This window comes from Caloenas nicobarica, chromosome 3, assembly GCF_036013445.1.
Source record: "Caloenas nicobarica isolate bCalNic1 chromosome 3, bCalNic1.hap1, whole genome shotgun sequence".
Taxonomy (NCBI): domain Eukaryota; kingdom Metazoa; phylum Chordata; class Aves; order Columbiformes; family Columbidae; genus Caloenas; species Caloenas nicobarica.
Window position 1 is genome coordinate 96599022 of NC_088247.1, and position 131095 is coordinate 96730116.

At 42.0% G+C, this 131095-nt stretch overlaps 3 protein-coding genes across 4 annotated transcripts; 2 read left to right on the top strand and 1 right to left on the bottom strand.

Moving 5' to 3' along the window:
* Positions 1-49614: 49614 nt before the first annotated feature.
* BICRAL (BICRA like chromatin remodeling complex associated protein) lies at positions 49615-96944 on the bottom strand. Of its 2 annotated transcripts, none has more exons than XM_065631454.1 (12): positions 96893-96944; positions 72207-72255; positions 69417-69465; positions 69266-69334; positions 63381-65081; positions 61504-61603; positions 60160-60257; positions 55745-55806; positions 55480-55625; positions 55219-55313; positions 54192-54294; positions 49615-53398 (listed from the first exon to the last, which is right to left on the bottom strand). In XM_065631454.1, the coding sequence occupies exons 2-12, from the start codon at positions 72248-72250 to the stop codon at positions 52596-52598; spliced, it is 3270 nt and encodes a 1089-aa protein (XP_065487526.1). In that variant the 5' UTR covers positions 72251-72255; positions 96893-96944; the 3' UTR covers positions 49615-52595. The 2 variants fall into 2 exon arrangements, with proteins under 2 accessions (XP_065487526.1, XP_065487525.1); XM_065631453.1 differs by lacking the exon at positions 96893-96944 and adding an exon at positions 87184-87401.
* An 8-nt stretch (positions 96945-96952) lies between these two features.
* On the top strand, positions 96953-99296 carry TBCC (tubulin folding cofactor C). Its single transcript, XM_065631455.1, has one exon. It carries the CDS (start codon positions 97070-97072, stop codon positions 98123-98125), a length of 1056 nt encoding a protein of 351 aa, XP_065487527.1. The 5' UTR covers positions 96953-97069; the 3' UTR covers positions 98126-99296.
* A 12067-nt stretch (positions 99297-111363) lies between these two features.
* PRPH2 (peripherin 2) lies at positions 111364-121423 on the top strand. Its single transcript, XM_065632619.1, has 3 exons — positions 111364-111944; positions 114717-114963; positions 121187-121423. The coding sequence occupies exons 1-3, from the start codon at positions 111364-111366 to the stop codon at positions 121421-121423; spliced, it is 1065 nt and encodes a 354-aa protein (XP_065488691.1).
* The last annotated feature ends 9672 nt before the right edge of the window (positions 121424-131095 follow it).

Genomic DNA, 131095 nt, shown 5'->3' on the forward strand with positions numbered 1-131095 from the left:
TTTCTTTCATTGACATCTTCTTGGAAAATAACATGGAAAATCTAGTGCAAGGGTCATTTGGCTTGCTATGTTAATGATAATACTGCCAACATTCAGTACCAAAACAATGAGTAATTTGTAAAGATCTGGCATATTACTTCCTGCTTAATAAATTCAAAGGTTTGAACATGACAGCATATTGTAATGTAGTAACATAATATTGTAAATTTGCAGAGCCAGATTCAACCCATAAGCAGACCCAACATTGATTTCAATATAGATGCTTACCGCAAGCTGATTGAATAATCTGAATACATACTTGGCTGAATAACATCCTAACTCCACTATATACGCAGTGGGGAAAAAAAAAAAAAAAGTGCTGCTTCTTTCTAGTTATTTTATGTAGCCATGTAATAAATGTATTTTCTCATACATCTTTGCATCCATATTTTGGCAATGAGAAAAGTATACATTTAAATGCAAGGCAATATAATTGGCCTTTGAAGACCTGGCAGGCTTGTATTAGCTAGCATAAGCTTACAGAAGCTCAGTCACGCATTAATTCAAAAAAGGCACAGTAACTTTGGCATGAAGAGGAAGTAGTCAAATGAAAGATAAGACCTGCCTGAGTAACCCACCATAGCCAAATAATAATGGAGAGTCCAAACTGGTCAAGGGGACAATGGAGAGAGGGACAGGATAACTAAGCATCAATTGTGGCACTGGAGAGATGCAAGTTAGTGCTGATTTCTTGATTCCAGCAAATCTCTAGACTGATCTGCACCAGAGTGCCTAAAAAAAGATCTCTCTGTCCATCTTATGCTTTACTCAGGGAGTTAAAATGAACACCCAGAAAAAAAATCCTGATTCTGGGAGTCCCACTGGCAAGATTTTATCATATATCTCCCCAGAAAGAGGGAAATTTCCCATTATCAGAGAACAGTCATGGCATTTTGCCTGGGACAGGCTAATCACCACTGTTGCCTTCTCCCTCTGACAGAACACCTGATGAGACTGTGGTCAGAGCAGGAACTCATCTAGAAGGACCATGGACTGGAAATAACGCCAGAAAATCCCTGCCCTTCTAAAAGGTATAAATGGGGAGCCACAAAAGAAAAGGACAGAGACTAACAATTCCTGTTCTTGCTCCAAAAATGGGTTAATTTGCTGTGTGAAGAGTGAAAGTTTCCTCTAATAACAGAGTTCCTCTGTCAGAGGCGAACATGAGAGAAGAGACCCAATGCTATTTTGTTCTCCAAGCCCCAAGCTGGTGGAGGCAGCAAGGGAAACTGGGCAGTGTGGAGAGATGGCTCGCTAATCCTGTCAGGAGAAAAAGTGGTTCATGTCACTCAACAGCATCTCCACAGGGCAGTTACAGGAGAAGCGCTGACAGCCTCTGAAAGGAATCGCATCCAGTCGTCCTCCAGCAGGAAGAAGTTGGCTTTGACACGAAGTTTATAGGGTGAGTGAGATGAAAAAGGGGGGAAGGGGCCTCTGGGCTCCATGTAGGATTTTGTCTTCCCCTGCCCCACGAGGAGACAGAAGAGGAATGCATTAGCAGTCCCGACTGCTTTCAGCTAGCCTGTCCTTTCTGACCCCTTCGCCAAGCAGTTCTGTATCTCTCTCATTCCCCTCCTTTCAAAATTTAAACTTGCTAACCCTGCTGCCAAAAATAAAGACAGAAAAAAACATCAGGGTTGAAAGCAGTTTCAACATAAGGAAGAGCTGCTAGGGCAGACAGGGGATTCTTGCCACGTGACACTGAGTACATACCATACCACAGCACACATTGATAAGTACATTTTGCAACCAATTGTACAGACTTGTCTTGCTTTTCTTCAGAAAACTTTTAGTCAGGCTTTTTCAATAACTGGTGCACTTGAATGATTTTCCACAGTACAAGTAGTAAGTAAGTGTAGACAAAGAAGTGAAACATCTACAGAAGGAATGAAGTCACCCAAGACATCAACAGAGTTAAATAACAAGGCAGTTAAATTATAGAATAAATGTCTATATTGGCGCAGAGTTACCATATCCAATGTACAAACCAGAAAGAATACAAAATGAATGCAATTTACGTTCCACCTAAGAGCAACGACTCCTTACTGAGGGATTCACCATTCCCACACCACGCCAGAGCACTCCAAGGAACAGGGCATTCAGCTGTGACCAAGGACCTAAATCCTTCTCCCAGAAGACACTTCTAGAGTCATGTTTATAAAACACAGAGGTGTCTAGGGTTACAGATGGGCATCTGGATTTTTGCACAAGGTATTCCTAACTGTCTAGGAGGTTTATACAGCATTTTTACTGCAGCACACCGCCTACTGTCTGCCATTCCCTCTGTGGCAGCAGCCACACAACCCTCTCAGAGACCCTTGTCTTTCTCTTCCAGGCCCTCTGCACTCCTTTAAAGAGGCAACAATTCTTGCCTCAAAAAGCAAATGGAAGTTGTTTTTCTTCTGATACCGAATGAGAGAGTTGCCTTGCCCATCGCTCACCTTGCCCATCGGTGGAGAATAAAATTCAGAGGTCAGGCTGCTCCTTTGCTTCAATTGTACTACAACATCACATTTTCCCCCTTTGGTGGATTAAAGCTGAAAGGCTTTACAGGAGACATGTCTGTTACAGTAATGTAAACAATAAATAATAATAGGAAAAAGAAAGAAAGACTAATTTATTGAAGGCTATTCACTTCTATAAAGTAAATAACTGAACTTTCCATTTAAGTGGACATTTTTACTGCCAAATAAATCTCCTTGCACAGATATGAGAGGAGCAGAGATTTCATGTAGTACACAGAAATGGAAAAGTTAGAGAAATTCAGATAATTCAAGCGCAGGGCCAGACTCTTGTTGAATGCTGCTGTTTTACACCAATCTAGGTTTGTTTATATATTCATCTGCCATTGAATGATAATATTATACACTGTGATATAGCAGAAACAAATTGCTTTTGAGCAAACAAAAAAATAGCCACATGCCGATTCAGCAGTGCTCACATCATGAAAAATCCAAAGAAGTTGATATTTGCTTTGCCCAAGTAAGGACTATCAAGATTTTTGAAGTGAGCCCCTAAAGTTAGGCACTGCTTCTATTTTTATGCTTCTAAATGTCCTGCTCTGAAAAACATGTGAGTACCCAGCAGTTCCCTTGGACCACAAAGAGAAGTGGCACTTTTCAGCATTGGACCACTGATCCACCATTGCAGATTCTGATGGAGATGGGTCCGTGGACTGACATACACATCCAGAGCCAGAGTTCAGGTGTGTTCGGTACTGGCCACTACTTGCCTCATTGTAGAAGTTGTCCCAAAGCACCAGAGGCAAAATTACTGTTCCTGTACCCGAGAACAGGCTGATACGCTTGATGGACCACCACAAGGACAATATTTGCAACTGGCTTATTACCTGAATCAGGTGCTATGTTTGGACCCATCCAGTTTCTAATGAAGAAGACAGTGACCTGAGTTTCTTATCACTTCTGATAAAAGTTCAGGCAAAAACCTGCGGTCTTCTCCTTAATATTCTTTGCTGATTTCTGCTCTGCAGTTTCTGTGTGGTGCAATGGTAGTAATCATACCATCTCCTCAATCTACATGGATTCTTTCAACAGCTCAGAGGGCGGGAATTTAAAGTCTATGCTCCTGAATTTGCACTGGCTCCACTCTCTCTAACTGTCCTTTTCCAGTGAACCAAATCTTATCTCTTTTTGATCTGGTTTCCCACAAAGTCAAAGTAGGATTGACACTCCCTGAAGTAACATAACAGACATGGGCACACCTAAAACATAGGAACACAGGAGTGATTTGGAAAGTTTTATGTATGTGAAATAATTTAATTCACGCACCAGTGACTTTCATCTCAAAGGATGGCCACATGAAATGCTGAGTGTGATTCCTAAGTGGTGAGATATTACTGCACTTATTAGATTTCCATCCGATCTGATGGACACTCTTAACAATTTTATGGAATGTGATATATCCCTCAGCTTAGAGTAAACTTTTATGAGTCGGAGTTTTAAAGGTCCAAAACTGGAATTTGCAGAACAGATTTGAAAATCTAAAAACATTTTTGGATGGGGGGAAAAAAATAAAAATAAATAATAAGACAGCCGTGGGAGAAGAGAGGAGAGAAATATGCCCTGTAGCTTTTATATTTGTTTCATTGATTTACTTAATTTTCTTTTCAGTTAGTTTAAAAACCTACCTGTGAGGCTTCTTGTATTTGTTTCCTTAAAAATTAGTAGTCCTTACTTTAACAGTGAAGAGCTAGTTAATATTATACATTATACATTGCTGTAGCCAAATCAAGCAGATTGTGAACTTTTCTCTAGACTTGAAGCTGGCTTTGAAGTCAGAGAGTCAGAATGATGAAATTAAAATGCAATAGGACATTAGTTCACCGAGTTCATGTACCAGTGAAAATCTGTTTTAAGATTTGAAAACGAAGTTAAAAGCACAATAAAGATACAAATTCCTGCTAATCTGAAACTTTCTCTTTCTCACCTTGTCATAAAAGCCCTTTGTGCCTGTAACCACAGTCCCTTATCTATCCTGCAGACTCTGCCAAAAGGAAGCCGACACCTCATCAGAAGATATCTGGGGAGAATGGTACTGCTTGAATCCTGCCTCTATCTTCAGAATGATATTTTAGTCTTCAAGGGATGGCAAAGGATTTCCACAGGCAGATGGATCAGCAGAAAATGTAACCAGACAGCTCATAAACAACATGTCCTCCTCATAACCAGCTAGTTGGTTTTTTGTTTCATGTTCTTACTTCTAAGAAATCAGCTGTGACTGTATCTTTGCCTAATACCTGTGAATTTCACTTCCCTAGCTGTTACCCTGGAATTGGAACTGATTCAATAATTATTGTAAATGAAAATAGGTTCGCCCTTCACTGCCAATACTAGTTGGGTTTTGCTGTGGTAGTTGCGTAACTTTACAGTATTAAGTGTTAGCTATCCCGCTTAGCAGAAACTAAGCACTACAGCTTTTCTAAGCGATCAGAGTAGGCGAAGTCAGTCACTGCTGAATGCAAGAGAGTTAAGCCTACTTAGCTACCATGCGGCAGAAATCTTTAATGCGTGTAGGACCTTGTAGGGTAAGACCTGGCAGGCACCAGTTATGCTGCAGTTAAAAAAAGTACCCTTTTGCAGTAAAAACATACACATAGCCGCTTCTTTCCTGCTTTCTTATTCAATTTTATTTTTCCATGTGTGTACATAGCATTTCTGTAAAATAAATGGTAGACTTTAAAGATTTTTGCTTAGTTGTTGGCTTTGACTATTTGTTATAACAAAGTGCAACTTTTCATTGATGCCCCTTTACTACAGTTTTTGATCTGAGATAGACAGTTTGGCAGGCACACAGGTAACGACAAATATAGAATAATGGAAAATGAATGACAGATAATAATGCTCTCAATTCAAGAACATTTTCTATTGTGCATGGCACAGTCATTAAAAAGAATGTTGTCCTAAATACTCAGGAAAAATGAAACTAGGAGTTAGCACACCATTTTAGCATGTGCTCAGCTTTAAGCCTGTAGAAAGTTGTACAAATGTTAACTGGAGTAGCCATGTGCCTGGAGTTAAACATGCTTAGAAATACTTCACCGGACTCAGAGCCAAAACCTGTTTGCATTACAATCTGGGAATAGCAAAGGACCGAGAACAAAAAGAACAGTTATTCAGAATTTGGACAAATAGCTGTAAATACATTCTGTGGTGTTATTAAGCCACTATTGGCTCTGCTCAGAATGCACTGACTGAACACACAGTCCTAATAATCACAGCTGAAAAACACAGACCATGGACATTTATTGATTTAGACAAGATCACTCCTCACAGGAGAGCAAGCCTCTAGTTTTACAGACCTTTTAATTCCCTGTGCACCATTCCTTTCCCTTTTACAAATCTCCTGCTGTGAAACTCTAATGCACTCTTGAGACACTAGAAATCATGGAACTAACTCTGTAAATTGTCCATCAGCCAAAAGCGGAAGCAACTCGTAAGACTAAGGAGTTTGGTTGTTGTTATCCATACTATATTTTTGTCCAAGGCATAAAGCAACAGTCACCACATACCCCCAGAATCTGAAATGCTGTTGCAATAGAGATAAAAACTGCATATCGTAATTTCTATTGGTGTTACTCTTTAGTCACCTCCCACCCCTGAAAAAAGGTACTTAATATCTGGTATTTTCCACTGGTCAAAACATCATTTCTTATTTTAAGCAAATACAATATTCTGTGCAGAAGGAAGTAATTTCTGCATCACAAAAAAAGCCCTTTCAGAAAACACCGAACTGATTAGTATTATGGAAAAGTGAAACTAATTACTCTAGTAATATAACAAAACAAACAAACAAACAAAACAAAAACAAAAGCTAAAAATTGAAGTCATCCAACTCTTGCAAAAATGATGGTGTGTTTCCCACATACACAGTCTTTATGTACACTCATGAAAAGGTATAAGCAAGATAATCATACACCCTCCATCTAAGCCATAAATGCATGCCCGTTTGTAAATCCTTAAGGACCAGGAATGTATCAAAAGCCTGTACAAAATGCTCACGCCTAGGCTCGATTGCTCTTCAGGAGCTCACCAAAAGGTCTAGTTTACTCCTTAAAAGTGAGGTTTGCTGGCACAAGCCCTATCTATCAGTCAAGCCCCATGCGAGCCTGAGGCAGAGACCTTGTGCTGGCCCTTCACTCCATGGTACATTTCACCTTTGGAAAATAGAGGCCATAGGCTCCTCTGAACAACACGTGGCCCTTTATTTGAAGGAAGACTGTCAAGGCCGCAGGGCCAACTCATTAACCTACCCCCCAGCAGTCCCATCTGGATGGTCTTATCTGTAGGAATTCAGTCGTTCATTTATTTTTTCAACCACCATTTGTGACAGAGTTTTTTAAAAAGCAGACTCATGACTTATTATTAGCACATGGGCAGGTCAGCACACAGGTTTATTTGCTGTTAACTAACATCCTAACGTGCTGTGTTTAAAATTTCCAAAGGGACTACAAATAGGTTGTAAAACTAGGAGGTTGAATTCCTGAAGGTAAGAGCTTATGATGGGACCACTGTCAAATCAAGTCATATTTTGCTCTGATAACGCAGAAAATTTGCTACGCAAAGACATGCAGTTCAAACACACGTGAATTCCTGACAATTCCCTTTTTAAAGGTGCTTTGATGACCGTCCTGTAATACATCAGCCATGCCACTTAGGGAACAATGGGAAAATAAGCTAGCATTAAACTTCAAAAATGTACAATCAATCCAGAAAAGGTAAAAGAAGGGGAGAAGCCAGGTCAGGAGGGAGAAAGGCAGGGAAAGAGGTAAGAGAAAAAAATAATATTCCCACCAAAACACATGCAGCACAATTCCTGCAGCCTATCAGGGAGAATAAATACTCCCCTCGCTCTTGTCAGGGGCAAGCCCCAAGCACAGGGATGTGACCTGTAGGACATTGGCAGGAATGCTTTGAAGGCAAGGTCTCATTTTCTACCTGGGATGTCTATCAGATCCTAGATTAGTCAGAGACTCACCACTTGAAACACTCCCCAAAGTACTTGTGTCTCTTATTGTTGACATACACTGTGTGCACACAGCTGGATGCCACACCCCAGGAAATTATTCCTACTGAAAGATAAAAAATACAGAATCACCTCCAGAAAAGATTATCCACTTGCTTGCTTTCATCTTGTGCAGAGCACTGAAAAGCCTGGAAAGAGATAAATGTCCGTTATACAGGGATTTACACATTTCATCCAGACAATCGACTTAAATTTCAAGCATGAGGCCAAAATTGATCATTTATCAAGTTAATCTTCATGATGTATTCAGTGTCTAACCATAATACCTTCAATTGCTTTCACAGTCTGCAGAGCACTAGGAGAGCACCTGTTAAGAATCAAGAACTGAAAAATAGCTTTGCAGTATACTGAAGTTATAAATATTGGCGCCGATCCTGCAAACCCTTGGCATCCACTGAGCACCAGCGTGAATGAAACTACAACTGGCCGCCTTAGTGGTCTGATGATTGTCTATCTGTTTCAAGCAAGGACCACCTTCTGAGTTCATTGAGAGGCATGCAAAAGGATTAAATGCTCAGCGCTGTCCACTGTTTCTACTCTAATGAAACAAAGGAGCAAATGAAGGTAACTTGATTACAGCACTAACTTAAATTGTTAGGATATCCAGCGGCTTCCTTTCACCACTAGTGCCTTGATGTTTAATCATCACTAAGAAACTTTTTTGTTTGATTGTCATTTTTTGTAATGTTCCTGCCAAAAAAAAGGAGAAAAAAAAATTCACAGATCAGGCAACCCTCCACCCTCACATACAAGACAGCTTTTTAAATCATGGGCTCTTCCAGCCAGTTAAGAGTCAGAATCTTATTTTCTTTTTTGAATGAATGAAAGAAAACATAATTTCTCAAGTAATACTCCGACTTCAGCAGCACTAGGTAAAACTGTGAAAGCGCTGATCAAAACCAAATATTTAGTAAGTAAACATCTTTAAAGCTAAATTAGTCATTTCCCAGTCAATGTTCTGCATCTTAAACTTCGAAACAATTTAAAAACACTTTATTTTTGTTAAACTGAAGTACAAATAACACAGAAAACATTCAAAACTCTATGTGGGGTTTAGAATACAAATCCTACTGACTTTTGATAAAATCTGTGCTTCTAAATCTATTGAGCGTATTTTCAAAGTTTTGCCTGCTTTGTAAATGACCACTGTCCATTTTTGACATTTGCTTTGCCTTTCCAGGTATCCTTTCTACATATTTCATCTAATTTAATTTTCAACAAATCTTTCATCTAGATCAGTTTAACTAATGAAGTGGGCAAATGGCTAATTCTTATAAGCAAAGGGTTCTGTCTCTGCCATTTTAAGTCTAGAAGAGTGGACCTACAGGCCAGTTTCTTGGATGCCTGTAATCATCACACATCAATAGCTGTCACTGGAAAGGTGCTGAATTACAATACTACATGCTGGGGGGGAAATATGACCCCTTAGATCTCTAATTAAATCACCATCTTCCCTCCCTCTAGCTCTGCCCTTTCGTTTGATGACCACTTCAAAAATCAGTAGGAGGAGGGGTACGGAGAAGGGTTGTTGGGTTATTTTCCAACCCCCCTGTCAAGAGAGGCGATTTTTCATTCTGATTTTGTACAACACTTTGACGCAACAGAATCCTGGTTAAAGACAGAGGGTTTTCAGCATTCCTGTAATCCAGTAATTCAATTAATGGACTTCGAGGTCATTGAAGTTATTCTTTGGTATCACTGTGTGAAGAGTTGGGGTGCTGTATCTCTACAGTCACAGATCCAAAGTAACACAATTCTTTCCATTCCAGACTTCAAAGATTGGCATTTATATACTGAACAATTGTAAGGGAGTCTTTTAATTACCCAAATGAATGAGATGCTCACATTCAACACCATTGCTGCATGGATTGTGTAAACTGTACTTAGACATGACATTTTGCTTTCAGCTCAGTAAGCCCAAGTACAGATCACTAACACGTGTGAAAGTCAGAAGCGGCAGAGAGAGACCAAACCTGAAAATTTGCATTTGTACATTTTTTAACTCTCTGGGGCTGGTTCTGGGTTACCTCTGATTGAAAAAAAAAAAAAAAAAAAAAAAAAAGAGAGAGAGAGAGAGAGAAAATGATGATGTCAGGGTAAAAATTCACACATCTGGGTACCAGCGAAACAACGCTGTTTTGTCCATTTATACTCAAGAAGGGGTTTTAAGTCAAAATGAGAAAAATATACAGAATCTGTAGTAATTATTAGTAATTTGAAAACCAGAAATAAGTACAAGCTAGGCTATGCAAGGTAAATGAAAGCTACTTTGGCCTGACTTTTGCTTTCTTTTCTGAACTGCCGCTTCACTAAGTGGCAAGCAGCAGAGGTCAGAGGCCAAACGAAAAGGATAAGAGTCAATGGGAGGCCCTGTGGCGTGACACAAGTGCATAGTGGTATATTGTCCACAGCCCATGAAGAACTTGTCAACAGCTCAGTGAGGATCCCTCAAAGGACCGTCTACAGTTTCATTGCATCCTCCTCCCTGGAGGCGGTGGCAGATACCCAGAGAAGGAACAGCTATATAAGCAAGATGGCTCTCTAGGAGCTCTGCTGTCTTCTAGTACTTGTTTTTATTTATCAGCATAAAGATTATCAGTAGAAAAAGCTTCCAAATAACTGGAAAGTTCTCTACAAGCAAGAACTGCTAGAAACAGGCTGGACTAAAAATTAATTCTGCCTCAGAAAACTAGCTGTGAAAAATAAGTATAAATAAAATCCACTAATTTGGCTCACACTACATTAAGCCCCCGAAAAAATCTTCTTGTGACATCCCTGTGTCCGGTCTTTTGTTCTGCTGTGAAACCTGAACTTACCCAAGCAGCAGACCAGGCTTTGAGGAACCAGAATTTATGGTAAAGGAAAGAACTAAGATATAGTGTCTTTTTTGAGAAAAATGAATTATTAAGGTATCCTCTTGCAACAGGTAAGCTCTCCTTTAATTCGTTCCCAGTACTGAAGTTATCAAGGACAGCACAAAGAGCAACTACTCTTAAATGAAATTGGTCAGACTTTTTAATCCTGGTATAGAGCTGATGGAGTCGAACAGAAGAGAATTTGTCTCACTGTTAAGAAGAATTCTTGCATTTCTAGAATAGCCAGTTAATAAGTACAAAATATGCACACACATCACCTTTGTTCTGGTTTTATACAAATCCTAGAACAACCGAGTAAGAACCCAGGAAAGGGCTTTTAGGCCTAACATCATACAAGTTGTAAATCATCACCCCTATTCTGTTTTGAAGAGAAACCAGGACATAAACTGAAGAATCTTGAATTGTGTCTGTAACAACAGAGACATTGAAGAGGTTCATCAGGGAAAGAGATCAGAAGAAATTAAACAGCATCTCTTTGCTGGACAAGACACATCACAAAAGTGTTTGTGGATAGACACGCAGCCAGGTTTATTCATACAGAAATCACAAGACTAATCAGAGAGTTAAAGTAGGCAAAAATTAAGAAGAAAAAAAAAAAGTGAAAGCAAGAAACCTTTTGTTCTCTTGGCAGGGAATTTTAAAGAAGACGCAGCTTGTGTTTCTGCAGAGTGGGTAAGGAACCTGTCTGAGGTTGCAAAGCACATTTTAATGAATCTCTTCTGGCTTCTGATGAATTGAAGCATTCTGTATTTTCTACCTTACTTTTGGACTCTCTCTTAAACATCATCTTTAAAAACATTAAAATATGCAGGTAATGAAGATGGATCCCAGTATACTGACCACCTAACTTTAATGCAGAGAAGGAATTTTTGCCATTGGAGAGGCTAAGTCAGCTGGCTGTATTATTTTTAACTGGTTTTAGTGGTCTAAGGTTGTTTTGTCAACTTCTTTATCACCTATAATATTCCAGATCAGCTGTGTTGAAATAACAGAGGTTATAGCAGCATGAACAGAAACACAGAGATGAACCAGACCCTTGCACTGTAAATACTGTGTCATTTGTGGGTTGTAATGTTACATGTTTACGTCCATTGCTCCCAAGGCCAGAAAAGCTCAAACTGTCTTACTGAACCAAGCAAAAACTACAGCACCAATTTTTTGGAGAAATAACTGGCAGGGAAATAAACCATAACTTATAGGTATTAGAAGACGGGTTCAGCTGCTCTGAATAAAATAGTGCCCAGGTTACAATAAAATAAATACATTATGATTGCTAATAACAATAGTAAAGGAACAGTTGTGCAATCCCCTGAGGAGTCTGAAAAACACTGGCAAGTATCAGTCTGCCCACCAAGCCTGACAGCATCCCATATCCTCAGCAGAAGTGCATGGACACTAGAAGCAGCATTTTCAAGTGCCAACCTGAAACCAAGAGCGCCCAACTGGAATCAAGGCTTGCTATTCACCAATATCAGCACCTGAACTGTGACTCTGTCAGATCTATGAAAATTAGAGTTTCAGACCCAGCCCAAAAGCTGTCTTTGGAGCACGGCTCCTCTGCTCCCAGTAAGATATTTGCACGCTCATGTCAGAGCTGAGCAGATGTTGAACAGGAGTCCCAGCTCCTGGGCTGGCAGGCCACAACTTCTTAGTCTTTGGAGCCTGCTACAAGTAAGTTTAGAAATTATTGTTACAAGCACTAAAAAACCAAACCAAAACAAAACCCACCTTGGCACTTTCTTCCCCAGAGTTATAACAAAATCCCGGTCTTTATATTAAGCTCAGCTAAAAACAATATGACTAGAGAGCAACTGGACAGCACAGGCTGGCATTCAGCCATGCTGTTGCTGCTGCAAAGCAGCTTCACCCGGGTGCATGTGAAGCGTGTTGTGCTCTCTGCACAAAGCCACGCTTCGGTCAGCTGCCTTTGGAAACCTGGAGGAAGCCCCTTCTAAACACAGTATTTGAACCTTTGGCAATAGGAAGCTTTTTGCCTTTTTGTCTGAACGTTTCCCAGCAGGATCCAAAGACTTGGGAAATCAGAACTAGACTCATCCTCAGAGGTCATATTTGCTGGTTTTTGCGTTGTGAGCCCATTCCCCACTAACATCAACAGGAGATGGGCACAGAAGCTGAAGACCTTAAGAGATCACTCTACTTCTGATCCCGTAACCCTTGAACTCCTAATAAGAAGGGCATCCAAAGTAAGTAGACACAGCTTTCAAATCCACTTTCAAAACTGACTTCAATCCAGTTTCTCCCCTCTTCAAAACCAAAAGCGGCTTCAGCTTGTGCAAGCAGAATCAGGCTGTTTCTCTGTCCCCACAAAGACAGTAGAGGTGTCATCCTTCCTGTAATAAGACATTTTAAAGGTGTTACCTTCTCCTCACACAGGACACAATACAGTTGGATTTTGGCCTTTTTCAGTTTCAAGTAAGAAGTCAAGTTTATTTTTCTATTTTTCTGTCCGGCATTAATCTTTCAGAGGAGAGCACATATTTTTAAAACGCCAGACTTCTCTCCCTCCATTGTGGTGTCACTCCATCATCAATCTGCACCTCCATATTGCTCCAACGCTTGAGGAGCTCCTCATCCTATAGCACAACAGCATTGGCCCTGACCTTAAGCAGTCTGCTTCATATATGGCACACGTGGGGCAATTCCCCATGGTCACACTGTGCCTGGCTGTGTGACACACCAGCATGCTATCATTTGTTATGGGTTGTGGTTCTGAATGCAACTGAAATCACTCTCTGAGATATTCAGAGTGTTAACAGAAGGAAAAGGAAAACAGAATCTTTTTTCTGCAAACCCCACAAAGTATTCCAGAGCACTTTCATAAATGATAGAAATAGTCATTTGCAAACCTCAGCAACTATTAAGAGATCACAACACAGAAACAAACTCTTCAGATTTCTTTGTGGAAAATGGATGAGAACAGTTTTCTGAACAAAAGGATAATTATTTGGCCTCTGAACATAGAAAGGTGGCTGACTTGAGAGAAAACCCCAAATGACTCACTTCTGCTCCTCTGTCCGACCAAGGCTATCCAGCAAAGAGCCAGTATTGCATCACTAAAAGCTGCTTGATTTCATTCATGATGGGCAATGTAAGGAGATGCAGAAGGGAGAGTGACCAAGCAGAAACAGAACAAACTTAGACTTTTATTCACAGACCTGCTAATCCCTGGACAATCATAGTGTGGGAAACTAGAATAACGCACTGAGCTCTGAAGATGAAAACCATGTTGAAAGGACTAAATGTCACTGTAAAATTAAAAGATAAACAACATCTTTCCCTTCAATGGCAGCAGTACCATGTGACTCTTAATAAATTATGTGAAAACAGATTTACAGGCTCATGCCCTAAACTTACTCCTCCTTTGATAAGAAAACATACAAACATAATGATGTGGAGATGAAAATTAAATCCCTAGGACTGGATCATATTCAGAATAAAAACAAAGAGGTTCTTCAAAAGCTAATCTCTCAGAAGTCTCAGTACAACATGATATTCTCTCAAGGTGCAGATTTCTCTACCTTCCTGCTTAAGTATTCTTGACTATGCAGGGCATAACAGTAAAAAGCATTTTTTTTAAATTTAGTTAAAAGGTAACAAATTATCTTAAAAAGAAAAAAAAAAAAGACCCTAGAGCATAAAATCAGAAGTGGTAGGAATCAGATTCTCAGACAAATACAGAGATGTCACTCTGATTATTGGCTATTTGATATATTTATTTTCTTAAAATCTAGCATAGTGTTTTCTTTATCAGCTACTATGTCAGGCATTTCTGAACAAACATATTCAGATATCCAAAGCAACCCCTCCAATGAAAGGAAGTGAACTTTATCATTACACTGACCTGTAAATGAAGCCAACTGCCAAGGGTGTTTCAGAGAGCATCACCCTCATGAAACCAGAGCTGGCAGCCGCCTTCCTGCTGATTTCTCAAAATCCAGAATAATATGAACTGTCCCCCAGGATTTACAGACCCCTCTACCCAAAGCCTCCCCACTCACAGCCTTCCACTCTGTTTTCAGCTGGACAAAACATTTCTCCTCCCCATAAAATTTGCCTGCCAAAAGGACTCCTTAGCTTATATCACCACCATAAAATGGGAAACACATCCCATTGCAAGAGGCCACCTGTGGATTCTGAGATCTGGTCCAGTTAAAGTTGCCACTGTGGAAATACAGAAACTCTGGCTCCTGTGGATTAATGGATACACAGGAGCCCCAGCGGCAACAAACTCACCAATTTGTGTTTTAGCCAGATTGCAACTTTAGGGCTGGTAGTGAAGACGGACATTGGGAGAGAGCTGTAGATGTCATATGTTCACATAAACCAAAGGAGTTTCAGGTCCATAGCACTTCCAGTGAGGAAGACTTATGTAGGCATATCTTGCATTGTAGAGGTGTCAGGTCAAGCACATCATTGATCTTACTCCAGCTGGTCACTTTAGGCCAATTACAAAAGTACAAACAAAAGCTACTTTAGCTAGTAAGAAATTATAGTGTTCATAGATTAGAAAGATCCATCTTTAACGCACTCACACTTACATTGCACCTGTGGAAAACTCAAGGATACGTAAAATATCTCCAGGCTGATATGCCAAAAGCCCAGGCAGCTGCTCTTTTACCACATACAGATTGTTCTTCAGGAGGTAGCCACTAAAAAAATGGGTAATAGGGTAAATATATGAATCCAGAAACTGATAAACTCTTTATTATGTTCTGTTATTTGCATATGTATAGGGCTACAAGGAGGAAACTTAGATTTTTTTTGTTTTTTAATGAAAGATCATTTTCTCACATGAATTCTCTTATACGTACATATACCAAAAACTTCGCTGTTCTGGGACACACTGATGACTGCTCTTCAACTCAACTTCAGAAGTTAAAATTGGTTTTGACATTTTCTTATTTAAGTTGTATGCTTATTGGTAAAAATCCCACATTGTTCTAAGGAATTTCACAAATAATCAAACATGACTGCAAAAAGACTAATACTGCTTTTATTGTTTCAAAAATTAAAGTGCATACACATGATGCAAAAAAATTATTAAGTAATCCAGTGTAATCTGGATAATTATTTTAAATGCATACTCCAAAACCCTGAATGTGTCAGCCTACCAGTCCACTTCCTATGTTTTTCTATCTGCAAGATCTGCAAGTAATTTAGTCTTGTTTTCACAGAACGCAAAGACATTCCATTTGTTTACACTAGAGACAAATTTTACTCAATTGACGCAATTCCGATGATTAAATAATGGCTTTCTTCCTCATTTTAGGCAATTTTGGCCTTGTATCATGACATAAAAGAGGTAAGTGATTGTCATCTGTGTTCATAGTATGTGGCGGGCAGATTATCAAGTATGAGCCTTACTGGCTAATGACAGGGCCTTTTCAAGGACTGATTTAAGTCTGAATGCTCATAACCTGTTCTGAAAACTAGGCAGATGATTAAATAAGTCAACAAAGGGTCAACTGTAGGCCAACTACAGGTGATTTAACTGGAGGAACCTCTAGTAGGTCAAGTGAAATAAAGCAGACACAATTCGTCCAACTTATACGTTAAAAACACTGGTGAAGGCCAGCTTCTGTTTTTCTGCCATCTTTGTGATAACTCTTCTTTAACAAGGTTATCAGATATTCAGCTCCTCTTTACAAATTTTGTAAAAGGGAAAAAGCATAGAAAAGTCAGCATATTCCTTAACGGTTTGGAGTTTTGTTTTATAATAAAATGCAGAATTATCTGTTGCATTTGGAAGATAAGAAAATACAATTCTTAGCAATCCTAGTAAACAGGGCACAGCTGAAATACTTTCACAACAAGAGAGGCATTTGCCCTAGCATGCTTGCACGCTGCTAATCCCAAAAAGTGTTACTGTACCTACCCACAGGCTCCTCAAAACCTTTACGTACAACCTAGTCTCTTTTTCTGGTCTTAAACTTGTGCGATGTATTGGGCACCGCACGCAAGCCCAGGGACGGGTCCCTTCCTCGGGTCACCAAGGGATGTCCCTGGCGAGGCCCCTGGGAGAAGGGCGCAAGCACCGCGATGCTGCTCACCTGCACGTCACCTCTTTAACGACCGACCAGAAAAGGCTTTTTCAAATCCTATTTCAGTGAGGTACCGGTGACATCTAGTGGGCAGCTCTTCTGCAGTCACGTCTCTAACGGGGCAAACCCGGGGAACTTCTCGATTTCTTTACAGGAGGCTGCAGAGCAAGGCTCAGAGAATGGTAGATTTTAAAGGAAGCGGTAAAGCTTTTCTAGTCCACCTCCCTGCTTTAATGCAGGACCAACTATACCTACATCGCTCCTAACGAACACTCGCACAATTGGATCTTAAAAACCTTCATGATGGAGCCACAGCTGCAGCCACACTTCCTCCTGGGTGTTCCAGCAACAAGTCAGGCAGTGAATTACTTGCTACACTACAACACCCTTTCTTTTCCCCTCTTGTCCTACTCACAACAGGCATGGAGAACAGTGAGTGCTTATAACTTATCTAGTTACCTGGATAAGCAACTGTGGTGTCATATATAAATTGTCTGGACAGGTTAGTTACCTGCCTGGCAAGTCACTCAGCAGCACATGCAACCTCAGCTTCTCACAAAAGCACGGTTTGTCCAAAACTGGGTGAAATTTCACAGATGCACCAAAAAGCACATCCCTGGCAACAGGACTATGCCCCGGGCGATCTGTAATATCTTATTCCAAAGTAAAAGCACAAACTCCCATTTCTCATTTTCAACGACAGTTTCACAAACACCCTACTCGAAGCACTCTGCTCACACTGAAGATTTTAGCTGCAAAACCTAAGGTTTAGCAGACATGTGCAAGAGTAGCAGGGATTTTATAAGGTACAATACTAGGCAGCTGTAGCTCTAAGTACAACTTACCTGCATTTGCCTGTATATAATGTAACAGCACCTAATGCTTTCCTAAATAACACTGCTCAAATGATATTTCATTTCTCAAACCATGGTACAGAGTTGTTAGGTTTCAGCAGTAATTCCAAACACTAAAACCATCTAAAAGCTATAAAAACAACAGTAATTTATTTTCTGAATAAGATTCTACATAAGCACTTTATAGACACTCCTGAAACTTGCTTAAATAACACAAAGATTTTTTTTTTTTCTAAGCCAGGATCCAGACCTTGGCGGTTTAGGCTGCTGTGTGTGCTTCACACCACACAGCAACATCTGCTAGCAGTTAATTTGGAAAATGGGAGACTGTCACCACAAAATGTAGACCTTTTAAAATAAACACAAGAAAAATATTACCAAGCAAAATAAAACTGCATAATAAATATAAGTGGGTGGTAGCTACACAGTGGTAGAGAGGATTTTATAACAGATCAAACAAATCTCCCTACTGAAGCCGCCCACCACAGTGCCGCTTTCAAGAGACTGCTGTTGTCAGGCTGAGATCTGGACCTCTCATCCCACCTTGACATTTCTTTTCCTGTAAGAAAAAGTCCTAATTATCTATTTACGTTCATGGGATGGTAATATTAAAAACACAAACCTCAAAACCTACATTTCCAAAGTACTCTGTCAGCAAGAAAAGCTCAGACTTTCTTCTTTATGAGCTCTAGCTACAGAGAAGCAGAGAAGTACGCCCCCTCCCAAAATTAGATGAAATATGGCTTAAAAGCAAAGTCAGAACTCAGTTACTGGGCCTTGGTGAAACTAGTGTTCTTGGGTGGACAAAACTTCGCATTAAATGATGGGGTCTGCAGAAAAAGCAAAGTTTTTCCTTATGTCTTTTTATTCCTCAGTATGAACAACAACAACAAAAAAAATCTGCAATTTTCAGAAAGAAAACAAAATGTGTGGTGAATAGATAACTTAAAAATCTAGGGCAACATCTCCAGTGGTCCAGGTGGTATCAACTGTCAGAGGTTATTTTGTAAGCCTTGCCAAATGAGGCTTAGTAGATGTTATTGTCAGGATCGTATTGAAAGACACATTCCGCTTTCGTGTGCCATTAAACCTTGGTCAGGAATCACAAGCCCCCCTCTTTTTGCATTGAACTGGGAAGTCCATTGGCAAAATGAACTTTTCATCTGCTGTTATCATTGCAGGGAATGGACCTCTTGTACCAATTTTTTTCACGATTTGGTGCTTTTAGGGCATGCCTCCCAAGGTTTCAGAAAGACCGTGGCATCTTTAGCCTAAGAGCATATTGCCTCCTGTAAATCAGGCTTGTGCTCAGCTCTAACAGTTCAGACCTGTTGACTGATCACATGGGAGTCTATATCATGTTTAGGGAGAAAGGTTTTGTGCAAAGCTTCCCAGGAATCACACTAAAAAGAGTATACTTAAAAAAAAAAAAAAAAAAGGAAAAAAAGAGCATTAGGGTTCTCAAATTGAGCACTTAGAGTGTTTCGGTGCACAAAATGACCTGGATTTGGTCCAGTAGGTTTGTGTGTGCTAGTGAGGAAAAAAAAAAAAGTTTGTATTATCATCAGTGAGGCAGAATAAAATCCCTGTTTGTACTGATGCTGCTGGCGGAGATTTTAAAAAAACCCACAGATGAGCTGCCTATTTACCATTCACAGGTTTTTACATCTCTGTTCCTTTCTTCCTTATTCTGCCTTTTTGCTGAGAAGACTGGAAGGTGCAAAGAGAATAGAGAAACAGCCAATTTCATGGCTTCAGTGCACAAATGCTGCTCTCAGTAGTTCAAGCTTACTCTTGCCAATGGGCAATACTTTCGGGTGGCTCAAGGCAGCTCGGGTGCTCACAGCTCCCCAGAGACGGTCACCAATTCTGGAATCTCACCTTGGGATGAGAGTCTGAACAAGATTTGCCTAGTGTGCTAATCTCTTGCAAAACCAGCTGAAATTATTTGAGACTCTCAACATGCCTGTTGCAGTCTTAATCCCCTCTACTACTGGTTTGGGCCATTTCCTAACCTCACAGAGGCAGAGTGAAAATGGCTGCACTGATATGAAAGTCTCAGATAATTTCATGATCAGCACCGTAGAAAAGTCCACAAGAAGAGCTTTGTATAAAAAGGATACTTTGGAAACAGATATGACCCAGAAGAGCTGGCAAAACCCATGGAATAATAAAGTGAGACACTAAAAAACTGTTCATTCATTCAGTGAGGGCTATCCATCCTGTCCCATGGGCAAGGCTGTGCTGTCCTCAAAGATGCAAGCTGCACATGAGCAAAGAGCACCTCTTCTACACTGGAAACAGGCATTTCAGACAGTCTCAAGGGGAGAACCCTGTCCAGTGAGTTCTCTAGCCCCTTGGGTCTGCCAGGAGCTGCAGGAAATAGTATTCCCTACAGCAAAAAGCCGGCTTTTGTAGGCAATTGAATGTACTGCAACTGATAGAACTCAGGTCAGATGTCAAAGGAGGACTGGTGCCAGAATGGTGATCTATGGCTGGCATGAAATGGCTTGGGGCGTCACTATCACCTTCCATCTGAAGATATCAAAGACACAGTCGGACATGAACAGATAACATCCACTCACACTTGGAGAAACAGGAATTCCAGGGCTTCCAAATATTTCTATCCCCAAGGTAGTCCAAGTGAATTAACCCCTGTAGGACTTGTAAGTATGCAAGTATGCTTGGTTATCAAGCTAGAAAGAGGAAACATGAAAATAAGATTCCGACAAGCATTTTCAGGTGTGCTAAGTGATCAATTTTGCTGTTTGATCTGATGAGGTATATTAGTCTAAGGTTCCTCTTTCTTCAGTATGGGTAGATCTGGCAAACATAGCTCCCTTTGCTATGGGGAGTGAAAGGCACTGCTGCCACCCCGCCTTGCCTCAAGTCTGTCTCTCTATACCCCAGACAGCCCTTGATTAACCAAGCCTGGGTTAACCACGTCAGACCTAGGCTGTTTCTGTGCTCCCACTCTTCTGTTGCCACAAAGGTACCTCCTCATCCATTTCCATCTGTGTGCTCTTGGGTGAGGCCAGGTCAGAGCACAACATTCCCCTCGGGCCTCGTGGCACGGGGAAGGTTTACATGCAGGAATCACTCTCCACTGTCAAACCAAACTGGACCAGAGCTCACTTGCCCAAGACCCTCGTGTTTAGTGCATAGTGGTGATATTGAAACCAGACCTGCTCACATGGGAACTGTGCTGTGCGTTGGCTGCGACTATGCCCATAATCTGCAGGAGTCACAGGCTGAGAATAGCACATCATCTGACTCTTCTACTGGAGGTTCTCACTAACCTTTTACTATTACAATATGAAGTTAATGATACATCCAGGCATTTAACAACCTATTTGTAATTGTGTAAGGCATTCAGCTCGCTCTGACTGGGCATAGACATCCCATATCCGTACTGAGGACTGGGAGCCTTCTCACTGTGGTACAAGTACATCCCTGGTGGTTTTTCTGACTTACAGGATTTTACAGCTCCAGATCTCCACGTCCCTGCATTGCATTATTTCTCCAGAAACAGCACTATTATACATTTCATAGTTACAAGTTATCTGCTACATTCCTCATCAGTTATTCAAAGCAGCCAGTTCTCCCAAGAAGCATTTAAAGGGAGCATTTAAAGAAGCATTTAAATCTATACTTACATAGTCTGGTTTGAAAGTGGTAGGTGACAATGAAGACACACACAAGCCAATGTAGCTTTTGCTCAGATGCTTGATTTGCTGTTCAGATTCCAGAGCTGGTTTTTACGTCTGTCTCAGGGTGTCTGTGATCACTTCTCTTCAGAAGCCCAGCAGGGTATCCCAAGCAACACCAGCCTTGCCATCGGGAAGAAGGTTCCTTTCTTCCCAAGGTTTTAGTGGCAAATCTCAAACAACAGAGTGAAACATTGTGTGTCACAGCCCAAACTGGCAAAACAAATCAATCAATAAATAATTTTTTTAAAACAGCTTTTCCACCTACCCATCTTTGCTGTGAGCCCAAACTCTCCCTGACTTATGGCAAGCACCCTGGAAAACAAGATTTTTCCAAATTAAAAGTCCAATCACAGCTCCTTTCCATAGAAAACCATAGAAATTCCTCCTGTGTTCACAGTCTACTCCAGTGGGAACAAGAAATTCTTGCTTACCTCTCCTCCTAGGATCCCATGGGAAGAATGAACAGGGAGTGGCTTCAAGGAGGACTACATGGTACAATGCCCCAGACACCACCAGCACCACTAATTTATCAGCCTTGGGATCAGTTGCATTCTGCTGGTACCTGTCTTTTGTCTGCAAAGAGAAAACAAACAACCGAGGTTTTCTTGGTTTCAGCGATTCTCCTCTCATATCAGGGCATGTGCCACCACACTGCCAGTTGCTTACTCATCAGACTGCTGTTGTGCCAGCTGCTGGCCTCTCTGTCACAGTCATCCCAGGATCCCAAGAACCAGAGGGCCACAGGCGCCCATCTCCTCCACATGCAGATGTGTGCACAGGACCTGGTGAGTACCAGCTTGAGCCTTCACATCCACCACTTCACCCATTTCCTTTTTATCTGTCAGTTCCTTCTGGTGGTGCCTGTCCCACACAACAATTAAAAAAAGAATTAAAAACAAACAAAAAACCCCACCCTGCAGTCATGAAGAGGTCTCTGCTGCAGAGCTGACACCACACAGGCCAGAGGACACAGGAGCCACAGGGTGGTGGCTTCTCAGGCCAGGGTGCAAATGCTGCAGCTCAGCACCACTGTGTGGCGGTGACCCCCGCTCAGAGAGCCCCCTCTCGCACCTTCACCACCTGTGCTGCAGCCCTGGGAAGAACACACAGGTCCAAAAAGCTGCTCTGCTTTCCCCACAAACCTAGCCCAGACGCATGTCCCTTCCAGAAGCTTTTTCAAGCAGCTGCCCATGTGGGGTCCATTTAAAGGCCCCTTGCATCGTTTCTTAATCATAACCAATATCTGATGCATTGTGTCTGGGAACTGATAAAACAGACCACGGTTTCCTGAATTACAACAACTTCTTTGCAAGTGATTTGAGGCTGTCTCAGCAAAGCTTTTTTTTCAGGAAGAATGAGGAACATCATTTTCATCTGTGGGCTCCTGATCCCTTCAGACTGAAGACTACTTTCAAGACTTTTTTCCAATTACTTTCAACTTCTTTGATTAGATCTTGCAGGAAAGAATCTACAGATCTTATCTCAAGCTTGGTATGCAATGACCTTGTTGCTCCATTTCATCACTGGTTCTAGGGTCACTTTATTAGGGATAATATTGGGAATTATGGGATTATTTTAGGCTTCCAGATACATTTTACATTGACTAATATATTCTGTCTTCCCTTTCATGAATGCTTGATGTAATATATGAGACAGAAGGTTTATAAGACTCTAAAGGTATTTCGCTTTCACCTAATCACTATTGTTTGAGGTCTTACGGAAACTCAGTCTGATCTACAGCTGGGTGTTACTAGTATCTGACCCCAGACATGTGATGGTACATTAAAAGTGCTAGTAAAGTATCTGCTTAGCAGATTCGTGAAGGGAAAGTCAGTGAACTAGTACTATATGTATGTTGCTGTGCGTGTAAGCTATATCTGGCTGCCATGTGTGCCCAGAAGCAGTTCTTTCTCCGAGTATGCTGAAAAGATCTGTCACTACAAGTCAGGCACACCCTTGATACTTTTCATAAGGCTCCAGAGGAAATTAATGTTGGTTCTTCCAGGTTATAGCTTTTATATGATAAAAAACCCTACACTAGCTGTATCATATGGAAACCAGAAACAGATCAGAACAGAGACAGGTAACATAATCCACACACAACTGATAATTCAAGTGCAGGTCTGAGGTTCAGCACTTGACAGAATGATAGATGAATCCAGGGTTTACCTCCTTAAAACATCCAATATCAGTGGGAGAAATGTATGCAAGACAAAAATGTGGAGCCTGATCATGACTGAAGGTGAGCTTCCTTTTTAACAAGGAGTAATTGTTATTGAAGGTGACCTTTCAGAGTTTGTGGTAAAGTCCCTAGTTATTTCAGTGTGCTTTATGCTAGGACATATGTGACCAATCTGCAGGTTTCAAGAGATTTTCCGTATACCACCAAGCTCTGAACAGTTTGGATATATGGTAGCAACGCGCACTCTACCCTTATCAGAGTTGCCAGACTTATGCACAGGACTGACAGGCACCCAATTAGTAAGATGACTGGATGCTTAATAAATGCCTCGATGAGACACAGAGATAAAACGCTTGGAGGTCATTTCAATAGTTACACATCAGTATAAAACTGGAATAATGCAGCAACGCAAACTGAGGACATACGGATCACCAAACTTGAGGGCTCATTTCTCGACACGCTGCACATGAGACTGGTGAGAGCATCAAAGTGAAGCCTGCAGACAGCATTTTTGGTGAATCATCCCTTCTATCATACCGTTACTCATCTGCAGACACTTTTTGTGGAATAAAGAGAGACAGACTGTACATACAGAGACAGGCTGTGTTTTATGGAAACGGAGGAGGTGTGCTTGTAGTGAAATCCATCTCGTGCCCAAAATTCAGCACAAAATTTTTCAGTAATTTCAGTAATTATCTGTACCAGTAGCTTGTAAATGCACCCTTTATTTCTTAATTCAAATGTCACAAACATTCAAGTATAGCTGTACAGACAAAATTTCTTCTTCAGGATCCATCATTTCCACTGCATCTTAGTTTGCTGCTTTCACTGTTTCCGGATTTGTCTCATCAGAAGAATTCTTCTTTTAACGTGGTTTCATATCAAAGCAAGTTTTGTCTTCATTAACACACAATTTATCACAGAGAGAATGAAGATTTACGATATCTCATCTGCCCAAACCAGGAAATATTCTACCAACACAGCTCAGTGTGTCTGCAACTGCCAAGCCACTGAAGCTCGTTATCGTATGATATGAAAAAGATCTCGGTTACAGAGAAGGTCCCACACTTTGCCCAATTTATAAATCTCAGGAGTCTAAGTTTTGCATGGTTGAACTACCTCACCAATAGAAAACAAAAGCCTTGAGCCGGAGCTCCACTATTTTAAGCAAGAAATGAGTTGTAGTTATCAGATGCTACAGCAACAAGCATGGCAGATACACCTAGCTTGGTACGTAGAAGTTAGATAACAAAAATTTAAATCCCCATTCTTCTGATTTTTGGCTGTTTGCTGTCACCCAGCGCATTACATCTTGAACCTTCTCCCACACGTATGAGGCGAGCAACCGAGCTTGGCAATAGACGGCATTTGCCTTTCACAAGCTATCAAACTGCTGCGCAGGCAGGTCCTGGTGACAAAGCAGAAACCAGTTCCTTTTTCTTTCCAATTCTCTTCTCTGCAGAAGGGTAGAAACACTCACAAGGAAGATTAACATGTCATCGGCTCCATCTTCCCTTTCTTTTCCTGACGGGCTGTGTGCTCCCATCACAGCCCATCGGGTGGATGGGTTGACTGTCTGTGGCAGGAGCTCCAGCGCCACATGGTGGGAAGTCCAGGGAACCTGCTTGTCACCTGTTCCACCAAAACTGGCACGGTCTGTGGCAATGAGTTCACTGAGTTAAAAGTGAAATAAAGTGATCTGAAGTGATCAAGGCTCTCTATATCTGCATTTTTAATGGGATATTTAGACTTCTCATTCCTAAGTGAAAAGATAAAAAATACCTTCCCCCCCAAATCCTAAAGAACCACCTGCTGACAGCCTCAGAAACAAACTCTCAATTCAGAGTAGTGACAAAGCAATTCAGAGTTCAGAATTCAAACTAAAAACAATTAATCAGATTTATGCCTGGCCTGATGCGTGATTTCCTATCTCATAAATGCATGACATGTGGCATCTAGGAATAAAGCGTTCAGCCTCGAAGAGCAAGAGGGAACACACACAAATGAAACCTTGCGTGGGAATAGTCAGCATTGTTCTTCCCCGCTTTGCAGTCTGGAAACGCTGGTTCATCTTTGGCTGTTTCCTCAACTTTAGCTGCCCTATGACCTCAGATGACCCAGGCTGCGATGAATCTGGCCACTGTGCATTTGATCCAGAATACGAAACAGCCGGTGTCACTTGCAGTCAGTGTTAAATCCAATCTGACCTAGATAGAAAAGCCCTTACATCCCATTGCTAATCCCTCCGGTTCCATCCAAGCAATGAAGCCTGTCAGCAAATGGACTTTAAGAAAAGCGGGTGAACAAATCAAGTTTCACAGAAACCTAAAAACTCAAACTTCAGGAGATTGGCCCAGTCTCCATATTCTCTAGAAGCATATTTCTGTGTATCGCCCAAACGCTTCCAGACCACTTTATGAAAGCAAATAGGTTTTATCTTTCTTCAGTGTCCATCTCTCTAGGAGCAAACTGGAGAAAGAATTTATTCATTTTCTCTTTCTGGTCGTCTAAAATGGTACATCTTGCAGGAATCTTACAAGAAATTAAAAAAAAAAAAAAAAATTGCTTCAACATGCCAGACATTCCCCTTCACATTTTTTCCCTTAAAATCGGGATTCTCAGCCACAGCCACTTCATCAGTATAGAAACAGGCGATTTTCCCACAGTCTCTCCAACAGTCAGACAACAAAACTGCACCAAGATGGTTTAATTTCATTGGAGTCAGCACCTACTGAGCAATGTGGTTTAGGTTTCTTTTAAGCATTCAAGAACGTTTTTCTTAATAATTCCAGATGGCCTTGCAATCAAAACCTTTGGATTCAGCCCTTTACCTCCAAATTCACTGTTGATAGTGCATGGATTTGAATTTGAATACACAATACAGAAGCTGTTTCAGATTTTCTCAAAAAATAAACCAAATTACCTCGGTAGCAACAATTTTTCCAACTGCATTAACTATTCTCTGGCTTCTATGTCCCTTCCCAAATATTATGAGAAAAAGAGAGAAAAATTTCTTGACTACCATCACAAATAAATTGTTCCCTAATTACAAACAGGACACCCTTAAGCCAAGAACTGAAGAGAAGGGCAATCTATGTGACCTTTCCCCATCATTTTGCTTTGAAATATGAGGTAGGCAGAACCAATTGATGTGAACAGATTTAGTAAGATAAACACCAGTGGCAACTTTTTATGTTTAACAACACTAGGCCTTCTCCAGGACAAAGAATAGGAATGAGAATACTTGTTCTGTACTCTTGTAAAATGTACTGTATATTTAAAGAGAAAATATTTGCTTATAAGTTGTGGCTGTACGATGTCAAACACACAGTAGCTACATGATATTTTAACCTTACCCCCAAGCGACAAGGAAATTGAGTAGATAGTTGGTTTTCTAGTGTCTTTAAAATAACTAAACAGGAAAGGTCAGACTTAGGCAGAACAGTAGATAAGCTGCCCAACAAGGCCAGCAGAGCTGAGGAAACATGCTCATGTACAATGGATATCCCAATGTTTGCTCAGAAATGTGTCATAAATGTAGCATTTAGTGCTGGTTTAAAGTACCCCATGTGAATAGGTAGTGACATTTACAGAGGAAAGAAAAGGATACTAGAGACTGATCCAGAGAGTAGAGAAACGGCTGCATTAACACTCAGACCAATTTTAATTAACTGTATTATGTACTACCAGAGTTACTGGTCTTATGATCATGCATCACAGTTAATGTAATTGTATTTCCCATAGACAGTCTGCACTGAGACACCCAGCCTCAGAACGGTATCCTGTGTGTCTTTCAGCCACAGTGTATTAACCCTTTGTGATGACAAAGTGATGAAATGGGGAAAATGTGCCTGGACCTGCCTGGGCTGGACCCAGTGACCTCTGGAATCAACTGAAATAAGCTTTGCACAAACTTTGACAAAAAACTCAAGAAGAAACATAAGCATAATTTGAGGTACTCACCATTAGAATTTGTTAAAATTGTAATAACTGTTGAGAGGGGAACCATAAGTGTCACGAGTTTGTTTCATGCCAGTACAGAATAGTCCAATGTTTTGGAAAAAGAGACATAGGGCCCATTCCTATACACAGGATTTAAAACTCCAGTATTCAGTGACGATGCCCGACACATCTGGAAGGCAGGATGTCTCAGACTAATGAGTCCCACCAGTCACCCACCACCAATGTATAGGTAGGATGTTGCTGGGAAAGGGCACCATTCTTCAAGCAGGTGGGTATCTCACAACAGTAGAGATCTCAACAAAGATGGTGCTGTCTAGTCATGAACTCTAGAAATTATTTTTTTGTTCCAGTGGAGGTTTGGTACAGTAGAATTCAAAGAGAAAGTCTTCCCCTCATTAGATTGCTTTTAGAACTCACACTGCAGAGAAGCTGAAATATTTCCACTGAAAAAGGTAAATATTTTTTTTAAATGTTTTCCTCGCAAATATGTAGATATGGGGATATAGGCCTGTCACAAAGTTTCCTTTCAGCTAATTACATAACTTTTTTAAAAATCCCATAATATCACTGATAGCTATAACTTTGTCTGCTCCGTTCTGAGACCAGTTGAAGCAGCAGTCACCAACCGTTGCAGTTTAGAAATTCGCAGTGCACAATTTGCAATTTGCACAAGACAACTAATATTGCAATTCAAAAATTACAGCTTTCGTTCAAAACAAATCGCTCACAGATATTGTTGTTCTCTTTCTGTGGTTCATGGAATTAAAAAAAAAAAAGAACCCTCACATCCCTCACCCGCCTACAAAAAACACTCCCCAAACAACGCCGTGTGTCAAATAAGCTCACAGGCCTCTGCATCCACAACTCGCAGGTCTTCAGCAGAAGGAATCAAAGCCACACGGGAGCTCAGCGGGACTGCAGAGGCAGCACCCAGCAGTGCAGTGGCCCCTGTCCCCAGCCACACTCCAAAGCTGCCCTGAGATCTCTCCCATGTGCCGCCTCGGTGGAACAACGTTCACGGGGACACAGGAATGGGATTTGTGGGACAGAAACACCATGTGCCTCCTTCTGCCATGGTCCTGAGCCAAAGCCTGTGGCTACGCTTCTGATAAACCATGGAGAACGCATGCTGGAAAAATCGCTAATTTAATAGAGGTGCAAGTGCCAATTTGAATAAACTCTGTTTAATCTGATATTCCCCCATTGTAGACTTGTAATACTGTACTTCACCTTAATTTTTATGAAATTTTATTTTACTGAAGTTTTGAGTGTTCCCTCTGACTTCCATAAGCTTGGGGTTTATTGTACACCAGTCAGTTCTCTCACATCCAGCATACCGTGCCCATAAATTTCAAGTTAATTAACTCACATCTAATTTTCCATAAGCAGAAATATGAAGTTCTGCAGCCAACTACTATTACTAGCTAAAGTGCTTTGCGGTCTCACTTGCCTGGGGATGAAACTAGTGCATCTTTGATTTTTAAAGCTATATTCTTAAAGTCTGATGTCTTGTTAGAAGGCCAAGGGTTATTAATTTCAAAACCAGAAGGTAGAGTTTAATGAATAATGAATAGCAGCTGTTGGAAACAAATCTTTGTAGCCCTGGGACTGTCTATCCCTGTGTTACAATTACACTTTGATTGACCCCAACAATAACTAACAAGCATGCCCAGCTGGATCATAAACCAAGTATATACTGTGTCCAGATATGGTGTAAAATTTCACATCAATGAAACACTCACTGTCAGTCTAACTTTGTCCCATCATATGTCAATCAGACTTACAAATCAACTTATTAGACCTGAGACATGAGTTTTCCTAGGGAAAAAAGTTCTTTACTGGCAATGAACACGCAGTTTAGAAAAATCATGAGTACATAGGGATGGTCCTACCTCTGAAGAAAAGCCCTTTGTCATGGCAGACGTGTGGGGTTTGTTCACTGTGTGAATACCTAAGGGTTTTAAGAGGGAGAGGCAGTTTTGCAGGTTGCCTAAAACAGCTCTATCCCCATAGTTGGGAGGCTGGAAGCAGAAAAATATTAAGTTCGGGCTGATCGAGCATCTGACGTATTTTCTCTATGAAGAAATGTGCTGCACTGGGACCTGGTGCTTTCAGGGGTATGTGGGTAGGAGGCCCGTGGAGTTCACTGGAGGTTCAGTGCCTCTCTCCAGTGGACAACCACATAGTGCAACACCTAAATTTGGGATCTGTCTAAACAAACGGGAATAAAAATGCAGAGACAAACTATTTATACACACAAAACCAGAAAAATCTGGCTTGTGCTGTTTGGTGGATGGATTATTCACAGTTTTACATCCTGTCTTATCAGATAGAAACTTTGGTCTACAGCCAAACAATATTAGGGATGAGCCACTGGCGAATAAAATACTCCAGATTTGAGATTTATACATACTCTCAGCTTTCTAACACCTTGTCCTCCCTCTCCTGACAGTTCCAAGTGAAACAAACAGAGAAGCAACAGATCTTCCTCTCATCAAGTCCCATCATATGACTTCTCCTAGGTTTCCCATTTAAAACAGCTATATATTATTATTTGTATTATTATTTCTACTACTAAACACAACAAATTCATTTGTCATCATTTCTTCATGTTCACAGACTACACTATTACAAACCCAAAAATATCTTTATAGGCACTTTCTTAAAGGGCACAGCACAGCCACGCAAAATTACTTAGATGCCCAAATATCCCAGGTTTAGTTTTCCAGCTTTACTTTCCTTGATGCACCCTGTGAGACCACATCGTGGAACTTCATAGGATCTGCACTGAACAAGAGTCGGCTCAGCTTGCAAGTCAAGAGTTCTGCACTGCAGAACCATAACTGCACGTCCTGCCTCTCTCCACCAGCAATCAAGGGCAAGCACATCCCATCCTTTTGCAGCTTCTCCTCTTCTGCACCTTGTTTAATAAGCTGAGGAAAAAAAAAGACTGTACAACAAACATCAACACAGATTTTGCCTCCCCTTATACTGTTGTTTGTCTTTGCTTTGTTTTCTCCAACTGACATTCCTGCTCTATAATGGCACATCACTGATGTCAGTCTTAAAGAGAAGTCTCAGTATCAGGGTTTCCTGATCTCATCCATCTTTGTGTAGAACTTACAGGTTCTTATCTGATCTCAAAAGTTTTGCTCAGGGGAATAAATCCTAGTACCAGGGAATGACTTGTATACTCCCACTGATTTCAGTGGAATCAGAAATGTAATTAATTAAAATGCAGTAGGCAATGCCTCGGTTCCAGCCATATGATTGCAGGTACAAACTAGAGCTATGGCATGTTTTCAAAAACAATATACTGTTCTTTCTAGCATAAAGGAAGGGGAGAAAAAAAAAAATAATCAGTAGGTAAAATTACACACCACCACCAGCATAAAGCAACCCCCCAGTAGCTCACATCGTCCCCTACCAGGTCATCTCAAGGCAGACAAGCCGAGCTTAGCACACACACTAACTTTTGACAGGCGCAGCCCAGGCGGATGGATTTGGGAAGTGAATTCCAAAGCCGAGGTCAAGCATCTCTGGCCGATCCCCGTTACGAGTGCTGCGCTGCAGGAAGGGAAGCAGCCTCCTGGGTAACCATTTGGGGCTTTATAGGTTCAAACTAACACCTTGAATTCTACCCAGGAACTTATTAACAACCAGCAGAGCTGATCTAAAGTGTTCTTGGCATGGAGCTCCACACTGTGCACCAGCTCCAGTTTCCAAGGGTCTCAGAACACAGCCGCATACTCAGTGCATGGCGATAACATAATACAGCGTCAAGGTGTCAAGGGCATGGATAACTGTGACAAGGTTTCTCTGCCTGACAGAAAAGGCCCATTTTTCTTAATAGCAACATGGGGGGCGGGGGGAGAAATGCATGGATATTTTGTCAAAGACTTTTCTCCAAGTGTTTTTATGCCCTGCACACCACTAATCTTGGAGCCCTTACAGAAGTTTGGTTATAGACTTGCTCTGTGTTTTGAGAATTTCCTGATCTCATCGTGATGAAATTGGTAAACTAGGTGTGAAAGCAGTGTGTGGGGGTTACATCAGCCCCAAAACTCCTCAGGTGTGAAGATTAGCTAGGATATACTGGAGAAATTTTAGTTAATAAAATGTCTGTCTTTGTTCTCCACCGAGCTTATTCCTGCCATGACCCATTGAAGGTTTGTGGAGGCCAGTTAATTTCTCCCCATTCTCAGTTCAGCACTGAGCCGCACCAAGTAATATTTTTTGGAAAACCTATTTAAAATCATATATAGTTGAGCTGATTTTCTCCACATTCCTTCTTTTCATACTTCCTAACTGCAACTATGTAAACAATTCAAATTACTTTAGTACTTCTGAAGAATCTAAAGTAATACTTCACTTCGCTCTAACAGATTTGCAGGACCAAAGGCAGAAACAAACAAACAATATAGAGTAGATTCCTACATATGTAAAGGTAACTTGAGTCTCAGATAGTTCAGATAAAAATGTCCAGCACAAAGTTGAGGACATAGGCTCTGGCACACACAATCCGTGTTACCAGTTTATGAGCAATATTATGTAGAAGAGATGCAAATTATTCTATACCAAACTAGTCAATGAACTAAAGTTACTAGATAAGCAAAGTAGTCTTTTAGTTTCTTGTCCAGTCTGGAAAATTATTAAATTTCCTCTAGGATTGAACCGATGTATGTAAATACGAGGCTATGTGTTGAATTACCAAGAATCCATCAGGGTGTTCGCATTTAAGCATCTTCTTCAGAAGCTTTGAGTCAACAACATAAGGCTCCTGGCCAAAGTAACAAAGCGGGCTAAAACACTAGACATCAAAAGACCACTCCAGTTAAAAAGCTTTCTAAGAGAAAGGGGTCAGCAAAGCTATCTAGGGAGACAGACTAACAGAAGGAGGGAGTGAAAGATTAAGGAGTGGGAAAGCTTCCTCCTCCGTGACATTACAAACAGCAAGCATTAAGGAAAATGCAAGTGGTCTGGAACCTTAGGAAAAAAAAAAAAAAAAACCCCACACGCACAGGGGGAAAAAAAAGGTAAAAACCAAACAAACGAAAAACCAAACCAAACAAACAAAAAACCAAAAACAACCTGGTTTCTGAAGCAAAAGAATTTTAAAGTAAACGTATCTTCAAAAATGTATCTTTAATTTAAAATCCATTTACTCTATACTACTTAGCGAAAACTTTGGGTCATTCTTCTCCTCTTAGAAGGAAGCAAAATGAAAGACCAGAGTTTGGAATCACTCCCACAGAAATAGTTGCACTGAAGAGTTGGATACACAAGAAAATGATCTGAAAGTCAGAAAACTGTGTGATTAAGGGGTTCTCCCATGTCTTTTCTCTTACCTGGGAAGGTATAGGAGCCGGAGCCCATCTTCACACTCCAGTTTTCTTTGAATTTTCAATTCAACAAGAAATTCTAGGCTACAGAGAACTGTGAAATAAGCAATGAAATCCTCAAGGACACCAGTTATTGCTATGCAAGGGCTCAAGAGAAAGTCCATGTGTTCATTCATCTGCTAGTGTTTGAATATCAAGAATACGTTGTTAATGCTGTCAGAACTTTTGATAATGTTACTTTTTTTCTCAGTATAGGGTAGGATTTGTAATGCTTATAAAATGCCCCAAGAGTGCAACTGGATGAACATGATCTTATAACTGAAAGTTCTATAGAAACATTGAACTTCCCAAGGAAATTTAAGAATAATCTTCTAAATCAGCCTGGTGATCTGGCTGGTAGTATTGTAGAATGCCCAATTAAAAGAATATTTTCCTAACTGCGCTGGGAAACCAGAGGCTGAGGAGCTACCAATCCTTGTCTTGAGGATAAGGTGAAATACTTGCTCTTAAATGTGAAAAAAACCTCAAAAGTTACTCATGATTCTAAGTCCAAATCATGTGGGTTCTATTATTTATCAGTGTAGCTAAATGGGTGGTGGAGTTGTTCACCTGAGGCATGTAGAACCTTCTACCTTTTGGCTTTATCCGCTTTTATCTAGCCTATATTCCTGCTGAAATAAAGTTCCCATCTGGTGATCAGGTGTTTATTGATGCTGAACGAACTTTCTTGTAATGCTGAGAGGGTGCTGGTTACTTTTCTGGCAGACAATATCAGCCTTCTGGGTGATCTGCCTCTTCCAACCCCTGTACCTGAAGAGGGGAAAGTAGGGTGCTTGATGCTGATATTAGACCTGGGGCCCTAGAGTCTGGGCTGTCCCTAGAGTTCAGGTCCATCACAGAGGTTGGGTTTGGGGGCTGTTTGTAGAGGCAGGGTGGTGGTTTTGCAGTTGCGTCTAGAGCGGGTGTGAATTCTGGGGGGGACATCCTAGAATCTAGTTCAGCGGTTACTCCTGTTCTGCCATCTCACAAGGATTTGGGGTACTCGCTGATGATAGCAGTCTCCCTGTTTGTTTGGGGTTTTTTTCCTGTTTCAATTTGGTTTTGGGGGGTTTTTTGTTTGTTTGTGGGGGTTTTTTTCTTGTTTCTTCTTTTTTTTTTTTTCTCGTGTCTGTGTGTGCTTTTTTCTAATTTGTGGCTTTTTTCAGTTGAAGGCCCATAGGATGGGGATGAGAGGAAATGGCATCAAGTTGCACTGGGAGAGGTTCAGATTGGATGATAGGAAAAATTTCTTCAGGGAAAGGGTTGTCAGGCACTGGAATAGGCTGTGCAGGACAGTGGTGTAGTCACCATTCCTGGAGGGGTTTAAAAGATGAGGTTCTTAGAGTAGTCTAGTCACAGTGTTAGGTTATGGCTGGACTCAATCTTGAGGGTCTCTTCCAACCAAAATGAATCTGTGATTCAGAACTGGTGATTTCAAACAGTATCCATCCCATTCACAAGTACTCAGAGTCTTTGGCAGAACAAGAATGGGAACAGAGACCATCCCACAGAACAGCATGATTCCAAGACATTTTAGCAGTGGCATCATGCTTCATATGGTATAAACATTGCTCCAGGCAGTCAACCTGCAGACAGAAGTTCCTTAAAATGTGAATGCTCAGGCTTCACTGAAGTGAGCTCCAACTACTATGAAGATTATGGGTAAACCACTAAAGAACTTAACAGAGCCCACCACCATCCACTTTCAAAATCTCTGCACAGAGGTGATGTTTCCTTTATGGCTTCACCCTCATAGAGACAAATAATTTTAGATATTATCTGAATGCCCTAAGAATATAAAAAGGCAAAGTCTTTCTCATGTTGCTGTTCATCATCCGAGCAGAATAGTCACAGATATTAGGAAAGAAGAGGTGCCCACATCACAAGCAAACCTTACAGAACACCCACTGAATTTACATGCAATACATCTACAAATATGAACATCCACCACCTTAAGATTTATCCCACTCCCATTGTGAAAATTAAGCACTTGTTCCCAAGTCTATTATTACTTTTGTCTTTGTTAAAGAAGATGCCCCATGTTCATCAGCAAATGCTGAGACAATCCAAACATAAAACATCTATTTTATACATCCTAATGTGTATTGTATGCAGTACCAATTCTACCAGTGTATACGCCCATCGTAGGAAGAAAACGTACAACTATTTGGATAGGATTTCATAGGACTGAAAATAAACTATAAAAATATTATGGAGATTAAGCAGTCACATAGTACTGGAATCCAGAAACACTGATCCAAACAAACAGAAAAGTTTCCATTTGGCAAAGAAGAATTCCCTGTTTCAAACCCTGCTGAGATGTGCCTTATATTAATAGATACAGCCACAGTAAAAGTGCACGATATTCATTTTGTAATTACGGCTCCACTTCAGGAGGACTCTTATTTTAATTGTGACTGACAGAAGCCCAAAACAGTGAGGTGTAAGAAATATTTGCCATAAAGCTGAAATCTTCCCTCACTGACAGCAGCGCTGACTTACATTAGCTCACCAGTTCAGACTTGGCTGACTGTTTGGGCACCTAATCAAAACAGGTTCACCTTTTGCTGAGACATTAAATAACCTATCTTGAAAGTATCAAAAGACAACATACGGAATTTGAGGAAGGGTTTTCCAGTGTTCGTGGACTTATCTAAAATAAGGTCCATTTACTCCAGTCACTAGGAAAAATAAATAAATGTAGGAAATGCTACATCATACTACAGAAATATCTTTAAAGTGTTCTTTAAAGAACAATCTCCATGCTAAAAGAAAACAGAGGTCAGATGTGAATCTAAAGAACAGCAAGTTAATAAAGCATCCTCCTCCAAGCTTCCAGGAGAAGAAAAACAGAAGGGGGTGTTAAATCTTTGAATAAATCTCCAGTAAAGACAGCCAGAAATGATGCTGCCTTTAGCCACATGAAAGAGAATAGAAGGATTTCTCTTTTTAAATTAGTCTTTATTGTCTGCTTCATAAATCGTGATCACATGTGGTATTTATTACAATGAAATTTTATTGTTGCTGTAGCTCTCTTGCTTGCATTTGGTGCTTTCTGTTTATTTTAAAAAGAAAAATGTCCAGAATTCCTTCAGTTCTGTGACTGAAATTTTATGGCTGCGCACATGGCAGAGGGTCACGGTGACAACTAGGGAGCCTGCATAAAATATAAGACATGCATTTTTAGGTTTAGATTCAGTGCAGTACAAGAGAATCTAGATGGTATCTCATCTCTCCATTTCATCCTCACACAGATAGCTTTTTGTAGGTAGGATGTGAACTGAAGTCTAACGAGATTTTCCTGTGGCTGTGTAGCTTCAGGACTTGCACTCCTTATTCTAAAGCCGATCAGAACCACCCCATTATGCACAATTATTTAAGCCTTCCTACAACTGACCAAACCCTTTACAAACTTGCCAAACAGGCAAAGCCAATTCACAAACTGACACAAATTCACCTCCCCACTGAGGCCACGAATCACCACATATATAAAACTAAAGAGAGACACTGATATGACTGAGGATAAACACATTCTTGGCATTTTTTTTCCAGTTGGAAATGGACTCACGTTTGGTTTGAATTAAAGATTCATCACACTGAAACAAATAACTAAATGGAAAGATATGAGTCCCTTTGAAGCGCGTGCAAATCAAATTTGGGTGATAATTAGCAGCAGACAATTGAAACCTACTGTTTATTTGCACAGAACCTGATGTTACTGAAACGTGGCTTGAATTCAGGCACACTGAGAACCAAGTGACTGAGTTTTCAGGAATTAATTTAACAGTTTAATATCTGAGGTACAAACAACATTGCTTTTAACAAAATGAGACAGATGTACATGTGCTCAGACCCTTCGTTCCAGCTACTGTCCCCTACCGTACAAATTACTGCGCTTTCAAGACTTTATATGCCATAATTTTTTTCCCCAGAGTATTCCTCTCTTGGGAAAGTGATGCATAGGGATGCCATAATTGGAAAGGAGAACAGGCTCCTCATAGTCAAGTTATAATGAAGTATTACCTCCTATAACGTCTGCCCAACTTAGTCCCTATTTGTTTAACTTGGTTTGCCAGGGAGCATAAATACATGTGTCATCAGCCGCATGTTTGGCAAACCAAGCAGTTTTTTCTCCGGATGTGTTTGGCCTCAGCATAAGAGGAAGCACAATTTTGCAGCACAAGTGAAGACGAGAAAAATGACTCTCCAGCACAGAGCAGCCTGGAGTAGCAACTCCCATAAGACAGATTTGGCCAAAGCATTGAAGGGAAATTTTGGTGTATTTTTCACTTCACCACATGTTTTATAATTAATTTTTTCAGTCAGCCTGAGCCACCAGCAAATAAAAGAAGGCCTGATAAATATTTTTAAAATATTCGAAATCATAGCAACTTTATGATGAAGGGAACTAGCAATCAGGATAATGAATTACACAGAAAAACAATGCTGTTGCAAGCTTTAAGAGACTGATCTTCCTACATCAGGAGGCTGGTCCCAGTTTGAGCTACTAAAGCCATCACTCCAAAAGAAAGAGAGAGTGTTCATTTCATGCTCGCTTTTATTTGCTGGAGTTCTGAACTATGTCAGCCCAATTTGATTCCTCTAGCTTGTTAGTGCCTCATTTTACACCAGTCGTCCATGATGGGATGGAGGGACGGTCATTAGCGCTGCAGAAAAGGTAAAACCTCTCCTAGGCAGGTCACTGCCAGTGGAGCAAGAGCTGCGGCCCAGGTCATGTAGGCCGGAGGCTGCTGGGTGGTTTTAAGAAGCACTGAGAGGTATTGCTGGTGATCCCAGCCCTGGGCATGGACCAGCAAGGAGCCATCCCCTGCCAAGGAGAGCAAGGACCAGACCAACAGGCTGGTCCTCCTGCCAGCCTGACCCTGGAGGGAAGCCATCAGAGCTTTCTCTGCAGCTCCTCACCAGTTTTTGCTCTGAACCTGCTGTTGCTGGAGGATTTGAGGCATCCCCTCCCCTTCTCACCCAGACAGAAAAGTGAAGCTTTAAGGCAACTGCTGTCCCATCTTGCTAAATGCATCCTACCTCCCATGTGGGTATTGCCAAACTTAAGTCCTGTATCGATGATAAAATAGCAAAGCCAACATAATTTCAGGTCTCTGGAGATAAGTTTTGCTGGTTCTGGGACAGGTAATGCACATAATTTAGCACAGCTCCAGAGATCAGGTATCTCTGGCCAAGGTTATGTTCTTCAGGATAAATGTGTTTTTCTTCAAGCAGTTTCCAGGGTGTTCCCGTGTATTGACCCCGCCACCCAAAGAAAGCATATTATTATTAGATTTCCATATTACTGAAGCAGAATTATTTCTGTCAAAGCTAAGATTATATTAATCATAACTACAGCCACCTGAATTGTAAGCCTCTAGGGAGGAACTGTGGCTTGGTCATCTGACTGATTTACCACACTAACAGATTGTCACTAATCAACTGAGCCTTCCATAACAAAACATATTCTTTTAGCTAGCAAATCTTGACTCCTTATACTAGCATTATTTAGTCTGTCACAAGCTAACATACATAAAGGAACAGAGACCAAACCTCACCTGAAGTACAGATCACATATCCAAGCTGTTAGAAATTTCGAAGTCCTGCCTATGAGCTAGATGAGTTACTATCACAGGCATAGCAATCAAAAGCAAGAAGAAATAATGGCCCTAACTGGTGAAGCTATGCTGGAAGAAGCCCTGGTGTATTTTGGCAAAAATAAACATTGTTGTTTATTTCCTTTAAGGAACTGGCACAAGTAATACCAATAAAGGAAAAAAAAATACAAAAATAAAAAAGAAAGCATCAACTAAACCAACCGTCTGCCCTTGCCCCCAGAAAATAATAGCTTTGGAACATTGTAGAATGCACTTTTTGTATGTTTAAGAACAGGTTCATGGACATTTTCTCTGACGGTAACACCGTTTATCAAGTCTGCACCTTCCTCACCTCCCACTTCTTTCCAACCTCCCACTGCTGCTCACAGATGCTTCATTTACAGCAATATGATGCTTGTGGGAACACAGAAACAAGCAGCTCACAGAAAATGTTTGGGCTAAAGGAAAGCAGCACAACTTTTTGTGTAAGCTCGTAACTGCAACCTTAGACAAACTTCTGCCAAGAATGGTACAGGCATAAAGGATCACGTATCAAGGATGAAATGGCTCCCGAAGACCCCTTTCCAGCCTTCTTTCCAAACAATTTACTATTTCAGTCTTCAGATCCACTCCTGTGTTCACTTACTGTAAATAAACTTAATAACATCCCATTCCAATGGCTTTTTATCTTGATACAATCGAGTTAGCCCTGTGCAACTCAGAAACAACCTTACCACCACTGCAAACACACTTTAACACCTTGAAAAATAACTTACATGATCTGCCATAAGATGATCCCCTAAAGCAGAAGCAGTGTTGTGTCATGCGTATATGAGTATTAACAGAGATCTCATTTTAAACAGAAAATAACTGAACTGAATTTTAAAACTAACAAATAATTTATATTTTGGGCTGACCTGTTCATCACAGGCAAAAATAAAAGTCAATCAGCTGATAGAGCTTAAGGCAAGGGAAAGCAAATTGCAAATTACGTGGGTTTTGATTTTTGAGAGCTGCAAAGACTGAAAACACAGCACCTCACTAATGTTTATAAACATGTAAAGGGTGAGTGTCAGGAGGATGGAGCCAGGATCTTCTCGGTGACAACCAATGATAGGACAAGGGGCAATGGGTGCAAACTGGAACACAGGAGGGTCTACTTAAATATGAGAAGAACTTCTCCACAGTGAAGGTGACAGAGCCTGGAACAGGCTGCCCAGGGAGGTTGTGGAGTCTCCTTCTCTGGAGACATTCAAAACCCGCCTGGACGCCTTCCTGTGTAACCTCATCTGGGTGTTCCTGCTCTGGCAGGGGGATTGGACTGGATGGTCTTTTGAGGCCCCTTCCAATCCCTGACATTCTGTGATTCTGTGTGATTCTGTGACTCGGAGATACTCGAGCTTGGGGCTAATTGCGCAAGCTAAGTGCTTCCAAAGCCCAGCACGGTCAACAGAAAATCTAAACACCATTCACAAAACCAGAGCCCTCAGCAGAAACCTAGTAGAAGTTGCAACATTTCAATGACAGACACCACCTGGGTTTTTTTCCTATTTGTATTTTATCCGCACAGAGCACCAAATTTATAGTGAAAGTAACCTCTAGGAGTGAAGACAGCGCAGCACAGCAAATCTCAGAGAACCAGGTGTATCTGCCAGCCCGGCCACGGCTTTGCTGTACGAGCACAGGACAGGCACCGCACAGCTGCGGGACTAAGCTTCTCCGGTGGAAAAGCAGATGTGATCACACCGGCATCCTTCACGGAGCCCTTGAAGACCTCTTGGATGAATCATAGAAAGGGTAACAGGGATTGCAGTGTTTAAAGGAGCAAACCAGCGGTGCGGGGGCTGCTGGGGGGTGAGGAGGGGAGCGGGACCCCACAGCCCGGCACACACCGAAGCATAAGCTGCTTCCTCCACCTCGTGGAGACTCGTGAAACTGATTTGAGAAAATACAGACATTTTAAATCCAGAGAAATATCCCTTCCCCAGCCCAGAAAGGTCCAGAATTTTTTGAAATAGTTTCCTGTTCCACTTGATCTATCATAAGTGGTTAAAAACTCTGCTTTTCTTTTCTTAGTATACAACATCATTAAACTTACAAGAGATTCAGAGAAGCAACTTAGAGACTGCTGCAGAGAAGCGGTCAGATCTTAAAATACCTTGAAATGGTAACTCTTGCAAATTGTTTTCTCACTAAAAAGTGCAGTCTCCTCAATCAGGGTGGGTTTTTACATCTCACTGTGCTTTAATTTTCAAAACCTTGTATCACTAAATTGCATTGCTGCTACACAAGGCAGTAATTACTATTCTGTTAGTACTCTAGAACAGTTCTATTCTTAATATAAGGTTTTTTACCTTATAGAAGTTTTTTTTTTTACCTCACTTGATGCTTACCTTTGTTTCATTAGCTGTCTGTTCTCCTGTATTTCAAGCTTACAGAGAGGTATAAAATTCAACTTCTCTGCATCAGCCATTATTTTGTCAGGCTCCTTTTTACTTGGTTTCTTACATTTTTTAATTTCCTGTCTCTCAACTCCCTGTCTTTTTACCCTGGCTTTTTTTGGGCATAACAGAAATTAACATTTTACTCAATTTTTATTGAATTACAATATTACCAGCTTTTCCTGGTTTATTCCTGCTTCCACAGCCTCCGTTTTTGTTTGCTGTTTGACTACTCGTCTTAAACAGATATTTTCATTAACATGTCCACATTGACACCCACCCCAACACAAAGTGTGGTACCACGAAGCTGAACTAACCAAATGTATTAACTGGGTGTTAATTGCATAGCAAGCAGCAGTGAAATTCAGTTTTAAAATCAACACTCCATTAAGACAGCTGGGAGAAATTCACGCTTTACAGTACTATTGTGTCTGTCTGCTTGCAGAATCTGTACATGCTATCTCCTCCCGAAAAGCAGGCAAAAATACAAACAAAAATGGGTCTGCAAAACTTAGCTCTTCCCCAGATTCTAGCACTTACTTGCCCCCAATTCCTTCCTCCTTCTCTTGGGAAAATAAAAATTAATAAAAAACACTCCCAAATACTCATTATAGAATCATAGAATCATTTTGCTTGGAAGAGACTTTTAAGATCATCGAGTCCAACCATTAACCTAACGTTGACGCTAAACCCCGTCCCTAAGAACCTCATCTATACACCATTTAAACCCCTCCAGGGGTGGTGATTCAACCACCTCCCTGGGCAGCCTGTTCCAGCGCTTGAAAACCCTTTCCGTGAAGAAATTTTTCCTAATACCCAACCTAACCATCCAGAGGTACAAGTGATTTAAGCCTAAAGCCCCTCACTCGGCTGAGGGTGGAGGAGGCCGGACCGCTGCAGCGGGCTCAGGGCAGTTGGGCCTGCACAAGGGGAAATAGGAGTGTGCGGTCTTCATAACATTTTTTGCAAGAATCTGTACACCAAAACTACATGCAACTCTAAATAGCTGTTAACACTTAGCAGGGCTCGCTAACGAGTTCTCAACCAGCTTTACAGGCAGCATTTCCCTGATTGGATTTACCCTTCTCCCTGCTGTGGCTGTGAAGTGCTCAGTCAGCTGGACGGCAGATTGCTCTTTGGCCGGAGTCATTACAGCACAAAGGCATTAAATAAACAATCTTTTAATCAGAAAGGCTGATTCCAAGGTGCGGAAGAAAAGCAGAGGCTCAAATGTCTGAACAAGGATCTTCTAAGTTTGCCCTCTGTGCTCAGAAAGAAGGCGCCAGCGCCGCTTTCACCGTCAGCCGAAGGAAGAGGTCAGGACCGTTCTCAAGGGGGAAGCCGGCAGCTACCGCAGGAGCAGATGATAGACCAGATAACTGACAGAGACTGTGCCTGAGGATGGACATCGAGTACTTTTAACGGGAAAACAGGCAAGACCTGTTAAAATGAAGAGCATCCACTCCATCTAGCGAGCACTTTATGAGTGCCTGGAGTGACGAGCCATAGCACACGGCAGGCTCCCCAGGAGAGGAGCAGCAGCTGTGGTGGTCGGGAAATCCTCAGGAGCCAGCTCTGCTAAAGATGACACCTACTTACTACCAGTTGCTATATTGGCTTCACAAAGATGGGTACTGGGAGTACTCAGGGAGGTCGGTGGTGTCTTCCCAGTGGAGTCAATGGGAGGACAAAGTTTGACTCCTGGAGGAGGCCAAGGAAGCGGGAATGGATGCTCAGCATTCTGGGGACAGACTCTCACCTGGGAACTGGAGATGCTGCTCGCATGGGGCTTTGTCCTCATTATGCATGGTGTAACTTTTACATAGCACACAGACAAGCCTTTAGATAGACCCGACTACAGCAGAAGGTACCTGAGCTGTCCTGTGCAATGAGAAAGGCATCCTCGGAAGAAGAGCATGCGTCATGTAATTAAAAAGCTGTCTGACAGCCAAGGATAATTGCAGGTCCAAAAGGTCGGAATGTGGTGAGTGCGTGCAAGCACGTGAATGCACTGTACAACGTGTACAGTGCTAATCTGTTCTCAGCACTTATCTACGAGAACAGAAAAATTAAAAATATGCTCCCTTTAAGCAGGATAAATAGTCTTACAGGCACCTATAATTCTGGTGTTTTTTTCTAAAATACTAAGCATTTGATCAGTAACAATTTTTAACATGTTTCTGATGATTCTCTGTCTAGGTCATGAAGAACTGAAAGCAATGTATTTTTCAATATCATCACCTGCGTGACCACAAAAAGTTAAATTCAAAACTGCAGTCAGTGAAACCAAAGTTACATTTAGTACTGTACACTTACTATACTTTCTTCACAATTTTTGCTAAATATTATTGGTGCAGAATCACAGAATGGTTGAGGTTGCAAGAGACTATTGTAGGTCATCTTGTCAAACACCCCTGTCCAAGCAGGGTCACCTAGAGACAGTTGCCATTTGGACAGAATAATGTCCAAATGACAAAACATTGCAAGATTTCTAAGGCCATGCATCTACTCAACATCTACTCAATCACTGCATTAGACATTTCTTAAATTCCCTTGTTTTCTCGTTACAGGCCTATATTTTGTAGTTGATGTTTTTGGTGGAGGAAAGGCATGCAACCATTATTTCAATGCCCTCAGAGACATTAGGCTGTGTCACTACAGAGAAAGGAAAAAATAGCCTGCCTATAAAGATCAAAAAGAAAATTACGGGAATAGAAAAAATGTGCATGCAAAGGACCAACTGACCTGATCTTGCATAAGGGAAAATAATATCTGGACAAAAAATGTACTCAGAATGAGATGTTGTTACATCTGTGTAACTTTAAAACTTACTCAAAGCCCACCAGAACCATTCCATTATGCACAATTATTTAAGCCTTCCTACAACTGACCAAACCCTTTACAAACTTGCCAAACAGGCAAAGCCAATTCACAAACTGACACAAATTCACCTCCCCACTGAGGCCACAAATCACCACATATATAAAACTAAAGAGAGACACTGATATGACTGAGGATAAACACATTCTTGGCATTTTTTTTCCAGTTGGAAATGGACTCACGTTTGGTTTGAATTAAAGATTCATCACACTGAAACAAATAACTAAATGGAAAGATATGAGTCCCTTCGAAGCGCATGCAAATCTAATTTGGGTGATAATTAGCAGCGGACAATTGAAACCTACTGTTTGTTTGCACAGAACCTGATGTTACTGAACTACCCCTGGAATGGACACACACACAGCTGAGTATTGTCCTTTCCACCCTCTCTTTTCTTTTTTTAAACCTTTCACAGAAGACTAAGGCAACTCATCAATGTCAAAGTTCCTGCAGCCTTGTTAAGTAAAGGAGGGGAAGCAAAATGTTAGCAAAAATCCTCATTTTTCTGCTGTTCTGAAAAGCAACTGACCTTTAACAATTTATGTCTGTTCCTTCTCCTCTCCCTCTCCATCCACAAAACTGGATTTCAAGTCAATTCTTGCCTTTGGATTGCAGTACAGACAAACAGAACTATATTTGCCTATAAAGTTTTGAGGTTCCTTTAACTTGGTCTCACCATTGGTAGCATGGTTAACTCCAACCTTCAGTCTCACATTCTTTTCATGCCTGGACCCTGGTACCAGAGTTGTAGCCATAAAACTGCTATTAGCACCTTCTGGTCTGAAAGAGCATGGCAGAATTAAAAAAAAAAAAATTAAAAAAATATTAAAAAGTCAAATTTCCAGTTTTCACTGTCGCCAATGACCTTGTCCTGGTATCTGGATTAGTACCTAGCTCGTGAGCTCAGAAAGAAAATCCCTTCACCCTGCTTGGAGCAGATGCTAAACACACCTGCACGCAAATAGCAAAGGGAGTCTTTCAGCTGGAGAGTTTACAACTTAAAGACATAAAATTAAATTCCCCAGAAGTTATTACATCTCACTTAAGGAAAACGGGAGTATAGATAAAACAGCTACAATTTTTTTGTAGGATCCTGGTTGATCAAAAGGACTCTGAAATAAACCGGGCGGTCTCTGACAACACTGCTGCAGAAACAGGTCAAAGTGACCTAAGGCTGGAAGTATCTGAGAATGCTTATTTGCTTAGGGGCTTCAAATTTGATTGACAAAGGATAAAACAACAAAAAACAGAGCTGGGTGGCACCTCTCTTCTGGCTTTGACAAAATCAATTGTGGTGTAATTCAACTTAAAAAACCAGGCCTGCAAATCCTTGGGAAGCCTTAATTGTCAGACTGGTTGTCACAGAATTAAAATTGCCCTCCTTAATAGGCAAGACTAACATCATGTGTTCTCATAAGTTGAATACAAATTATTACAGATGTCCTAAGGTCGTGTAAGGTTTCACTAAAAACTCAAGCTCTACTCTAAGTGGGGAAAATTTAACCCCAGAAAAAAAGCAGCATAGTAGCAAATAGATTCCACATCTTCCTTAGCTCTTGGTAAGGACTATATTGCCAATGATGCTCATTCAGTATCATGAAAACACTTCCCCAATTCCACAATATTTTGGAGTTCACTCACCATTTTTAGTCATGTTCTTGCTCAATTTAAAACCAGACCTTGTGCGTTATCTATATTCTTTCACAATCGGCATTCAAACTGTGTTAAGCCCATCCTTGCAATAGTAAGATATACAAATCTACATCCAAGTAGAATATTCACTACATTGTTAAATTCATTCTTCACCCACTGTCATCCAGATATTTTCAGAGATGCAAGGGAGGAAAAAAAAGATGACACGTTTAATAATTTTTTTAAAATGTTAATTACGTGATCTGATACAGAAATGGATGTAATCCAACCTCCTATGTGTAGAATACATCCTGTGTTTCTAAAATCCAGGGTAGCCATTCAAATCTCAAAGGTCCCCACAAAATCCAGCCCCCCCACACACACTTACCTGCCTTCCTGCTCATCTTTTCCAGACTGTGAAGCCTCGTCTTCTTCAGCTTCACCTGCATTTCCCTCCTTGCACACACAAGTTTCCGAGTGCTGTTCCCGGGCACTGGGTACCCAGCCCTTGGCAGGCACCGCAGACTGGTCTGGTACTGGTCCCTGTTAATACCGGCCTCCCAAATCCCCTATTTCCCAATTAACTTAACCTTGGAAGCAAGGTGCAATAGAATTGTTCAACCCCTGTAATATAAACCACATGTATTTTTATTCCGTTTGCCTTTTTCCAGGCTCAGGCACACCTACCAGCATCGGGCTGTGCAACGAAGGACAGCAGGTTTCCAACAGCGCCGCTCTCCGCTGCTGCTCGCGCCAAGGACACGCACCGCATGTGCGCCAACCACAGCACGGCTGGAAAAAACAAGAGCCTAAAACATCTATTACGTAATTGAAATACAGTTTCAGCGCACGATTGCACTTTGGAGTGACATTTTGGAAGGCGAAGTCCTAATCTGAGATGAAACCAGCTTCAAACTGAATTTTAAAAGTTACTCAAGTTCAATATTAGTGCAGAAATATTCTTGTTCGCATCACTTAAAAGTACTCTAAAGAGAACAAGACAGACATTTACAGATGTATTTTTTCATTGCTGGCCCAGCGGCTGAATGTGCAGTGTAAGAAAAGCATCTAAATTCTCATATTTATACCCTTGACTTCCAATCATAATCACTGAAGCCAAACTGGGCCAAATTTCCTTTCACTGGCTTTTTCTGTACGCACACAAGCACATGCTGCATGCAGCTCTCCTGAAGCTGATCAGCTGCCCGTTTGCAAATGGAATTCACCCACAAAAATAATAGCATAATTTGTGATTGCACAGCTTTAGAAATTACACGAAAAGTTTAAAAAACAAGGACCTTTTCCCAGAGTCTTTTATGTGCCATCTGTAAAAAGTTGTCTATTTTTAATATCTCTGAAGTAATTCCCAGAGCTTTGAAGTCGATGAGGATCCAGTTGTTGAGACACCGCTCAGGAGCTATATTCATTAATGATTTAAACCTTGTACTTCTCCAATTAAACTTCACAATTTGTAATTTCTGAATTTAATGTCAGCTGCTGAACTTCCGTTTTGACCACAATAATACAGACAGGATTTTGCCTTACTTTTGTAATTCCAGTCACTGTACCACTTACATGCCATTTACTACTTGCAATAATTTCTCCCCATGGCTTGCGCGTCGTTTCACATCTCAGTAGGAACATCTGGAGTCAAAAGTTCACAGGAGAGAGCAAAGCCTTTTATTTTCAGAACTGTGCAGCAATTGTTTAAAGTGTTTAACGTTTAGAGGAAAAAATTAGCAGCCTGCTTATTTGAAAACATTAATTCACCACTCTAAATGACACCATCAAATATATAATGCTACCTACCCAAGTGCTGAGATGGTCATCGCTGTAGAATCTGAGAGTCCTTGCCATTGCCTTCCACCCAAGGGTATTGCATCAACTAAATATGATGCTTAATTTTTACTTTTTAAAAGAGAAGTACTACCAACACAATCCTCGATTGAAAATCATCTTTCCACTGAATCAACACACTGTGGATCAGGCCCTACGTGCCAGGCATCTAGAAAGGAACGTCAGAGTTAGGTCCACGTTACCGCCACCTCAGTGGTGTGCACAGAGAGTAGAGCTCTATCAGGACAAGCCTGTCTTGGTAAAATAACTAGAATGAAACATTATCTTCACAAGGTGTAATAAAAATTTGAGAGTAAGGAGCTTGTATAGCCAAAAGGTCAGGAACATTTCAAAAACGTGGCCTCCGGTATGACTACACCATGTAGTAAAAAGCTACATAGACATAAAAGCTAGCTGAAACATCAAAAGCTGTTGAGATGTATCAGCGTGGACTAACTAAGCTTGCTTCCCCTTCAAAGCACTGAATTCTAAAGCTGCTGTCCTTTCATTAATATAGTTGAAACAATTTACTTCAAATGAGAACACTTCATTTGACTTGGCAGTGTTAACAGTTGGACTCAATGATTTTGAGGGTTTCTTCAAACCTAAATGATTCTGGTTTTTTAAGAAATTCCTCCAAAACATCCCACAGTGCAAAAGCAGCAATGAAGACCGAGCACTACATTTCAGGCCAGTCATTTGCAGAAACAAGGGCATCCACCTAAACAGAAGCCAGAGTTAGAGGCCAAGCAAAGCGTGTAGTACAGCAGAGCATTAGGTTCAGATTTAGCTTCTTCCTCCATTTGTAAAATGTTTGTCCCCACAAAACTGCATGATATCAAGCTCAGGAAAAAATAAAGCAGAACACAACACGGCAGCTTCAGAGGTTTTTGCTTTCACACCAAAATATTGGTTTGGCTGGACACTGTGTCGTTTTAATTCCCTAACAGAGCCAGCTCGCTCAAGTTTGCTTCTTTACCTACTTCAACTAGTTATTATGAATACATTCTTTTCAATTTCCTCTACAACAATTAGTTGCAAGACTAGTAGCAAAGACTAATGCCAATCCATACATTATAAACAAGTACTTCCAGTATACCCACCACCACCGCGGTGTGAACCCTGTGTTTCGTGCGTTGTATCTGCGCACCAGAGCCGCTGCTGTTCAGATCTTCACCGATTTTCTGCAATGACCTTCTTTAAGCAAAGTGACAGGTGACCCCCAAGTCATGAAGACAATTTCTTAAAGATGTCTGACAAACACATTCTTGTGAAAACCCCAAGAAGAAGTGTGTACAATTCCAAAGGGAAAATTCAAAGGCTTATAAAGAGAACACTTCCTGAAGAAGAAAGGAATTTCTTACATACTTGTGCCAAGCTTACTCTGGCATTCTTTTTTCTTTGTGCGGATCCTCAAAATGAAAGGTGTTCTGACTTTCTTAAATAAGCTACACATTAACATGCACACCCAAATCTTCAGAAATTCTGCCTTGAACGTTGGAATAAATGTAACGAACCCCACCATAAAAAATGTTATCGAAAGGCAATTAAAAAACACACACCGTGTTCTTGTAACAAAGATATTCTAAAGTGAAGACAGCTGCATGGTAAACTGGTACATCAAATGTTCCTCAACCCAGAAAGTTTGCCTGGTAATTCTACCTGGATATGATAAAGAGAAAAAAAAAATTCCAAGATGCCCAGCTACCCTAATCCAGAGATAAAAATAATATATAACTGATTTTATTCATGTCCTTACTGCCTGAATCCATGCGAAAAGCATTCAAAATGCATGTTTATTTTGTCTCATTGACAAAATGATGAATACTAACCATAAAGATTTCTACCTTTATCAGCAATGCAGGCCCTACTCCAAGTTGAGAGGCAGAGCACCTCAACAATCCCTCGTTTTCACAGCCTCCAAAAATACAGTGTTGAAGTTCCAGGTATAAGAGCTTTTACTAGATCAGAATCTCAGCACACCTCCTGAAAAATTCAACCACAGCAAAAAAAGGTTCGTCACTCCTCTAGAAGTGGGAAGGAGCATTAACATCACCAGCAATTGTAGTATCTTCTCACAGCCAAAAGGCAGGAATGGGAAATCCTGCAAACACAGGTACCTATAACCAAACACAACTGGCACAACGTGGAAACCCGGGGCATGGGTGAGGCACCAGCTGAGCAACAAAATCCCTCTCTTTTCTTCCACCTCCCTGACGTATCGGGAAGATGATGCCTCTAGCTTGTGGAAACACGCTGGAGAAGGAGAACACATCTCAGCAACCTCAATGTGGCAAGATTCCCAATGGCAACAGACAAGAACCACTGGCAACCTTGTTATCTGGAGATCAACATTATATATGTAGTTATAACGCCACATAAACCAAGTCCTAATAGCGTATGTTCAGACAGATTTGTAAAGAGTATGGAAAGCTGGCGTACTAAGTACTTTATAGCAGGGCTGCATTACAAAAAGGAGTAAGAATATTTTGCAACCATACTACCTAAAACTGAAAACAGTCCTCTTTTGGAAATGTAAATATTCAACTTGGTTAAATCAAGACAATCACAGATAGACTTTTTTTTCCCAAATCTTTGGCTGTATTGCAATGGTTGTTTCAATTTGTAATCTCCAACTAAACATTTCCTATCCATGGATTAACAATATATTTACTGACTTGTGTCTTTTAACAGTATTTATCCAACATAACAAAATAAACTGCAATTTGTTATACTTTTTTTTTACAAAACATTTTATAAATATTTTTACAAAATGTATACAAAGCAATTTCAAGTGAGACATACTTTACAAATGAAGGTATTTAAGCAAATAAAGTCCATACCACACTGACAATAAGTGACACATCCTCTTTAAGTGAAGTCAGTCTGTAAGGCCTCCCTAATCTAACAGATAAATTATACCAAAATCTTCAAAATGAACATAGTTTTCTTAATTGCCAGTTTAAAATTTGTTTTAATATTAGGCAGTATTAAATAACATTGAAATCACAACGCCGATCCAGCAAAATAATGAAGACATGTTTCAAGTCATGCACATTCACAATACTTTGCTGGACTTGAGCCCATTCATGATTAATAAATTTAGACTTTAAGCACAACAAAAATACAATTCTTTCATTTACTGCTCCACCACGTACCAGAATTCCTTTAGAATTGAATTCAAAGGAGTGAACAACAGAACATTAATAACCTAAGATTAATCTTGCTAAGATTGTTCCATGGGTTCCTCTCGTAAATATTTCAGAGAAATGTGTCTGACCAAATAGACTGTGATTACTTTTTGTAATTTGCCATTTTTTTACGCCATTGTCCCCCATCCCCAAATGAGATCCAATAGAAGACACATAGCCTGATACTTCAATTATGTATTTGTTGTAGAGAGGCTGGAAACCCCATACCCATTTTGAGGTGGTACAAAAAGCAAGTGGATCAATGAATGTGCAACTTTGCTTTTTTCCCCCCATAAGAGAAAAATTTAACTAGTTAACATACAGCTGTGTAACTTGCTGTTTTCCTTCCAAGATAGTTTAGAATGGTTAAATTTCCAAAATGATAAAATAAAATACGCATCACAATACACAGCCATGAGTATATTATTAAACCTAAGAAGGCAATAGGTGAAGACTATATTGTCAGTTTTGCCAATAAGAAAACAACTAACCACCTGAGAGTCTATTCTATAGACATCTAACTAAAAATTTAAAACTGGCAATACTTATTATTACCTTGAATATTTTATACAATACTTGGGAATGTTGGGTTTTTACAAACAAGTACTTCAAAATTGGCACAATTTCGTTAAATGGCAATAAGTAACACACAAAACCAGTATTTCCATTCATGTTGAAGGGGAAATTAATTTTAAGTAAGTTCATCTTTCTCACATTGCTTCTAGATTTGGTTTCCTTTAGTGGTCAGACAGTGGCCTGTAGCTCAACACAGAGGTGCACTGTCAGCTTCTACTGTCATAAAGATCTAATTCTGCTTTCTTTTGCACTGCTCAGATGGACTGAGTTACGTGACAGCAAAACCACCTGCTTTCTTTCCTGGCAATCTGACTGACAACCACAGCTTGTCACGAAGAGCCTCTCTATTATGGAAATTGCGATCAGCAAGTCTGGAAAACAGCTGCTGATTTGTCTAAGAAATTGTGGAGAAGGTCTGGGGAGAACATGAGCATACCTCAGAAATCACCAAAGCGATACCCTCCTGAGCAGACATATGTACTACATGGACGTGACAAATGTCAGCGTACTTATGTGCACAAAAGCACTCATGACCAAAGTAAACTAGGAAAAAGCAGCATGGGCAGCAAAAAAAAAAAAAAAAAAAAAAAGAATTCATAGATTAAAATAAATAAATAAAATAATAAGATTCTATCTTAACATGAGAGCAAGCCAAATACAAACCATGCAATGGTTTCACTTGGCTCTACAATATGAATTAATAACTATATACTTTTTGATATGTTTAAACAATGGGATTGCTGATCGACTTTGGTCTGTACATATCTTGATAATTATGACTGCTACAGTGGATGGTTTAACATTCTCTGACAGCAAAAAAACAAACAAAAAAATAAACACTGGCCTTTAATCAGAGTAAGGCTAATGTCTTCTTAAAATATAAGCTACAAATATCATAACAGTTTTCAAATAAAAGTGCTTTTGACACTTGGTCTAAAAAAAAAAAAACAAAAACAAAAACAAACCAACAAAAAAACACCACCATTTATACCACTTCAGAAAGACTCAAGGCTGACTACATCCAATTATAAAATGCAAAATCTTTTCCTCAAGAGTTAACATATATATGCATTATATATATAAATTCATGGCTCTATCATGGCCTCAACCTGTACACTTTGCCATTTACCGGCTTCCGTTCTACCTTCCTTAGTCAAGCATTTATTACTTCATATCATGCCACTGTGACTAAGATCATATAATATCATCCCACAGACTAAAGTTACCCACTACAAATATATCATCAAGTACTAGTTTCTGCTCAAAAAGCAATAGAAAAGCACTTTAAGTTTAAATTATGAAGCCTTGTAAACACACTGATTATATCCTTCCAACTTAAGAATCCTAGAACACGTAATCATTAACAAAGCAAATAATCACTTCTGAATAGAGGTACAGTGGGTTTTCCAGAGAAACTAAAAATTTGATGATTTGTGTAAGAGAAGGGTAGGGGAGAATTGTTGCTTCCATCACTTTTTAAAAACATTTTCTTAATAAATATATCGTTTCAAATGACTGTGATTGTCAGTATATTACCGTATTACGTAGGGCCTAACAACCTGCAACCTTGTTAGGTTGCAGTACTGCGCAATTATCAAAAAGCACTATTGTAGTAATACTTGAAGTAGTAAGGCCCTAACAGACTGCATTCTAACAAGGATTAACTTTACTTGGATATCTCACTGTAACCACAATGAGTATTGCTCTCAAACACAGAACAGAATCTAGTTCAGAAAGGTTAACCTTAAATGCATGTCAGGCTGTACTTGTGGTGTCATTCACATTTGCTTCTGCTAAGAGAAACATAGCTTGTCCATGGTACTGTAACTATTAACACTCTAAGATACTATTTACAGCTGCTTCTAAAATAGAGTCAGTTTCTACACCACCTTCACTGTGGTCTGGAATAAATTTTTCCAGGCAGTTTTCCTGTGAAGCGATAGGTGAAAAATTAGGAAATTCTAATTCGACTGAGCCGCTACTTGTCGCCTCGTTTTGCGGCTGCCTCCCAGCTTTTTTAAGTTCCAAGATGTTTTTAAATGTAGTTTCTAAACTCTTACTGAGCAGTAAGTCTTGCTGGGGTTCGCCAGAGCCTTTCCTGTTATCAGGATGTAAAACCTCATTCTTTGGAGAGCTCCTCAGAGTTTTGTCTTGGAGGGAATTATTACACGTTACCTTTGAGAAAGACTGAACTGTGTTCCTTGATATTTTATTCTGTGTTCCATGACCACCTCTTGACACAGTTTTTGACAAGTCTTCAGGACTCGAAGAATTCTCAGTGGACTTGGCAAGATCTTTCCCAGCCATCTTTTCTTCAGAAAGGGCCGCATACTGGCTCTCAGAAGAACAATTAGCTTTGTCAAACTTTAAAGCTTTAGTGAGGCTCTCCGATTTTTTAGTGGAAGCTACTCCTTCTTGTGGTGTCAGAATGTTGTTAGGCACTAGAGGAAGTTTACTGTGATTTGTGGACTCTGCTGAGCTGGATTTTGGTCGGTCTCTGGCTTGGGTTTTGGTAGTCTGACTTCGAGAAGGTAATGTTTTGCTAGATTGATGGTCACTTTTGCTGGACTGTGCTTCTTCCGCTGTTTTATCAAATTGTTTGGCAGAACAACAAAAATCGGCCTGATAACCATCTGAAAATCAAGTAACAACATTTTACTTAAATTACCTATGCGTCAAAATAAGACACTCCAACGTAGTTTCTACGTATTAAAATTCTAATGACATCCACAGCCTACGGATTCACATCTTTAAGAAATGTGCAAATGCTTAAGTGCAGGAGGGTATCATCAAATTAATCACCACACTACACACATATGTGCACTGTAAAACCAGACTAAGGGCACTTACTAGCATTCGAAATATGCAAATACGGTATCTGGAAGACTAATACCTTCTTCAATACATCCTCTGAATATCCTTTAAAATATGGACAACACTTAAACAAATAGTAAGTGTTATCTTACACAAATGATGTGTTTCTAATTGCTAACGGTCAACAACAGTCTGGTTAAAAATGCTGCTGTTCAAGTGGCCATGACATTCTAAAAGCTACAGTCTGTTAAGATGAACAAGAATATTCATCCTTCATACAGCAGTGTCCTTTCTGACTGCCAGCAAACTCACACATTCTTCCCTACTAGAACTGAGATCATGCAGGAGTCATGACTATTATCAAGAGAAACTTAGAAATATTTCTCTGCCAAACAGGCCAAATACATTTTTCCCCCAAATAACTGCCTTCAACCTTGCAGTGTCTCTACATCGTTTACTCTGGGAGCTATTAAAATTTAACTTGCAACTGCTTATGCAGTATTTTGATTACTAGAATCTCTAGCAATCAGTGCCTCACTGCAGCCACAGCTATTTTTAAACACTCCATACTAACGCTGCTTTTGTAAGATTCAGAAGTTAATCATCACTTACCAGGATCTACTAGTGCAAGACGCTTATCCCGGGTCAGAGATGCCCTTTCTTCCTGGTTAAACATTCTATCAATCATAACCATTTCTGCAGAGGGATTTATCCGCTGCAGGAAAAGGAAAAAAAAACCAACCATCTGTGTAGTCACTCATATGTTGGTACTAAATCAAAACAGAAAGCTCACAACTACACAGCATCTTAACAGTCTTGACTGTTACCCCGGCCACTACTAAAACTCAGCCATAAATTAGTATTCACATTTTATGGTACATTTGTTAAAGAATTTAAAACAAGGAATTACTATTCCAATTGTTAAAACTGTACCTTTCAAATTTTTTCCAGGCTTGAAAGCCAGCATGTCTCAAGCCACAATGACATTTCCTGATCCTTGAAAATACATTCTTAAAGTAACTTTAATAGTTTTCTTTTTACCTCACACCTGGGATTGTGAAAGCACTTAATTGAGAAGTATTTCTGATGGAAATGTGAGTCTCCAACTAGCTTCTAAGGTGAAGTAATGATGTCCTGAATTGTAATATGAGTTTACTCCAATTATAATATAGCTGGAAGCCTCTGAATGGAGCTTTTCAACATTCTTTCAAGCTCTATCACCCACGGAAATGTAGAGAAATCACCTGCCTACCACGGCCTGTGCAACGCGCGAGTGCAAAGTATAAGCAGAGAGCTGTCATTCATGTGTCTTGAACATCTATGGAACTTGTATATAATAGCACCCTTACTTAGGTGGCATGTGAAATACAAAACCAACCCATTTCACTGATTTTAAGGTGTGTGCAAATGCTTAAAAATGCAGGCTGGCCACCAAGATTGCTGATGCAATAACAAGTACACTGGCTACATATACGTATCTCTAAAACCTTAATATATATATTTATCACCTTTATAAGGTGGTAAATACTATCAACAAAATGAACTGTAATGCTAGCTCTCACCTTCCTGTAGATGTATTTTTTTAACAAACTGAATCACATCCTACAAACATAAAATGTACTTGGGTCATACACCTTACCATTGCATCTTCTATAAGCAAACATCTGTACTTGTTCAGCATAGCTTGCGTCCTCTTCAGAAGCTGGGTAGCTACAGATTCAAATTCACTGTCCACTAGAAAGACCAGAGTATACTGTCAAATACTGTTGTTCAGTAACCAGAAAGTTCAGTAACCTGCATGAATTTAAAAATGTTCTCTTTCTTATTGCTCCAACTTAATAAAGAATTCTCTCAATACATTGATTAAAAATACAGTGCCAATTTTTAAAAAGAAAATTACCTTTTCTTAAGTCTTCCTCTGTTGGCAGTGATCCCTGGCACACATGGTATGAAAGGAGTCTCTGAACTGCATCATTTAATGATCTGAACCGACTTTTATCTGGTGTCACAGCGTGCACTTGATCCTTCTGTAATTGCTGCAGAATACTACAAGGAAAATTAATTATATATAATTAACACATACTCTAACCGAAGCCTATACACTCACAAAAAAAAAAGTTAGAGAAAAGATCTGCAACAAAAATTACAAAAGAAGAATGACTTACAAAGCTCCTTTAGTTAACTGTTTAGCAGCAGGCCTTTTCTGTCCAACTAAATGACCATCCACCTAAATTCAAAGTAAAAGACAAATTACAATATACGCTTTCCTTTGCAAAGCCTAAGTTTCAACATTTATTTCTGCCAATTAAGTATATTACCAATACTAAGCATAACCACTACATAAACACTTTCAACTATCTCCTATTTTCACCCAGCACTGTATCAATGAAACAGGGAACTTGCTTGTCTCACATAAACCAAGGGTCTGAAATGTTATTTGTAGGCAAATGCCACTGTAGTGTATACACATGCTTCACTAGGAGCAGGGTTGCTTATCAAATTTAGCAGGTGAAAAGAAGAAAAGGTACAACTAAAAACTTTTCTAAAGAAATCTGCTCTCAAGAACTGCCTCTGCACTTCTCGGCTGATGTTATCTTGCCTGCAGTGCACTGACAACAACTTTTTGATGCAAATGGTGGATGAGCCAACTAGATGAGGTGCACTGCTGGATCTCATCCTGACAAGGCGGGTCTGGTTGAAGCAGTAAAGGTTGAGGGCTGCCTTGGCTGCAGCGGCTGTGAGATGGCAGAGTTCAGGATCTCGCGTGGCAGGAGCAGAATAGCAAGCAGAATCACAACCCTGGACTTCAGTAGGGCAAACTTTGGCCTTTTCAAACAATTGCTGGGGAAATCCCATGGGCAAGACTGCTTGAAGGTAAAGGGGCCCAAGATAGCTGGTTAACATTCAGGGACTGCTTCTACCAAGCTCAAGATCAGAGCATCCCGACACGTAGGAAGTCAAGGAAGGGAGCCAGGAGACCTGCGTGGTTAAACAGGGAACTGCTGCGTAAGCTCAAGTGGAAGAGGAGAGTTTACAGGTCATGGAAGGAGGGGCTAGCCACTTGGGAAGAATATAAGGCTGTTGTCAGAGGATGCAGGGAGGCAGCTAGGAAACCTAAGGCCTCCTTAGAGTTAAACTTGGCGAGAGGGGTCAAGGACAACAGAAAGATCTTCAAACACATGGCAGATAAAACTAACACCAGAGGCAATGTAGGCTCACTGATGAATGGGGTGGGTGCCCTGGTGACAGACGATGCAGAGAAGGCAGAATTACTGAATGCCTTCTTTGTCTCTGTCTACTCTGCCGGAGGCTGTCCTGAGGAGCCCCGTACCCCTGAGGCCCCAGAGGAAGGCAGGGCAATGGAGGAGTTTGCCTTGGTTGGTGAGGACTGGGCTAGGGACCAGTTAAGCAATCTGGACATCCATAAATCCATGGGTCCAGATGGGATGCACCCACGGGTGCTGAGGGAGCTGGCTGAAGTCATTGCTGGACCACTCTCCATCATCTTTGCCAAGTCTTAGGAAATGAGAGAGGTGCCTGAGGGGTGGAGGAAAGCAAATGTCACTCCGGTCTTCAAAAAGGCCAAGAAGGAGGACCCGGGTAACTACAGACAGGTCAGCCTCAGCTCCATCCCTGGAGAAGTGATGGAACAATCGATCCTTGGTGCCATCTCAAGGCATATCAAGGATAAGAGGGTCCTCAGGGGCAGCCAACATGGCTTCACCAAGGGGAAGTCGTGCTTGACCAACCTCATAGCCTTTTATGAGGAGATAACGAGGTGGATAGATGATGGCAGAGCAGTGGATGTGGTCTACCTTGACTTCAGTAAAGCATTTGACACAGTCTCCCACAGCATCCTCACAGCTAAACTGAGTAAGTGTGGTCTGGACGATCGGGTAGTGAGGTGGACTGCAAACTGGCTGAAGGAAAGAAGCCAGAGAGTCGTGGTCAATGGGGCAGAGTCTAGTTGGAGGCCTGTATCTAGTGGAGTCCCTCAAGGGTCGGTACTGGGGCCAGTATTGTTCCATATATTCATCAATGACTTGGATGAGGGACTAGAGTGCACTGTCAGCAAGTTTGCTGATGACACCAAACTGGGAGGAGTGGCTGACACGCCAGAAGGCTGTGCTGCCATTCAGAGACCTGGACAGGCTGGAGAGTTGGGTGGGGAAAAATTGAATGAAATATAACAAGGGCAAGGCTAGAGTCTTGCATCTGGGCAGGAACAACCCCAGGTTCCAGTATAGGTTGGGGAATGACGTGTTAGAGAGCAGTGTAGGGGAAAGGGACCTGGGGGTCCTGGTGGACAGCAGGATGACCATGAGCCAGCACTGGGCCCTTGTGGCCAGTAAGGCCAATGGCATCCTGGGGTGGATTAGAAGGGGGGTGATTAGTAGGTCGAGAGAGGTTCTCCTTCCCCTCTACTCTGCCCTGGTGAGACCTCATCTGGAATATTGTGTCCAGTTCTGGGCCCCTCAGTTCCAGAAGGACAGGGAACTGCTGGAGAGAGTCCAGCGCAGGGCAACAAAGATGATGAAGGGAGTGGAGCATCTCCCTTATGAGGAAAGGCTGAGGGAGCTGGGCCTCTTCAGCTTGGAGAAGAGGAGACTGAGGGGTGACCTCATTAATGTTTATAAATATATAAAGAGTGGGTGTCATGAGGATGGAGCCAGGCTCTTCTTGGTGGCAACGAATGATAAGACATGGGACAATGGGTATAAACTGGAACACAAGAGGTTCCACTTAAATATGAGAAGAAACTTCTTCTCAGTCAGGGTGATGGAACACTGGAACAGGCCGCCGAGGGAGGTTGTGGAGTCTCCTTCTCTGGAGACATTCAAAACCCGCCTGGACGCCTTCCTGTGTAACTTCATCTGGGTGTTCCTGCTTCGGCGGGGGGATTGGACTAGATGATCTTTCGAGGTCCCTTCCAATCCCTAACATTCTGCGATTCTGTGATTTTGAGGGATTAGAGTATTTGTCAGGAAAGCAGGCTAAGACTGCATACGTAAATTCTCAAAAGCCACAGTGGCTGGATGGGGGCTGAAAGCAGTCTAGGAATTCTGTTTCAGTGTCAATGCTATAGATATACCCATCAGGTAGGTCTACATCATCATCTCCTTTCCTCAGACATTTATGAAGCCAAGGTTTTTCAAGGGAACAGTGCAGTAAGATGGGAAGCTCTCTGAGGTGGTAAAGGCTCATATTCCTACTCTGTGAGAGGCATTACTGCAATCCAAGAATTTTCCCAAAGAAGCCACTGTGGATCACAGAAGCACAGAATCATAGATTAGTTTGGGTTGGAAGGGACCTTCAAAGCCCATCTAGTCCAACCCCCCTGCAATGAGCAGGTTCATCTTCAACTAGATCAGGTTGCTCAGCACCCCATCCAGCCTGGCCTGGAATGTTTCCACAGACAGGGCATCCACCACCTCTCTGGATCAAAGACTCTTTGTTTAATACCAAGTTGTTGGGTTTTTTTAGTCAACTAGGCCTACTAATTAGTCACAGAGCAAAAGTTACGGATGATTTAAAAAAACCTTGCATGAAAGCTCTTTGGAACTGCAACATGGTTAGAAGGAACAAAAAAGCACGTGGTTCAGAGCATCCTTCTTAGCAAAGTATGAACAGCATGAAGTGGGCACACTGTGAGGGTACTTGCTGGCCAAAACACCTTTAGATTCAGAGCATGAAAGCATTCACCACCACAGGAGAATGAACATCTGAGCAACAATCACAAAACCAGGCTGAACTCATAACAGAGCACTACTCTGAGCATCTTCTGCTCTACGTGTATGTTGGTAAGACAGGGCAAAAAAATGATGACAAAAAAAACCGAACAACAACAAAAACATTCTTCCATGACTGTGTTATTTAGTTCCATCCACAACGAGCCCACACTTGCAAACTTATGTCAAATCCTCACTTCTTGCCCTCAACTACTCAGTCCATAAATGTAACAACGGCTTCCTCTCTCCAGAAGTTCTTGTATTCCCTCTCCAAAAAGCTGGCCTCCCTTTCCAGCCCCAAGCCCTAGACATAGTGCTAAATTTTTGTATATAGTTGCCATATCTAGAAGAACTTTTGGTGGTTTTAAAAAAAAAGAAAAAAAAAAAAGACACTGGGGAAAGAAGACAATGAATACAATGCAGTAAAGAATAAAACAGAAAAGACCAGATGGAATTTTTCTGCTACTTCTCACAAACCATCCTCTCCCAATCAGCTAGAGAATACCTGAGTTTCTAGGAAGTAATGCTAAGAGTTAGTCTAGCTTATGTCCAACTCTATGAAGAATTGCTATGTCATAAGCAAGTATCTTCAGGGAACAGTACAGACTCTACTTCCTGAACTAAATCTCAAAACAGCACTCAGAATATCAATTTGCAAAATACTCAACATTTATCATGTCAAGGTAGAATTTGACAAGCTTGAGTGACTTCATATAATCAAACAAACAAACAAACAAACAAACAAAAACCAAACCAGCAAGGACTCCTAGATTATCAATACAGAGTTGAAACATCCCTGACTTCACTAAAATTTTAAGGGAAAGAGAAACATAAATAAAAGTATTCTCTACCTGTATACTCTGTTGAACTGATGATGATCCTATTACTTTTTCTTGTGGCTGTGCTGTTCCTAGAGAGTGCTGTATGATTTTTCCTCCAGAGTCCTGTCCTATAAAAAACATGTCAAAAAGACTCTGTCACCCTAAGCAAGAACAGAGTAATCTCATATACCTATTCTGACCATTTTACTTGAGCTTTTAGCTTTGAGGAGAAAGATAAATGTCTCATACGCTTAAAAGCATTAGTACAACTACCCTGTGGAGAAACTGGCTCATAAAAATGAAAACAGGATTTTTATTTTATGCTGCAAACTACAAAAATCCTCAGATATAAATCACCTCCTACCATAGCACTGCAACGCAACAAATTCAAGTACCGTAAGTATTGTATCCCAACAATTTACTGAAAATTATACAATCCATTTTATGAAGCTTTTCAATACTAACCCTCCCTGAAGCACATAAACCTGTTTTTTCTAGAGCTCCTGAAGGTATTTAGATAGCAGGCATCATTTTTTTTTTCTGGATTTTCCAGATGTGCAAACTTCCTTCAATTGCCTTGCACAGGAATTCAAAGAGCATCTTATCAGCCATGCTACAGTAAAACCAACACAAATAAGAATTCCCTCCCCTCTAAAAACTATACTGTGCTGATAGTAAGAGGATTGCCTGGACAGGTTGTACATAACAGCACAGAAGGGGCAAAAAAAAAAAAAAGGCAGGGAGATTATGGGACCTTATGCCAAAGTGTTACTTATATACAAAGAGAACATGAAGGTTACTGCATTTTTCTGCTTGAATATATTGGTTTTATTCTTTCAGTAGCATGGTACTGCTTGAAAAGCCCAATATTTTGCAATGAACAACGCGTTAACTATTCTAACTGAAAGTGGCACATCCAAAAATAAATCAAGTGATGACAGCCTGCACAAAACCTTGTAATTACTGTTCTTCTTTCCTCTGTATCTAAAGCAACCATCACAAGACAGGGTCTAGAAGTTTCATGGAATTTTTAGAAGATATCCATATTTTGAAAATCACGTATTTTTATTTTCCTAAACTAAAAAAAAAATAAGAAAAATGAAAGAAGGGTCTATTTTGGATTTCTAGAGGGGAGAAATAATTGCTTATTGTGGAGATTCAACTTTTCCCTCTACCAAATGAAGTTCCATCATTGGGAAAAATAAAAGCATGCATTCAATACTGAAAAATTTAATTTGCATTTTTGTAAAATTCTAATAACCTCTAGGACCCTATCAGCATAAGCCATCAATGCAAGTACGACACATCGAAGAAGAACCAATTTCTGTTGCTGGAGAAAATTAAGAAAATTATTTTAAAAAGACCTTAGTTGACCTGATAGTGTGTTGCTCAGAAGACTTGTCAGCTGAGGCTGTCTCAAGTTATCCTGTGTCTTCAATGCAGAAACTGGGGATGTCTGGTTCATGCCTTTTTTCTGTGCCACATACATTAAAAAACAAACAAACAAAACACTACAGTCAAATATTTACGGAAAGCTTTTAATAGAGGAAACAAGCAAAACTAGCAATGAAAATTCAGCTCTACACATCCCTTTTTCAACCTCAAACTCATAAGCAGTGAAATTTCAGACATATCAAGTCCTTCTGAGTTCAAGAATTTTATAAAGTAAATCAGAGAGGAATAGAAATTACATTAACAGTACAAATATACACCAGTTACACGCTAGAAGACACTTGATTTACCACTAGAAGTGGCCCTTAGAAAGCTCAGTATTTTAGAGTCTCAAAACTGCAAGATGACTAAATAAGCTGTCTCCACAACAAAAAAAAAATACAGTGGAATAAACTGTCCAGTGTTTAGCGACTAAATGATACATGGCTTATGATAAGAGTACAACATCTAAAATGCAAGTGCAAACAAACTAAAAAGATTCTGGTAAACAGCAGAACTTGTTCTCTGTAGTTCCCATTTTCAGCTCTGAAATTTCAGCACAAAGTGATCTTTTACAGCAATAAGAAATATTATACTTTCGTAACTGCTGAAATTCACTGACCCAGCACACATCCTACAAATAGAGGGATGTAGACACATTAAGAAAAAGTCAAGCAGGCCTCAAATTAATCATCTGCAAACAAAACGTTACAACCTGTGCTAGCAGTTTTGGCAAAGATTGAAAATGTGTTTCTACATGTTCACCCTCGTTTTCTAAATACACATTATTTTCCAAGACACATTATTTCACTCCCATTTTGGTCTTGGTTAAAAAAATCCATTAGACCTCTGGAAAAAGAGAAAGATCTCAGATAATTAGTGCAAATGCATTCTGAGACTGATTTTATAATGTCCAATGGAGAGGAAAAAAAAAAAATGGAAGTGGAATAATATTTAGTTGCTAATCGTGTGACAAGTCACTGAGTTAAATACTGGCAGAGTTTGGAAATTCACTCAGGAAAACAGACAAACCTGAGTTGAATATATGCTGCAGCTGCAGCAACTAGACTAAAAAGACCAGTTCTCACCTTAAAAGTAAATTCAGAATTTTTTTTCTAGTTATTACTAAGTGGACTGCTTCTTAAAGAAAATATTTTAGATGTTACGCTTTTACAAACTGCTTTAAAAGGTATTTCCTCTTAAGGATTCTAAGAAACCTCTCTTGCCTTGTCTTTGCTTCAACTTTGAAAGCTTCTACCTGCTCTAAACACATAGAACTACAGGGGGCAAAATGCCAAAAAGGTTAAATGTTAACGGATTAATTCTGTATGGTAAATAACAAAGAGAAACCCACAAAACGTTTTCATCTCTAATTTGAATAGGTCGGACCTTGAAAACACATGCGAAGTTTTCAGTGAAGTCAAAAAACTTTTGAGTGCTAGGAGCACTTCACATCTGGCTCTATGGTAAGATTTCCAGGAGAGCTCAAGGTTGTTTAATCTTACAATGTCCCTTCCTTTAAATCGGAGCAGAAATAGATCAGTGCTAAGCAGTTCTGAAAATATTACTGTAAATCACGAACAAAATAATCTAAATTAATGAAAGTGGTAAGACTCATTCACTCAGTGATAGACTTTAGAAAATACCAAGTGAAATGATGTCTCTGGGTTAGAGTTATTTTCAGCAGTTCCACAGTATCCATAACAACACAAACTAGCAAAATTAATATTCTCTGTATTAACATCAACTTTAATACTTTGCTAAGCAGATTTTAGCACAGCTTAGGAGCACTTCTTTGGCTACATTCTCAGTTTTCATACCTGACCAAAGGCGAACTGTTGTTGCGTTACTCCAACTGACGTGTGACTAAAGGTGCTGATAGATTTGGAAGAGGATGCTGGAAGACGATGTGATGCACTGACGGGAACTTGAGTTCTGTTCTGCGTGAGCTGATCTCCAGTGAAGTTTCCTCCTGATGCGACAGACTGAACCGATGGTCCCAAGCCAGGATGTACTGAACCAGAAGAACTTGCAACAGCGAACCGACTAGAAGCTGACATATTTGAGACTGCGGACTGCCCAGGTGACATCGTAGTAAAACTCGATCTACCTTGAGAAACGTTAGCTTGACTGGGTGACAAATGCAACACCGTTGGCGACGCCTGCTGCAGTGGCACCTGTCCACCAACAATTTGTGAAGTTCCGTGATTTACTATAACTTGGTTTCCAGGAGCTGTGAACGTTTGGCCGGAAACAAGCTGAACAGCTGTGTTCTGATTATTCAGCATCTGTCCTGAATACGACTGGTTGGCTCTTAGCATGTTCGTAGAGTTCCTGTTGAGCATTACATGATCAGCAGACACCTGGCTAGAAACCAGCTGGGAAGGCTGAGTCTGAAGAATCTGTCCATTTATGGCCTGGACATGATGAACTGAATTAGAATTAACAGACAAACTTGTAGGTATCAGAAACTGGTTCTGAGGTGCATGAGTCTGCCCCATAGGCGAATGGATAACAATACTACCTCCAGCATTGCTAACTGTCTGAGGTGTAACTGATTTTCTTGGATTTTGTTGATTAACAATATTAACAGACATATGAGGACCAACTACTGAACTCTGAGGTGAGTTTGCAGAAGCAAACGGAATCCCTTGCTGTACGTGATGTTGCTGTATTCCCAAGTTATTCACATTATAAGCAGTCTGCTGACCCATCTGGACAGGCTTTGGTTGGATATTAACGGGAACTTTGTTTGAGTTTGGTGCCAAACCCCTTTGAATGATGATATTATGGACAGGCAATGATGTCTGAAAATTTGTGCTGTTAAATGGAACGGTTACAGGTTGTGCTACTGGACTTGAATTTGAGTTACCAAATAGTGAGTTACCATTTGGAGTTTGCCTATGAACCAACAGGCCACTACTCATGTTCGCAGGTGTTTGCTGACCATTGCCTTTCAGTATAATCTGAGATCCATCAAGGTTATTAATGGTCATCATGGAAGGCTGATTACTAAACGAACCAATTAGCTGTATCTGCCCAGAACCACTAATCTGGCTGCTATTAGACAAATGCTGGCTGGGAACACTAATTCCGACGTGTTGCATAAAGCCATGTTGCACACCGACTGTATTGCTTGCAAAAGATGCTCCAACAGGTTGCTGTACCACTTGAGTAACTCCTATAGGTTGCAACGTCTGACCTGAGTAATTAGAAACATTAGAAGCCTGAGTAAAGGATGCTGATGAAGAAGGATGAAGCTGAGCTTGTGCAAACTGTTGGCTAGAACCTACACTGGCATCCAAATATGCCTCTTCTGCCAAAGTCTGTTCAGTAATATTGGCCTCCTGCAAGGACTTCTGAAGAATATCAAAAGGCTGATCCTCAGTAAGATCAGGTAAAGGAGAAGATACAAGTTCATCTTCAAGAAACTGAAGGCTACTGGACAGCTGCAGTCCATCACTAGGCCCCTCTCCAAGCTGACCGCTTACACCTTTGACAGACGACTTAGGATCAGTGTTCTGAAATGCAAAACGAGAAATAAATCCTTTTCAGAAATTCCAAGCTCTGCCTCATTTCTCCATTAAGCTTTATTTCATGCAAACTTTCTTTACAAAACTATATTCTTTGCGTAGTATGCATATAAGGTGACACTCATCCCTCGCAGTGGGCCCACATAAACATGTGCATCACTTACACCCCACTCATGCCCCCATAACAGACTGCTGCAGACACTACTCTCCTTTCTCTGCTCCAGTCTCCCAAACCCACAGCATTCAGCTCTGCAGCTGCACTGTTTCAAGAGGTTGTGACATGCTCTTTAAGTACCATTTTCCCTTCCTCAAGCTGAGCACCATGTGGACAAAAGGATAATAAAAAAGAGGAGTGAAAAGACCTCCACTGCAACTCAGTTTGGAGCGAAGTTGAAGTAACAACAGTAGTAGCACGGAAAAGGCAGGAGAAAGCTGCTCTTTCACTGACTTCTATCAAATGAGATCCATCCCCAAAATCCTACCAATATTTCTATAATCACACAGCGCATACTAGTGACCATTTCATAGTTAAGGAATTACAGTAATTCTTTGTTTAGAAAAACTTTAGAAACAAAACATTAAGAAAAACTATGTCAGACTTTGTGGCTTATGCTAGTAAAAAGACTACAGGAAACTATAGACATTGAAACTCCAGCAAACATTAAGGGGCATCTTAAAGGAAAAAATTCATCAAATCTACATCCATAAATACTGTGATAAAGAAAATCAGAACCTGCTTTACTCTGGTCTGCTGTCAATAAAATTTTCCTAAAATAAAACTATGTCCAGAAACTCTAGACAACACAAGTATCAGGTTTCTACACGTGGAATGACAAATTTAAATGCATAATAATACCTGCAATAGCTTTAAGTTAAACAGAGTACACCTTCCTAAATCACAAAATCACGTCTCAACTACTAAAAGACAATATCCTGTTTCTTTTTAGGTCAGGATAAATGCAAAATGTGGGTGTGAAATTGTCAGTCACCTTCATACGCTGAGCATTCGCACCCTGAAGGTCACAGATGCTTGTTTTCACCTCATGTAAACAGCGCGAACATGCTGCAAGCCGTCGTTATCACATGCAATAAATAATGTCCCCACCCTAACTTCAGTTCCCCGAGCATATTTATTCAGAACTTTACTCCAATCTATTTTTGAATCAGCCTGTGCAGTTTATGAAACTTCTGTCATGTTTTACATATTAAGAGATTGTTCTTAAAATTCAGTAAAATATTTTCAAAATACAACTATAAAATTACAATAAACTTTCTTTGCATTTAAAGTTAACAGAAGGAACTAAACTAGTACTTAAATCTTTTGATGACTTCATCTCACGAACACCTAAAACTACAAATCAGGTCCTCAACTGTACCAAGCTACCATCAGGCAGCACAAAACCAAGTCACTAACTAGGGCATTATTAGGACTCACAACTGTCAGGCTCTTGTGGAGAATTCCCTATTACATCTGTGAGTTGTCTCCAGCAACATCGACCAATCTGCAATCTTTCACAACTGTGTAACTTAGAGGGCTCCAGTTAATGCTATTCCAGTTAGTACTAATAATAACTATTACTACCAATGATAATAGCAATAGTAATAATAAATAATATTACATGCGATCGAGATCAATAGCTTGAAACTCTCCCACTGGAATGAACAATCCCAAGTTTTGTTCCCTGCTCCCAGGACTCGTTAACATCAAAAACAATTTAGTGTGCATAAACTGGAACCTGGGACCTGTCAAGTTAACATGTAAATCCCTGCTGCCCGGATGCAGACCACCACACTAATTGCAACAAGAAATCAGTGCCTCTGCAGCTCTGGGAATCTGCTCACCAACAAGAGCCTTATTCTCGCTGGCTCCATGAATATTCTGCTCTCTTAAGCTGTTCTGCTATACTGTAATAGGAAGGTGGAAGCAGTTACTGAGGACAACCCAGGTAACAGGGCAACAGCTCAGGAACTCTCTCACTAACAGAGACTGCTGATCACCCAAGGAAACCAACCTGGAACCAGCAGAGGTGGTATGCAATCATTCAATCTGGGGGAGGGGGTCTGGGAGGGGAAGAACAGACACTGCCACTGCTTTCTTGTCCTTCTGTCAGCAGGAACTTAATCTTGTTTGTGGTAGGTGTTGGCTGAGCATGCTTACCAGCTGAGGCACTGAACCCGTGCCACTGAATTTGTAAACTCTGCCACTGAAAGGCATGGGACAGGCATCAAGACAGTCAGTCCTACTTCATGGTAGCAATTCTGAATACATACAAAGACAGAACTTGCAGTATCTGCGAAAATTTTAATGACAAAAAACTCAGAAGCCTTTAACTTTTCAGGTATCTTACATTATAAGCAGGGACTGTGAAATCACCTATTCATATTTTAGATACCACTTGTTCCTTCACAATGCACTGTAAGAATCTCTCTCTGCAGTCAAGTCATGCTTCACTTGGGTCAGCACAGGGTTCTCACACAAGGGAGGGAGAGAACATGGCACTGGTATTCATTATGAAGACACAAAAGGATGAGAACATCGCATGAGAGGAACAAGTGCTGGAGAACGAAAATACAGTAAGCCACCGCAGGAACACACATTAAATCCCTGCTCTTCTGATCACCTGTCTTCTAAATTAGTTAGCCCCCAAATCTCACATACCAGAAAGCTCTTTTGGCTTCCACCAAGTATTTTTGTTTCTCCCAACTGCTACTCCCTCTGCAACAATCCCACCTTGCTCAGAACCTCCCACTCCCTCTGAAAATTACTCCAAAAACTCACTTGCTGAGAATACAACAGAAATACACCCCTGACTCCTGCCCACCTACTCGTGCTCATCAAAAGAACTTCTACAAACAACAACTAGGAAGTCTAGGCTATAACGACTGCCGGCATATATCAGCCTTTTTTCCCTATGAACTCATTTTTCTTCGTATGAGTCCTCAAAACCCACCTCTGGCATGTTGCATACGGACAGCTGCTGTCCGATAATGACCAGCCTGGTACCAAACTGACCTCACTGTTCCTCATTAGCTGAAAACGAGGCACACCCCATTATTGTTGGTACCCCACTCCCCCACACTATCTCAACCAGCTTATCTGGGGAAAGAACTGTCACTCAACATATGTTTCTTCTACAATACTTAATAATGAAATTGAAAAGGGAAGGACAGGGGTAACACTTCACATCACACTACTGTGGCTACAGAAAAGTCACTAGTTGTCTAGGCACAGACAAACAGTTTTCAGGATTTATTTATGCCAATTATTTAAGGTCCCTACACACCTACAAGCATACGGACATATCTGTTAGAAACACGGGACAAAACAGACACAGTCAAGACAACGGTGCGACAGCAAGAGGAATTACCAAGGAGACCTTACTCTATGCATTCAAACAACTGAATTGCGGGATGAAGAATTATTTTTTTAAAAAAAACACACCAATGAAATCAAAGAAACGTGTCAGAAGGGACCTCTAGAAGTCATGTAGTCCAACCTTCTACTCAAAGCAGGACTATAGCCAGCACTAGAGCAGATCAGCCTTGGCTTTATCTCCAAGGATGGGGATTCCACAACCTCACTGGTCAAACCTTTGTCCAGGGCTGCAATACACTCCTAGCAAAGAAAGAATACTGAAGACTACTTGCAACACTTAACAAATTTAGTGAGTTCCCTAACACCGAAGTCACGGGAAGGGAACATCCCAAGCTAGCTATTGGGTGTAAAGAACAAAAATCCCCATTCATTAATTGAAAAAAATGGCTAGCTCAGATGCTACTTAGAAATAAGAAACAAAACCATCCTAACATACACAGGAAATGTATGAATGATTAACTTTTGAGGTCTACATTTGAGCACTACTACATCTACCATCACTAAAACTACAAGCCTAGTTTACTGGAGAGTTACACCAGAGAATGTTTTCACTGCTCAGCACGCTGTTTCACATATTTACGAAACACAGCCCAAGAGTGCAGTATCTTTCAACTAATTCCCCAATGAAAACGCAATTCAATACTTAAAATATTAACAGCACGGAGTAGTTCTATGGTAGCATTCAGAATTTTCGTATTTTTCATACCTACTTCATTCAGTTTTATAAAAGCCAATTAAAGCCACAATGGAAGCATGCAATCTCAATACAAATATGATTTATCTCCCAACCACTTACATTGGAGTTGGCGAAAATTGAATTTGAGTTGGCTACAGAATATTCTGCATTAGTCAAGTCTTCATTGCTCTGGTAAAAGACAAAAATCATGTTTAGAAATAACACACTCAATGACGCTTATGTATGTCTAATACACAGGAATGCCACTTACAGATTTACTACTAGGTCCATGTAGAAAATAATTCAGCGCCTGTGGGTCCCTTAAGGGGAGAAAAAAAAAAGTTACCAATTTTAGGAAGCTGTTTCTCCTAATGAGGCTAATTTACCTAAGCCGGATATTGTATTCATATAAATCAAGTTTATAACAAAAACACATTCCTTTCACAATGCAGAGCTCAAAGTTTATACAATCTGAGTATCGGTGTTTCTGTACCAGCACAATTTTCAGATGTTGATCGTATTTGCTGGCCTTGTACCAAGGCATTTCAACCAAGAAATTATGTTCATCACAAAATTTTAGTTGCACTCTACTTTAAGTCTCTCTATGAGGGTACTAGTCATATTCTCTTAAAACACACAGTTTTTTATGACAGCAGATAGTACAAAACCTAAGGAAAATACTAGCACTAAATAACAAGAGAACCGCAACAGGTACCATCTCTTCTACAGAGATAAACTATAATGCCAGGTTAGCTAGTGTCCAGGTCAATAGGGTATTTACAAACCTGAATCTTTAACATGTTTTCTGCCACCCTTAACATAAATCAACACACACTTATACTTGCCATGTAACTGTCCCTTCACTTGGAGAAAAAAGCAGCACCTTTTCCAAGTGAAACCAACCACAGAAATAACTGATCAAAATATTATTAAATACAATTTCAGTATCTTTCATTAACTTAGCATTATCACTGAATAAAACTCAGATTTAAAATGTGGTCTGATAGAACAAGTGGTGGGAATCCAAGCAAAACAAAAATAGATTAATATAACTGCACACACGATGTAAAAAACATTAAAAGATTGTGTTACATGGGATTATTTTAATGCAACAATTATACAGCATTTCCCAACATGTATATCAGCACAAAGAATAGAATGACAGAGTTTTTTTTATTTTAAACATCTTTATTGATTAACAAGTAATAAAAAACCCCACAACATTCTTGAGACACAGGAGGCTTTCATGTAAAAAAACATTAATTCAAAATCCTTCTCTCTTGATCATCCTAGAAAATAAAAGAGGGAAGAAGTTAAAGATCTTTCAGGTTTACAACTAGTCTTCTAAAAGCACCAATACACTTCTATTCCTATTTTTTTCATTTAAAAACCAAACTGCATTCATGTGTTTACAAAAGACGTGTTAAAGAAACAGTACTTGGCAGGGACCTTAAGGTACAATTATGTGTACAACACAGAAGTGGTCACATGTACTTTCAAATGAAAACGTCATTTCATAGTGGATTACACCAAATTTCAATAATTAAGGGTAATAGAACTCATGATCTCATACAGGGCTCTATCATGATTATGAGTTTTACTGATAAATAACCGGGTCGTTTAAGACTGATTATACCCACTGGCTTTAAATCATGAAAAATGCAATTAAAAATCAAGAACATTTCACCACCCTGAATACTGTCTTTAGTAAGGAAGGAATTTTAGAAGGCACTTACCGAAATCAAAGGTCAGATGGAAAAAAATGCTGGTTTCCATTCTTCTAGATGCTTAAGACAGTAATTGCTGCCAGCAGCAGGAAGAACGCTGTAATTTTTCACACGAACACTCATCTGTATAGAGAGCACTTTATTTTCCAGACCACCTGTGAACTTGCACCATGATGCTCATGATTCATGCTTGTGACAGAGCACTTAATTGTCCCATGCAGTCAATTATCATCTTTATGTTCCAAGCAGGATGTGTTTTCATAGGGCTGCAATCTGTAATCTTGCAAAGTATACTTCACAGAATATAACTGTGAGCATTCACAGAGCAATCCCCACACTACAGCAGCCACTGTGGTGATATTTTGGTTTTTTGTGAAGTTAAAGCTCTCACTGGTTTCACTGGAAGTTTTGAGTGCATGAGAAAGTTAAAAGGCCTATTCATCTATTACATTTAGGGCAGTAAAAAAATCTTGTACGAAGTGGAGACGATATTTTAGTAGCTGCTATGAGACTGATGTCGTACTTATTTCTGGCAGAGTTTGAACAAAGTATCGTATATGAAATGTCCAATTTTCTTCTTATGTTTTAAATGCATTCTAGCGTATTATCTGTTCTTGAATACTGACATGAATGTTAGCCAAGGAAAGGTAACTTGTCACATACACAATCTGTAAAAATCTTGCTCATGTTTATGGAATTATAAACCTCCAAATAAATCTGTTATGGAAATAATGAAAAAAAAGAGACTACTTTAAATCCCCAATTTTATTAAAGTCAAGTATCTTTGAGCAAAATGCTGATAAATTATTTTTTGTTGTGAAAACAGTACTAGGTAGCAATTCTCTTTTTCTAACACTTTTATGCAAGCACATTATTAGTAGAAGTATTTATAATTAAGAAAAATTTTACTTTTCCCTTTAAAATACAAGCATAGTGTTAACCAATTATCTAGTTCCACTATTGAAAATACTGAGGTATTTATTTTTTTAAGCCAAAAAAATTGTTCTTTGCAATGAAGTTTGTAACAACATCAGTAATGCGCTTCACTATGACCTTATACTACCACTAGCTGAGAAGAGACTCCAACCTCCATGCACACTCATTCCTCAGCCCCTCCTGAGGAGAACGCCAGCAAGGGGACTGGGAGCCAGCATACGCTGGGATGGAAGGCTCTGTGACACACACATCTCCACGTGCAGGAAGCACAGCTTCTCACTTCATTTGCAGGTCACCCCATCTTGAGACGAGACTGAGACAGAATCACCTTCTAGGAGATGATTTTGCAAAATTATTTTTCCCAACTTTTCTGAAAGAATTGCTTAGGGAAAACTTACCCAATAAGATCAAGGAGACAGGATTCATCATCGTCATCATCCATGACAACTAGAACAAAAAGGGAGAGAATGGATATTTGATACATATCAGACAAAATACTTTCTTTCAACAACAGTACCAATTTAGAATATCTCAATATTTTTATTAAACAATTTATGAAGTTGACAGATGTCTACTATTGGCAAAGTTCTTAAATAAACCTGTACCTCCTACAGAGGTCCATTGATTTATCTCAAAATCAAATTCAGTCACATGTAATGATGCACACAATCCCATGCAACGCTTCACCATTTAGGGTGGATTTTAGGACTTTAAACTGGAGAAAGACAAATGATTAACCAAACTGACTACACAGAACTACTATGACTTTAAAAAAAAATAAATCAACACTGAATGCAATCTCAAGACTCCAACTAAAATACTTCTGTAGGAATTTAATCCCAGTGAGGGAATAACCAAACACTACAGAACCTACAAAGACTATAACAAATTTGTGGCTTTAACACTGACCAGCCAAAAAGGTAAACAAATTTAGCTCAGTATTGTGAGAGTGCTGTTGTAGACCAGAACGAAAACTACAGCCAAGACACTACAAAGCATTAAAAAGAACACCGTTTTCTAGCATGCCTTTCTTAGCTATTGCTGGGGACAATATGGCCACTTCGAGTTCTCCTCAACAATACTCAAAGTGTACTTAAAAGAAACTGAGATTAACAGTACAGAGTTCTGACGGTTCCTTTCACAGTGGGTGAGGAATTCATTTGCATTACCCAAACTGAACATAAGCATCCATGCACTGGGTGCTGAGCATTTTTAGTCTCACAATATCATGACCACCAACTCTCTTACGCCCTGCCTACTCAGTTGGGTGCTGACCATAGCAAACACATTCCAGCACTCTCCTCCGACTGCTGTTCCTTCAAAGCTTCTGTTTGCATATCCTGGTTCTCCTGCTCACTGTAGCTCTCAGAATGTCATCTGAGACTTCTCCCTTCTCCCTGTCAGTAACTCTCAGGACTATTTTACCCTCCCTTATTCTCTCTGTAATGATCCCATCTAATCCACCAGTTCAATTATCAACTGATGCTAGCATTTCCTAAACCTCTTGGTGCCCTGGCTTCCATTTAGTTATTCAAACTCATCTTCATAGTTTCTTCAAATTACAGCAAATTTATCACTGTGCATTCCATGCCTGCTTTTTTCTCAATTTCCCTTAGAAAGTCTGCTATCATACTTATCACTCGAATTTATTACTACAGTTTTGGCTTTAATTCATTTTGCTCGCTCTCTACTTCTCACCAAATCAAAACTTATTCTCCCTGACCAGATCCACAAGAATCATTCTTCAGGCTCTCTCTCATACAGATCTCCATGATGAGTAAGGCATTGAAGGGAAAGGAGCATCACAGAATGGCTGGGGTTGGAAGGGACCTCTGGAGATATCTAATCCAACCCGCCTGCTAAAGCAGGTTCACCAGAGCAGATCGCACAGGAAGGTGTCCAGGCAGGTTTTGAATGTCTCCAGAGAAGGAGACTCTACAACCTCTCTGGGCAGCCTGTTCCAGGCTCTGGCACCCTCAAAGGAAAGAAGTTTCTCCTCATATTCAGATGGAACCTTCTGTGCTTCAGTGTGTGTCCATTGTCCCTCATCCTATCGTTGGGCACCACTGAAAAGAGTCTGGTCTCATCCTCTGGACACCCTCCCTTGAGATATTTATAAACATTGATGAGATCCCCTCTCAGCTTCTCTTCTCCAGGCTGAACAGACCCAGCTCTCTTTGTCTCTCCTCATAAGAAAGGTGCTCCAGGCCCCTCATCATCTTTGTAGCCCACCACTGGACCCCCTCCAGTAATTCCTTGTCCTTCTTAAACTAAGGGGCCCAGAACTGGACACAATATTCCAGATGCGGCCTCACCAGGGCAGAGCAGAGGGGGAGAAGAACCTCCCTCGACCTGCTGGTCACTCTTTTCCTAATTCACCCGAGGTACCACTGGCCTTCTTGGCCACAAGGGCACATTGCTGACTCATGGTCAACCTGTTGTCAACCAAAATTCCCAAGTCCTTCTCTGCGGTGCTGCTTTCCAGCAGATCTGCCCTTAACCTGTACCAGTGCCTGGGGTTATTCCTCCCCAGGTGCAGGACCTTACACTTGCCCTTGTTAAACTTTTTCTCTGCCCAGTCCTCCAGCCTGTCCAGGTCTCGTCGAATGGCAGCACAGCCTTCTGGTGTGCCAGCCCTTCCACCCAGTTAGGTATCATCGCATACTTGCTGAGGGTGCACTCTGCCATACAAGAGGCTGAGAGCACCAGGACTGTTCGCCTGGGGAACAGAAGGCTTTGGGGGAACCTTATCCCTGTGTACAAACACCTGGTGGGAGGCTGTAAAGACAACCAAGCCAAACTCTCCTCAGTGGTATCCAGTGAATGAACAAGAGGCAATGGGCACAAACTGAAACAAAAAACAAAACACCACACCTCTGAGGGTAGTCAAATACCAATACACGTTTCCCAGCAAGGTCATGGAGTCTCCATCCTCGGAACCAGCCCAAACCCAGATGGACACAGGCCTGAGCTGCCTGCTCTGGCTGAGCCTCCCGAGAGAAGGATGGTGGATGAGCTGATCTCCTGACCTCCCTTCCCACCTCAGCTGCCCTATCATGCTGTACTCTCTTTCCTGACATTTTTCTATACTCCACTGATTCTGAAACTGGTTTATACTTTAGACTAGGGCACCCTGTCCTCTATACTGCACAGCCTCATTCAGATTTTTTCTTCCATCTCCCATGCTTTAGCTTACAGAGAAGGCAGAAGCAAAACCAAAGGATACATCACTGTAAGTATCCCCCAGTACCACCTCTCTGGGAGAAAAGGAAAACAAATCATGGCTACACAGAACTGCCTCAAATGTCAACAAAATCAGTATTCATGAAGGATTATGTATCTTAAATAATTTCTCCCACGATTCAGTAGCACATCTGCTCACTGCTGCGTACAGCCACCAGCACGAGCACTGACCACGCAATTTAATGCTAAACAAACAACATGACATTTTATGACATCACGAAATTTAAATGTGCATTAGTAGGAACAAATTAATAAGTGATTAAGCGATTAGCATTTTGCTTGACCACACAGTTAGTACTTACAGAAAGCTGCTACTTCCTCTAACAGCTAAACAGCAAATCCACCTCTAAAAGGCAAGGTTTCAAAGACTCCTAGCTAACCAAAAGTAAATATCAGCTCTACCCAAAGCCAACGGGATCTTTGTTTTCACACTGCATGCCTGCTTTTGAAAATGCTACCCCATGTGTCTATGGCAATACCGACATAAATAAAATAAAATAAAATAAAATAATAAAATAAAATAAAATAAAATTCTTCGCTTTACCAAACCAAATATTGTCCATGATTATACTACAATAAGGATTCAACATTATGGAAAGTGACCACAAAGAATTTTGTTCAATCATTACTCCTGTGGCTATTAAAACTACTAACACAAAGCAGACAAACTTTATAAATTCACTAAACTCCTGAGAACCTATATATAATGATTAGAAGGAAAATAAATTGCATGAAAACACCAACAAGATAAAATCTTAATGGTAATATATATTCTTCACTATTCAGCCCTTTAGCTGAACATGCTGTTGGCTTTACTGTAATAGAAAAAATAATTTGGTTTTTTCCTCATTTCAAATATGACACAAGAAAAATCTACCCAACATACTGTAAACTCCTACCAGTTTACAACAGACAATAAAACCCAAACAAAACAGCTGCATTTTTTATAAACACCAAGAATCCCAAACAGTCCTCTCCAGAAGTACATCTTCGTAACAAGGCTTAATAACATTATTTCCATCACTAGCAGAATCCTATGTGCACATATAAAAACCAACAAATACTATGTCATCTTAAAAATAAAAAACAAAAAAAACCAAAAACCCACACACGTGGTTTACCAAAGAGCTAATCTGTATAAAACCATTACCAAGTTTTTATACAGCTGATCAATGTACCATCACAGAGCCAAAACTCTCATCATACACAGCTCTTGCTACATTCCGAAGTTGTTCTGATCAGCATTCGCAGACTAAGTGGCTACGTGCTCCTGTGCCTTGAGAACTGCAAATGAAGCATAGCCAGACAAATGACGGGTAGGTAACACTACACTAACATGACGCTCCACGGCGGTGCTTTTGTGAAACACCACAGGACCACCACACCATTTAAACAGCACACATAAGGGTACGTGGTCTGTAAAAGGACAATCAAGATCACAGTCAAGCCACAAACCTAATTAGAGTAAATTCTGCTCCTGTTTCACCACAGAGACACAAGATCTACATAACCACATAACTGCAGGTCTAAATCTTTTTAACTGATGCAGATTTTCAGTGAGGATTAGTGTCCTCTTAACTTCAGGACAGCAACAGAGGAGGTGCACAATCAGACCAAGTCCTTACTCACCCAAAAGCAACTACTCATTCAGTCTATTTAGAAAAGAGGGCAACTTTATCAACACATGACCTTGACACAGATGATCATTTAAAAGTGTGTTAATAAACACAAGCCTGTCCTGTGAAATTTTCCTAACACGTTTTCTACAGTACAAACGGTAGAAAAGTTTGCTGCTTTACTTGCCAACTATCTTTTCAGTTTTTCTATACACAAGCTATACAAATTCTGTCCTTGCTGTTTGTTAACATATAGTGGGCCAAATCAATGACTGATCTATGAAATGGGTATAAACTGTATTAAACTAAGACAGTTTGAAAATAAAACTTGAGACAATCAGTAGAATTAAGGGGACTAGAATTAACGTAACCTAGTTCAGTTGTCTCCAAAGTGGAGTCTGTGCACCGCAGAGGGTGCACAGGACACTCCATTGGGATGCAGGAAGAAAATATTAAAACCTCAGTAGTACATGCGTTTACTTTGTAAATAAATATACATATATCGGGGGTGCACGCTCAAAACATTTTTACCAGCAGGGGTGTGTGAACAAAAACATCTGGAGATCACTGGCCGAGGCTCTCAAAGACTGACTCCCTTCTGTATTTCCATCAGCTAACAGATGCTTCAGCCCCAGAGCAAGGGGGCAGGTGGGGGCTCCAAGCAGGTGAGGCTTGTCAGGGCCATCAGGGCCCATCCGTGTGCCCAGGGCCTGGCAACAGCCCCGGACAGAGACACTCACAGAAAAATACACACTGGGAGGATTCTGCTAGACAGCTGGTACAATGCAGCCTAACCAATACCTACTGATCATCAGCATTGTTCTACAGTGTTCCGGGTTTCCTTTTTTTAAATAAATAAATAAATCGGTTTCTTTTAAGTAGGCCAAACTCAGCCCTGCTGGTGCACCTAACTAATTTACAAAGGGCAAACCTTACTAATTAGTCGCAACCCAGTACAGATATTCCCTGTAACTTATTATTAGCAAAGCCTCTACTGTTTTGTTTCACACCCCTGCTACTGCACTGGTGAACCCGGTACGTACTTCCATGTGGGTCACATGTACCTGTGGAATCAGCACTGCCTTTCCCTTTCGAGAAATAACCAGAGTGCCCAACAGAAAGGTGAGAGTAATAAAACTGACAAGGAAGTCCCACCTATGCAGGCCAGCCCTCTGGGGACTGCTGAAACTGAAAACCTGTACCCTCCCAAAGCTCTCACCTTACTACAGAGCAACAGGACAGCAGCCCTGTGCCCCTCTCATCCAGCTTCCCCCAGTGAGCTCAAGGCTTTGAACAGTCGCCTGGTACAGAAAATTGATCTGACAAAATACACCGATCCGTTTCAACTTGGATTAGCTTCTTGATTTGGTTCCAGCTTGCCATGGGGCTCTGCGGGCAGCAGTTGCAGCACAGGAACGAGGGAGCTGGGCAGCTGGGTGCGAGGACAGCAGCAGTGCTTCAGCCAGCTCAAAGCCACAGCCGGGCTGCAGCCACACACGTGCAGCTAATGCAGCCGCCACTCTCACGTTAGCTACAGTGCAGGCAGCAAGTCGGCGGAAATGATTATTCCTCTCTACTCACCACGTGTGAGCTCCCATCTGAAATCCTGTGTCCTGTTTCGCCCTCCCTTCCACCCCCTTGCTTCTTTAGAAGAAATACAGAAGAACTTGAAGGAGTCCAGCAGAGTGCCAATGAAATCCTGCAGGCACATGACACTAAGCCTGAGGGAACTGCATTTCTTCAGCCTGGACAACACAAGGCTAACTGAGGTGCTACCTGCTGCCTGCCACTAGCTATAAAGGGTATGACGAGGAGCAGAGCCAGCCTCTTCTCATCAACGCACAGCAAGACACGAGGCAACGGCCAAAATGTGCAGCGCAGAAAATCCCAGCCAGATAGAAAAGAAGTACACAAACAAGAACGCTCAAGCAAGAGGGTGGAATCGCGCTCTTTGGAAATTTTCAAAACTCAAATGGCCCTGACCAACCTGTCTTAACTTTGAAGTTAGTTCCACTTACAGCAGGGTGCAGGGCCAGGTAACCTCCAGTGGTCCTTATCAGCCTAAGTTTCTCATCACTTTGCTACACAATCCACAGTATTATGCAACACGTGCAGAGTCATTAAAATTGGATTTGTCCAGAAATAGTCCAACTATTCATACATGCTTCATACACTGTACATGAGTTTTAAACTTAAAAAATGGGAGTACTCAAAACCATCATAAATACTGGATTTTAAATTCAGTCAAATTATATTCAAGCTTGTCACAAAATAATTACTTTCCTTTCTCATTTACAATTTCATACTACCTTAATACTTCTGATACAAAACAGTAAAATACTATTTTCACATTTTGTAAAAAGCCTAAGATAGTGGGTAGTTTAAGACGACCAACATTTAGAGCAAAAATTCCCAAAAGTATGAGACAATCAACACTGAAACTTGGTAAGCCACAAGTAAATAAATTTATCTGCAAAACTGTTGTAAAAATCTACTGACTCCTAACTTCCATGCAACTATGTAGCATCAATTCCTGACTGGAGGCACGCTGGCCCGTGACTTCTGAGTGGACACTGACCTTTGGAAACCAATGCTTTAAAGCATGGGTGTCAAACTCATGTTCACCATGGGCCACATCAGACTCTTGGTTGCCTTCGAAGAGCCAAATGTAGTTTTAGGACCGTATAAATGTAGGAGTAGTTACATTTATATGGTCCTGAAATTATTTTTGGCTGCTGACTGCTGTAGGTACAGCTTTATAGTGGGAGACAGTCAAGCTTGCATACACTAACATATGTAGAACCTGAAGCAACTACTGTTCGAATTCTGAGATAAGCCCACTAATCCCCACAAGTTTGATAAGGCTTTGTACACATCCAGTTAGCAGGAACTCTGACGACACCTCTGCCATGTTTTATAACAGACCGGAACCACCAAATCTTCTGTATCGTTCTGTTGCCCTACATGGTTCTCCAGAATGCAAATCTACAATCTCAACAATAATGGTAACTTCACTATGGAATACCTGAAGAAATAAGTTGTCACTGTAACAATAATTAATCAGAACAACAAAAAGAGAAGAAATCTAAGTTACTGTAATAGTCACTGCACAGAATGGTATCATAGTGAACAGTGTGCTTGCTCCATCAGATTTATGACATTTTTATCCTTCATATCCTTTTTGAATGCAGATGTAAGATAACTCTATCAATCCAACCCTAGTATCCATCCCTTGTTAAATTACATCAGAGGATCACAGCAGCGTTAAGTGATTCCACACGACTGCGGAGGCAAAACACCCAGAGTTGAAGTCCTTCCTTTACATCAATTTCCATCACAACTCCCATTAATTTTCACAGTGCCAACCAACATTTTGCTCAGTGTGCTTCTGAAATACGGAGGCGGGGCGGGAAGAGAAGAAGATGCTATTTTACGACACATGAAGTAACGTATATCACTTAAGCAGTATGCACTTCATGTTGCCCAGGCGCTGTCACTACTGCCTTACGCACACTGTCAGTTATCTCTCAGGTTCCCAACAAGCCTTGAGACTCATTGAAGGAAACTTACCTGCGTAGGAACAAAACCTCACTTGCATTCTCTGCAACACAGGAGTGTAAGAAAGGAGTATAAACTCTAAGCCTTATTACCATATATTTTATTCTTAAATTTCAAGTCCATGCTACTTTCAAACAATCTAATATCTTGCAAACTGGACAATTTCAGGTTCTTGTAACAAATCATGCGTGTGTTTTATGACCAACTTAAGAGCTGCTCACCACATCGAGCCCTTTATTTTCAATAAACCGATTTTTACACATACGGAATACAAAACCCAAATATTAAGAGGTATTTCTACTTCTCCCTTCTCATTACTGTAATACATGATGTGCAGCAGAGTAGTGACACACAGTATTCAATGCAAAAGAGGTACATATTGAAAATCTTCATTGCAAATTCAAGTCTCACTCTCAGTTTTACTCAGACAAAAATACAGAAGGCATAATGATCAAGAAGTTGTCACTTCAGGACAACAGGAGAAAGGAAGCAAAATTAACTTTAAAAATCTACTTTATAAAACACAAGGGTTTAACTACTCACTTGTAAACCATGCTATGCTTATATTTTACAGCATGTCATTATTCCTCACAATTATTTTCTCTCCCAGACTAATCAACAAAAAGCAAATACTACACTGTTGTGAAATCTATCAGGAATTGTGCTCTAAAAAAGCTAACAAAGTAAGAAATTCAGGATTCTAACCTAGTAACACACAATATGCAAGTGTGAACTTTCTATATAGATAGGAAAATGTGTTTTTATTCCAAGATTCTAAATCCAAGTAGTACTTTCAAGACAAACTTAAAATGTTTGAAATTAGCTGTGGAACTGAATTTAAGCATCAGTATTTCAAGACGTATGTATGCAACAGATCATGAGAAGAAATTTGTAATTTTAAATATTCAGAAGAACAATGCAAAACCTCTACATTAAAAACTACTCCAAAAAAAGGACTATTCAGGAGTCGGATAAATAGCAACGATCACGTAACACTGAAGTGCTACCTCTCATGAACTGCCAAGCACAACAGTACGTATCTTCATGGTTTCTAAGATTTGGCAGGAGATTAACACCTAAAAGGACAAGCAGAGTCTTTATAAAATTTGAAGTACCAGCTCCGCATACAGAAAGGCAAATAAAAAACACACAATAAAGCACAGACAACCTACAAGAGGTTGCTTATCCAACTCTTAGATTCAATTTCCCATTAGTATACCATAAAAGATTATTGATTTGAGTTTGGCAAATGTGGTAATTTATCAAGCTCCCAAAAACTACAGTGATATTTTAATATATAAAGAAGGAGGGGGAAAAAAAAAGGAAATGTGCATTTCAATTGTTAACAGTATGTATGATAGTTAAGGTTAATCTAGCTAGAGTCAAGCATTCTGAGTACACCTGTGAACCCCCAGTCCAGCTGTCTAAAATGTGGTTTCCCCCAGACACACGTTCAGAACTTCATTTCTAATTTATTCAATACAATTTTTTCCTACTGCATCCAGAGCTCTTCTTGGCAACCTCGAAATCTTGACCAGACTTCATCTGAGGCAGATTTTTTAAAACACGTAGAGAAAAGCCAGAGTAACTCAGAGCCTGCAGGTCAGGATGGTTACCTGCCCCCTGGGATTCACCAGGTGAAACACTCAGCTCAGCCCGTTCCCCCGGCAGTGACAATCCTCACCACTACGCTACGGCCTATTTTGGGCTCTGTCTCCTGAGATGCTCCACCGCATACACAATTCTTCAGGAATCTCCATATTCATAAAATATTTTGAAAGGTCCTGGTTTAATCCCAAAAGAGGAAAAGGAGGAGGTGTAATCGCAACATTTCCTTCAGAAAGGAATGTTCGCCTGCCCAAAGGAAGTTAGATGTTCTTAAGTATTTCCAGAAACTACTGTATGCAATAATGCAGGCTATTAGCATACATTATTTGTGCAACACAATAAACACAATACTTCAAGAAATGTCTTGAGTCAGTTCTTCGGATGTTTTTACCACCTTGTTTCTACTAGAGAATATCTGTGTCACTCTAGAACATTTCAACACTAGTGCAAGAAAACAAACAAAAGCAATAAAACTCATTGTCTCTTTGTGTCAGTTAATCGTGGTAATTTTTATTTTGCCTAAAACCTCAGCGACTCTCAATTAAAGCAAAAATAATACAGACACAATAGTTGGGTTTTTCCACAACGAAAGCAGAGGCAATTGAACATTCGAAAATTAAGATATACATACTCATTTAACTATATGGTGATCTTGAAAAACGCATCAGTTCAGGTCAGCGTTTATGCATTTACATTGGTGCAACAAGGGCTTTCCTGATACTGCTTATTCCAGCTTTCAAACTAGTACAGTTGTAGGTCACAATAAAAGCCAGAACAGTTTATTAATCTTGCTGCTTTTCTGCTACTGTAAGAAAGCAAAACATGCTTGTTTTTGCAGGCAATCCCTATGTCTATGCTGGACCGGGTATGTCACCATAAAAAAACCTTTAAAGCACAGAAACGGTTTATTCCAGCAGAACTACTAAGAGAAATTACGCCAACTCCCCAAACAGAACGTACTACATTATCAAAGAGGCTCTTATGCCTGGACTGTATCTATTACTTAGATGGGATGACGCTTCCACGCTCTCACTGCTACATTAAAAAGCACCAGCCATTAGACTTATCACAAGCCTAATGGAGTGTGAAAAGGCAGGATCATTGACCATTAGAGCCACATTATAAAACATCACTGCACTTAGGCAGATGCAACTTTTCTGGAATCAATGTGGAAGTACACCAACAAAACTGAAAATACAGCTGGAGTACTGTGAATGTCCAAGTAGCACACCAACACATCCAGACCTGCAAAGCTCTTCAAATACAGACTATGGACCCACCTCTGGTGCCAAACTTCATGGATACAGAAAGTGTCCTTGGAGGAAACTGGAAATGCAGTTTATACTGACAGGACTCTTTTTTTTCCTCTCAGTACAATTAAACTAAATATACAAACTACTTGAAAACAACACAGGGGGCGGGGTGGCAGGAAAACTGTGCATCTACAAGGTGATGTAAATATTTAGCTATGGAGAACTATCTCTGTCGAGTGCACAATTATGTAGCACTGACCTAAGGCCACACATAGAGTTATTATCAACTCAAGAATACAGGTGTTAATACACAAGGCAAGTACTCAAAGTATGAACAAAACAAGACCACATTTAAAACACATTAGTATCATACTCGCAAACAGGCCACGGTCCACCAATGAAAGCACAATTGGGTTCATGTATAAAGACCGTGAGCATCTGCACTCCTCAGTCAACATAACCTGCGAGAAATACAAAGTACTACTTGCAAAAACAACAAAAAGAAAAAACTTTTAAGCTCAGACCCAACCAAATAGATCTAAAAAGAATAGATGTAGTATATTTAAATACTCTCTGCCAAAGATCCCAAGATGAGAATACATTTTGCTCTAATGTGAGCAGCTCAGAGCAGAGAGTATATACATAGTCATTTGGCAAGTACTATGCCCTGAGGTAATATAAACTGGTCATTTTTATCCCATTTTTGTCATTTGTTCATAATTTTCACAATTAATGAAAAAAACCCACACACAATCCACCAGGCATTAGTGTATAGAGAAATTTTATTGTATAAAAATACACCACTAAAAAAAAAAAAAACAACCACTGTCTTGATCTCAAGACTACTGTTAGCATAAATGCAAAATAATCACTTCGAATGCATTTAATGTAATAACATTTCTGAAATATGTGAACAAATACTGTATTCGACACTCAACAGATTTTTAAACAATAAAAGTTTTAGCAGGTGTATCGTTTAAAAAGCTAAAATGTTAACAAGGCTGTCCCCATCAAAGTCTGTAGAAACAAGAGTTTATATCCAGTCTTTTTAGTATATGCCAAGCAATAAATGTGCATTGCACTAGAAATGTCGTTTAAAACCTTTCAACATCAACAGACAAATGACTGAAACAGCCTTAAAATGAATCCCAAATTTTAAAAAATCTCCCACTTCCTTCAGGGACAAGCAAGAAGCATGGGGAAGCCCTCCTGTGATCTGTCAAAAAGCATGAAAGGGAGAACTAAACAAGCATTCCACCCTCCTTCGTGGGCACAGCACGAGTTGGTCTGGCAGCACACTTGCTGTTCCTCGATACAGATGTTCTTGGTATTAAACTAAAGCCTCATGAGCGCTCATCAGATTGCACAGAAATGTAAAAAAAACTAAAATATAAAATCTCTGATCAAAAAAACAGGAGACTATTTTCAACACTCTCCCTACAAAACAGCACCAAAACTTGGAAAGCCTGTCAAAGTGGAGCTGCCAAATTTGAATAATTTGGAAAAGGCACTGCTTCCTGTGAGACATACAAGTGACAAAAGATTGAATGGATGCTAGTCCCTGCCCTCAAAAAAAATTAACGAGAGTAACAGCAACACAATGAGCTACCTACCCACCCACCTAAAAGTTACTTGCCCTTGTATTTTTGCAAGCACTTCCAGAGGTGTTAAAGTGAGGATTGCTTTGCCCTATGTGCTGCACAACAGCATTTTTTAAAGATGGCTTTGTTTTTTTAATGACATGCCGTAGTTTTTTGGTCATCATTCAACAGGATGTTCTTTCAAACCTTTTGCTTTCCTACACTGTGAAGGCATCTCAAGAAGTATGTATTTCAAGAGGTATGAAATGTGACGTTTACAGGCTTTAATTTGGGATCAGAGTCACCTCAGAACCAAACCCGTTTAACACCTCACAGGACCTCGAGAGATGGGGGAGGTCTGAGAAGGCCAAACAACTCCGATAGGGCCATTCCCAAAACACTCATGCGGGGAAAACAAAAAAAAAAAAAAAAAGAGAGAGAGCAGCTTTTGGGATTTCGGGGAGAGGATTTATCGGCTAGCGAGACAGAAAGAGAAACGGCCCCAAAGGGGCGCGGCGGCAGCAGAAAGGGCCTTAACATGGCGCCCGTGGGGGAGGAGAGTCAGAGCGAAACTGCGCAACAAACGCTGGCGCAGAGCCAGACAGCGCCATCTTCCCCGCTCTCCCACTCCCACCGACAGCGGCACCGCCAGCACCGATCGCCGGCCGCCCAGCCCGGGCACGGCCGGAGCCGCTCCGGGGCACTTTTCCCTTCTTCGAATCCCGTTTCGCTCCGTGCTGCCGAGCCCCGGGGAGACGAGCGGGGTGCGGGGAGCTGAGAACGGGGGAAAAGCAAAGGCCTCCGCATCGCCTTCCTTCCCCCACTGATTATTTACCAACAGTTTAAACGCGCCCGCTACGCGTCCTGCGATTTTTCCCGGGTTTTAACATTACTAGCTCTGCTTCCTGCCGTAATCCATAAATTAATTTCGCAATTAATAGCAGAAACATTATAAATCAAGTAGTGAAGTCGTCGTCGTCCCCCTCTCCCCCCAAATAACCAAATAAATACGAACTCTGAGCATTTCAGAAAATCCCCTCCACAACCCAACCGCTTTTAGGCATAAATAAAAACTATACAACATTGTTTCTTTTACGTAAAATAATCCCAGCAGCACAAAAGATCAGATTCACGTCCTCGAGCGAATCAAAGCAAAACGAGTTACTCCAGAAGAGACGGTTTATTGTTACGTTTTTAAAAGAGGCGTTAAATATTCTCTCTCCAAAAGAAAAAAAAAAAAAAAAATCACAGTGAAAAACTTGGTCCTGAAAAGGAGGGAAAAAAAAAAAAAAAAAAGGCGCCATTAGCCCAAACCTACCGCCCAAGCATTTCGCGCACACACAAAAAGCAGCACCGTTTCCATTCCGTGGTTAAAAGCGGGAGGCACGGAGAAATTCAGAGGAAATCGCAAATAAAGAACCAAAGAAATCAAATCAGATCTAGTAGCGACACCGAAAACCAGAAAACGAGTGAAAAATAAATCCCCAGAAGGCACAAATCTGAGACATAAGCTCAAAGAAATGACAAGGTTAGGGTGGTGGCGAGTGGACGGGGGAAAGGGAAAAAATAAGCCAGGAGTGAAAAAGGAAAAAAGAAAAGAAAAATCCTTCCCAGCTCCACGGCCAGGAGAGAGACGAAGTGTCTCCATTTTCCCGACGAGAAGGAAGAAAGAGTGTTTCACAGACCACAGAGCTTTAGAGAAAAGCAAAGAAACGAGGGGGGAAAAAAAAGAGGGAGGAGATTTGAAAAGATTATTTTTCTTTCTCCCTCACACACTCTCTCTATCCCCCTCTCTCCCTCTCACTCTCTCTCTCACACTCACACATAACACACACACTCTCTCCCTCCTCTCCCCTTTCCATCCCTCTCTTGATGGCCATCAAGGGGGCGGAAAATTAAAAAAAAAAAAAGACAACAACAACAACTAATTTTAAACCGGCTCAATCAATGAGTCATTAAAAGAGATTTTTCTTCCCTCCTCTCCTGAATTTGCATGGCATCAGCAAGAAAAAAAATACCCAAACCTCTCCCCTCTCTGCAGCTATCAGCCTGGACCTGAAACCTTATCTCTCCCTTCAACCCCCCCGCCTTTATTTTAAGAAACAACTTTTTTTTTTTTTTAAGTGCCCTCAGCAGTCACCACCACCAGCCTCGCCGAAAACAGAAATATATGGTTCATTTCCATGTGAATCCACATCTGCCCAAACAACAGCCGCCCACAAAATATCCCTCTTCTTCCTCCTCGTCTCCCCTCTCTCTCGCTCGCTCTCTAGATATATATTTATATACATAGCCCCAGAGCCAATAGCTCTCTGGGCTGAAACCTAATATCCTGGTTTTGGCAACTCCTGGCTGTTAATTTGCTCCTCTTTCTTTTCTGTCTGTCTGGAGATAGATTTCCCCCCTCTCTTTTCCCTCCCCGAAGGAAGGGAGGAAGGAGGTTGTGTGTTTTTTTTTTTTTTTTCTTTCCTTGAAATTTTTATCACAAAATTATAATACACTCAAAGGGAAACTCACCGTCATGAAAAAGCAGTGCCTTGTCAACGGGGTTTCTTCGCCATCACATCAGGGGCTGGCGGTGTAAGAGAGAGAGAGGGAGAGCGAGAGAGCGAGGGAGGGAGGGAGGGGGGAGAGAGCGAGCGAGGGAGAGAGGGGGACAGAGGGAAGCGAGCGGGAGGAGAGCGCGGCACAGCGCGGCACAGCACCGCGCCACGGCACCGCCGCACCGCGCCGCGCCGCTCCGCTCCGCACCGGCGGGGCCCGGCACCGCGCCGCACCGCGCCCGCGGGGCCCGGCCGCGCAGCTCCGCCGGCACACGGTGCCGCAGAGCCGGGCACACGCACCGCCGCCCCGGCATCATGAGTCCCCAGCGCTCTCCTCGCCTCGCGTTTTGTACCGGCAGGCCCTTTAAAAACTTTACCTCCCTTTTCTTTTCTTGAGAAAGTCGTAGGTCTGGCTATCTACACGATCTACACTGTTTACTTTCGGTTAAAAGTTGACACTTGGGTTACGGAAACGTACGAAAAAAAAAAGTCCCACTAAAAAGAATATTAATTTCGACAACTTGATTGGCCTCCTTGATACGAAAGTTGTAAACCACTACACGCTTGGGGCAGCCCCCAGAAAAATAAATGCAAGGTCACCTTGAAAAATATAAGATTTGATCCTCTTACAAGTCGTTGGTATTTTTAATATTTTTAGATAACGTTCTCGTCACCTTTGATGGAAATATATGACATGAATTTCAGCTGCTTAAAAAAAGGTCTGGGTAACCTAAAAATGCTAATTTGGAGTCAAAGCTTATAGCACGTGGAGTTCATTGATACAGTTCTACAACTTTTTTCACCTAAAGGCATTAATACAATAATTCCGTTCAAAGCTTTTTGGTTATGCAAAAGTAACTCAACTTAAAATATACACTTTATTCATTAAAAATATATTTATTTCTTCAGATGATTCAGAGTAGCCTAGTTTATTTAAAACAAAAACATTTTGATTGAAAACAGATTCTTAGCATGTAGAGTTACGTATGGTAATGCTTTTACAATAAGAAATCTCGTTAAGACCCTTTTTCTTCTAGTAATCGTAATTCCCGAGGATTTGCACACAGCAACTTTTTCTCTTTTTTTTCCTAAGAAAAGGTAACTTTGTTTAAACTCCTTTGAAGACTTTATTTAGTAGCACATTCTTCTTTCTTAGCTTTACAGCTCAAAAAAAAACACTTAAGTTTTTAGTTTTCAAATACAATGACATGGAACTTCCCCAGGAAGTTGGCCAGATTTTTTATGTTTAAAAAAAATCAGCACCTCAGTACTGTTTTCAATTAGAACCTGGTTATATTATTTAAGTAATCAACCAATTTCTGCTATAATATGGGAAACAAAGGTTAAGCCTGATTTCAAACCTTTGCCAAAGCCAAGACTCACCTGCAATTCTTGTTTACATGTATGCCCGCAGTAGAAAGTTTAGGTGGAGTTTCAAATCACTCCCTAAATGGAAAGGTTGGGCTTTAGAGCAGGAGTCCAACAGATCCTTCATGCAGCCCAGACGTATTAAACACAGACATGGCACTGCCTAGGCCATCAGTCAATATATTAACTGCACTTTTATAAATTCAGGATGGGCCTGAATAGCCAACAGTGTGGATGTAAACACCACACACGTCAATGGGCTCAGCACCCTTGTTGCTCTCACAGCAAGCCTGACACTAGCATTAGAAAATCAAAAAGGCCAAACTTCAAGGTTCCTAACTTCAGCAAATGCTTCAAGGGGCCAAACTCTGCCCTGAATTAAAGCCTACTCAGCATCACTGGCTTTAGAGAGTGTTGCTCAAGCAGGAACTTGTGAGCTGGAGAGACAACACAAGTGTTCTTCTTTGGTTAACAGGAAGGAACTTTGCTTTGGAGGTTACAAAGCAGAGCATCTGATCAGTATATTCTTATTATTATTATTCTCCCAGTCCTACAGAAACCACAAATAGGAAGTAGGCAATACAAAGAAGAAATAGGAAGGAGGACAAATGACTTCGAATAGATTCCCTTATCAAAACAAATGCAAGGAAGCCTATGTAAATTGTCCATAGTTGTACCGTAATTTACACACATTTTCCCTGAAGGATGTTTCAGAACAGCATTGGTAATAACCTTGCTAAGCGGGGACAGTACAAAAATGGAAGGAGAGCTAACATCTATACAATTAAACACCCTGAAGCAACTAGATTTCTCCAGATATACACAAGACAGAGTTTAAGATTGAAAACTCTTTACATTGCCACTGAGTGGACAAAACCAAACCACAACACACTGTACCCTCTGCAGAAGTAAACTGGCATATATTTCTATATTTGCTATATCTGTTCAGAAACAAAATTGGCTCAGGTAGAAATGGTTCCTAAAAAAAAAAAAGTTGAGTTGGATATGACTTCATAGGTCAGATTGAAGTACACATTTAAGGCAAAATTAATGTTACTTTTAATACTAAGAATTTTCAATGTAGGCTTCAGCTGTAGTGTTACCACGTCCTGATGTACTACAGAATTTTCCAGACCATGTTTGTAAAGAAATACTGGTTTTTGCCATGAGGTACTCCTGCTTTTTTAAGAGGATTACATGGCGTTTCTGAACTGAGCATCATTGCCCCAGGAGGTTGCCCCTCTTCTCACTGCCTTACTGCGTTAACACAAAAGACCCTAATATGTCAAAATTCTTCTGCCCCAAGGTGACCTGCCCAGAGCTGTCATCCTCAACCAAAGTCCTATTACCCAAATCACGTACAATGCGCATTCAGCTGCTGTCTCTCCTTAGCTTCCTCAAACACATTAATTCACTTTTGCATTCACTTCCCTGTAGCAGATTCAGAAAGAGTAAGAGGAAATAAGCATGAGAAGAAAGGCAAGACCAGCGCCAAAAAGGAGCAAGAGAAATCTTTAGAAGACAGATGCTGGCGTAATAATTCTTAAGTACAGCTACGAGGAACACCATGTGCACCCATCACACAACATGCTACTTGGCTGTATTTTGACATCAGCTGTCAAACTGTGACCATGCTATTTAACAACTACCGCTCTCATAGGTGTGCAAAGACACCAGATGACGTTTGGAGTGAGCCGAGATACATAGCCCTGAAATGACAGATTGTGCAGAAGTGAAAACCAAGCTTAGATATTGATAGGGAGAAAATAAGGGGGTATAAAACACCCTCCCCATTCATTCTGTCTCCAGGTTTCTCTTAGATCAAGTCACTTCATTATTATTCAGCCAATTTTTCCATGGTATCACAAGCATTGCAATCCTTGTGCAGTCACGAATTCGTACCCCAAAAGAAGATCAAGCAGCAGCAGCAGCAGATTCATAAGAAATAATTTAAGGACTAAGCTGTTTGCATTAAAGGAATGAATTCCACAGTCACCCCGAGATTCTTGCATGAATAGTTGTTTTGTAACCTCAACTCACTGCATCCTCTCTGAGGTTTACTGGATGGAAAAGAATGCTATTTCTTCCATTGCAGCCTTGCTTCCTCAGCTCTATTGATGGCACTTTTTCCTCCCACACTGCTTTACCTCTCCATCCCTTAACACGTTTTTTTGTGTCAGCTCATCACCAGACACACCATTACATACTGCTTTGTTAATTACTAATTTGGATAAGAATAAATAACTCTAAGCTTGAAGGCACAGAAACAGAGGTCATCATTAAAAGGTGCAAGCAACAGAAAGGTAGAGTTCACAACACTTGAAAAGTAGGACACTCAAATACAGTAGCAGGAAGGGACACAAGGACTTTAACTTGGAATATAAATGCAACATCCCACAGGAAAAATTCAGTTCGATACCCATATCAACTGTCAAATTTTGAAAAGTTGCCACCAATACTTAGATGACCCACCGGTAAGAATTTCCTAAACATTACAAATTTCAGCTTGATACCACGCCTTACACAAAACAGTGCTTACAAAACCAGGATCATAATTGCATAGTGTAACTTATAAAGCTGTACGACTCCAGAATGAATCATCATACCAAACACGGGACTACCTAACCAGTACATATCTTAAAGGGTGACTGGCCAGGATGTAACTAAGAGTGACCTTCAGAGCAAGAGATTTACACCATTACCAGCAGAGAGACAGTTTTCCATGACTACAGATTGTGTGAAGGCCAACAGGGCTGCTCTGTGACGAATCCAAAGAACAGGTGTTGAAGGACTACACTCCTCTGAGATGTGGATCTGATGTGTGGAAGACAGTCAAGGAAAACCAGAGGAAAATGTGGTGACTGGACCTCCCATTGAAACAAATGACAATGTAAAATTATTACTGGAACAGATCAAGAACAACTATATCATGCTCCAGGTTATTTAAAGAGTCTCATATTCTTCAGCTTAGAATAACTTAAAAAGGAGAATTAAGTTTGAAAGATTAATAGCTCTCACTTCCAATTTAGAATCATCTTAAGATACTAAGCTACTGAAATGCATTGGAAAAAAACTCCTCTGGAGACAGAACTTCACTACGGTATCTGGAGAAAGAGAGAAGCTTGTATAATATTCGTAGTTCATTTGGTTAGCATAGATGAATGAGAAAAAAATTAGGTAAGTAAGGATGCAGAAATACATAAGTGTATGTTACTGAGTAGATGGACACAAGGTTTGGAAAAAAAAAGCAGTAGTAGTAATTAAAAACAGCAGTGAGGCAATGAAGCTAACAAAAGGACCATTCCTAATACAACTGAGGTGCCATGGACAATTAAAAATAAAATATCAAATAAATATTAATAGAAGGAAATTAAGCAAAAAATGGAGACCTAAAACATGAAACCAAGCATTATACGGATAACAGACACAGTGGAATAGTTAGTAACACCAAAAGCATTCATGTTCAGGAGAGAGACACAAACATGCTGAGCTATACTTGTATAAGGACAAGACAAAATAGAGGAACAAAAGGGACATTACAAATAAAGCATCATCTATGTCACATCTTTTGAGAAAGAATGGTTTTACGTGGGTAAAACCCACGTTTTATGTTTCTGGAACCCTACTAGAAACCAACTGGATACGATTCGGATATGAATGAAGACTGCTATAAGATAAGCTTATCGATATGAATGGAATTTATTCTCTCAGATTTAGACTGAAGAACAAATGCTAATAATAGGAGGTGGTCCTTCAAAATGATAGCTGACAGATTTTTTCATAAGATGAATAAAAGGCAAAAAGAGTACAAGTTTAGTTTCGTTAACTAATGAATATACTACAGGAAAGCTAACAGAAAAACAGTAAACTTGGATAAAATGACTTCAAGTTAATTCTATTTAAACTACTCAGAAAAATAAATGGAATATGTTCACAATTAAGATTCACAATTCCAAAATTGAAAACTTTTACAGACTATTGAATCGAGATGATCCATTGAACTGGCTAGTCCAATAACCAAACATAGTTTTCTGAAATGTTTTAAAACAAAAATGTAAAAGCATCTGAAGTATAAAGTTAAGCACTGAAAAAAATCTCTTAGGAACTCCAGAACTAATAGAATAATTACATCAAAGGGAGAGTCCACAAGACATCTGTAGTTTACATACTTCGTCTTTGGAATTGTGAAGATTCTAAATACCAGTTAGTAGCTAGGCCTGGACCAAACCTAAGTGCTCTTCTGTGCTTGAGCTTTCATGTTTAGTGTATTTGGGGCTGCCTTTATTCATCTTGAAGTGCCTCTTATCATAAAATGTTGTGCTTTGAAGTCTGTCCCTGGTTTTGGAGGATAACTCATTTTCGTGGAAATGAATTTGTTTCTCTGCCTTTGGCATTGGGAACACCAGGTTCTCAGAAGGGACCAGCTCAGACTCGTTTCAAAACAAGTGCACCTTGACTGGTCAGAATATAATTAGCATCTTAAGCATTCCCAAGGATTACATTTCAAAGCTTTCGCATTACTCACAGCAATTAAGATGTACCAAGTAAGTTTTATAGTTTTAGCTCTAACTCTCTAATTAGTGATTTTAAAACACACATATTTTACATTGTCTTGCCTTTCCATATGGCCAAATATATAAAGCACAACATTTTAGTCCAAACAAAAGCTTTTTTGAAAAACAATGAGTATGCCAAACATAACAGTAAAGGAACTTGTTGTTTTTTTCCAAGAGAAGAACACAGAGATACAGTGACTCAACAGTCACTTTTACTGAAGCCTCATTCCACCATGAAAACTGTACAGTCTACAGTATCTTAAGTGAATCATAATTTAGCTTACATCTTTAATGCCTGATCACAGTGCCAGAGGAGTTCAAAGAGCCCTTATTAAAACCAGTAGCAGAATAGGATGGTTGCACAAGCCACTGCAGCAGCTACTTTGTAGCCAGAAGTAATTACATTCATCTGCTAAATCTCTCCTGAAGAAACTCAGTCTAACCAGCAGAGATCACATCTATGGGATGAGAGCTCTGTGCAAGACCCAGGGGCCACTAGTGCTTTTCTTGAAAACACAGCTAAAAGACAAAATAGCATTTTGTGTGTGTGACAGCGCAACACACATGCATTACACCCTTTGGAATAAAAAATGTCAGTGTAGGGAATAAATACCAATTATAAGGAATAACCGTATTTAATTGTTTCCTTTGCCTGAGAGAGTGCAAATCTACATGTTGAGATAACACCACAACTATCAGGTTCTTGACTTTCACAGACTCAGGAACCTCAGGTTTAAGAATCTATTATTCTGAGGCCAGACACCCAGTTGCCTCTGTGGGCCTCACGTTTACTCCCCTCTCTTCCTAAAACAACAATGGAATGAGATCTCAAACCTTCACCTGACATATGCAATACATCACTCTTCAAAAGGCTGTGGAGTTAACACTGCTGAGCTAGTTTAAACCAGTACAAAATATTTCAGGTAGCGTTCAAGAGCTACTGGCTGCTTTAGAACCAGAGAGGATCTAAAGCATGTCCAGGGGAAGGGGGAGAGAAAAAAGTAGTAAAAAATTATAACATAGTCAGATAGGCAGAACTATGTACCTTACTCATATCTAATATCCTCACAGAGCTAAACTGCTTACAAAAATGAGTCCAAGCCTGAGCTAGAAGGCTTATATTTTATTCAGGTGGTTACTGTTTGGGAAATTGTAAATCCTCTCTTCTCTAATGAGCATGCTAAGCAGCCGTAAAACATAGAAGTTGCTGCCAGCAAAGTCAGGAAGAAAACTGTCAGTCTTCATATTACCACCAAAAATAATAATATATACACATAATACACACCAATATCAATTATACCAAAACCTCAAATTATAAGTGTGGAAAGTAAATGTGGAACATAAAGATGATATGGTTAGAAGAATTTTACTGCTCCATTTTTACTTTTTCATTATCATCATACACTTAAACTTCTTGTATCTGGGGTTATTTTGCTCCTAACCCAAAAACCATTTGTGGGCATCAGCACAGTGAAAAGATTCCAGTCTCTCCCAGAAGCTCCGATTCACAAGTGTATTTGGTCCTCATTAAACCTCCAATCACTTCTAGAAAAAAAACCAATTTAGAATACCTAGCTTTCTAAGTACCCAAATGTAATAAAAAGTAATCATTATACTCCAGCATAACATACTTATCATTTATTTTGAACTGTGTGCACCACTGTTTTCTTGTAATCTTTTCATATATAAAGTCGTTTTATCCACTGCCGTTCATCTACCTGGTCACATCCATGTAACAATACAGCCGTCCTCCAGTTACATTTGTGCATACTGAAAAACAGCAAAAGCCAATATTCTCGTGTATGGCATAAGCACTTACATCACTATTATCACCTGGTATTACCTACACTCATGGGAGCATAAGGTGAAAAAGCCTGCTATGTAAAATGAAATGTACACATCTTTCTTATGAAACAAGATAGAAATAAGTATTTGTTTGTTACAGTGAAATGCACCATATTCCTGCCTAATGTAACATTACTGAAATTACTGCAAGAGTAGATTTGACTACTTATTAGAAAAAATGCCTAAGACTTACTAAATGCATCATCTAAACACACTGTGGTAGGGGGAAAAAAAAATCATGAGAGAATATTTCAAGATACCCTTTTTCATAATTGAGCATTCTACCTTTCTACAAGGTAAGAGGTTCTAATTTTTAACACTCAAAATCTGTTTTTTTAGAAACGAAATTCTGGACATGTTAATATTGCAGTGATGTTACAGTTAAGAGCTGTAATGCATTAACCACTACATTACCCATCCTGCTGCCCCCACCCAACCTGCTCCAAAGTACTGTTATAAGACAATCCCTTGATTTTATATTGTAACAATGATAAGGCAAGAATATTCTCTATTTTAGTGCAAGTCCTTTGTGGATTACAAGGATTAAAGGCATTTCACTGCCTTCTGCCATCCTAACTGGGCTGAAGTCATTACATACCAGGTTCAGGCGCTCCCTACCCTCTAACAATGTTAGGTCCAATACAGAAATTAAACTATGTTTCTCAGGAAACAGCAAACAATGGTTTTTTTTTAAATCCAAGGCTACTTTCAAAGGCTCACTGTAAGTAACAGAAAAATCTATACTTCCTAATAGGAATATTAGACTAAAACACTAATGCTTTCACCAAATAGAGGACAGTAAATTCAGAATGTCTACTCTGGGTTTACATTTTTGTTTTGATAGTTTTAGATGCTATGTCAATTTATTATAGCTAACTTTGAAATGCCAAGGCAAGGGAAATGATACTTGCAGAACTGGACGTAAATGTATATAACACAGTGTTTTGTGTTAAATATGTTCGCAAAAATTAACATCCCATGAAACAGAAATGCAGATCTAAAAAGAATATATCAGAATGATGGTTACTTTTCTACTTTGTGTGTACTTCATTTCAGGTTCCTGCTGCAGATTTATTTAAAACACATTTCCTAATTATAGAACTTCGACACAAAGGAAGTCTTCCTTGCCGTATTTCTATACAGGCCTCTGTGGATTTCTCACCCAGACCTCCTCTAGGCACAGCAATCCACAGGCACTGCATTTTCCCTCAAGAACTCCACTCCCTTCCGGAACAAAACAGTCAAGAAACCGAACAGGCGGCTAAAGGGAAAAACAACCAGTCCATTTGGCAGCACGTTTGCTGCTGCCTGCAAGTATTAACAGCCTTTTTCACAACTACACCGCTGCAGAAGAGGCCGGGACAGGGCAGGGAAGGTTCATCAGACGCCACATCCCAAGCGCCTCCTGCAGCCCCCGGCCGGCCCAGGCCCGCGGCTCCGCGCCACCGCCGGGCACCGCACCCGGCCGCCCACCGGCCACAGCCGGCCGGCTCGGCCGAGCCCCGAGCGGCCAGCGCGGCCTGGCTGCGTTTAACGGCGGGCAGGGAGCCGCTCCCGCCGCCTGCGGCAGCCAGCGCGCCCGAAACGGCCGCTACCCGCGGCCCTCGGCCGGCCTCCCCGCCGCGACGGGACCACCCTCCCCCGAGCCCCCCGGCGGAGCCGCCCCCGGGAAGGGCCGCGGGCGGGGGGCAGCGGCACCACCCCCGCACCAAGGGCCGCGGCGCTGCCCGGACCGGGCGCGGCTGCGACGGGAAGGGTGGGGGAGGCGACAGGGGGAAGGGAGCGGGCGCTTCCGCGCGCGCGCGCAGAGCGGGGAGGGCGGGGGAGGGCAGGGGGCTATTTATAGCCCGGCTGCTAATTTGGGAAGCGGGATAACGCGCCCCGCGGAGCGCGGCACCTGCCGCCAGGACTCACCCCATCCCGTAGAGAGGCGCCGGCTCCTTTAAAACCACCGCAGACCCCTCCCTCCGGCCCTCCTCTCCTCCCGCCGGGAGCCCCGCGGCCCGCCAATCGGCGGCGGCGACGCAACGGGGGCTGCCGGCAGCCAATCGGCGGGCCGCTTAGTGGCCGGAGGAGAGGTGAGGCGGCAAGATGGAGGCGGCGGGAGAGGCGGCGGCCGTCCCTGCCGAGGAGCTGCGGGCGGCGGCCGCCTTCGTGGCTCCCCTGCGGCCGGAGGCGGCCGCCGCCGCCGTGGTGCTGCCGGAGCGGCTGCAGCGGCGGGAAGCGGAGCGGCAGCAGGACGTGGAGCGGCAGCGGCAGAAGAAGGAGGCGCAGGTGGTGAAGGAGGAGCGGAGCGAGTTCTTCGTCGCCGCCTTCTCCCGGGAGCGAGAGGCCGTGGAGGCGCTGCTGGCGGCGGGGCCGCTGGACGAGGCGGCCGCCCGCCTGCAAGGGCTGCAGAAGCTGCTGACGGAGAGCGTGCGGTTCCTGGCGCCCTACGAGGTGCGGCAGGCCCAGGAGGCCGTGGCGCGGCTGCAGGGGGACCTGGCGGCCCGGCGCCAGCAGCTGCAGCCCAAGAAGAAATTCGCCTTCCGGGCCCTCAAGAAAGAAGCGGCGCCGGGCAGCGAGCCGCGCCCCGCCGAGCCCGCCCGGCCCGCGGCCGCCGAGCCGGCCCCGTGCCCCGGCACCGCCGAGGGGGAGCCGGGCGGGCCGCCGCTGTGCGGGTTCAGCGGCGCCGAGAACGAGGAGCTGGAGCTCGGCCCCGCGGAGCTGCTGCAGCGCGACGTGCTGCTCTCCCAGCTGCGCGCCTGCCGGGTGCGGCTCCGCGGCAACGCCAACACGGTGCGGGTGCGGGACTGCCGGGGCTGCACCGTGCTCTGCGGGCCCGTCTCCACCTCCGTGCTGGTGGATGGCTGCAGCGACTGTGTCCTGGTGCTGGCCTGCCAGCAGCTGCGCACCCATCGCACCCGCGACAGCCGCTTCTACGTGCAGGTGACCAGCCGGGCTGTGATCGAGGACTGCACCAAGGTGTCCTTCGCCCCCTACACCTGGAGCTACCCGGGTATCGACAGGGATTTCGAGTCTTCTGGGCTGGACAGAAGCAGAAACAACTGGAACCTGGTGGATGACTTTGACTGGCTGGCAACCAACAGGCCTTCACCCAACTGGAGCCTGATCCCTGAGCAGGAAAGAATCAGCTGCTGGGACTGACTGCAGAGGCAGCTCAGTACTGAGCAAGAAATCCTGCTGTAAAAGCACTGATTCATAAACAGTGGGACTTAATTGCCAATATGCCATTAAATTATTCCAATTGGTATTTAAATTGTGAATTACAATGTATGACTTTTTTTATTGAAGAATAACCAGTCAAATATAGTTTACTGTTCTTAAGCAAGTTGCTGCTATAATCTTTATGTATCACTGTGGAATTTGCCAACTACTGCAGTACCTCATTGCTAAGTTTTTCTTATTAAGATGGGGCAGGGAACACCAACAAACAACAGCCTCTGTTAGAACTGTTGTGCTGCTTTCACTCACACAGACAGAATCTGAATTAGCCACAAGTAGTACAAGCTGTACTGGAATGGAAAGATCAGATTTTTTGCATTTTTGTGGTTCTCAGGTTGCAGATGACAGTACACTATCTTATGTGGTATACAGGAGGGAACTTTGGTGGAGTAATAGGGACAATGAAATCTGTAAGTTTGCTTTGTTTAGGCTTTGATTTCAAGTGAGATAAAGAAAAAGTCACCTAATGAACATTTAATGCTTTCCTAATATATTAATCATCATTTGAGATGAACAAACCTATAGAGGCTATATAAATACTAAGTCTTGACAGTCTGAAAATATTATGTGAAAGGATATTCCTTCTGTAAACAATTTTAACTTGAGATGAATAAAATGAGTGCTTCGAGTGTACTTCTGGGGGCAAACAGTAAGTTCTGATTAACGTTACAGAAGCTCAGTGACCTGCTCTACTGTAGTCTGAAGCTTCAGGGGAGAGATATTCAGGGATGTCCTACAAGCTGTTTTGTTTGCCTACCGGAAACTAGGCTTTGTGGTGCTATGATCTTAATTTACAGCCCCCTGCTGCTGCATAAGTGAAGCGTTGATAGAAGGAGTCAGTAAAATGGGAAAAAGTAGTGCTATATTCCAGTTCCAAAATTGCACAGTATCTTGCATAAAGTACACAGTAACTTAAGTCCTATTTCTTCACTCCTGCTAAATAAATTTTAAAAGTAGCAGCATTGTTGAATACAATGATTTTACAAGGCACTGTTAGTAGTGAAGTGACCACTATACATACATAGTAGGTTTAGGGTTCCAGAACCACTCCTGTGACATTTTACAATAAATAATTGTTTATCTTGCCTAAGAATCAGCTTAGAGTTGTATTTTAAAACTGCAAAACATTTATGCTGCCCTACCATCATGTATGTGCCTCTAACAGAAAATGAATACTAGCTAAACCATCAAAAACTCATCACAGAATGTTAGGGATTGGAAGGGACCTCAAAAGATCATCTAGTCCAATCCCCCCACTGGAGCAGGAACACCCAGATGAGGTTACACAGGAAGGCGTCCAGGCGGGTTTTGAATGTCTCCAGAGAAGGAGACTCCACAACCTCCCTGGGCAGCCTGTTCCAGGCTCTGTCACCCTCACTGTGGAGAAGTTTCTTCTCAAATTTAAGTGGAACCTCTTGTGGTCCAGTTTGCACCCATTACCCCTTGTCTTACCATTTGTTGTCACCCAGAAGATCCTGGCTCCATCCTCCTGACACTCACCCTTGACATATTTATAAACATTAATGAGGTCACTTCTCAGTCTCCTCCAAGCTAAAGAGCCCCAGCTCCCTCAGCCTTTCCTCATACGGGAGATGCTCCACTCCCTTCATCATCTTTGTGGCCCTGCGCTGGACTCTCTCTGGCAGTTCCCTGTCCTTCTGGAACTGAGGGGCCCAGAACTGGACACAATATTCCAGATGCGGTCTCAGCAGGGCAGAGTAGAGGGGAAGGAGAACCTCTCTCGACCTACTAATCACCCCCCTTCTAATCCACCCCAGGATGCCATTGGCCTTCCTGGCCACAAGGGCCCAGTGCTGGCTCATGGCCATCCTGCTGTCCACCAGGACCTCAGGTCCCTTTCCCCTACACTGCTCTCTAACAGGTCATTCCCCAACCTATACTGGAACCTGGGGTTGTTCCTGCCCAGATGCAAGACTCTAGCCTTGCCCTTGTTATATTCCATTCAATTTTTCCCCGCCCAGCTCTCCAGCCTGTCCAGGTCTCTGAATGGCAGCACAGCCCCCTGGCGTGTCAGCCACTCCTCCCAGTTTGGTGTCATCAGCAAACTTGCTGACAGTGCACTCTAGTCCCTCATCCAAGTCATTGATGAATATATGGAACAATACTGGCCCCAGTACCGACCCTTGAGGGACTCCACTAGATACAGGCCTCCAACTAGACTCTGCCCCATTGACCACGACTCTCTGGCTTCTTTCCTTCAGCCAGTTTGCAGTCCACCTCACTACTCGATCGTCCAGACCACACTTACTCAGTTTAGCAGCGAGGACGCTGTGGGAGACTGTGTCAAATGCTTTACTGAAGTCAAGGTAGACCACATCCACCGCTCTGCCATCATCTATCCACCTCGTTATGTCCTCATAAAAGGCTATGAGGTTGGTCAAGCACGACTTCCCCTTGGTGAAGCCATGTTGACTGTCCCTGATGACCCTCTTATCCTTGATATGTCTTAAGATGGCACCAAGGATAAGGTGTTCCATCACTTTCCCAGGGATGGAGGTGAGGCTGACCGGTCTATAGTTGCCCAGGTCCTCCTTCTTGCCCTTTTTGAAGACCAGAGTGACATTTGCTTTCCTCCAGTCCTCAGGCACCTCTCCCGTTTCCCAAAACTTGGCAAAGATGATGGAGAGTGGTCCAGCAATGACTTCAGCCAGCTCCCTCAGCACCCGTGGGTGCATCCCATCAGGACCCATGGATTTATGGATGTCCAGATTGCTTAACTGGTCCCTAACCCAGTCCTCATCAACTGAGGCAGACTCCTCCATTGCCCTGCCTTCCTCTGGGGCCTCAGGGGTACGGGGCTCCTCAGGACAGCCTCCGGCAGAGTAGACAGAGACTAAGAAGGCATTCAGTAACTCTGCCTTCTCTGTATCGTCTGTCACCAGGGCACCCACCCCGTTCATCAGTGAGCCTACATTGCCTCTGGTCTTGGTTTTATCTGCCATGTGTTTGAAGAAGCTCTTTCTGTTGTCCTTGATCATTGCTATGACAAATACTTGAAAGTTCTCTTGACTGCTTGACTTGTTTTGAGCAGGTAAACTTTTTATCTAAGTTGTTTTTAGCATATTTAATTCAAAAAGGGAGTAAAAAGGGGAATTTTTATATATTCTAAAACTTTCAGTTTTGTTTACTTCTGTTAGTGTGCACTTTTTTTACTGAATTGGATTTTGCATTTCAAATGTATTTGGTTTTAATTGTTTCAGTTGTCCCTTCACAAATGATTCTCCACATTGACAGCATCATAAAATGATTTAAAGGAAACAACTTTAGTCTTGCTTTAATATACATAATTTTTAATATGTTTTGTTAAAGGGATGTGATCAGACGAGGCTCTGAAGTATCTTAACACATCCATCGTAGTAAGTTAAGTCTTTCTTCCGCACATGTCCTCGTAGTGACAAATCAACCTCCTTAGCATCTTCTAGTCCTGAGATTGTTAAGCCTGTAAGAACTACAGAAATGCCTTTGTTCTGCCAGCTAAAAGCTATAAACATTTTAAGTTTACTTACTGTGTTGATGGACTCTGGCAAATCTGGAAACGGAGATACCGCCACTGCAGCACGCATTGGAGATGTGCACTTGTCAACGCAGTTGGAACTGGCCTTGGCCTGTCAGTGCATTCCCGCATTAGCTGTTGGTCCGTAGAGTACAGTATTGCCTGGTTAAACAGAGCATGAGTCAAAACAAGGAAATTTAGACTTCAATTTCAGGCTGAAAATGCTTCCTTAGTGACGTTTTTCAGAGGTCAGTTACTGACATCCCTGTTCCCAGTGTTTTTTTCTCCCCTCAAAATACTTCTGTCAAACCAAAACTATTAGGTAATACTTTTCAGGAACATGACTTTAGAGAATACCACTAGAGATGTTCCAGACAATGACTTTTGCTTAAAGATTTATCATTACCTCTGTAATACAAAACAAGTAACTGAATCTTGCTCTCAAGTGTGACGTGAGAGAAGAAAATTCCATGTGAGAACAGCAAGTCTGAAAAAGTTTGCTCAGACAAATACTTAATGTGATTCGTAATACTAAATAGGTACCTTCATATATATTACACACACAATTGCATGTTTCCATGCACCTCTTTTAAATACTAATTTTCTAATGTAGGATCATACTAGGAGAAATTTAAAACTAATTGGAAATAGAAGTATGTTTTATTAGTAGTAACATAGTATGCGACCACAAGTTGTGCACAGGAAAAGGTTTGCTAGCATATTCATAGGCTCTATCAGTGTAGAAAATGCAACTTTTTTAGGTACGGAAGGAAGAGAAACACCTAAGCATTTCTATCTAGTTGTTTTAACAACACTAGTTGTAGTATTTTTAAAATTAAAAACACGTATGGAAAAGGAAGTCACAATTGGTATAAGCAGTAGCAGGCTGTCAGCTGCGTGTTCCAGAACACTTCCCTGACACCACCAGTGCCGACAGATCGTGTGCTACTCACCTGTGCTGTAACCACCAGCATTCTGCAAGCCCTTGTAGGCAGGAAAAAAGTAAAATGCCATGTGAGTGAGAACATATTAGCTGATATCCCAAAAGTACAGTTATTTGTGGGAAAGCAAAGACGTGGGAAAGCAACATGTGCGGTTCCAGCCACCTTGATGATAAGGTAAGATCAATACTAACATGATCATCTGGACGGTTAAAGAAATAGTACTAACATAAGTAGATCATAGCAAAATATAAAGGGCCTTGGACAGGTTGTGCTGAAGTACATTTCTCGTAATTGTCAAGAGTGATAGCTCAGACTTGTGAGAATGGTATCTCGGGCTGGATGACCACCCCCGAGTGCATGGGATGCGTGAATGTCCTTGGGCCTGGTCTGCGAATGAGTGGGAACGTAACTGAAACAAACATAACATGAGTGTGGTGTGTTTTTAATAACAATTATTGGAAAGACATCTTATGTAACATTTTAGTCCAGGCCCGTATCTGTAAATCCTATAAATTGTCAATGGCTAATAAAGAGGGTCTCAGCCTGGCTCTTCTCTCGCTGCTAACAAGAACTCTGTGCCTGTGTGTGCATCTTTGTCTGCATCCTGGTGTGCGTCGTTCCTCATCGCCTCGGTTATTCATTTGAGAATCCATTTTTCCAGTCAAATGTAGTGGAAAGTGATAACTGAGATGTCCTGAGAATTGCATACTCAAGAAATTTTTACAAAAAGTATTTAAAAGCATGGTAGGAGTAAGCATATATATAAATATAAATGTTTTACAGGATACTTAGACCTATATAATCTGCATTTAAAATTTCTCAGCTATTTTTTAAACTAAATTGCTTAGCAACTGTTTTCTTAGATGGAAGAAAATTATTGTTATGTTGACAAACATACTCAAACTAATGTTTTGGAAATAAGACATTAGGGGTACTTGGACACGCCTAGATTATAGAGTTGTCTAAGTTATTTCATTGGAACTACTTACAGAGTAAATGCTAAACATGTGAAGACTAAAAGTCTAGTCCGTGGTATTCGTAGCTTCATCATATTTCTTTACTTTTTGCCTCAACTGACAAGGTATCAGAAAAATTGCTTCCTGTCTGCAGGTAAGCCTTATACTATTTGTTCAAGCGGTCAAAAATATATCTTGAGTACAGAAGTGATGAAATAGGTTCACTGAGAGTGTCTGGTTTCAAAAAGTGAGGAATTTTGTGTTATCTTGCCTCTAGACGACTTGATGGTGGATCATCTCATACATCACACTGAAGCAAACCTTCAAAGAGAGTAGGGAGTGTGTCGTGACGTGCCCCGAGCTGCCAGCAGCAGGTGGCCGAGCTCCTGAATTCCCCTCCTGAAGCTTCCGACTGAGGAATATTGAGAGGGAAAGCTGGGCAGAGTTCGTGCAGCAGCTGGTTTGAGATGTGCCGGGTGGTCTCCCTTCTCTTGGATCAAGGAGAGACTTGCAGCGCAGCCTGGTCAGAGCCGCTTTGTCCCCCTGCTGATCACAGCTTGAGCAGGCAGGGCAGCACACGTTCGGTTTCTTCCCTCAGAGCGATAAGCGATGCTGACATGAAGAAAATGCCTGGCAACCTCTTCTCGGCCAGGAGGCAGGATTGCTTCGTGTCTAACCTGCTAGGGAGAGCTTGCAAAAATCCTCTTCCTCAGGGATCCACGTGGGAAGAGGTACTCTGTTCGGGAGGCTTTGTGCAAGCCTACGCGCTGAGCTGGGTTCATGGCTGAGAGGGCAGCAGGTAGAACCAGACTCCCAGTCGTGCTGGAGGGAGGGCAGGAGCAGGCAGACCAGCTTGGGAAAACAAGTTGGTTTCAAGCTGCCTTGCCTAGTAGCAAGACGGAGGACTGAAAACACAATGCGAGGGAGCCCCATGAATGAGCATGTTCAGGGATGGTAATTCCCCAGGCAGTAATGAAACGGGAGCGCCAGGAGGTAGCGTGGGTTGCTGCCTGATGTGCCATGCAGGCAGCAGTGCAAACAGCAGTGCAGGCAGCAGTGCAGGCAGCAGTGGAAACAGCAGTGCAGGCAGCAGTGGAAACAGCAGTGCGGGCAGCAGTGCGGGCAGCAGTGTGGGCAGCAGTGCAGGCAGCAGTGCAAACAGCAGTGCATTCAGCAGTGCGGGCAGCAGTCTCTGCAGCAGTGCGGGCAGCAGTGCGGGCAGCAGTGCAAACAGCAGTGCAAACAGCAGTGCGGGCAGCAGTGTGGGCAGCAGTGCGGGCAGCAGGGCGAGCAGCAGTGCAAGCAGCAGTGCGGGCAGCAGTGCGGGCAGCAGTGTGGGCAGCAGTGCGGGCAGCAGGGCGAGCAGCAGTGCAAGCAGCAGTGCGGGCAGCAGTGCGGGCAGCAGTGCGGGCAGCAGGGCGAGCAGCAGTGCGGGCAGCAGTGCGGGCAGCAGTGTGGGCAGCGGTGCAAAACAGCAGTGCAAACAGCAGTGCACACAGCAGTGCGGGCAGCAGTGCAAACAACAGTGCGGGCAGCAGTGCAAACAGCAGTGCAAACAGCAGTGCAGGCAGCAGTGTGGGCAGCAGTGCAAACAGCAGTGCAAACAGCAGTGCGGGCAGCAGTGCGGGCAGCAGTGCGGGCAGCAGGGCGAGCAGCAGTGCGGGCAGCAGTGCAAAACAGCAGTGCAAACAGCAGTGCGGGCAGCAGGTCAGGCAGCAGTGCAAACAGCAGTGCAAACAGCAGTGCAAACAGCAGTGCGGGCAGCAGTGTGGGCAGCAGTGCAAATAGCAGTGCGGGCAGCAGTGCGGGCAGCAGGGCGAGCAGCAGTGCGGGCAGCAGTGCAAAACAGCAGTGCAAACAGCAGGTTGGGCAGCAGGTCGGGCAGCAGTGCAAACAGCAGTGCAAACAGCAGTGCGGGCAGCAGTGCAGGCAGCAGTGCAGGCAGCACTGCGGGCAGCAGTGCGGGCAGCAGGGCGAGCAGCAGTGTGGGCAGCAGTGCAAAACAGCAGTGCAAACAGCAGGTTGGGCAGCAGGTCGGGCAGCAGTGCAAACAGCAGTGCAAACAGCAGTGCAAACAGCAGTGCACTGCCAGTCGCACCAGGGCTGGCAGATGAACCACCAGCACCACCAGCACCCCTTTGCCTCTGTCTGCAGAAGTTTGTTGGTGTGACCTACACGTTGGCCAGATTCACATCCCCTGCATAATGCAAGGCTGAAGCAAACAAAGTCTCCTCAAGAACTTTAGCTCTGGTTTGCGTTTCATTGCCACCAGAATATCCCAAGGGACTCCTTTAATACATACCCTAAAGAAATTAATTTTGCTAGGCCTCAGAAGGGGCTGAAAAACTCCTGCCAAGAATGTGGTTACGAACACCTATGAAGACAGCAGAAACTTCAACACGGTAAAACTAAGTGCAAATTGGCCCTGAATAGAGGGCTCCTTGGCAGAAAGGTAGAAAGTTTCTAAACAGTATGGGACATTGAGGTGTGAAACCATTTTCCTCAGAGAGTCACATGAACATACTCTTGGTTTAAACCTTTTTGAAAGACAGCCTGGTTGGACAGCCCTCCTTCAGCTGACAGCCTTACCGAACTCTCTAAAGCCAGTGAAACTTCCTTAGCTTACCGCTGAACTGTAACTCAACCTTTTAAAGCTCAGACGTGTCTGAGGTTTATGCAACAATGAACCCAGAGAAGGAAACTGAGACAGTTCTTGAGCACTGCAGAGAGCTCTGATTGTTGGCATTTGTTGAGGCTGTGAGAGGTAGCACAGACCAAAGCTTGCCTCCAGCGATCAGACAAGAGCTTTGCTGCTGTTTCCGCCAAGGCCACCATCTCACCTGGAGGTCTTGTCTTGAGAGCCTGCTGGAGTCCAGGCATTTCCCTCTCTCTGCACCTACTTCTCTGGATACCAGGAACAAAAACTGAGTCATTTGTGTTCCCTCTTTATCCCACCCTTTTTCATTTAAATAGATTCTGATGTGGCTTCTAGCAAAACTGTTGCGTGAAAAAACAGTAAGAAATACATGCATAAGACAATTTCTTACATGCTTTTATGCTTTATAATATAAAGTTTATATTTTTGAGGGCTTGGATTTTATTTTTTTAATATGAGATTTTTGGGTTTTTTAAAAGTTTCATCCCATTTAAGTAAGAGCTATATGTAGACAAGGATTCAATCTCAGTGGCTTTACCTGGAATTTCTTCAGGTGTTACAAAATACTTAGGAATTCTTTAATGGAAGTAGTTACTGTGAACACATACAACCCTCCTCCGTCCCCCCTTCATATACATCCTACTTTTGTCTTTCCAAGTAGATTTCTTCCAGCATCTGAGAGTGGGATCTGAGGGCAGACTTGTTGGCTTTGAGGACTGTATGCACACAAGTACATTTCTTTACCTCCTTTATGCGTCATCCTTTTGCTGCTCAGCTCTGCCCCCTTAACTCCTACTTTCCATCAGGCTCTCTCCACTTCTTGTGACTGGGGCCATTTTTCTATGTGGCCATCAGATCTGCACAAGAAAGCTCAAAGCCTGTATTGTACTAAAAAGCCAGTTTCATCACATACAAGAAAAGATAAAAATAGCAAGAAAAAAAATCTGTGCAACTTGTGGAATGTCAGCATTTTCATTCACGCTGTGATCTGATTTATCTGACTTACTTGAGGATCCATCTGTTGTGCTGAGATGTTTTCCAGCAGTAATGACTACCATGAGCCTTTTGAAAGCTTTCAATTCCCAACATATTTCTTTCCTCTTTCTGCAAGTACAAACATTGATTTATAACTCCTACTCTCTGAGTGGTGAACACTACACCCCAGGCACCACAGCAATACAAATAAATACTCATAACGAGCATCTTGGGGGTCAAAGAAAAACTGAGTTTTCTGAACACGTTACCCACATTGTGGGTAAGGATGGCTGAAATGCTGGGAACAGCCACAGCAATAGTAGCCTACTGAATTACTAGTGTACATAGGAGGGGGGGGGGGAAAAATCAGACCGCCTCTTATCTCTACACAATAATTTCCTGTCATAGGTAAAACCAGACATCTTCATCCTTGCAATGAAATCTAACTACTTCTAATGAAATCAAAGAAAAAAAGAACCCAAGAAAGCCACTTGTTTCATATCACAGAGCAGAGTGACAGAAAAATTGGCCCAGGAAATTAAATTTTTTACCAACTAAAAGCATTTCCATAGTTTAGGCACATGGGATATACCTATCTAAATGGAATTTCCCTTTTATATCTCATATCCCTGAAGATGGAAGGAGCACAGTTGGTCCAGGACTGGGCAACAGACTGTATAGCAAATACCAGATTGAATTATCTCCATTAAAAGCTTTTCCCTCCCTCCTAGCATTAACTGGTAAGTTTGTGGCTTATATTTAGGTTAGCAAGCATAACTTTTTGGAAAGGTATCAATACTGAACTGTTACCCACATAAATTATAATTTCTTAACAACGTTTCGAATTTGAACACATTCACGGTGAGTTCTAGCAGATAAATAATAATTTGAATTTTATTCTACCCTTTTTTCTCTCCAAAATGGCATATGAATTATACATTCAAGTTTAATATGCAACCTCTGAGGCCACTGTTAACTCAAACATCCTTGCTGCAGTCAGCTTTTGTCTGCTACAGATCAGTTTCAATATTTTCTATTTGAAGTAGCAAGCCATAGTAAATCTGCCCAGTTAAAGGTGAATTCTAGACAAGATAAAGACTTGTAAGAAAAGCAGGTGCCAAGCAACACCAGTTTTCCTTTTCGTGCTGTCCACACCCCAAAACATTTCTCGGTGATTCCCCGTAATCTTTCTCTTCCTTGGGATGCTCTGGTTGAGACAGCGCCCAGCTGAGCAGCTTGTGCTGGCACTGGCACAGGGCTTGTCAGCTCTGTGTCTGAGATAAGCGGGAAGCATTAACTCCCCAGTTTTGAAAGTGTTAACTTCATTTGTTTGAAAGAAGTGTCAGAGTATAGCATACGATTTACTGTCACTGATCCCCTTTAAAACTGCAAGCATGGTGAGTTGACTTGATGGGTGAGTAATTTATGCCCCTCAAAGTCCACAGCTGGTGTTGAGACTATTGCAAGTACTTAACTAAACACAGCAAATTTCCAAATCTGGGATGTTTCGGTTGTGCTGATTGCTGTCGTATGATTACTTTAAAGGTATTACCTGAAGTCTTGATGGTCTAATTAGTACCTGAGTGTCCCTTCCTGAGCATCAGGTGAATCACTCATCATCTCCCCCAAAACATCAACTATTTGGGAGTAGTTTATTAGGACCCGCCCTCTTACCTTTATTTAAGGAGAGGAGCAGGTTTGATGAGCCCTAAGTATATGCTGCATGCTCTGTTTCACTATTTTTACTCCTGAATTAACAGGAAACACCCTAGTAAATACAGTGACGTGGTTCTGCTCCATCAGAAATATTGTGGAATGTTAATTATTAAGGTAGCAGGTTAATTATTCAGGTAGCAGACTGTCATCTGTGCTCCTGAATATAAGCTTCTCCATACCCAAAGCAGCGCCAGGTTTATATCTGCTGTGGGCAGGTTTACTATTTCTTCTCTTATTAATTGCACTACAGAACGTATTTCACCATGTATATATCTGTGATTCACAGACCTGATAGAAAATTCTTTTTAATTTTAACTGGAGTTTCACTCTGTCATCACTGACAAGAAAGGAACTAGTTTCAGGTTAATTTGTCTAGAATTAACTTCAGGCTGTCAGATAAACACAACCTCCAAACTATCTCACGTTTCCTATCTGAGCCCTGGAGGAGTCAATGAAATGCAGTAACGTGCACTGCGTGGTTATGGGATATTTTGCCAAGAAGCCGGGAGAGATGTTTTTTCAGTGCTATGGCTTATTGCACAAAAATGTTTATCAGGCTCTCCCAAGAAACAGCACATCTTGTCCACTTCCTGGCAAGCAGAGAGAGTTGTGCGATGGATAATTGCCTTCCTCCTTTCCTCTTGCACACTCGCCCTTCCCCTGCCAGGGCAGCTACAAAGCATCAACCGGGCCTGCTTAAGGGAAATCCCAGTTACCAGCTGCTCTCCAGGAAAGGGCCATGGCAAAAACCTTCTATTAGTGCAGGAAAAAGTAGCACCTTGATAGCCTTTGTCCTTACTGAAGAAACCTCTGGCATCCCAGGATCTCGAACAGCAACAGAGCAGCATCCACAGCACTGGACTATCAAAATGCTTTTTTTTTAAAAAAAAAAAAAAAAAATATTAATCATTGTTAATTTTCACACTTGCCTTCCTCCTGGGCAGGTCCCTCGGGGTCGGTGCACCACACTGCTGGCAGACACTAGAGGATGCCCCCAGGGTACCCGGGCAGCTGTGGGTCAGGTTGGGCTGCGCTGGGTTGGTTCGGGTCAGGGCAGAGCCTCCCCATCCTTCTCCTGGGGCTGCTCCTTTCCCACCTGCGGCGTTAGCACCCGCACCCTCGCACACGCGCACGTTAGTTTGGCGTTGTTGCTTGAGGTTGCCTGAGGCTGATTTTGCGTTGCCATAGCAGATGGTGAGCCAGCGCGGGACTTTCTCAATAGCTCTGAACCTCTGTGGGGCAAGGGGGAGAGCAGGAGGTGATACTTCAAAGTGCGTAAAACCCAAAAAGTGCTGGAAAGAGCAAAAGCACAGCATCCGTGCTTGCCTGAAGGGGCCGTGTGGGGTAGGGAGGGAGGCCACCACCGAAGGAGAGGTTTCACACCCCCCTTTTCTGCCTGCTACAGCAAGAAAGCGGAGCTGGGCTGCACGTCCCTGGCCAGACCCCGAGGACCCCGGGAGTCCCTCCCTTGCCGCTGGGTCAAATTCCTCCCCGGTGTAAGCTCCCGGGTCTCCTTGGGCAGCCCTGCTCCCCTCCCTGGCCCAGTGATTATCCAGTAAGCTGCTCACGTCAGCTGTTTTTTTAATAAAAGCATCTCTAGATTTCAGGCTGGGGTTTATTTATTGAGTTTCTCTGAACTTTTCCTTCCTCCTTCCCTCCTGCCAAGGCCCAGAGATGGTAGAAGCCCTGGAAGTAAATAGAAAATGACATGCTTAGGTTTTTTAGGTCGCTGTAAACAACACGCTTCCCTGCTTCCAGAACACATAAGGCACAGAATGTCATCTTGGGTCAACACAGAAGGTTAAGGACTAGAAAGGTGTAGATATGAATAAATCAGGATCAAGTATATTTTTGTATTCAAGCAGGCTTTTTTAATTTCTGAGCCCTCTTCCTTTTTCCTCAAAGGAACCATATTTTTCTGGCAACAAAGATCTTTTTATCTCGAGGTTTTCACGTTCTGCCCATCAGCCTATCATAAGAAAGCACAAATCTACTAAATAGTAAAACGAGGGATTATTTCCACTCATCTGTTGACAGACATTTCTCCGAATTGGATCAAATGATTAAAGGTATTAGAATGACGTCTTGCAGATCCAGATCAAATCATTTGAAACCTTGAGACCGTTTCTCCTTCTCTTGGAAGGAACCACCAGAAATAGTTGTAGGTGCTAATTGCCCATTATTCTCACTAATGTGAAATTGCTAACTGGGATCTTTGAATATTTTACTTGCTTGAATCCTAACTGGGGGAGCTCAAGATGGAAGGATCGTGCAGTGTCTCGCTTCCCACCGTGCCGTTCGGGGTCTCTTCCAACGCTTGAATGGGTTCTTCCTCGAGTCGCTTACGCTGAGAAGAGGGGTCCAGGCTGTGAAATCTTCCAACATCTCACATTACGAAGATGGCACTTCTGAAAGTCAAATTCAATCAGAAGAAACGGGTAAAACTAGCGCAGGGACTATGGCTCATGAACTGGTTTTCAGTGCTTGCTGGAATCCTTGTTTTTAGCATGGGGTTGTTCCTCAAAGTGGAACTCCGGAAGCGAAGCGAAGTGATGGACAATTCTGAAAGCCACTTTGTGCCCAATTCTTTGATATTGATGGGTATATTATCCTGCGCCTTCAACGGTTTTGCTGGCAAAATTTGTTACGATTCTCTGGATCCCACTAAATTTGCCAAGTGGAAGCCTTTGCTGAAACCTTACCTGGCACTATGTTTCCTGTTTAACATCCTCCTTTTCTTCGTTGCGCTGATTTGCTTCCTCACGCGGGGCTCGCTGGACAGCACGCTGGCCCAGGGGCTCAAGAACGGCATGAAGTTCTACCGGGACACAGACACCCCCGGGAGATGCTTCATGAAGAAGACCATCGACATGCTCCAAATTGAGTTCAAATGCTGTGGGAACAACGGCTTCAAAGACTGGTTCGAAATTCAGTGGATCAGCAACAGATATCTGGACTTCAGCTCCAAAGAAGTGAAAGAGTAAGTGACTTAGTGGGATTTGTATCACGTAGTAACATTATTTGATCAGTATTGTACCAAAGAAATGTACGTCCCAACAGGCATTGACTGGAGGGGGTTTTGTATAAAACTTTTTTTTCCCTCAACTCTTGCTTAATAAGCATCTCAGATGATCAGCTAGATTGCTTCCTCCCCTGACAAATTCCTCTGACATTACCCAGAACATAAAAAATAAAGTGCCAAAATACAATTCTCACTCTTTGTCTGTGTGAGGTAAACAGACTTAATATTTTTTACTGTCTTTTACCTCTTTATAAACCCATAACATCGAGCCACACGTAATTCCTCCCAAAATCAACAGGAAAGTATCAGAACTTCACTATTCCTAAAGCAGATTTCGACGTTCCTTAAAAAAAACGTCCCTAGATATATACTGATGATACCACTTTTGAAGATCCACTTAAGACATTGGCAATTAATCAGTCTCACAGAAACAAATAGAAACAATAACAGTTTACCAATAATCTATGTGTTTTAAAAACTTAAGATTTAGAATTTTATTTTTATATTCACTCAATGGATTGCTTCACCGCTGCGACAATATTGAACTGTCAACACCCATTGATGTTCCTAGCTTTACATAGTGTCCCTTCTACCTAAATGCATTTTGTGTTATCTCCTCTATAAAAACATGCTCAATATATAAACTTGTGCCTAATTTTTTTAAACCTCACATAAAAACAGCACTAGTCTCTTCTATACAAACCAGAATGGATTGTTGGCGAGAAACACCTTAGTGGCTCTGATGTCAGTGCCCAAAGAGGCAGTAATCTCAAAATCAGGTTAGGCGCAATAAGCGCAAGTAAAAAATAAACAAGAGAAGGAACGAACTTTTGAAATTAAAAAATGAGCATTGAGCATAAATACTCACAACCTTTTGAAAAATTGAACATCGAGGGAAGACATCATTATTCAGAGCTCTTTGGGAACATAATTCCTTAGCATTCATACTCTGTGGTTGAACGAAGGGTCTTGTAAACTGGAAGCAATCTGCCTTTTAAATACCTTGCCTATGTTAAAAATGTCTGAAGTAATTTTGAAAAAAGCCTTGTGTATCTCTTGGGATCTCTGCCTGACTGTGTAAATGGTATTTCACTTGTGTGTCTCTCCACATATTGTTTTGACTTGTTGGGTGGTCTGGTTGTTTTTGCAATTCTGAACTGGGACTTCCTAGTGAAAACTGTTACAGGCTTAAGCTATTGCACTGTGGGTTTATAACAAGGGTTTATAACAAATACATTCACTATTTAATAATGGAGTATTTGCATGGCGAAGGTATGCCCATGAGTATAAATAACTACTTGAAAACATAATAAGTTCACCTTGCCAGCATTATAGGGAGATTTGAGAGCTGTAACTTAATCCAGCAGCAGTGGAAGGGCAAAGCACAGAAGGAAAACAAGGTTATATTGTCCTTAATAAATGATGTCTTCTTTGGGACTGAGACTCAGAGCAATTTCTTTGTATTGCTGAGGCAGGAAATAGGGCATTAAAAATACACAAATGGACGTCAATGAGTGAATTCAAGGTCTGAACTACGCAGTGCCGCACAATCTCTGCTCACATTCCTTGTGAGTTATTCTGGATCTTTTGAAGAAAAGTTCTCATTTATCCCAAGGAAGGTGGGAGTCTGTCCCCCACAATGTGATTTTTATGTTATTTGCAGAGGGGAGGCCTGATCCAATCTCTTTGAAACTGGTGAAGCATTTACACATCAATGGGAGTTAGACCCAACTCAGAGCATGCTTTACGTATAGATATAAAACCTGAACTGCATTTGGCATTTAGATACATGTAGGTCATGACCACAAAGTGGAATTTTGCTTCACCAGGCTGTTCCCATCCCCTCTCTGTGACACAACTTTAAAATATCCGTATAAAAAGTTACAAGACACTCTCAGGTTAGTGTTGTGGGGGTTTTTTTTTCACCTTTCTAGATCACTGGGACTGTCAGTTCTATCATTTCCTAAGCGACATGGCATTTGTTAAGAGTTGCAGTCCTCTTAGTATGGTTGTCTTCTGCAGTGACAGTGGAACTATTTGCCTTCTAAGTATCTCTCATCTAAACACCTCATAAGGCACTAGGCTAAATGGCTGTTTATAGAGAGCAACCACAGTCTCAAATGAGCAATAGCTGGAGAGCTCCTGCAAAGATTTGAGAAATTTTTAAACACCCTGTTGCTGAAACACATTTCATGTTTTTAATACTGGGTACCTTCCCAAGCCAAGAATAAATGCATAACCCCTTCCTGGAGCTATTCTCATCCAAGAGAAGCTATTAGGTTTGCTGGGTCAATGGTCTAGCTGGATGTGGTGGGTTCTAAGGCTGTTGTGGGTCCTTTTCCAAGCTCTGGTCACCTCCAGCATCTCCCTTCCACCCTAACCATGCTGTGATCACTCTTTTCTGACTGCCCCCCCAAAAAAAATTTTTCTCTGCCATTTACTTTTCCTAAAAATTAGTTTCTTTGAAGAAGTGACCCTAGAGGGTGCATTTCCATCACGAAGAGTTAATTACAGACGCAGCGTAGCCTTGACATAGAAAAGGATTTCAGAGAGGAAAAACACCCAGGACAAACACCACTATAGAAACAGGAGATGCAGAGGAATGGTATGGCCAGGAGACACAGCGGAAGATCTGCATTGCCTTTGCTTTCCTTTCTCATGCATGTTTTCTCCAGTACATCTTTGTGTGTGTGTGTGTGTTTCATGCTTCCTTCTGCCCTTGCCCCATAGTCGGATCAAAAGCAACGTGGACGGAAGGTACCTGGTGGACGGTGTCCCCTTCAGCTGCTGTAACCCCAGCTCGCCGAGACCTTGCATCCAATACCAGGTCACCAACAACTCGGCTCACTACAGCTACGACTACCAGACGGAGGAGCTCAACCTCTGGCGCCGCGGCTGCCGGGAAGCCCTCCTGCACTACTACAGCAGCATGATGAGCTCCATGGGCGCCGTCGTCCTCCTCGTCTGGCTTTTCGAGGTAACCCTCTCCTCCCAGCCATGCTTTGCTGAAGCACCAGCTCTGGAGAGGCAGAGCGTTTTGCAGCATGGACTTCTGAGTTGAATATCAGAGCTATTGAAAATAAATCATCCACTGTGGTCTTCTGGCTGAGAAAACATCTAATAGTGATCGCCTGCATAAGGCCTGAAAGGTCCCAGGCTGGAGACACAGCTGTGGGCTGGGGGTTACATTGCAGACCTCCCCTTCAGAGTAGTCCTGCCACGGCCTCAAGCATCCCCACAGCAAGAAGGAAAAAAGGACCAATTTTGTGCCCAGTGCAGGGTGCTGAGCAGGGAAGAGTGTGGGAGGGCTCATCTGTCTAGATACATTAATTTTACCTGTGTCACCATTAGCGGGGAATGAAAAGTACGCAAGGCAGCGTGTCAGAAAGAGATGGCAGCAATTTGTGGGACACGAAGTGCAATTAAGGGGTTTATGAGCTGGTGAAAATAAGACTTAGAGGCATTTGCAGTGTCCTGCTTCAGGGCAGCATTTGGTTTAAGGTCCTTCATCAGCTCCATCAGTGGTTTTGGTCACAAGAAGTGGCTTAGGTGAAGCAAATGGATTCATTTTATTTTATTCTGCTTCCCAAAACCACCCCGTGTATACAAACAGGTGCAGATACTGCCCAGCATAGATGTTTGCGGGCACCATATCCCAAAGTGCAGCTTTGCTGCTAAAATACTGTTCATCGAATGCAAGGAAAACATGTCCTTCTGCCTCTGGGAGGTGGCCGATTTTCTGGTCAGGGTGTTTGATCAATACTAATAGCCAGGGAGCGTGGGCTGGCAGCGGCACGAGGGCTGGCACGTGAGGCGCGGGCTGTGGAGGACGGCAAACGGGGAGGGTGCCGCTCGCCGTGCAGAAAACCCTCTCTAACCCTTGAAACCTCTGCTGCAAATGGCATTGCCTCTTCGGAATGATTTCAGCCAGCTTTCTAAAAGTTTAGACGAACAAAAGCTTTTTTAACAGGTGCATTAGATTTTTAGACACGCACTGGGCTACACCGTTCTGGGAATGAAGACGATTTTTAGAAAATAAATACCTATCCAAGTAATCTGTGAACTGAGAGGGATGAAAACTATCGTAAAGGAACTTCATGTTGTTTTATTTTAAAAATAACTACTCCACATGGCTGAGAAATGTACTACCTCCTTGTGCACTGTTATTCTGGTAAGAAAAGAGAAGCTCATGCCTCAGCCCAACTTCAAATGAAGAGTTCTTGAAGAGAGGGGAATTTCAGCTGTAGATGAATATCAGAATGAAATTCAAAAACTCAGGGGGAAAATGCACAGAAATACTAATGCCAGCTGTGAAAAACTATTACTCAGAACCTGTAACATGCCTCTGCTGACTTGTAGGACAGTGATATGTTAGGAGTGCTAAAAATGCAGTATTTTATTTCTAACTCTTCAAATACATCCCAATATTTTTTTCAACCTGTGGCATAATGAGAAATACGATCCTCTCTTTTTTCCTTCGTCTTTGTTAAAATATAAGGTGAGATTTTTTTCAGGCAATCAGAGGACTCTCGGGGCAAAACTTTAAAGAAACATCGCAATTATGGGTTATATTAATTGCCCCCCCTGAATATTTATGACTTGCCTGATATTCTACCATAGAGAGTCCAAATTTGCGTCTCGAACTCCCTCTGCTTTTAAAGCAGGAGACAGACATTAATTTAGTCCCCTTTGAAATATAATCCCTTTCTTTAAATTGCAGTCAAGGTAGGAAACAGTTTTATACTGAGTAGGAGCGCAGCAGAGGTCCCAACTCCTGGCCAAGGTGAGCTGTCAGCCTGACCAGGGTGCGACTTCTCATTTTCCCTTGGACCGGCTTGCTGATAAGTTACAGAAAAGTGCAAAAACAAAGGAGCGCCCTGGTTTGCTTTGCACCTGGAGACGATGTGAACTCAAGCCAGCAGCATGGCCACAGCACCTCCCCAGCAAAGCCCTTCGGGGGGCTGCTGGATGACTCTTCCAGCTGGGTTGGTGGTATTGAGGTGTGGGAAGGGGGACAGAGCACGGAGGGAAACACTAATCGCAGCTTTGAGCTTTGAGCTGTAGAAAAATATAACGTGCCAAAGGGGTGTAGGCACCTCAGGGAAGGTCATTTAGGTTTAACGTTTCTATATTAGGTGCAAGGAAGAATGAACCTATTTTGAAGTATCAAAACTTCTATTTGAAGAAAAAGTAGCACATCATATATTCTGGAAATATATTATTATCCACATGCTGCTTTTACTAGCAAAAGCTGTAGACTTCCCATGAGTGAGAACCGGTCATGAGTGTGACAAAAAAAGATCACACCCTGCTCTAGCTAAGCCGCCTCAGGCTAAACCCTGGCAAACAGATGGGCTTTGCTGCAGAAGGTCAAGCAGAGCAAGCCTGGCTGTCTTCTTGACCTGCCTCAGCCAGCAAAGAGGAACTGGGGGGTTCGAGGGTGCCCTGAATAGAGCATTTCAACAGGAAGGGAGGGGAGCAGCCGGTTCCTGAGATGCTCCAGGTCCTTTGCCTGTATAAACACGTGGCTCTCGATAGGTCACAGCTACTGCAATGACCAAAACCCTGAGATTCATCCCACATGTGGTGCCGCAGAGGGAGACCAGCACTGAGCTCCAAGAGGTGGGAACCCAGGAGAGTGATAAGACACAAGCAGGAGGTGCATTGCACATCGTGCACTGGAGAATAAACTCTCTGATGCATTGAACACTAGGAATGAACTCATGATGATCTTCAAAAGGACCCCACAGGCAGCGGGGACCGTCCAGAAGGACACAGTTTGCTCTGCTGGCACAGATCGATGGGCTGAGCATGCTGTGGTGCAGGGGGATGCACCAGCTCCACCTGCCCATACCCAGGCCTGGAGAAGCACTGTGGCTTTGTTCCTCCCGCCACTTTAAAGTTGCTGTAAAATGACATTTTCATGATAGTTTGTCCATTTGCCAGGGGACATCATCACTCAGTGAGACCACACTAGCTTTGGGACCCTGATGTCCAGGCCTTTTCTGCTGGATTGTGGTTAAGCACAGGGCTATAACTCAGAGTCACAGACTGGTTGAGGTTGGAAGGGACTCTGGAGGTCATCTTGTGCACAACTGCCTGGTCAAGCAGGGCCAGCTCCAGTTGGTTACCCAGGACCGTGTCCAGACAGCTTTTGAATCTCTCCAAGGAGGGAGAGTCCAATACTTCTTTGGACAGCCTGTGCCAGTGCTCAGGACCAAATGTTTCCTGACATTCAAAGAGAAGCTCCTGCATTTCAGTTTGTGCCCATGGCCTCTTGTCCTGCCACTGGACACCACTGGCTCCATCTTCTTTGCACCCTCCTTTCAGGAACTTGTACACATTTATGAGATTCCCCCTTGAGCCTTCTCCAGGCTGAACGTTCCCAGCTGTCTCAGCCTCTTCACACAGGAGAGGTGCTTCAGCCCCTTCATCATCTCAGTGGCTCTTTTTTGGACTTCCTCCAGTATGCCCACGTCTCTCTTGTACCAAAGAGCCCACAACTGGACACAGCTGTGGCCTTACCAGTGCAGAGTAGAGGGGAAGGGTCACCTCCCTCAACCTGCTGGCAATACTTTGTCTAATGCAGCCCAGGATACCATGCATCTTCTTTGCTGCAAGTGCACATCGTTGGTTCACATTCAACTTGGTGTCCATGAGGACTCCAAGGCCTTTTACCTCCAAGCTGCTTACAGCCAGTCGCCCTCAGCATATAGGGGTGCACGGGCTTGTTCCTTCCCTGGTGGGAAGGGTTCCTTCCCAGGACTTCAGCAAAGTTGGTGGTCCAAGGCCCTGTGCTATCATATAGGAGACAAACTAATTTACCAGATAGATGTCTCCATCTTACTGGACTCTCTTCCCATCCAGCAGAGAAAGAAGGCTCAGGTCAGTGGAGGTGACGAGCGCACTGCTTTTAGGAAATCTTGGGAAATCTCAGGAAATCCCAGGCACCCAAAATCTTTCTGAGTAAGATTTTTAAGAAAATGAAGTCTTAAACTGAGAGAAAATGTCACAGAATCTCACACGAAGGCAGCTCAGCTGCTCCCTTCTGCACAAGCACCTTCCTTTTTTAAAGTACGACCATATTTAGTGACTTAGAGACATCCAGAAAGATTGTAAGTGCAGCCAATTTCGCTGTCAAACAGTGGGACTTAGTAAATTAGCCAGAAAAAAAAGCTCCTGCTGACATGCAGTGTGGTAGCACAAGTAGAGAGCAATGTGGGGCCCATCTTTTGCGCTCAGTCCTGTCAATCTTTACTTGCAACAGGCATCAATATGAAAGATATTAGTCCCATGACTGAAAGCAGTGAAGCTGGGGCTTGGATGTCAAAGGAAGATGTCAAAGGCTTCCCATCCCAAGACTAGTGTGATTTGTGACTTCTTGTGACCTTTATAGAATAGTGTTTCAACTGATTTAAGTCATCATAGTATTGAGTTAGATCCACAACAACATGAGACTATTTCCAGATTCAGGGCCATTAGAACCTTCTTTGAGGACCAAGGTGTTGCAAGTCATGCATTCCTATGTTAAACAGGATGAAAATTTGCCTCTGGATATGGAAATATTTGATGAAGCTTGTTTGTCTGACCAATGTTTTTCCCTTTCTGGTTTTGAGTGAAAGCAGAGAAACATCCACATCTGAAAATGTTGAGGGTAAGCAATGGTTACCCTTTAGTCTTCCAAGCTTTTGGAGACACTGATCATCCACAAGCAGGACGACCAGGGCAGACAGGCTAAGGAATGGTCCACAGAAGCGCATGCTTAAGCAGTCGCATGAGTCCAAAAGCCAGATGTGAATTTTTGCAATTGACCACGCTATGTGGCTGAGTCCCAACTTCAAATCTGCCCAGCTACCCAATGCCGTAATCCTGCATCTCTATTTCAAAAGCCTCAACAGAGAGCAGCACCTTGCAGGCCCAGGGCAGCTCTCTGTGGGCCTCAGCTGTGCCACCAGCAACACACAGGGATGCCGACCTCTTTCGCCGTTAGGGAAGACCAGAGGTAATCACTTCCTTGGGAATTTGGGTAGCATAGCAAAGGCATCATACTTCCCTTACAGAACAAATCCTATGAGGTCATTAACAACAATAAGTGGCCTCAATCCTAGCTTTGCCTAGCACACGAAAGACTAAACTAGTCTTCTGCTTCCCTATCCTGACCACCTGCTCTACCATCTCATCAAGCTGGCTCTTCTGGGCTCTGCCTTTTCTTTTTTTCTCTTTTTCACAGTCAACCAGTTTTCTTCATAAGCACCACAACGGTGGAAGTCAGATTGTTCTGAGTGGTGTCAGAAGGCAGGAGACTGGCTAAAACCATTATTTTTCTCTGGAGGCAGGTTTGGGGTGTTGCCAGTGTCAGGGGTGTTACAACAGCGCAGTACAGTAGAAAGAGCCTTGGTCTGCTGGGCCCGGTAAATATTTTATCAGAAATAAAAATTTGTTTAACATTGAACCAGTGAGAGATGCCAATCACCTACTGCCTTGCTTTCCTTATTTGCACATACTATATAAAAGCAAAACCAGAATTTCAAGTAGACAAGCTGATGGCTCAAATCCTAATGCTGTTCTGTTCTGCACGGATGCTGATCCATTAATATATCTTTTATCAGATTAAGATACTTCATAAACATATTAAGGTCAATGTGAAGTAGAAATATTTAGAGTTTAAATTAAGTGGACGGTGGCAGAGGAGGTTGTTGCACATACGAGCAGCTTTACGTACATCTGCTGCACAGAGACAGAGGTTTCATTAAAATCTGTCAGGAGGCACCTACCCTGTGACAGGGTATGTGGAATGACCTTTGTGCACATGGCCACGCAAAGCTGCCGTTTCGCAGCGGCTGGCACGTGCTTCCTTCATAAATTGACGCATCCACTCATTGCTTATCAACTGTCGCTCACACCTCCCACGGCACTCATTGATTTCAGATCTCCATCCTCTCCTTTCCAGCTTGTGAGGGGCCGTTTTCCTCCTGCCAGTTCCCCCTCACCCCTCTTGGCCATCCAAAGGGGAAGGCTGCTCAGGATCTCCTCTCGCTTGCAGGATTCCCACAGCCCTCAAGCTGTATAAGCTCTTTGGTGCCTTTGGCATTTTGTCCAAGCCACCAGCCCATGCTGCTGATAGCAGAGGACGGCGAAGATGCAAACAAAGGCATAAAGGTTTTCCTGACGCTCTCTGTCTTTTCCATTGCATGGTGCAGATGTCCGTGATGGTTGGCTTGCGTCTTCTGCACACCTCTCTGGAAAGCATTGCAAATCCTGAAGACCCCGAATGTGAAAGTGAAGGCTGGATCCTGGAGAACAACCTGAAGGACACTTTGAAGTCCGCACTGGAGAGTTTGAAAAAGATCGGTAAGTTCAACCAGGTGGAAGCAGGCGCTGAAGGAGCCGAAGGAGAGGAAGGTGGGAAGACACCAGCCATCACAACGGTCAGTTGAGCTTCTAATTGACGTGGACTTTTTATCAAAGAGGACTAAAAAACCCTGAGAATTATGAATATCTATGTTTTAAAAAGCTATGTATCAACCATCAGAATACACATTTCTACCATGCTTTTTTTTTATATAGGGGAGTATACAACATAGTGCAACTTGGGACAATACATTTATCCACAATGTGAGCACACCATACCCATAACTTCTGGGGGAAACAACCTCCCTAGGACTTGCAATATTCACATGTTCCCCTATCAGGGACAGTTAGTTTAAAAAAACAAAAACAAAAACAAAACAACGACGACAACAACAAAAAACCCAAAACCAACCTGCTGGCATCACACAGTGATCCATTCCATCTTATTTTGAAATTAAAAGCGGAATTTGAAAAGTTAGTATTTTTTGCTCAAGTGGTTTTATCCGCGCACTTTGAGTACTTCGACTTTTAAAGACAGATTGATTTTCTGGTGAGTAACATGCTAGAAGTCAAAGGATGAAGGATTCCCTGAATTGTATATAACTTAGCATACAGGTACCTTGACAAACCTCTCATATAATGTGATTTTTGTTAATGTGCTAAGCAATGGTATTCTCTGCTGTATTCCTAAGATGTACATAGAACAAAACACAAACTTATGCTGAGAATTTATGTACTAAGCAAAAAATGTAATTTAATGAAACAGCACAAGTATCATGAAAACAACACTAAGGAAAGATTTACGGGTTTTGTTTCTCAGGTTGGTTTTTTTTCAGCCAGTTTATCCTGAAAGAGCGTATTGTAGACTTATGCTTCACCTTGTATTGAAACAAGCAGAAGCTTATAAGAGTCCTCTTGTAGTGGGTGGAATCAATGCTATGAGCATGTGCCAGTTTTGGTTATTCTGGACATTTTAAAAAGTCTGTAATCTCATAGCTTGCTCCAGAATGTTCAAGCCCAACTATTTCTAAAACAAGGACAAAACAAACAAACAAACAAGGCTACTTCGAACTAACACTTTAAATGTTTTTCAGGGTCCCAGCAAACGGGTACCATTCATCCACAAGTACTTCAAGCCTCAAATTTGAGGCCAGGGGAAAGTAAAGTTTAGATCAGTCCCCAGGGTGCAAATTTTGGAGCTTTCACTTTTCTTCCTCAATGACAGGATACCCTTCATTATACCTTTTAAGTCAAAGGGAAGGCACCTTTTGCATATGCTGCATCTCTCCACACATACTCTCATAGCTGGAGGACTCTGTTCCAAGACACAAAGTTGAAAAAAGACATGGAAAGGGTTTGCTGTGGTGCGTGGCTTCTTGTAAGGGAGCGGAGCATCATCCTGAGTTTATCTGCAGCTGCCAGATAAATTCGGCTAAAGGGAAAGAAACCGGAGAGAGCGAGCCCCAAGCCCCTGCACAAGCAATCGCAGACGTCTCAGCCCCTCAGCTATGAGCCAGGCACCACATTGATTTTTAACTCAGCTGTGCAAAACCTCTACTTCTCCACAGTGCAGCTGGGAGAGTTTTCTCAGCAGGTCCCTTCCACCCGGCTGGTGGCCGGTCTTCCAACAAAGCCACGTTTGCAGCTGCCTAACCATTGCACAGCGCGTTGGGTTTCATTCTTAATCACTTGTGCACTTGCCCCAGCAGCACTCAGCTCCTCTGGCTCTTGTGCAAACGAATAAGCAACTCCTTCTAGGATGGACAGACCAGTTGGCAGCGGGACAGGTAGGGATGTGTCCGTACATCAAGCCGCAGTGTACAACCTTGGTGGCCAGGCTGTTTCAGGCCATCTGAACGCAAGGCTGGATTTTGACAGGTATTTGTGGCATCCTTTCACTATTTCAAAGCTGGCCAAAGCTTTTACCTTTAGTTACAATAACGAAGTAAAACGTTAACTCTGTTCTCTTGTGCGTAAGACTGACTAGAACAAGGGCAACTACTGTAAAAGCCAACTTGCCATTCACCACAGCCTATCGTCTCTCGCTTTGCTGCGGGACACCCCGCGTGGCAGAACTGCACAAACCAGAGCGACTCCTTCCTTCTCAGTGAGGCATCGCTACGACTGGCTGCTCCTCCCAGCTGGTCCGTGAGAGAAGAACAGGATTGTGGATGGCACATATTGACCAGAGAAGCGGTTTTTGGAGGAGTCACGTACGGATAAGGAGCTGCATTACAAGGATTAATTACGGTTTTTCCTTGTGAGGCTTCAGCGTGCTGTGACCTGTACCAGTCACTTGACTAGACATCTGGTTTTTCAAGGAGATCTAGATTTATTACTGCCCTAGAATTCTGGCTTAGGCCACTGCTTTAGACAGGACTCTCCAATTATTTGTGGTTTCTTTATTTTTTTTTTTCTGCCTATAGCTAGAGTGACATAACAAATTGTCAAATTATTCTTTCAACACCACATTGGAGAAGCCAGTTCCCAGAGCAAGGGTCTCATGGTATTAGGCAGGTGGAGAGGCCATCTGAGACAGGTTTATGAAGAATAGTACTGGAACTGGGGTTTTGTACAAGTAAGAACAAATAGTGTATATGTTGAAGCTGTCTAAAATAAAGCCTCTTGGTTAATGAAGATCTTTGTAACATCTTATGATTACTACAAGATTGTAATATGATTGCTTTGTAAAATATTACATGTAATATATCATTCGTCCAATCTTATATACTTTCTTGTGACATTGCAAATGCTGTTCTAGATGAAGATATCTCTGCTGCCTGCAAATGTAAATTTAGGTATTAAAAAAGATATTGCAAGTAAAGACCTCTTTAAAGAACATGTTTAAATATACACAATTTAATACGGATTTCTTTAATTTGCATTGCTGCTGACTTTTTGCTTCTGAATTCATTTTTTGGATCCGTTTCATGCGTTTCTATAAGTGGGAAGCTTGTCCTCCCCTCTACGTAATGCTCTGAAAGAGGGCAAACCTTCCTCTTCTCATGTGCGCGTCTAAGCTCAAGATGTGCAACAGACTCCGAAATCACTTGCCTCTTACTAGAAACAGAATTTCCCGGACCATTTTAGTAGTATCCTCTTGTAGTACATAGGAATTAAAACAGCTTCGCAGGCCTTAACTTCTAGGCATGCTCAACAAATGAAACCACTGGCATCCTCAGGATCTTTGACGATAAGCTAAACTGCGTTTATAACTTTTTCCCCCCGCATTTAAATCTAACTTGCAACAGACATTCAAAAGAAAGCATTGTTGTTATTTTAAATTTAAGTCTAAAGCTCACATAGTCGAATCTGCCCGCAGAAATCCAACAACTTCCAGAGCTGTGCCCTGATTTTCAAACTAATAAACTTCAGAAGGATGTGAGCTTAATTCATACAAACCAGGCCACTTCTTTGTAGGTACCTCCATATGGATTACCGGCTTAAATACAAGTACCCAGGTCCGAGAGCCAGCCCAAAACTTTCAAGCGCAAACTTCTAAGAAATATCATTTATTTTTTAAAAGAAATGACAAAAGCACCCGCAGTATTTTACTGCTGCCATTTATTTGAAGCGACACAGAACACTCACTAAAGTGCTTTAAAGGCGGAAATATAAACAGCTTCCTTAAAGCTATTAATTCCTAAGTAGCCTTAATACAATTGATAAGATTAGCCTCCATGCATTACATGAGCTTGGACGTTTTATAGTACCAGACAAATGCATGTGTGCAGCTTAGCAAAGAGCATGCGAATGCTATATCGGGCTCGCAGGCACCCTGCGCTTCCAGCTCATGGTCAGGGAAGATTTTCAAGGCTGAAAAAGGGATCCCAGCAAAACAATTACTTATTTTCACCTGACTTGTTTGTTTTGTAAAAAAGCCAAACGCTGCTCTTGACATAATCAATGTAAAATGGGGACGGACCACAAATGCTTATTTAAAAAAAAAAAAAATAAAGAGCATTATTAGAGATTATTTAATTAAGAGATAAGACCCGAAAAATAGAATGGTGCCATGTGATAACAGCCCCCTGTGGGGAGATGAAGGCTTAGGCAAATTTATTTCTGGTAACAGGAATGCAGCTACCGCAACGAGATCTGAAGTAATGCATACATGAAATCTTTCCTTCTTGTTTTTTTAAATTATATCAGACCTGTAGTGTTCAGTGACAGACTGAAGCACTAAAACACCTCTCTCAAAGCACCTGCATTTGCTGATGCTCTGTAATTTTACAGGTATTACTGAATTTTGATCCAAAGCGTATTTGTAAGGTGGGAAAGCCGGAGGAAACCCTGGCCTGGAGCTCAGCTTTGTGGGCACAACCTCTGCAGCATCCTTCCCTGGGGAGCGCACCCCCGTTTCGCAGCCCGTTTAACCTGTCTCTGCTAAAAACAAGGACAATCCCTAAACATGAGCCAACTATTAAGCTCGTTATGAGGTGCACTTCCAGTTTTTGCAGAGCAAAGGGCGGTGCAGGCATCAGAGGTACCAGGCAAACCCAGCAAAACGAGCACACGAGGGCAGGTGTGCAGCTTGTCCTCTGAGGGAGTCGCACCCCTTCGCCAGGCGACCGAGCCTCCACGCGTTCTACACCACGTTCCCAGGCAAAACAGGGTCAAGCATGGCAAATCAGAAACGGGGAGACTCGGAAACGCAAAACCCGGTAAGGCACCACACCAGCTCGGGGGGATGATGGAAGGAGGAGACCAAAGCAGTTAAGTCTGAGGCACAGAATTCCCCCAACAGTCTTGTTAAGAGGGTGAAAATAAAGTTTAATTCTTGGAAAAAAAAAAACAAAACAAAACATAGAAGTCACTTTGAAATATGCGACAGTACAGAATTTCCCAGCACGTGCAAACTGGAAGGAGATCGCTCGCTGCGTTCATCTGCTCCGAGGCACGCACAGCCCCCAACGCAAAGCTTTCCTTTTCACCTCCACAGCCACCCAAGGGACACGGCCAGAGGGCAGCACAGCTCTGCCCCACACTAACGCTTCCCCATTCACACGGGTTTTCTCTGACAAAAATAACAGACTAAGGTTAAAGACGAAAAAAAAAACACAGTTGGAAAATACAAAGAAGGACGAGGTGAATTCACAAGTTTATATGAATGAATCTTTCATTAATTGTATAAATTAATCAAGAATAGAAGGAATATTGATTCTGTAATGTTGCTATAGGCAAATTTTAAGTAAATTATGACAGCATTTCTTGGTTTCACCCTGGAATTTTAAATGTAATTAGGACCTAAAATTTAAATTTATTCTCTACCCAGGCTTTTTTTTAATTTTAAGAGTACTTCAGATTATTCTTGAGATTGGGTAACATTAAAATGGATTAAATTCATTTCAGGAAGCATTTTGTTCAGGAAGAGACTCAGAACAGTATGTCTAGATTTCAAATAATTACTACCGCAGCACATCCCCAGCTCCAGTGGGACAAAACGACTTTCTGTCCCCTCCCCTCTTTGCGAGCTGGCGCTCAACCGGGAGCGCTGCTCGTGCAGGTGACGCACCTCCAGCGCCACGTACCCTCCTCAGACATTTCACAGCGAGGTCTCTGCCACTGGTGAAGATCAGGATCCACTTGCAAGTGGATCCTGAAGTTCTGAGAGCAGGAATCAGCCTCATCCTCCCTTCACTGCCATCAGTGCGCGGCTTCCCACCCCGAGCACGTGTTACACGCCGGGGCAACGAAGCAGCCACTTGGTTCTTGGGTTTGATCTCTTAGACAGATGCGACACCTTTGAACGGCTGCATAACTTCCGTTCCACATCTGCCCAAACTCTTGAAGTGTTATATTTAAACATCTCACATACGCTGGTAGTAACGGCAGTCACCCGCGAGCCTCCCAGCTGGACACGCTGTGCTTCTGCGTGCTCCAAGTGCCACACATTGCTATCACTGAGCATTTACCCCTCCAGTGGAAAAACAAAACCAAAACCAGACCAAACCAAACCAAAAAACAACCAAAAAAAACCCGAACCAACCAACCAACCAAAAGAACCAACCAACCAAACAAACAAAAAAAAACCCCACCACTCAAAACTCCTTATTTGCAGCTTCATCCTGTTCAAGCTGACAGAAGAGACAGAGGGGAGCTTAAAGCTTACATTGTGAAGCAGTACACAGAAAAAGAACATGTAGCACGAAGTTCTTTTTTTCAGAGTGCATGCCACGTTCTGAGATTTCAGCTACTAGAGCATTTCATGAATTACCAAAGCTTGACATCGAAAGATTTATAATATATAGATGAAGTGCCTGACTACTTCAACAGCATTAAATAGATGCTGAACAATTACTGCAGATTTTTTTTTTCTTCTTCTGGTGTACTTTGTGCCTAATTGCACATTCGTTCCAAAAGACTCTGATACAATCATTGCAAGAAAACACAGGCTCTTTGGAGGTGTCTTTATGGGGAGCAAACGTTACTTCTTTTAATGCAGGCATCTGAATTACATCAGTGAACATATTGCTGAGCTTCTCGCCTTCGTTATTTTTATATAACCTTTTCTCCAATTGATTAACACACTTCTGCATCCTCCACACTTAGAGTACTGCAAGTACAGAGATGAGTTCCACGCATCAATCCTCATATGCATGGTTGATTTAAGATCAACGCCTTGGTTTTATAAGTCACCAAAACACCCCGCAGGGGTGCGCACAGGTGCTGTCAGTAACCTGAGCTGGGCTGTGCGGCTGGTCTGGCTTTCCTTCCAGGATCCTACGCAAAGGACAAGCTGGAAAACTTAACCACCTCCGAGCTCACGCTCGGGAAGAGACTGCGAAAATATATATTCACAAACTGAGGAAAAAGTAACGCTTATTGCTGTCATGGAAACAAAGATCAGTCCTTGTCATTTCTCAGCTCCTACACCTGGTGCACTGCAAAACTCCTCGTACTCCCCCCCTCTTCTTTTTTCTCCAAGCGAAGTGTTTGACAAATCTCTCCATGAAGACAAAGATACAAGATTTGGACATCTAATGTTTGCGTGCCAAGAGAGGGGGGAAAGATGGCAGAAGAACAGGAAAAAATAGAGGATGAATATGCAACAGCCTCAAGATAAGAATATGCAAAACGGTTTTTACACTCGGAACAAAAATTTGTAGAAAAAACATTAAAACTGCTACGAATGAAGTATGAATAGAAACGTACATGTATGAAACTGCAGAAGAAATGTGAGCAACCCTTTAAAGAGCAGCATGTATAGAGAAACAGGGATGTGACTGACAGCAATAAAGCTGGTAAATGCCCAGAAATGTGCTGTTTACACCCAGCCCGGGAAGCCTGAGCCCCAAATGGCTCCAAAGCAGACCTGCACTTTGGTCACAAGAGGCAGAAAACGAGGTTCTAGTGTCTCACCTGTGCCATGCCTCTTCCTGGCGTTATATTCCAACCAAGACACCCCAAAACAAGAAAGAAGAGACAACGGGCAGTCTTACCTGAGATTTCAGAAGGGGGAAGTAGGACACTGAGGCAAAACACGACACCACAGTTTCTGCTGGATGCCAGTGGATATAAAAGACCTTTCCAAAAACCACCTGCCAACCAAGTGGCACGTTGGGAGGACTCGGCAGCCACTGCTCCTGTCCCCTTTGGCACGTAGTCCTGGCCAGACCCCTTGGACACACACATCTCGGTGCCCGCGGGTGTGAGTGTGTGGGTGGATACGGTGAACCTAGAAAGTTAAATAAAATGAAAACATCTTCTCCTTCCACAGAGCCTCAAGCTGAAGCAAGAGGATGTTTTAGTTCGAGGCTACCACCTATCACCGTCAACACTCAACCAGTTCTTAGGGCCAGCTGGTTACGAGATGTACTGAACAGCAGCAAAACGCTCCCTACACAATTAGAGGGGTGCAACACGCACCCAAGGTGTCACATTCACAGGGATCTGCTTTGTAAACGTCTGAGCTATTTTACTGTAGCTTATGTTCCTGTATCAGCCTGTAACTTGTTTAACAAAATAGGTTTTGATAATATAAGGTAGAAATAATATTATTGACAAAACTAGCTCAATACAGTTGCTTAAAAGTCACACCTGAATTAGCAATCGGACACCAAGCTGACTCTCCCTGAAAAGAACCAGGAATTGCTATTTCTCCTGACCATTTTTAACCTTGGAATAAAATAAAGATAATAATAAACCCCTTCTCTCTCTTGCTGGGAAAAGCTGTCTAACAGCACAGCTCTGTGGAACTTCCAGTCAGGCTTTGGAGGGCTTTCCAGCGGACAAACTCCCAGAGCCTGCTCTGGTGGCCAGCACTGGCTGGACAGGAGCCTCAGTCAATGGCCATGAGCCAGCACTGGGCCCTTGTGGCCAAGAAGGCCAATGGCATCCTGGGGTGTATTAGAAGGGGGGTGGTGAGTAGGTCGAGAGAGGTTCTCCTTCCCCTCTACTCTGCCCTGGTGAGACCTCATCTGGAATATTGTGTCCAGTTCTGGGCCCCTCAGTTCCAGAAGGACAGGGAACTGCTGGAGAGAGTCCAGTGCAGGGCAACGAAGATGATGAAGGGAGTGGAGCATCTCCCGTATGAGGAAAGGCTGAGGGAGCTGGGGCTCTTTAGCTTGGAGGAGACTGAGGGGTGACCTCATTCATGTTTGTAAATATGTAAAGGGTGAGTGTCACGAGGATGGAGCCAGGCTCTTCTCGGTGACAACCAACAGTAAGACAAGGGGTAATGGGTTCAAACTGGAACACAAGAGGTTCCACTTGAATTTGAGAAGAAACTTCTTCTCAGTGAAGGTGACAGAGCCTGGAACAGGCTGCCCAGGGAGGTTGTGGAGTCTCCTTCTCTGGAGACATTCAAAACCCGCCTGGACACCTTCCTGCGTAACCTCATCTGGGTGTTCCTGCTCCGGCGGGGGGATTGGACTGGATGATCTTTCGAGGTCCCTTCAATCCCTGACATCCTGTGATTCTGTGAATCCCCAGCCATCCCCCTGACACAGGGTTCTTCACTGTCCCTTGCCCAACGGCTCAAGCTTCCACAACAGCAAGCCCCCGTGGGCACTGCTGCCTGGCAGTGAGGAGCAGCAGGGAGGCTGCGGCTCCTTCTGAGCTCGTCTCCAGGCTCTCGCTGCAGCCCCAGCAGCCAACCCTGCTTAGTTACCCCAGGCTCACAGTAATGCGCTTCCATCAGTCACTGATGGTTTCCCAAACTGAGAAATGACGCTCCAACAAGGTGAAGCCACTCACTGATTACTCAAAGTTACCAGCAACTAGAGATGAAGGTGTGCTGTACACACATGCACAGCTTTCGTCAGGCAGTAAATGATCAAAGTCTGATGAGGAGCAGCTGAGGGACCTGGGGCTGTTTGGCCTGGAGAAAAACAGGCTGAGGGGAGACCTGATCGCTGTCTGCAACTGCCCGAAAGGAGGCTGGAGCATGGAGGGGCTTGGGCTCTTCTCCCAGGTAGAAAGTGATAGGACAGGGGGAAATGGCCTCAAGTTGCGCCAGGGGCGGTTCAGATTGGATATCAGGAAAAAATTATTTCTGGAAAGGGTTGTCAGGCATTGGAACAGGCTGCCCAGGGCAGTGGTGAAGTCAACATCACTGGAGGAGTTTAAAAGGCATTCAGACGAGGTTCTTAGGGACATGGTTTAGTGCTAGAGTTGGGTTATGGCTGGACTCGATGATCCTGAGGGTCTCTTCCAATCAGAATGATTCTATGATTCTTTCTGGGGTCATCTTGGTTATGTACTTCCACCAAGTAAGAAAGAGCCTCCTGTGGGAGACCAGGGAGAGTACGAAGTGT

Bases quoted from the DNA above. Each gene is read 5' to 3' on its own strand.
- BICRAL (XM_065631454.1), bottom strand. From the start codon at position 72,250: ATGGATGATGACGATGATGAATCCTGTCTCCTTGATCTTATTGG. The intron at 69,466-72,206 runs GTAAGTTTTCCC...TCTCCCCTTAAG, and splicing joins TGTCTCCTTGATCTTATTGG to GGACCCACAGGCGCTGAATT. The intron at 61,604-63,380 runs GTATGAAAACTG...TATGTGGCACAG, and splicing joins AACAGTTCGCCTTTGGTCAG to AAAAAAGGCATGAACCAGAC.
- PRPH2 (XM_065632619.1), top strand. From the start codon at position 111,364: ATGGCACTTCTGAAAGTCAAATTCAATCAGAAGAAACGGGTAAAACTA. The intron at 111,945-114,716 runs GTAAGTGACTTA...CTTGCCCCATAG, and splicing joins AGCTCCAAAGAAGTGAAAGA to TCGGATCAAAAGCAACGTGG. The intron at 114,964-121,186 runs GTAACCCTCTCC...TGCATGGTGCAG, and splicing joins TCCTCGTCTGGCTTTTCGAG to ATGTCCGTGATGGTTGGCTT.
- TBCC (XM_065631455.1), top strand. From the start codon at position 97,070: ATGGAGGCGGCGGGAGAGGCGGCGGCCGTCCCTGCCGAGGAGCTGCGG.